This window comes from Sceloporus occidentalis, unplaced genomic scaffold (assembly GCF_023333645.1).
Source record: "Sceloporus occidentalis isolate IW3139 unplaced genomic scaffold, rSceOcc1.0.p SCAF_24, whole genome shotgun sequence".
NCBI classification, from domain to species: Eukaryota; Metazoa; Chordata; class Lepidosauria; order Squamata; family Phrynosomatidae; genus Sceloporus; species Sceloporus occidentalis.
This window is the reverse complement of record NW_028317004.1, coordinates 2,806,045-2,950,223: the sequence shown is the minus strand read 5'-3', so window position 1 is coordinate 2,950,223 and position 144,179 is coordinate 2,806,045. Positions and strand designations below refer to the sequence as shown.

The following is a 144,179-nucleotide window of genomic DNA, read 5'->3' as shown; positions in this document are numbered from 1 at the left end:
AACATTCCTTACACCCATGTAAAAAAAACATGCTTGTATCGCTGTTGGCTAATTAGGGTACATAAACATCAATAAAATTAAATGATCCACCTTATATTCCGCTTAACACAGCAGCAAATATATGCAAACAAATGGACCCTATCTACATGTTTCAATCTAGAAACTTCAATGTGCATTGAAAACATTTCAAGCTTTTCAGTCAATGCAGATTTGTTGAAAAATGGGTCTATAAAAAACGTACATATGGGGGTTTTTTGCCAGCTTTTCAGAGAAGGGCTTTTCATTCCTTTTTGTTCGCAAAAATCGAATCAAATTTGTGTTTTATTATCATTTCTCATCTAAACCATTATAGAAAGGGATGATCAGATTGGGTGGAACATCAAAGCCCACCAGCTGACCACCCACCACAGTCCCAGCAAGCAATTATGGTACCTCCATGGAAACATGATCCAGTATATTTATACATTAAAAGCAGGGCTCTGTTTGTATCAACCCAAAGAGTGATAGGTTTTTATTACTTTTGGAGATATGTCATGGGCAGACACTTGACAGTTATCACCATTATACTTCATAAAATTAGTCCTGTAAATGTTAAGCATAAATGATGAGCTTCTATCTACAAGCACTTTCTTTTTCACTTTCCTTCTTAAAACTTTCTATAAATGCCATCAGATCTAAACATGATTTTCAAAGAGTATATTCAGAATATAAGAAGCAATTCATAGGTAAGAAGCAATATAATTGCTGCAAAACATTAAGCAAACGGCAGAACTCGTCTAATTTGATAAATAGCAATTCCACCACAACAGATGGCAATTTGTTGACACTTACATTTTTAAGCATACTCAATTAAACAAGTTCTTAAAAGCTTCCTTAAAACAATCATATGTGCACATATAGTTTACCCTAATGAAATACCTGACAGATTTGTTTTTCACCAAGCTCTATGGAAAAATATATAAATTCTAGCACTATTCTTTCCTGTGGGGTATGATGTATTTTGGTCTATTTTAGGCATTTACTACATCTGTTTAAGCTAAAATAGTAATGGTTTTTAAATATTTCCATATGTTTGCTGAAAACATACACTGTGGATCCATTTGTACCAGACAGAACATTAATGGTATTCTTGATGATATGATTCATAATTATAGTGGTTTGTACATTAGCTGCCATTAAATCAACTTTTTCTCTGTTCTTCAATAAAATAGCTGCTCTATACAGGAAAGGAAGAAGTCTTTATATTTTCTAAATAACCTGCTTTTGGGAGTCATGAAAAAACATTTTAGGACAATGGAATAATAAATGTTGTACTCCACATCCACTTAAGACTTCTAGCTAAACCACTTTACAATTGCAATAACATTATCATAAATAAAATTAATAAATACAAAAGTATATAAAATGTAATATGTATATATACATATATAAATATATATATATATATATATATATATATATATATATATATATATCACATACTATTTGCTATTTTTGTTCATTCTGTCCCAGAATGCTTTAGTTTAACTAATAGTTTTACTTCCTCATTCCATCTGCAGACTTACTTCTGGTTAAATGCAAACAAGCAGAATCCTCCATATTGCCAGGAAACCATTTAATGGAGTCTAAAATCACACAAACTACAAACACACTTTGCTTTTTTTGTTTTTTGATCCACTGGCGCTTGCTCAGGACATATTTGAGCATTCATACGAAGCTCCAGGACGGTCCCCAATGAAAGAAACGAACAGTATAATCTCCAAACTTTTGTCAAGGTTCGTTCAGTTGTTTGCCACGTTTTGGTGCTAATACAACATGAGATAAAATGAAAAGGGAATGCATGCAGGAGGGTACATATAAACTATTAGGTTGAAGTAGCCAAACAAATTGGAGGATAGTCTCCTTGATGGAAATGGCTGTGATCGATGGGTCCAACAACCTGTGGGAGTTTTTCCTTGGTTTTTGCACTATGGCCAATCAGCAATTACAAAGAGGAAGGACATGCATTAGATAAATAAATGTGCTGATGCCATTTAACTTGTCAGTAGCAGCAGTTACAGACTGATAAGAGATAGTGTGAGGCACTAAGTGACAGTAACAGTGTTGAGGCTGAGGCTCATCTACCATACTGCAAGTGCCAATGGTGTAGTGCAGGAAATTTATCGGGGAGGATTGGAGAAGCTGTAGTGTATATATTATTAGTTTGTAAATACACAGGGATCCTTTTTCATGTATTAATTAATTTACTTATTTGAGGTTTTTTTCAATTTAAAACTTAATTTACGGAAAATCTTTCTCAAAACAAGAAATCACTAATATGTATTGGTGAGAAAGGTAGGCATTGGACTATGCATGTGTTTTAGTTCTTGAAATACTGATCCTGAGTACAGTTTAAGACAGTAGCACATTTAAGCTATTAGTTGTGAGATGTGAAAAGGAATGATTCTAGTTTTGGTGGGTCAGGTAAAGCTGGCGGGAGGCAGGTACGAAAAAGTAGTCAGGTGCTCTGGAACACCAGTCCTAAGTAGACTGAAGCCTTTAGCTCGGAGTCAGAACTACTACAAGCCGCAACAGCAGCAGCAGTACCGAACACCTATCCTTATCAATGCTAAAATCTTGTCCACCCCACCTACCAAAACAAGGCATGATTTTACCAAGGACTCATGGAGGGGTTATGTGCTGCTGCCTTGGTGGGATCAAATGTGTACATTGCTTGTTAGCTATTCTATAGTGAAGCATGGAATAAAACCCCTACCAGTGCCACCACAACCTCCACTGGTGCCACCACTACTGCAAGCACTGCCAGCACTCCCTAAAGCAAAGATCAACATGCCCTTGCAGATCATAGCACCAGATCTATTTTTGGTCTAGAAGAAAGTGAGGAAGAAGAGGGAAGGTCTACTCTTGTGCCCAAGTGAAAAACAACATGGTCATGCAAGCCATTAATTCTTGCTGCATTATTTGTTATTCCATTGATTGATGTACATAAGGAATCATAGTTTTTTTATATTATGTACTATTGTTTGCACTTCTTTCAGATTTTCCACTTTTATACATTTTTATTTATTTATGTCAAATTCATCACTTGACCACCCATCAATAATTAGGGTAACATTACACCCTACCCTGAGCTACATCTTGCCATGTTGTACGACTTTTGACATTCAGCAACCTATTAGTGAGCTTGGTTGTTCCTCGCCCAGTTTTATTGCTCCTACATACTTGTTTCTGTTACAGCTAATGATTATGTTTCAAGCTACATATTAAATTCTAAAACTATTGGAGTGGCCTCCATTTTGGAGAGCTATTAAGAAGTAATCTCAGATATTGGCCTGTAGGTATACCGCTCTTTAAACCCTGTGGATGGAAACTGTGCCATGACAAAAGATTATTGGTTGCAGTTTGTTTCTGGAACAAAGTTCTCAGAGATCTATTTTTTTACCTATGTACACATAAATCAAAGAAAATAATCCAATTATGTTGAATTATGTGGGTAAATCATACATTTATGTTGCTTGCCATCAGACCAGAATTATTATCATTATTTATTGTTTTATAGCGCCATGAAATTCCATAGCGCTGTACAATGGGTAGACAGGACATAACAAGTAGTATGTAACATAACAAATTGGCTTACAGAAACAACAGGTGAGGAGGGCCCTGCTCAAACGAGTTTACAATCTAGGATTTAGGCTATATTACACAACAGGTAAAAGTGCCATTGTAAGGGATGGACCAGCCACACTAGTGTAAGTATTGCATTAGAAGGACTAGGAGAGGTGAGCTAAGGGAAAATGGGGGGTGTTAATGTGCAATAGTATAAGTGCCCTTAAAGAAGTGTGTCTTGAGGGATTTTTTGAAGGACCAAAGGCAGGGGGAGAGACGAATAGACCGGGGGAGGGCATTCCAGAGTATAGGGGCAGCCCTGGAGAAATCTTGTAAGTGTGCATGAGAGCTAGAAATCAAAGGAGAGGCTAGAAGGAGATCATTGGATGAGCGGAGAGACCGGTTAGGAGTGTATTTAGAGATGAGTGAGGAGATGTAGGAAGGGGAACCGCTGTGAAGGGCTTTGAAAGTAAGAGTGAGGATTTTGAAAGGAATCCTGAAGCTCACAGGCAGACAGTGAAATGTGTAATACAGCCATACAAAGACTGCACATTAAAGAATGCTCAGATAATCATATTGACAATTTATAATGCTTGTATTATGTCTCTTATATAAGATTTTATTTGTATATAAGGGCCCTGCTCAAACAAGCTTACAATGTAAAGGGTGGATTACACAAGAGGTAAAAGTGCCACTGTTAGGGATGTACCAGACACACTAGTATAAGTATTGTCTGAAGGCAGGAGAGGGACTAGGAAAGGTGAGTGAATGAAGATGGGGGTAGGGGCGTTAATACGTTGGGGGTAGGGGCGTTAATACGTTTATAGACGTCTAAGTCTTTTCTTTTTTAGAGTCTTTTTCTTGTTTCATACTGTGGAATTACAGTGGGGATCATTTATGTGCAACTAAAACAATATCATTTATCCATACGTTTTTCCATATGTATCGGGCCCTGCATTACATCACTATCTCTCATATGGAAAATTAGTTGAACTTGTCTGCATATGTAATTTAACTTATTCAAAATTTGCAAAGAATAAATGAGTAGAAGTTTCTTAGATGTGTAAAGCAATACACTCAACATGACACACAGTTAGTAATTTTTTTTAATTATTGAAGAATAATATACTTACAACTTATAAGAAATTGTTTTTTTAATTCTGCTCTGGCGTTTGGTTATGCATTTACTGTTAACTCCATATTTCATTGTGAAATCGTACTGTTGACACAAAAAAGATTATGAAATGAGATTATGAAACGTATTATTCTTATAACATTATGTAATTTATCATAAATTATGTTTTGTGGTTGAATGTTTTTGGAATGTCAGTGAGCCTAACTGTTATAAGCATACCTGGAAACTTCCCACGGTAAGTAACCCAGTGCTCTCCTTCTTTTGGGGAAGTGGTTTTATGAAGGAGCAGTGTTAGCCATGTGGGTCTGGGGGTTATCTACATGTAAGGGTGAGCCTTAAGTGGGAGAGGAGTGAACAAGTTAAAAATGCAGCTCTGCTGCTTGGACAATATTGGATGTAGGACTTCACCTGGAGACTCTAAGTCAAATCAAGAAAGTCCCAAGGTATGGTCATGAACCATAAAAGCACAGTTCTCTTTGTTTGACCGGATAAGCACACTGACAAACGGACATTTGTGCAATGGTTGTATATGATAAAAAATGTGATGTCATTAGCACACCTATTGGTGTGTTCAGTAGAATTTGCACACATTATAGTTTAACAGTGATATGTGTTGCACAAAGCAACCCTTAATCTCTTCTATAAATCTATAATTCCATAGGAAAAACTAACCTCTCCAAAATATGACTTGATCTTAGTAAATAACAAAATTTGCCACTTCTGGCTAATTGAATCATGAGAAACTGTATACTCACACAGATGCATTTGTTAAGTTATGTTGGTTCTCTAAGGTCTTACATGGCTCATTAGGGAAACTTGAGAAATGCATTCTCCCAAGCTTAACTATGGTCTATGATCTCAGTCAAAAATTTGACAACAGAGGTCATCAATTTCATTTACGGAGCTCCCATTTTGAATCTGGATTACTGGTATATTCCTCCATACTCAACTAGATTTCCTGGAATTAATCTCCTTTCTCTGAATTTGCAATGAAATAAATATGCTTTACATATTGCTTAATTCTGTAGTATTTGAAACAAGACCAAAGAGTAGCAGGGTAGATAAACTATTTAGCACAACAATATTCTTGTTAACTCAGCAATTTTAACAATAATCTGGTATTGGTTAAGGACATAGTTTGCTTTATTGTAATTGGTAATGCATCCATTTGTTTCCAAAACACTCAGCATTAGAACCACACTGCTAGTACTGTTGAGTCTCCAAACCGTTTCCAGAAATAATATTTAATCATCTAACATTTTATGTAAATCATAACTTTTTGCCAGGAACACTTAATTGCCGTGTGATACAAAGGCAGGCATATATATGGTGTTACCATAGAAACTGAAAAGGCATCTTGATCATTCTGGGTTGTTCTGACGTGATTAATCCTATGATCTGAGGAATAAAATGACAGATCCCTACCCCTGCTAGAAAGAGCAAATAATGTTTTGAGTAACCGTACCTTTAAACTGTCATTAACACAAATGTGTGACATATTTTACCACTCTGGCATTTAGGGGGTTAAAAGGCATATTATGGGGCAGAGTGGCATATAGGGAGGTATAAGGCATTTCAGGAGGCAGAGTGGCGTTCAGGGGGTTAAAAGGCATTTCATAGAGCACTCTGCCTCCAGAAATGCCCTATGCCCCCATTTAACACCCCCCCACACACACACACACTTACCGGTGCTTCCAATTTCCTGCTGTATACCGGGGCAGCAGTCTTCCTTCTGTCTCCCCCCCATTTAACACTCCCCCACCCCACACACACTTACCGGTGCTTCCAATTTCCTGCTGTATACCGGGGCAGCAGTCTTCCTTACGCTGCAGCCAGAAGGAGGTGTGGCTAGCAGCGGGGGTTGTCTGCGTCCATCGCGCAGACCTTCCCCGGCTGTCAGAGATCAGAGTTCCCGGCACCGGTGCGGGGAAATCTGATCTCTGAAGTCGGGGTAGGTCTGCGCGATGGACGCAGACAACCCCCGCTGCTAGCCACACCTCCATCCGGCTGCAGCGGAAGTTGTCTACGCGGATCGCGTGGACGTCAACCCGCTGCCCCGGTATACAGCAGGAAATTGGAAGCACCGGTAAGTGTATGTGGGGTGGGGTGGAGGGGAGACAGAAGGATCCAGGTCCCCTACAGCGGTGCGGGGGATCTGGATCTTAGTCTCATAGTCAGACCTCTATTTGATGTTAATTTGCTCTGAAAAAAACCTCGTCTTATAATCGAGCAAATACGGTATTTATTTATTTACTTCACTGCAGCAAAATGAAATCACAACCGCCTCCTTCTCAAGAATGCATGATGGCTAGAAGGTCACATTTGATATTTGATATTATCACATTGTGAGGATAATGTGCTGCTCACCTAACTTAAGTTGTTAACAATTCTCTTTTAAACATTAAAATGGAGTTCATGTTCAACCAACTCAAAGCATGACTTATAAAACATGTCAATGGAATGAACAAGGGAGAGGCTAGTTACTAAGTATGAATACAGTTTGGAATACATGATACAGAATTATAATAAAGAAGTTATGATGATTTACAACAGAACATATTAAATTGGATTAGATAGATAGATAGATAGATAGATAGATAGTGCCCTTGACTCAAATTGTCTTTATTGTTTAACCTTTTGATCTTTTCTTCAAACAATACATAACAATATTCTGCTCTCATGGATATCAAATAATTGCAAACACAACAAAGGTTTAACCAAAAGAAAAAACAATGTTAAATAAATGTATGCCACAATGATTGACACCCTTTTAGTCAATACTTTGTGCTACCTTCCTATGCCCAGACAACAGCTCTGCATCTTAAACTATAATGCCTGATGAGGTTGGAGAATACATTTCAAGAGGTCTGAGACCATTTTGTTATATTCCCTGTTCCCCTCAAATGAAGAAGGAAAATGGGGTATCAGATTGCAGCAACTTTTATTGATAACTAAAAAAAGTTCTTAATAAAGCAGGCAGTTTAAATCGGAGCATAAAATTGAGAAAAATAAAACAAAGGGAGCAGTCCTTGTTAGCTGAAATAGGTTGTTTCACCGTATAAGTTTATTTTGCCAATTAAGCAAAGGGAAAATAAAGTTCATGACTAACAGTTCAAATGTTAGAAGCAAAGAATCCAGAATTACCATATTTGCTCGATTATAAGACGAGGTTTTTTTCAGAGCAAATGCTCTGAAAAATACCCCTCCTCTTATAATCGAGGTCGTCTTCTAATCAGACCTCAAAAAAATGTCCGCTGGGGCCAGGCTGCTTACCGGTGCTTTGGTCGCGAGCAGCGTCTCTTCTAGCAGCAGGAGAACAGGAAGCTAGCAGAGTGTCACATAATTCTGCCTCCCCCCTCCTTCCTCGGGGGGGCGGGGCCAGAGAAGTTGCTCGCACAGCCGGGCCCCTGCAGAAGTCTTCGAGTGAGAGATCTGCAGTTCAGGTAAGGGGGTGGGGGAGGGTTTTTGTGATAAATGTGTGAAGTATGTGTGATTAATGGAATGAATGAGTATTTAAATGTTTGTGAATGAGTGTGTATGTGATAGCATGGATGTGTAAGGGGGGTGGTGGTGGTAGCATGGCATAGGGAGGCTGTACTCACACTCCTATTGTCCCCAGGTTCCAGCATCTACTGGCTGCCTTGGCTTGATAGGAGTGTGATTGCTGTTAGCAGTTATATATATATACCTCCAGAAATGCCTTTAAACCCCCTATATGCCACTCTGCCCCATGATATGCCTTTTAACCCCCTATATGCGTGGCATATAGGGGGTTAAAAGGCATATCATGGGGCAGAGTGGCATATAGGAGGGTATAAGACATTTCTGGAGGCAGAGTGGCATACAGAGGGTTAAAAGGCACATCATGGGGCAGAGTGGCAAATAGGGGGTATAAGGCATTTCTGGGGGCAGAGTGGCAACCCTGGGGGCAGATGTGCATAACTGGGGGGGCAGGTTGGCAAATAAAAGGAAATAAAAAATATATATAATCTCAATCATAGCTTTTATTAAATATGAAAAAAATGTTTACATGAATTAATATTTATAAGTAAAACTTTTTTTCCTAGAGGGTAGTCTTATATTCAGGCTTTTTGTTTTTTTCCTAAATTAATATTTAGATTTTGGGGGGTCATCTTATAATCAGGGTCGTCTTATAATCGAGCAAATACGGTAGTTACCAAAGTCTTGAGGTAAGTAAGTGAGTTCTGGGAAAGGCAATTCCTTTATGGAGAAAAGAAGAGCAGTCCACAGACTGGTGGCAGGCTGTGGAAGCAGAGTAAGACTGGATTCCATTAAGGTTTCAGCAGGCAAGACCACAGGTTAATTGCGGGAATAAAAGGTAAGTAAGATCCAACCATAGCCCATTTTAAGCTTTGTGGCAGAGGCAGTCGGGTGTCCCTTTAATATCTGTTGGTATTTGTTAAGAGTCCATAATGCCATGTATCCTAACAAAATGGCTACCTCTCTGTGTGCGCCAAACCCACCTGTGGTGTTAATTGCCAAAAAGCTCTATGTTGGTTTCATCTGACCATAGAACCTGATCCTATTTGAAATTTGAGTAGTGTCTGGCAAACTGAAGACGGTTGAAAGAAAAAGAAAAGATCAACAGTTTAAACAAGAACGACAATTTTTCACAGCCTTCTTTGCACATATTTACCAAGGGAGTCAATATATGTGGAGGGCACTGTAAATGGATGGATGGATAGATAATGGATTGATAGACATTAAACATGTTGCTTTAGCTCTCCTGCTGCTTGATCATATAACATGTTTGATATATCTAATTATATAACTTGGTACAAACGATCAATAATACTGTGCTCTTCTCCCTGTGTGTTTCTGAGAAACTTGCAATAAATGGATTTTTTTCTGCAAGATGCATTAGACTTATAAAAAACAAAAAGTTAACACAGTTCCCCTACTACAGCAATGTAGAGTACTGTGGTACTCTATGGTGCTATAGATTAGCAACATTAAAATTAATTTAAGAAATAGACTTTCTGGGAAAAGTAAAACCATATCTGAAAAATTCCACTGGAGGGAGACATGCTCAGAACTTGGAATCTACAGAAAAATTAACACGTGTGTCTGACGCTCTTAATTCAAAAAATCAAAACAGACATAACCAGGATCTGTTACTTAAGTAGGCATAATATGTTTGGTGTCTCATTTGATTCCATACGTGGAGCACATGTATAAAAAAAAAAAAATCCTGTTAAAATATTAGCGTATATATAATTCTTCTTCTATTTTGGAATTTATTATTCATAGAGAGCTTATTTAACAAATACTAGCAAATTGGGGCTTGGTCACAAATGGGTAATTTTTGGAATATTCCTTCTGCTTGTTTTTATTTGCTTTAAATAATGTGGCATATGTTTGTTTTTATTTGTGAAAACCCAATAAACTTTAAGTGGGTACCTGATAAAGAAAAAGTGCACATGCGGCACTGATGTAATTTGTCACATGAAAACTAGAAGACGCTGATTATCTGTGATACCCCTTGGTAAAATGATAGTTCTGCCATCAATACACCTATCCAACAAGGCATTAGATACCTTTCTCATATCTTCTTATAGCTTGTGTTTTCCTTTAGTTTTTAAGATTCAATACACTGCCATCTCTAAATTATATTTTTCTCTGTGAGATTGTGTTTGTCATGCCCTGTCTACTATATAAAACAGAATGGGGGAATTTGAATGATTTCCCCATATTAAATCATTACTCCCTCTTAATTAACCAATGTCTTGCTTCAAATCTGATAGCTACAGCGGTGCAGGAGAAGGAGAGCAGTCTTCATGACAGGAAATGTTTAGTTATGACTGGACTTGTGCATTTGGATTCATACGAATTGCAAAAGTATTGAATTTTGGTAAATTAGGCGATTCGTAAGAAGCCCTGAAAACGAGGCCAGTTCCCCCCACGAATCGGATAAAAACAAAGTAAAAAGCTCAGAATTTTTCGTCCGATATTCATGGGTCCACATTTACTCTCACTCACATTCTTGTTCACTCTACCTTCTTCTGCATCTTCTTCATCTCCTATCATCTCCCTTCAATTCTATTCTATCTTCAATCCTTAATCTTCCACATACAGGACATAACTTGGATGTCTTCCCCGATCCTCCAATCCAGAAGAGGACATCACCGAAAGCGCCAACTGAGAGCAATATGGCGGCATTTGCTGTGACATCCCCTCCCAATCCTCCAATCGGGAGGGAGAGAGAGAATGTCACTGCAAGCGTCGCCATATTGCCCTCAGTTTACGTGAGTTAGCAGAGAAGAGAGGGAAACATTTGGAAAAGAGAGTGACAGTGTGAGAGAGTGAGTGACAGTGAGTGAATGTGGGCACTGGGCAACAAATTTCTTTCCCAAATTAAAAATGCCCTCCAAATTTTCGGCTGAACCGAATGGACTGGGAATGAAATTTGTTGCCCGAAAACAAATAAGACAAAAAATAACCGAAAAATGACTTTCCTTAACGAGAAAATATAGCTTTAACGTATGTTCAGCTTACATAAAATGTCACATTTACAAAAGTTGACATGCATAAGTAAATGTTATGACATATTTTAAGGGCAACTATAAGCTTACGTTAAATGTCAGTGACCAAATTTTGTATTAAAACTGTCCTCTGATTGGCTAAAAACCACTGAAGCCAGATTCCAAATGAATTTAAAATATGTCTTTATTACCATCCTACTGTCATTACATCATTTCTGCATAATGCAGATTTAAATTAAATTAAAAACGAGAACAGTCAGGTATCATAACTGTTTTAATGTATTTTGATTTGCCATTAAATACATGTGTATCAAAGCAGTGCTGTCTCTTTAAACTTATATTCTCACATGATGGTCTGTAAATTCCTGAAATTATTTCAGCAGAATACCACTGACTTTGTACTTTCACTTGGCTTCACCAGTATTAAATAATTGTTTAGTGACCTTTATGAAAGGCAGAATTTTGACAGATGCAAGTCCTTCCTTTTTCACAATGTAACTGATCGCTGATGGGACAATAGTGATGAGAGGTCCAGCTGACAATATAGTTTGGTCAGCGGCTGGACTTCTTTTGCCTCCTAACTCTGTAATGTTTACTCAGCTAAAGCAATTGATTACATAACAAAGCTTTCAATATTATCCCTACATGCTCGGCTTGTTGTTTTCCTTTTATACTTGTTTTGCTACGGGATTACAGTAATTCCTGATTTGTTAAAAATACTGTATCTCTCCCAGTGTCAAACATCAAATAGAGATGGATAAGATGGCTGTATAGAAAAGTAACAAAACAGCGGATATTTGTTCCTGAAGTGCATCCATATATTTGTAGCTTTCTTGTTCTGAATAATTTTACAGTGCACATTTACAGCTTATTATCCTAAATAAATAAACTCACATTTCATGTTTCAGAACAGGTGTCAACCTACAATGTCCTCCAGCTTGATGTCCAAAATAATGAGGCCCACATTGTGCACAATGGTTCTAATGACAGGATATTTGTTTTCTATTGAATGCCTGCGAGCAGGGCTCTCTCCACCTAATGTATCGGTTTGTCTTAGTCTGTCAATTCTCATCTTGTCATACCCCTTGAATAAATGTATTGTATTAAGTGCTGTGTAAATTGTTGGCGCTATATAAATAAAAGATAATAATACATAATAATAATATTGTGCCAATAGTCCTTCTGCCCAAGTTTAGTGAGATGTACAGTATATGTGTAGTTAAACAACCTTTGTATACAAAGTATACATCATATGCCCCAACCTACATTGACATGGAGAATACATTGTACTTGACTGATACTCCACTGTCACACCTGACTTTTACTCACCTTAACATTACTTCTTGGAATTTTAAAGGTAATTTGAGGCTTAAGACATCCCAAATACTTCACACAATTACACATTTATACTCACACACACAATTAGACATCCTTGCTCACACACACAATAAGATATCCATGCTCACACACACATCCATGCTCACACACACACAATTACACATGCATGCTCATACACAATTACACATGCATGCTCATACACAATTACACATGCATGCTCACACACAATTACACATGCATGCTCACACACACACACAGACACACACACACACACAATTACACATCCTTGCTCAAACACACACAATTACACATCCATGCTTACACACCCACAATAACACATCCAATGTAACAAAACAGGTGAGAAGGATCCCAGGTACAGAGGGAGAGAAGAAGGTTCACCCTCCAACTACCTTTCCCAAGGGATTGAGCCCCTAGAAGCAGGTAGCCGTGTGACTAGTGGAGGCTTCAATAATATAACAGTTGACCAGCAGGAGCAGTTGATAACAAGCCGAGGTCGGTCCTGCCGGAGATCAGAGAATAGACGGGGTCACAAGCAGAAAGATCGATCCAGGCTGAGTTCAGAAAATGGTTGATAAGCAGGCAAGGGTATAATACCAAGATACAAACAGGATAACAACGAGAACACTATACAGGATGTGTACCACATAAGGGCAATGTACATAGTGACTCAGGGGTTCAAATAGGGAGCTGAAAGTAAGATTCGGCCAATCAGCAAGTAAGAATGAGAAGCTCTGCCCCTAAACGTCTGAGGTCATATCATATATCCTAGGAAGGGATAAAAGCAGGGGCGTAACTAGAAGCCTCAGGGCCCCAGTGCCAGAATCTGTTAAGGGCCCCATCCCAACCCAATCTACCCCCTTCTCACACTATCTACTCCCTCTCCCCCCCTTCTCAGGCTATCTACCCCCTCTCCCTTCTCACTATCTACACTCCCCCTACCCCCCCATCCTCACTACTTACCCTCTCCCTACCCCCATTCTCACTATCTACCCTCTCCCTACCCCCCTCTCACACTATCTATCCCCTCTCACCCCTTCTCACACTATCTACCCCCTCTCACACTATCTACCCCCTCTCCCCCCCTTCTCAGGCTATCTACCCCCTCTCCCTTGTCACTATCTACACTCTCCCTACCCCCCCATCCTCACTATCTACCCTCTCCCTACCCCCTTCTCACTATCTACCCTGTCCCTACCCCCCTTCTCACTATCTACCCTCCCCCTACCCCCCTCTCACATTATCTATCCACTCTCACCCCCTTCTCAGGCTATCTACCCCCCCTCTCCCTCCCTTCTCACTATCTATACCCTCCCTACCCCCATCCTCACTATCTATACTCTCCCTACCCCATCCTCACTATCTATCCTCTCCCTAACCCCCATTTTCACTATCTACCCTCTCCCTACCCCCCTTCTCACTATCTACCCTCTCCCTACCCCCCTTTATAGGTCACTTACTGTGCACTCCTGTGGGCGAGGCCTCTGTCTTGCTGCTCTGCCGTGGCTTCACTGCTGAGCTCCGGCATATGCCAGCGTGAAGCGGCGGCACCCAAGACAGACGCCTCACGCTCCCACCACTGCAGTCGGGGCAGCGCTGAGGCAGACGGCAGGGAGCAGAGGAGAAAGAAGGGCGCCGTGCGGTTGCCCCCTTGGACCCCCCTGACTGGCAGAACTCCAGGGCCCAGTCGCGACCCCTGCAACCCCGGTAGTTCCGCCACTGGATAAAGGGAAGCCCTAAGTGCATTCATCTCTAAGAAAGCTAATGGTCCTGAAGCAGGGAGCGGGACTAACCAGCTATTGGCGGTGCAGGGCATGTAAGGGTCAGAGGAGGAAAGAGAAGGAGAGCGCGACTGTGAGTATCGATGGGAGACGGTTGCAAACGAGCCGCCCAGGGAGGTCTGTGAAAAGGAGCGAAGTCGGGGTCACTCGTGGGACCCATGGCCCGAGGGTAAGATGTAACACGAAATGACACATCCTTGCTTACACACGCACAATTACACATCTATGCTCACACACACACACACAATTACACATCCATGCTCACAGACATACAATTGGACACCCATGCTCACACACAAACAAAATTACTCATACATGCTCACACACAGACAACATCCATGCTCACACACAAACACTGTAACACATCTATGCTCACATATACAATTACACATCAATGCTCACACACAAACACAATTACACATCCATGCTCACACACACAATTACACATACATATTCACACACAAACACAATTAGACATCCATGCTCAAACACAAACACAATTAGACATCCATACTCACACATACATACACACACACAATTAGACATCCATGCTCTCACACACACACAATTAGACATCCATGCTCTCACACACACACAATTAGACATCCACGCAAAGACACATACAATTAGACATCCATACAAACATTCCCGCCCCCGCTTACCTCTCACTGCTCCTGCAGCTTTCTATCCGGCTGCTCGGACAGTGTGCACCCTCGGTTTTACCGCAGATTTTACGTGCCCTGATATACTTCTATCTCCCCGTGCCAGTTCAAAATGGTTTAGAAAGGGCCCTTCCAGACTGGAACAAGGGGTCACAGATACGCCAGTGGGACTGTCCCTGACTACGCTCTTTGCTCAGCCCTTCTTCTTTGCAGCTTCATGCTTTTGCCTCTATGTGGTCCTGCCTGCATACTACCACAGACCACTTGGCACAGGTGCCTGGCAAGAGAATAAGAGAGAGCACTTATAGACGCTAAATACTCTAATTGGAGCTTCAAATATAACTGTCGGAATGCCATCCTACTACATTGTTGGTGGGACCAAACAGGGGTCCAAAAATGCTGGTAGAAAGTCTTTCTGATAGAAGAGATCTGACTTTCATTTTTGTTCTGGGTATTAATGACAAAACATCATGAGAGGCAAATAACAGAAACCCCTTTTAAATTGCTTATTAGTTCTATGGATAAAGTGCATCTGAGATAACAGGATCGGACAGCATCTTCAGGGTCTTCCTGCGTGGCTCCGCAGAGTAGGAATAGGCCACATCCCCAGCCTCAAGTATCCTGAACTCAACTTTTAGTGGAGTGAATGAGTTGCAGCTGCAGGGGACATGTCCAATCAGTCTAGGAGCATTCCCATTGGTGGAGATACAAAGATGGACATACATTGGCCAATCCTACTCAGCAAGAGTTGATCAAATGTATTTACTGGGAGGAGCCAGCTACCTGTAGCCTTATTTAAACCCTGATAACCCTCACTGCATTGTTTGAGTGCAGTTACCAACCCCTTGTTCTTGCTACAGCTCATTATCCTACTTGAACCTGCTTGATGTCCCAGCTTTTGACCTTTGGATTGTTACATGTTATCCTGATTATCTCCTGCTCTATTTCCTTGACTTGTTAACCCTTTGTGATACTGTGCGGCCTGCCCTTGATCTTCTGGACTGATTATTGACATTTATTTTGGACTGCCTGCTACTGGGTGTTTATACCTACTATTTTAAAGCTTCCAGCCCAGTCCTTACACTGTACCTTCTGGCAGGAGAACGCTAGCAATATAAACCCACTCTTCTGAAAAACTTTAAGGAGGTGTAGACACCCAATAGTATGCCGTCCAAATCAGTAAACAGTCTAGAAGGTTAACAAGCCGTGGCCAGGAAGAGGAGACAAACACGATAATTCAGGTAGCAAGCCAAAGCTCAAAAGTCAGGAGGTCAAGCAGGAAATGATGACTGTATAGGGACAGACACCACAGCTTGGCAACATTTAAGAATGAAGGGTGAGCAGGATTTATATAGTTTAGTAGACTCAAGACTTTTCTCACCAGCATCTTGATGCCTCCTCCTGTAAATCAAGACTGCCAGGAACACCCCTTCTACAGCTTTACCAGCATCTCCGCCAATGAGGAGGTGCCATCAGACAGTAGTGTTTGACCAACCTGAGCCCCAATCCATACTTGAAAAACAGACTGAGAGTTTGGATTTTATTATGAACAATTTAGAGAAATTACTTACTGTATGAAAGAAGTCAAAATACAATGGGAAACACTTACTCTGGAACAATACCTTAAAGATAAAATTACACCAAGAGAATTTTAAGGTTGTTTAAATCCCCTACATTTGATCCTTTTTTATAGTGTATACAACACCTGGCTTCGGCCATCACCGTTTTGTACCTTAACAACAGTAGGTACAGAAAGTTATCTGAAAAAGCATTTGGGAAGTATTTCTAATTGTTTTTGTGAATTTGGTGGTAAAAATTGCATAAACTAATAATATTCACTCTTCTCTTGTGTATCCTTCTCACCCTTCTAATGCTGCCATCTTGTGACAATTTGACTGGATCCAGATAATAAATTCAAGTTGTGTATTTTCTCTTAGCTCAGTAACTCATGATTCTACAATAAAGGAAATTTAATGCAAGACTTGAGAAACCTTAGCCTGATGAATGGAATAACAAAATCAATAAATGGCATATTTTACAATAGTCAGTTTAAACTCTTACAAAACATGTAAGGGATTTAGCTGAGGACAGCATTGATACATTATATGCTTAACAAACAAGATTGACCAGTCTCCCAGCAGTAAGGTTTCTTAACGATAAGAAACAAACAGATTTATGCTCAGGTAAAAGAGTCCAACACTTTAAAAAAAAAGCCCGTTCTAAGAAAAACTCATGTGATAAAGACCTCTTGAAGTCATTTGCAGGTATATAGAAAAGCACATTTCAGTAAAGGGGATTTGATGACGTGCATTCGTCTTCGGGCGAACATGAAAACGAACACGAAGAGTGCGTTTTCGTGTTTGTTCTGAAGACACCCCGAAGAGAAGACAGCGTTGTAGCGCAACCATGTCACAGTATGGGGCATTTTGCTTTAAACACACTGACTGATTGCCTCTTTATCAATTGGAATATGAGATCTAAAGCCCACTGCTGTTTTGCAATTGCTTTTGAAATACACAATATTTCAGTTAAATATTCCAGTTCGATCAGTGTACGTCAGTAGATAGCGAGAGAGTTAAGCATAGTACACATGGGAGACGAATGGGAACAAAACGTAAAGTTGTAGATGGCCCAAAACGCGATTTTGACCTCTCACCTAAAGACTGGTCCTTATTTACTCTCAAACTTCCTTAGAACATCCTTACTTAAGTGCTTGTAACATAGTTGCCATAAGCTTATCACCACAGTTTATCTGCATGTTTGTCTAGACTTGTATTTGTTTTATTATAAATGTTTGAGGTGTTGAAACACAACTTTTTTTTTTTTTTTAAATCTCCTTTCCTTTTTATTCTTCATAAAATCCTTCTTAACACTATCTGGACACACCCAGTAGGTTTCTGACACAGTATTTTGTAAGCTCTGAAACCTCAGCAAAACAAGAGGCCTTTTATGTGTACTATTCCAGGAAGAAATGCACGGTATTTCGTCATCACAGCTGAAAGACTTGCTGGCTCTGCACGTAGGCACATGGAGAAATTAGGCCTGTTAACTATATTTAGGCTACGGTCATGGCTGGTGCTTAGTCAGATCTTCCTTTCACATTCACCAATTGGGGACTTCAAAAAGAAGAGGGGGATCAATAACAAATCCATTAAAACAGGGCATTAGTTTCCAAACAAAAGAAAGCAAATTATTAAAAGAATGTAAGATGATCTAATGTTACGATGTCATTTCAGGCATACACAAACACAATAAGGATAATTGTAGCAAGTTTGCCTACTGTAAACACCATACTTTTACTCTTGATGAAAAGAACCACACTGGTGCTATGTCTATTAGGGGTCACACAATGATTAATGGGGTATAGGTGGTTAATGCCAGAGTACAAACTGTGAAGTTGTGGTACAAGCAGAGTGATTACTTCCTGCAGTGAGTGACCGTGAATCACTCGTTAGTAAGAGGAAGAGAGAGAGTCCTGCTGTTCCTTAAAGTTCTAATTTCTCAAGCATCGGTTTTCCCCGGTGTGTTGTTCTAATTAGTAAAAGTGCAGGTGTTGAAATTAATTTCCATATTTTAATGCACCCACGTCTTGTTTATTCTGTTGGATTTCACTGCTTTATTTTCCTTTTTGCTAGCATATTGTTTGGTTTTTTTTTTTGGTAGCTATTATCGTCCATGTTTTTCGGTTACCTTACACAAATAAGGTAAAGTGTTTTCCCCACCTCTAAGTGAATTATATTAGTTATCCCTTTTTTAACACTGGTAAGAAATGTGTATTCAGAGATTTCTATTAGTTATTGGACAGAAAAGCTTAACAATCATCTTTGAACATGCCTTAGGTGCCTCACCACACCTTTTTTAGATTAATTATGGAACAGAGTGGAGGTCACTTTACATAACACTAGTGTTTTAATGGTAAATATTTTAAGGGGCACTACAGCCATCAGATGCACTTAAATATGAGAGCTGCGTTTGTGGTGTCGCCATTACAAATGCCTGGGGGATTCTGCCTCAAAGCAGCCAATCAGTAGCAAGAATCTTTGGGCCACGGAGGAGGATGAGGGGAGCTGCAGCTTCTACCTCAAGCAAGTGCTCAGTTAGTTTATTCTGTTATGTTTTTTTTAATTGTGTTGTTTTTTTTTATTTTTGACTGTATAAAAAAAGCACTCACAGGGTACTTTAGTATGCATTCTTCTTGACCTGCACTGTCAGGGAGAGTAAACCATTCCTGAAGATATCAATTCATCCAGTCGTGCCTACGTAAAGTTATGAGTAAAGATAGTAATTACTACAGGATAGGTGTTGGTTGGCTGGGGACTGTGAAGATAGTGATATCACATTTTACTATTAAGATAAGGACTGGGTTATGATTATGCTGACATGTACGCCACAAAGCCAGTCAGCAGTGTGTAGCCTTCATGATTGGGATTACTTGTAAACATTACTTTCATCAGTAAGTACTTACAAGGAAAAAGCGTAAGAGAGGAAGAGGGTGCATAGTTTACTGATGAGTTCAAAAGGAAGCATCCCTAATATGATACAAATGTTTGATTTTGCTGTCAGTCTGGTTAAATTCAACATACTGGAGACATGCAATAAGTGGTGAAACTACAAAATTCTAGTGGGAGAAAACTCACGTTTCCTTTTTTTATACCCTCCCCCCAAACGCTGGGAAAAAAAGTTTAAAAAGAAGGCTCCACACAATAATTTAGATGTTGGAATGTGTTTCTCCCTAGAGAATGAAATCATAGCTAAATGTATATCCCCCAGTGTCTGTAACAACGACAATAGTGAATCACTTTAGTGCAAACAATAAAAGTTATGGAAGGCAGACATGTATGGCGTATGACTATGAGAGGAAGGGTGGTAAAAAAAAAAACAGTTCCACAATACAAAGGCATTTTGTTCCACAAAACAATAAATATGTCATGAGTAAACAGCATATACTTTCTTCTAGGACCCTCCTAACATTTTTTTTTCTGTAAGTCCAAATTGTTACGTGGTTTCCTACATGTTATGTCCTGTCTGCGCTGCAGAATATTAATGGTTGATATATCAATCAGTAAATAATAATATACAAATATTGGACGTAATGTGAACTGCAGAGAAATGCTGTTTTTTCTTAAGTAATTAACTGGAAAATACAGAAAGATTTTATCACATTACTGTAAAGGAGATCAGCTGTCTTTTGTTGTGTTAAAGAGGTGCATTCTTCTAAAGCCACCAGGCAGTTTAGTTATTCACTTTCTGAAATTGCGATCCATGATACATCACAGGCAGGTGTTAACATGGATATAACTACAGGGAGTATCATATGTCAAATGCTTCTCTATCACCCTTTATACAAAGAAATTAATGTAACTTGAGGTTTTGGAGGAAAATTTGGGAAGGAAAAAAAAAAGCTTTTTTGATACCACGTGTTAGCTTTTATCAGTCAGACCCCATGGACCAGATGCCTGAGGAAAAAGGCAGAAACTAAAGCGAACATTTTGTTAAAGGTTTAGTGCTCTTTAAAAGTACAATAAAAAAAATGTCAGGGGTGTTCGAAGTCTGAAAAGAAGATACACACACTATGCAAGAGACCTGTACACACTGCCAAACTATTAAAATGGTGACACTTTAACACTCATACAAAGGGCATGGCTTCCTCTTACATTATCACACCATCCAAGGATCTTATTGTGTAAAGGTACTGTATGTAGGTGCTCACTAGACTGTTGAGGGGCAAAGGAGAAGATAAAATGATAGAATTTGATGGAAGAAGAGACATTTTGGCCCATATAGTCTGCCAATTTTTCCTGTTATAAAGACTCAGACCTTAACCTCTTCAGTGCCGATGGTTTTCAGTGCTCAAAATAACATTTTTTGCCATTTTGCCATATGTTCTCCCTTTCCTTGTTTAAATGTACCCACACAAATTAGCCATCCTTTTTTTCATATATATAAATTTATTGGGGGCCAATACAAACCATTGTGTGGAAATCTGTTCATAAACAGGACTGTGCATAGGACACGTGGGCATGCCTTTAGACTGGAAGAAAGGAGATTTAGTCTAAGGCAGAGGAAAAGGTTTTTTACAGTAAGGACAGTAAGGATGTGGAATTCTCTGCCTGCAGAGGTAGTTTTATCAGAGTCTTACGGCTTATTGATCCAAGGTGAAATCTGACTGCCATTTTGGGGTCAAGAAGGAATTTTTTTCCCTGGTTAGTGCAAAATTGGAAAGAGCCAAACTGGGGTTTTTTTTGCCTTCTTTTGGATCAACAGCAACAAATTAACAGATATAGGAAATGCTGACCTTTTTTTCAGCCTATATAACTATGTACTATGTTACTATGTTAACTAGGCTTTTCTTTTGTAATCATAGAAACACAAAAAACATAATTATGTAAAATTAACAGTGTGCCAAGCGCCGTTACCCTCAATGTGTCAGTGGGAAGCCAGCGATTATGGCTTCTGCTGACATGAGGGACAGATAGCCTGATCTTCCATGCAAAAGCAGAGAGATGTCCCTGCCGCTGCAAAAAACACATGACATACAGGTATGAAGTTTACAGTGTATATCTATAAAGGAGTATTCAATCTGCCGCTTTGGCATCAGGATTTTAAGGTCTGTAAGAGCAACTCTATTGTTGGACGGCAGGGGGCTCGTCTTGCATCAACCAATTAAATCCAGGTGTCAAAGCCAGGTTTTCGGCTTAGTGATCGAGAAACGAGTGTTGGGTTAGTGTGTGTTCACAATTTATTTTTCTTACGCTATTAGCTTTTTTGCCCTTGTGGATTCCTGTATTAACCCCTGCTTTCTAGGGAGGACTTAAGAAAACCGACAAAAATGAATATGAAGAACGTATACGAATATTCACCCGAAATGAACACGGAACGGCCGAATGTTTGTAGAATATGAAGATTTTTTTTCCCCTGAAGATGAACACGAACACGAAAAATTCGCCAGCACCCAAGTCTAGTATTCACCACAAGGACTCCAACCATAGAAGGTTTATGCGAGTAACATATCCCCAATATTTCATACTGGGGGGCATGATTAGAGGCAGGGTTGAGTGTTTTGGGGCGGGACCACCCACCTTGGGATGTTGATCTGAAATGCTCTGTTTGGTGGCCATGCGGGAGCTGTGATTAAGGTCTCTGCTGCAAATACATATCTTGCTCAGTATCACAACCAGTCAGGGTTGTTCAGAGTCTTTTCCCCACTTGCCCATGATCCCTGTCCCCAAAAGCCGGTTAATCGGATGCTTAGCAGGACAGTGTCTTAAAATCAGGACTGCCCCATGAAAAACTGGAGAGTTAGTAGATATAATTAAACATGCCATGCAGATTTTATCAATTCTCCTAAATCACTGCATTCTTTTCTCTTTGCAGCGTTCATAAATATAAATAAAGTTATTTTAAGTGGCAATCTCGCTTCAAGTAAAGAAAGCAGCCCTGCAAATGTCTAGTCAAACCCTAACAGAGACAACAGTGATTTTAAAACCTGCTGTAAATCAAGTATACTACTCTCAAATAAAGATGTTTGGTCTTTCTAAAGCACATTACTTTTTAGCTTTGCTTCAAGTCTTCCATATTTATGGGACTAGAGTTATGTCACTGTGTTAATCATTCCCAGGATGCTGGAATACAGGGTAATGAAAAACTTCTTGGGCAATAAGTCATTAATCAGGGAACATAACATTGCATAATGCTTTCTGGAGGCATGTGCTATGTGATCAGAGTACAAGGTTGTATAACGCAGCAGTGTTTGTGCCATATGCTGACCTTTTTCTGAAACAGAAATTATATCATGTGACGCAGTGCTGCTGCCAGAAGTGAAGTTAATACTAATAATTAAGTTTGATGATACAGAGAAAAAGAAACTCGCACGTGTTGCTCTTGAGTTATAAAGGGAAGAATCTTTGAAGTTTTTTGGCTTCGGTCACACACAAAGGGATTTAACTTGGCTCTGTCTTCTAACAGTCGTCCTGGAGAAACACTCCATAAGACAAGAACACAAAGCACTTTGTTTAAGTGGTTTCTGGCATGTGTACTATGCAAACACATGCATCTACTCAGTATCATTTCTTTGATCAGTAAAACAAAAAGGTAAGGCAGGAGCAATAAAACTACAAAGCATGACCATGATATAACACTATACCTATCTGCGTTTCCTGATATTAAGCAAGATCTTACAAATATACCATTACATATCCTAATTGGACATTATCAACCCGGAGGAACCTCCTCAACACATAAATAAGCTGCTAGCAGGATGAAAAGCATGTGTAGCACAAAATGTTTTTGATACAAGTGCTACCTGTACAGAGAGTTTTGAGGCCAGACACAAACAAAACAATATAAATCTCTGAGGGATTTGTGGTAGTTTACCTTCAAGTTGCCATACTTTACATTTTGCTGAAATACATTCAGTAATATACGACAGGTACACTTTAACCTTGTTCTGCAAGGACATTATATTTTACCGGTGTTCGCTGTGGCAGGGATTTCTTCTCTAATACTTTCTTTGGGGGACATAGAAAGATCATCTCTTCAAGAAAGGTTAAAGCAAAGTGTCAGTAGAGTGTTGGACGTGGACAGTCAATCCAGGTGTTAGAATGGATTGACATAAGGCATTTGTGGGAAAAAATATTGAACGCTATATGATGGAGCTAAAAAAGAAGCCTACGTTTCTTCAAGGTCTTCTACTGGAGTCCCTTATTGTTATATATATTATGATCGCCCATTTCTTTGTGGTCAGTCTTTTCTGAGTAGCATAAATTTGTAACCTCTACTTTTAAAATGTACATTTTAAATACGTGGGTTTTCATAAGAAACCAAAATATCACTAACATTTGGCTATAAAGTTTACATAATTTTTAGAACTTGATCTGGTACATTGTACCTGGCAAGCTGAATTAAATAAGGGAGGAGAGGCCTGCAACTGTAGTGACAAACTCACTAACTTTGCTTACCGTGTTTTCACCGGTAAAAACTTAACTACTGCAGAAGAAATGGTCAGAATTATATATCTCTCTGTTTGGAGAATTTTCTTTGCATTTAGACAAAACTGAAAAATATTTTTTACCAATTAAAAAAAATGGTATTTAAATACCTATAGACAATTGAATGCCAATTCTTCCATTGACTGCAATGCAAAAATAGATTGATATTTTATCTCGGTTAATTAATTTGGACCAATATATCTGTGTTTTCCATTACAGTCTATAGAAGTATTGCAATTCAGTATTATATGCTATAATTATTTCCAGTAATCAAATCCAGCCCATGTTCCATGACAGCTTCAGAGATCATTTTGTGTTTAATATACATAATGATACACTGAGGGATTTGCTGGAATGTTTGAATTAAAATAATAATATAAAGCAATACATTTTAAGTAATATGTGATGTTTGCATTTTTTAATTTACAGTGCACAAAGGAAATGCCTTATGAGAATTATCCTATAAAAGGGTCAAATGCTTTCCATTTAATTTAAATGAAGTGTTTTATATGCAAATAAAGACAGAAAGATGTTTGCTCAGTATAATTTCATTAACAATAAAGGCATTGCATGTTATTTGATCTCATTTGACAAGATAAACCATTCGTGCATATTTATTGTACATTGAAATGCCTGAAATCAATCATTCGATAAAAATGTAGACAATAGACACAAACAAGCGAGATGTAATACATGTACACAGGAACCAGTGGCGGAACTACCGGGGTCGCAGGGGTCGCGGCTGCGACCGGGCCCCGGCGGCAGGGGGGCCCAAGCCAAGGGGCCGCCCGAAATCTTTTTTCAGTTTTTTTTTTTTTAAATAAGGCAGGGGCGTCCAGCATGCGGCCCGCGGACCAAATGCGGCCCGCGAGACCTCGAGGTGCGGCCCGCGTAAGATCGGCAGCCAGGGCAACCTCAAGCCCTGCTACTTACTTGTGGGAGCATGTACTGGCTGACTTGGCATGATAGGAGTGTGATTGCTAACAGCAATCACAGTCCCATAATGCCTAGGTTCCAGCATTTACTGGATGGATGTGTAAGTGCTGGAACCTAGGCATGGTGGGACTGTGATTGCTGTTAGCAATCACACTCCTATCATGCCAAGTCAGCCAGTACATGCTGAAACCTGGCTAGCTGCCCCCCTTGTGTATTGATGCTGCCAGCAGTATGGGGTCTGCCCATCACTTACAGCCACCCTGTACCAGCGTGTATTGGCTGACTTGGCATGATAGGAGTGTGATTGCTAACAGCAATCACAGTCCCATCATGCCTAGGTTTCAGCATTTACTGGATGGATGTGTAAGCGCTGGAACCTAGGCATGATGGGACTGTGACTACTGTTAGCAATCACACTCCTATCATGCCAAGTCAGCCAGTACATGCTGAAACCTAGCTAGCTGCCCCCTTGTGTAGTGATGCTGCCAGCAGTATGGGGTCTGCACATCACTTACAGCCACCCTGTACCAGCATGTACTGGCTGACTTGGCATGATAGGAGTGTGATTGCTAACAGCAATCACAGCGAGCACAGTCCCATCATGCCTAGGTACCAGCATTTACTGGTTGCCTGGGTATGATAGGAGTGTGATTGCTGTTAGCAATCACACTCCTATCATGCCAAGTCATATTGCTAATTTTGTCCAATTGTGTGTTACCTACTTTTATTAAACATGTGAGTTTTTATTATTATTTTTAAAGGTGGGGGTCATTTTCGGTTTTGGCTAAGTGAACCCTGAATGTTTTGGTCCAGAATTTTCATTTTAGTTCATCCCTAGAATAAATCTAGGGAATCCTGAATTTGTAGTCGCAAAACATTCAAGGCCCAGAAATCAGTGAGAGGAAGAGTAAAGGTTTTGTGTCATTTTACTTTATTTTAATCTGCATATTTTATTAAAGGCCATATTTTTTGTCACAGTGAAAAATGAGTGCGGCCCGCGCACGTATACAATTCTGATGAAGTGGCCCACTGCAGAAAAAACTTGGACACCCCTGGATTATGCCCTTTGTACATGCGCCCCTTTTTCTTTGATTTTTTTACAGATATGATTCAATATGTAAATTGAATTTGTTGAATTTGTTGAAAAAAAATTGTTGGGTAAAAATCATGTTTTTTTGGAGGGGGTGGGGGGGCCCTTAACAGATTCTCGCATCCGGGCCCTGAGGCGTCTAGTTACGCCCCTGACAGGAACAATGTAATTTTTTTATGGTGTCCTTTAAATAAAGGCAAAGATTTATCCATATTAATAGTCTCTACTTCTGAGTCTGATCCTTTCTCTTTTGTGTTTGACCAATAAGTCCCACTGAGGGCATCAGCAGTGTATACATCTTTGCCAAGACAATAACGGTGAATGTGTATTTTTAAAGTCTTAGCAACATACTTGGAAGTGCAGTGGGTGATGGCTTTTTTGGGACCAATTTTAAGCCCTGATGTCTGATGTACGTCACTTCCATTCCCAAACTAAAGTTGATATTTTTTACCCTACATCTTTCCAAAAATAACGTACATTTCTGATCATCTATGATAGCCTCCATATTTTCACTTCCACCAATCACACTATTTTTCTTAGTTCCTGTCAGACCTTTAAGTGCTTGACTTAGATTTTGCTGAAAGACAAATGAGCTGGATTAATTTTTATGGGCATTCTTAGCCACCTGTGTCACCCGGATGAGGTTGCAAAATCAAGTCGCTAGAATTCTCATCCAGCTGTATATGAATCCAGAATCACTTTTCACATCACTTACTGAGAATAGTTTTGCTTTTGACAAATCTAGTAAAATATAACCAGTTTTAGGCAGTGGGAAAAACATTTTATTTTGGTACTTTAGGAAAAGGTTTCCTCACCTGTGCAGATACATTTACAGATGTTTTTTTATCATCTTTTATTTAATCTATCGCTTAACTACATATCTAGTCTGAGCTCTGTTCCATGTATGCCTTACTTTGAGGCATGGACAATATGATTATGGGCAGCCTGCTAGGCTTAGTGATGATGGTGGAACCATCTTAACAAGTTGAGAATGAATATTTGCTAAAGGGTGAAAAAGGAGAGCTGTCACTCTACTATACTTAATCTTCCCTGTTTCTTGTATCATTCATCTGCTGTCTTACTAACTTTATAATGCTTGTTCCTAATATTAGAGAATTCCTCCTTCAGTGCTAATGTCACAGAGGGGAAGGTGCAGGGTGGTAGCTATGAAAGATTTGTTTTAAGATTGGGGCCATTCAATTCACCTTTGTCCTCCAGTTACCCCTTACATATATATAATATAAATTATAAACCACACTGCACATATTAGTAATAAAGGGACACTTAGGAGCACATGATTCCAACCTAGTGCAATCTTGTGATTATGTTAATAGCTAGGTTTGTATACAAACAGCAGGGACTAGCTGGCTAGGGGAGTTGCTAGAGTCAGTCATACTGTACGGAGCTCAAGCCCACTTCAAGTTTAACCTTCATCAGAAATTAGACATGTGAAAATGGACCACAGAAGCAGAAGTGGTTTGCAGAGAAGGTAGGGGGACATTTAGAGAGTCTGAGTGAGCCTGCAAACTTCAGACGAAAATTCATAGCTTTTTGCTTCGTTTATATCAGTTTCGCGGGGGGTCTGGCCTCAATTTCAGAGATACATACGGATTTACGAAATCTGTACATTTCATTAAATTTGCAATTTGCGCAAATCTGAATGCACAAGTCTTGTAGAAACTCACTTAATTAGTTCACATTACACGTTCTTGAATCACACAGGATAAATCTGAATCTCTACTTGGGTTATATTCTCCGGTTTTGCAGATTTTCCTTCCTTTGCAGGATCTGGGGCTTTAGCTTCCTAGCAGGGGTATAACATAGGCCCTTGCTGTGCATGGAAACCCCCAAAGGCTTCCTGGTGCACACCTGGATCCTTTCATACTAATGACACTACTCCTAAATAATTTTGTATTTATTTATTACCAGGCGTGTTCAAGGTGTTTTGTTGGCTTTTTTATGTGAAAAATTGACGCCTAGGTTTTATTAGCCCCATAATATAACTGTATGTGACTGAGGTCTATTTTCACACATGTGGAATGACATACTCAGAGTTACAGGCATTGAGATCCCAAATTACATAGCTACAAAGAGATGGAGGGCCGTCAATGCAGTTTGCAGTGGGCCTCAACATTTTGCTTTCTAGCAACATCTCAGGGCCAAACAAACATTAAAGCATTTGTGAGATAATGTTGCAGGAAACAGCTAATGTGAATGCATTGTACATATACATGGCTGCACACAGTCCCACATACCCCAAATTATGTGCACAGAGAAACGACTGAAATGTGTGTAACCAGCAAATCTATTTGGTTTTGGTGATGTCTAACAGAGGGCAATTTCCTGCCTGGATTGTTGGAAAACAAAGTATGTGTGAGGAAGTTACCAAAACATTTTCCTGTGGCTGTACCTCCTCTGGCACATTATGAGGGTTAGGAACCTATAAAATTAGGCAGACACATAATAATCATGCAGGTGTACAAGCATATATAGCACCCAAGTGAATGCAAATCACTTTCTCCTGGCTGGCTGAAATAAACTACATTAGCAAAATATTGTAGGTATTAAGGAACGGCTGGGCACCATGGACCCTGGCCAGCAGGCCTTTTAAAGTGCTGGCAACCGTGGCTGGACATGACAAAAAAATACACCTCTGCAGCTGTTCATGCTGTTAAACCAAATTACAACGGGGACCTAATTTGACAAACTTACTTTAATGTAGTGTCAGACTTATTAAAAAGTACATTGATCTCTAGCCACACTTCCCTACATTATTTGTTTTATATTTATTTTGGTTAGGCTTCTTATGATCTGTCCCAACAGTCAATCCGTTGCCTCCCATCTTGAGCAATGCTGAGAATACGTCTATCCCCTCGGCCTGCTTGTTTTCAGTAAGCTAAAGAATGGAGCACAAGGTAGACGTGAGCAAGCTGCAGCCAGTTACTTTCAGGTAGTAATGGAGGATTTTTCCCAAAAAAGACAGTGTTCATTTTTTTTTTATCCTTTCTACAAACAAAGTACGAGATAACTGCTTACATTAATAAGATAATGATATGATAACTTTGGACTTTGTTCCTTTGGCTGCCATGACATACAGTGTCTTTCATTGTTTTCATTTTATTCTGCTGATCTAAAATCCTACATTTTACAGTTCCATACATGAAATAAACCTATATAATTCTGTTTACAGCTAAAAATTAAGATTTCTATTTCTCACGACTGTTGGAAATATTTGACTTTATGTGTGTATTTATATTATTGTTAAAAGTAATACTAGTTTATAATAATAAACATGTTCCACAGGGCATCATGCCAAGATAATATCTATTAGCTCAGTCAGTTGCTGCTAACTGCTGATATTTCACCCTTTGCAGTCTCTTTTAGGGTTTAAATGTGTAAATGTGAATCCAGACATGAATCTCTTTGCTCTCTTGTGCCTAAAGGGATACCAACCATAGCCAATAAGGCTGAGCCATCTGGGGATGTTGGTTCCCTTGTGCAGAGGAAATTTGCCTCACATTGCTCACATCCCTGACTTTTGTTTATGCTCATTGCAGAACTGCAAATTACATCTATTTAAAAATGAAAATAAAATCTGAGGGTGCCAAATTGACATGGTAGCCATGCTGCTGTTAACAACGGTGTCACCTGCCACATGTTCTGTATCAAATTGGCTGAAGGATGTGAGAGCAAACTGCCAATAACTTATATTCAACAATGCATTTTACTTTGAAGGTAAGTTTGGGGTTTGCAGTTAATTTAGCTTTAAAAAGCCATTAAAACCATTGCAGAGCTCTTCCATTTGGAAACAAGTCTGTCTTATAGAGATGTGTACAGAGAAGGTTAGTAGGGAAGATCACCTCTCACTTGTGTGGAGTCCTAGGCCCCTTCAAGCATGGCACAGTCAGGCTTAGTGGAGGTGATATATGGCTTAGTAAAATACTTTTCCTGATACTTGCTGGTAAAACGAACTGCCAAGTGGAGAAGATGGCCAGCAACAATGAATAATTGAAAGTACAGTAAAGTAATAATGTTTTCAAAAATAGACATGTTAATAGATTTTTTATCATTTAAGAAAATGCAAAGTAAGCGAACAGAAGAAAAATCTAAATCAAATCAATATTTCATACGCTTACATTGTTTTAAGGAACTCGACAGGTAGGTTGTTCCAAACATTTTGAAGAACTCACCACAGTTCTTCTGTGGATTTAGGGAGCCTCAGTTGCTTCTCTTACTTCATGTAACCCCAGACAGACTCGATGATGTTGAGATCAGGGCTCTGTGAGGACTCCTTGTTCTTCTCTCAGAGAAGATAGTTCATTATTTTGGCCGTATGTTTGGGGTCATGCTGCAGGATACATTTTGAGCCATTCAGATGCCTCCCTGATGGCATTGCAAGATGGATAAGTATATAACTTTAGCATTAAGGAGTCCATTAATTCTAACCAAATAACTAACTCCATTTGCAGAAATGTAGCCCCAAACATACAAGGATCCTCCACTATGCTTCACTGTTACCAGGAAACACTCCTTCTTGTAATGCTGTCCAGTCCTTTGGCAAATAAACTGCCTTCAGCTATAGATCAATATTTTATATTTTGACCAGAGCACCTATTGCCATTTGTCTGCACCCCAGTTACTGTGTTTTCATGAATAGTTGAGTTGTTTGGCCTTGTTTCCACAATGGAGGTATGACTTTTTGGGCGTAAGTCTTCCATGAACTTCTCTGGACAGTAGATGGTTGTACCAGGGTCCTACTTTTTTTCTCCCAATACTGAGCTAATGGCACTGCTAGGAGATCTTCTGATTACAAAGAAGCATGATGTGCTGCACTAGGTTTCCTTGGCCGACCACTGCATCCAAGCTTCTCAATATTGTGCTTCTTCAAAAGAGCTCAGACAGAGCATCTGGAAACCCCTGTCTGCCTTAAAATTTCTGCCTGAGAGAGACCTTGCAGTATAACTACTACTATATGCCTACAAATACCTGACTTTGTGCAAGTGTACCTAGAAGAATTGATGCTGTTTGAAGGCACAGGATAGTCCCACCAAATATTGATTTAGATCTTTCTTCTGTTCACTAACTTTGCATTTTGCTAAGTGATGAAATATACTATTCACATGTATATTTTTGAAAACATTATTACTTGACAGCATTTTGTCACACTTGCCTAAACCTTTGCACAGTTATGTGTAAGTTTGCAAACAGTCTGCTACTTTGTTTAAGGGTTGAAGCGTGTATAATCACCATGCTACACATTCTTCTGTGGCACAGTAAGTGTCAGCTGTAGCATGAGTAAGCACAGAGAGAGCACGGGACAGGAGGGCTCAGGCACTAAAAAACAACACTGAAGATACTATGGACACAGTAGGCACAATCCAAAATGACTTTAGAGCTAATGTACAGCCATTTGCTGCCGATGAAGGCAAAAAACACCGGTCTATGGGACTTGTTCCCAGAATACGTCTACATCATTCACTAAGACGGAAATTGTCAAGGGGTGGTGAGGGTAGCTGCTGGTTAACTGTTCACTATGCAGAAATTATGACGAACTGCTATTTTCCAGTAGAATTGTCTGGTAATCTTGCCCATCAGCAAGTGTCTCTAAATCTCTCTAGGGTTTTATTAGTAAATAATTGTTAATATTTTAGTGAATGAGCAAAATCTCGTGTGCTATTTTCGTTTAAAACTTTAGAAATGGTGGAGTGTAATGGCTTAGGTCACAACCTATGTTTGTGATCTGGCCAGCATCAAGTGGAACTTAACTTAGTCCTAACTCTTAAGATGACTTCCAGGCTACCAGAAAGTCTTCACTCTTTTCCCAATTTTCCAATATCTCCAATGTGCTCTTGTCATTACTTAAAATTTGGGAAATTCACAAAGCAAATATCTTGTCCTCTTTTTTCATAATTATTAATTTCATAATTATTTTTCATACTAATAGCATAGTAAGTAACACTTTGTGTGGCCTGGCCAGCAACCTCTGGGATTCAGACTGAACTTATAAGCTTTCTGCCAGGCTGCCAGCCCCTATATATATATATATATATATATATATATATATATATATATATATATATATATATTAAAAAAAACCAGAGTATTGCAGAGTATGCATTGACTAACATAATATTTAAAAGACAAGCATTCGAGAGTTATCCTCTCACCACATACTCTGCAATACTCTGGTTTTTTTTACATTATATATATATATATATATATATATATACACTGAGTCTCAGAATCTCTCCAATTTTAGAAATTTTGAAATCTCACAAAGCATGTTCATATTATTGCATAGCAGGTCTTTATGACCTGGCAGGCAGCTCTCCCACTCCTGCCCCTTACAGAAGGCAGAAAGGGTTTGTGTCCAAGTTAAGACGGCATGGTTAACCCCAAAGAGACATGTAAGTGACAGGGATTTGTGGGCCCCTGATAAAATACCCTGACCCAGCAACCCAGTAATCGGCTCTGATTTCCAGAGCACCCAGGTGAAATCAAGACAGTCCCAAGATATGGACATAAAGAACATATTTGTATTGTCTATAAAACTCAAGCTTAACCTACCAGGTGTTGTGCCTGATGCAGTTATTTGACTAATACTTAATCCAACACATACAGCAAGAATTGAGCAGCTGGGTTACAGGTTGATTGCACAATAGCCTATCTGGCTAGCCTGCATTTGGCATAGACAGGTCTCTGATGTGTTCAGTATTGAATGCATTGGTCAGTTGAGCTGCCTGCCAGGAGATGGGTACCAGCTGCTGGTAACGGGAAAGAGTGGTATATTTTTATTTGATCATGCCTTGGTTCACTGAAAGACAGCCATCAAACCATGCTTCATAGTTCACTGAGAAGGAAAAATCAGGCAAGGCTGTAAATAAGGATCTGCATTATTTGATGACAATATGAAATATTAAAAGGAAAAAAATTGTAAAACATTTCTTCGGCACTACTGAATCTCTAAGAAAAAGTCCACAAAACACTGACTTTATAGGTCAATTCATGTCAGGCAAAAAAAAAGTTTATATTTTAATAAAAGACAGAAAACTAGTGGGAATGTATGCCAATTAAAAACAAATTATCCTGTGATACTGAAGAGCAATTATCAGAGATTGTATTAAAAGCTATAACATTTACACAAAATAATAGTCTCGATTTTAAATACACATTACATTGAAAAATAAAGTGTAATGCATTTGTGTGCGTTACTTAATAAGCAGAGCAGATAATAATAAACCATAATTTATCAAGCTAAGAATTTTCACAGCGGGAGTTTCATAATGACATTGTTAGTCGTACAAATTACTGTAAACTGGTAAAACAAAAAACAATGATTTGGAAATCATTTGAAAAGAAAGGTTGTCTCGTAAAAAAAGTGCGGTATGTAAAAAAGATTATATAAACACAAAAATATGTTTAAAAGGAATTTTGAAAAAGTAAGAAATAGTAGTAAAACAAGTAGAAATTGATTCATAAGAAAACTTGTCCATCTTTGTTAATACATGCACCATATTTGCTTGACATTGACTTCATCAATAAATGTATATGGTACATCTTTTTATACAATCAATGATTCTGCTTCCTGTATTTAATCAAAATTGCTAGTGGTCATAAGACCATAGAGGGATAGTTAATACCTCCTTTTCCTCAAAGAGGAATTATTTTCTGGCATTATTTGGCATTATTTCCAAATTCACATCTACCACTCTCCTTTTGATGGCTCATGATTAACAAGGTTTGGAAATGTGCATGGGCATATCATGTGTTTCACATGACAAGGGCTAAGCTAGCAGAACTTTATAAGGTTCCCATAAATATCTTAGTTGAAGATGATACTTTTTATTGGGCCAGCACAGAACAAGATGTAAAGTTCCATAAGCTTTTGGTACCTCTGGGGGAGTCTTCTTTAGATGGAACAGATTTCAGATTTTTTTCTATGTTGACCACATAAAAAGTTTAACTAAAAACTCAATTTTCTCCTTGGCTAATATGACCAAATCAATTTTTATTATCAAATATAAGCCATATACAATCCTAAAGACAATGGACAACAATAAAAATAGAAAATCCCTTATCTGTTTGTTTGCTAGCCTAGAAACTATCCGTATATTATGAGCCAATTAAAGTCTTAAGACCATAGCAGCCATAGACTCTACAATTTAGTGCATTCATTCTTTGTGAGGCATATCAAGAGAGGCAGTTTCAAGAAACAATAGACAAAAGTGGTTTAGAAGAAACTCAGTGTCCTGGAATTGATTACAAAGTAGGATATTTAATACGAGCAACAGCAATCCATATTACCATAACCAAACGCTGCCTTTCCAAGAGAGTACGTTAATCATTACAATTACCAAAAGGATCACTGCTGTTAAATGTGATGCACTAGGATCAAACAAATGTCATGAGACTGGTGAGGCAATGCTTTGGATTCAATATTATTGTCTTATTCTAAATTTTAAAAAAGTACAAAAAAGATTGATAGATAATAAAAAAGTTGTTGTGGTAGGGATTTCTCTCCTTTTTCTTTTTCTCTGTTCACAAATCTCTGCTGGGTCAACATCTACTAAAAATAGGTTAACCTTACATGACTCTGAGAACTGTAAATAAAAATGGCTCTAAATAAAGTCACAACTGCAGACATAAGATCTTTGAGTAATAGCAAACTTTTATTAAATACCACCTAGACTATTTTGCTGGAAATGTCAGCAGAAGCAGAGCTTAGCAATCAATATTTCAAATCAAAACTCACAAAGTACAAATGTGATCCAATGCACCGACGGATAGGTAATGCTTTATATTTTGGTGACAATTAGTTAACAATATAGACAGACTGCGTTTGAGAAATAATATTGTTTTTTGTAACTAAAAGGTTTTTTTAGACAGTTGTCTGGTAAAATGATTATTGCTGAAAGGTTTGCATCATTGTTCTGTACTAGCATGTTCTAAATGGGGCCTAAAGGTATTGAAATTGAGAAAAGACAGAACTGGGATAATGATATAAGCTTTTGACAATAATACGCTCTCCAATCACACACACACACACAAACACCTATTGTCATGCAGAATGTAAAAAATATATCATATATCAAGTTATTACCGTCCATGATAACGCTGTTTGTACGGTATAGGTTTTCATAGTACAAAAAGAACCAAGTTAGTATGAATAATCACCAAGTTATCTGCCCCTGTAGCTTTAATCTGATGCCCTCTCTGATACATACCAGGATATTCTTGAAACACAACTGCGGGGAAATCCACATACAAGCACTTTTTTTGCTTTAAATTATCAGTAACTGATTGTAGTTCTTGATTAATAATCACTGTAGCTTGACCTTAAAGGGACTGTTTATTGATTAACAGAGAACCCAGATGAAAGTCTGTTATACGTAGCTAAATGTGTATTCTTAGCCTATTAAATAGTTCCGCTTTCTGGAACTCCAACTGAACCAGAGCTGAAATTAGCTGGGGCAAATGCATTAGAGGGAATTCAGTAGAATCCCACTATGGATTTACAAGGGGAAAAATTATTATTTAAAGGGACCATTCAGCTGTAATACACATATAAGTGCATATGATTGATGGAGTATCCCTTTAAAGATATTTTCCTATGTGTAAAAATGCTTAAAAAAGACTTTGTGGATAAGATCTGAAGATTTAATGATCCATGAATTTGTAGATGGTAGGTCCTTTTTAAAGTGCTGGATAAATCCCTACTATAGGCATGAATTAAATATGGTATAAGCATCATTTTCAATATTCTGAACGTAGTCAGTAAAACTAGGATAACCAAGCAAATGCAAAGTCTCATTTGTTGATGCACCTGTTCATGTCTGCAGTGCCTTTCCTTTATGGTTTTGTAGCCTGCTTTTTTGCCAACAAATATTCTTGAACACTTTGATCAACCAGAATCTGTTCTTAATATGACCTCCTCATTTCCAAGATAACGTGTGTCAGTTTAGCAACAACTGCTATTTGATTTATTGTGTATGCGACTCAGAGGACTGAGTATTTCCTAGTTTACTCTATGTATCAACACAATATACTACTGTGAATAGTAGTCTTGTCCTAACACAACTTTTCTTTCAAAATATGCTTACTAGGACGTACAAGAGGGAAGTATATTTTACAAGGAGGAGAAAAGTTAGGACAAGCAGTCACAGTCTTAAACTAGAGGATCAAAGGCATCCATGCAATGTAAGGAAGTTTTACTTCTCAGAGATACATGGAACAGACTTCCAAGTGGTTAATTTATTGAGGAAATGTAAACATGCATGGGGGAGGCATAATGTTCTCCTAAACAGAAAGGATCAAATAAGGTTTGTGGTTGTAATTTTTCTTTTGTGTCGTCAGATTATGTGCTTCTCTGTTTCGAATTTAGATGGGTACAAGCTAAAGCAGTAATCAGTCGGCACACTTGTGTTTAGTTAACCTAACATAACTTGCAATGGGACCATCATCCATGTAGCTATATATAAAAGCAGTAAAGTGAACATATGAGCAAGTACAGTAAGCCTGATTTAAGATATCATCATATATAATGTCCTACTAGATGTAATACCCTCCAGGTATTCGCGATTTATGCACTGCCAAAGCACACATGCATTGATATTATTTAATTACAAATGTAAAGTCAACTGGACAAAGAAGGCTTGCCTAAAATACAGTACGTCGAATGTTCTTGCCATATTAAATGAATGACTTTATTGTTTGATGTGTACATGCCAGTTTCTTGCAGTTCTTGTTATAGTTTAGGAGGAACTTGAAAGACCTAGCAAGGCCAAAGCCTTGTCTTTCTTTGCTCCTAGTATGTTGGGTACATTGTGTGTTCATAGTTTAGGACACAACGATTTTCTGAAGTGCTGTGTCAATAAGAGCTAGGAGTCCTGCTGCAGGCATCAACTATATTTCTATCACTTACTGCATTAACTACCTTCTGGCAGATGAATCTGCAAGATCCTCTAGAGTGTAAGCTTGCAAGCAGGGCCCTCGTTACCTAATGTATCAGTTTGTCTTAGTTTGACAATTCTAGTTTTGCCTTACCCTTTGAATATATGCATTGTGCACTACGTAAATCATTGGTGCTATCTAAATGAAAAATAATCATACCAGAGCCCTCCTCACCTGTTGTTTCTGTAAGTCAAATTGTTATGTTATATATATTACTTGTTATGTCCTATTTACCTATTGTAAAGCGCTGTGGAATATTATGGCACTATATAAAACAATAAATAATAATAAATGTGCTTTGGACTGTGGTACCTACTGGGTTTTTAGAGTTCAGGTGGAAAATATGGTGGAGATAGTCTGGATGTAGATTAATAAAAAGAAGAACCAAAGTTGGATGGATGACATAATTCCACCTTTAGTTTTACAAGTGTATAAAAGGTTAGATTTCCATCCTCAGAATTGTCAATAAATGTATTTTATGTAAGTCCATCCAGAGCAATGCTATCTACAGGCGGTGACAACTCTAAGGTCCATTAGTTTTTATATCCTTGAATTATTCCACTGCCACACAGTAAGATAAATTATGGTATTGCATATCAGACAGAAGATTTTTAAATAAAATGTTTGAAAATGGCAATAACTGTACTGTTAATTTATTGCAGTAACAGCATAAAAGAATTACTAGAGAATAGGAAGATGAACGAGCGTTTAACAGTTCATAAAGTGTTGAATATAGGCCAGATAGATGACATGCAATGATTAATCACAAAAAAAAATAAAAATTTACAATATCAAGTTACTATTTCCAAAGGCTTTTTTTGCATATTTTATTGGAATTCCACATCTTTGCAGAATATATATCAAGAATCTTGGTATACAAAGTCAATGTTCTATGTAGTGTGAAGCTACGCATTCACATATAGGATAGTTTATGAAGATCATGAATGTTTGTTCGGGCTAAGACACCTAGTGGGGCAGATTACAAGCAGACTAATGGTTCTTATCTGCCTTCTATGTTTCTTTGTGTAGTGTGGTTGATGGTCACTGAGATACCATTACCATATAGCAGGGGTGTCCAAGTTTTTTCTGCAGTGGGCCACTTCATCAGAATTGTATACGTGCGAGGGCCGCTTTCATTTTTCACTGTGAGAAAATATAGCCTTTAATAAAATATGCAGATTAAAATAAAGTAAACGACACAAAACCTGGTTGGCTGGGCATGATAGGAGTGTGATTGCTGTCAACAATCATAGAAATTAATGGTTATTGTATTTTTTGTCCAATTTTAGTGCGTTAACCACACTTTTGTTAAAAGTAACACCACAATTGGACAAAAAAAAATCAACAATATGACTTGGCATGATAGGAGTGTGATTGCTAACAGCAAACACACTCTTTATACCAGGTGACCAGTAAATGCTGGAACCTAGGCATGATGGGACTGTGACTGCTGTTAGTAGATTGCTGTTAGCTGTTAGCAATCACACTCCTATCATCCCAAATCAGCCAGTACATGGTGGCTGTAAGTGCAGACCCCATACTGCTGGCAGCATCAATACACAAGGGGGGCAGCTAGCCAGGTTTCAGCATGTACTGGCTGACCTGGCATGATAGGAGTGTGATTGCTAACAGCAAACACACTCTTTTTATACCCAGGCAACCAGTAAATGCTGGAACCTAGGCATGATGGGACTGTGACTGCTGTTAGCAGATTCCTGTTAGCTGTTAGCAATCACACTCCTATCATCCCAAGTCAGCCAGTACATGCTGGTACAGGGTGGCTGTAAGTGATGTGCAGACCCCATACTGCTGGCAGCATCAATACACAAGGGGCAGCTAGCCAGGTTTCAACGTGTACTGGCTGACTTGGCATGATAGGAGTGTGATTGCTAACAGCAATCACAGTCCCATCATGCCTAGATTCCAGCACTTACACATCCATGCTATCACACACACAAATTCATTCATTCACAGATTCATTCCCTCAATCAGGCATACTCATTCAAACATTTTTTTCTCATTTAATTTAGACCCTGAAATATTACAAAACTCACATTACCGCATACTGTACACGTGATTTCTTTTGGTTTATCCATTAGAACTGGAACCCTTAATAATTTACTGAGGTCCAGGATGACCTCTCTAATCTGTGACATATGCAGACAAAAAATAAATAAATTGCAATGTTTTGAAACATTTAATATCTCGATGATCTAACTATCTAACTGCCTATTGAACTTTCACCTAACTAAAGGATGTTAGCAGTAACATTAATTATATCAATATTATCCAGTCAATGATTGAAATAGACAAATAGAAAAAACGAGACCATACTTAAGCAACCAATACTAAGAAGGAAAGCAAAAGGATCTGTTTTTTGTGTGATGATTTCTAATAGGTTAAAACAGCTGATGCCTTTAAAAGAATCCTAACAATAATTTCTAGGAGCTTTGATTTTAATCTTTTTATAGTTTAAGAGTTGCAGCTAAATTAGAGCGGCATATTACATTATCCAATTATAGCTGTCATGGGACAAATATCTCTTTCCAGAAATATCACTCAAATGCTAGTTGACACAAACTACCATCTGCAAGCAGACGACTAGTCCCAACAAGACTTTACTGGATTATGTAACCATGTTTTTCTTGTAACCTTAAGCTAAAGTTATATAACCTGCAACATGACCTGTGAAGAATTCTCATCGGAGTGCACATAAATCTTTTTGTTTTCAATATGTTAACCTCAAAACATTTTTTGATTTGTGTTATAAGCTTGTTCTGAGAATAAAACTTCAAAATATTATAGACGACTATGTATTCTTTTCTATGTTTCAAATACAGTTTATGCCCTGTATTTTCAATTGATAACCTAGTGGAGTACTACCATGAGGACATACTATGAGTTCACTACTAAGAACATTACTCACGTTAAAGGGTTAGGAGATGCCAAAGCCTATGACTAGGGTGGAGGTTCTCTTGTACAGAGAATATGTGCCTCACATTTCAGGTCTAGTTGAGATTTTTCTGGTCGCCTTACGTCAACAGGGAGGTCATCCCACAGATGCAAAAAATGCAAAATGTACTATTGCGTTCTATGATAGTATGTGGGTAGGGTCCACAAGGAGATTAAATGAATATATTTGTTTTACTTTTGCAGTTTATAATATGTACCAACCACTACATAAAACAACATCAACAACATTACACAAATCATTGGCATGCACTCTAGCATACAAGTAGCACAGTGGCTACTTTTTATGATCTAGTTAATTGAAAAAGCTCAGTTGTCAATTGAAGTATACTTTTATTTACCTATCTATGCATGTTTGTGTTTTTTACTGTCTTATAATATGTAATACAGGTGTACAAATGCATCCATTTAAGTTGAACTAATACTTTGTGCACCCCACTGAATCTTACAGAGAAGCTTTTTTTTGGGAAGCTGTCGCAGTCTAGAACCTAAACATCGACAACAGGAACAACACAGGGAACAGGAGTGCAAATCAAACATTTTCAACCACTTTTAACACCAATTAAGGATTAGATGGGTGACTGAATGAAGCCCCATGATTCCCAAATATTATATAATTGTTCCCCTGTTACACTCATCTTTTCAAATAAATCATCAGTTTTCCTAAGTACAGGTGATGCCATTTTTAAATATAATCCTGTCATCGAGTTTACTGTATAATCAAGTTACCAAAATGAATACTTGCATAGTGATAATACAATGTGCTTTTATAATATTGATCCACAGCCCTTAGGGGGTTTAAACAATTATTAAAACAAACGTTTTTTTTTAAATTAGAAGGAACTGTGAGCTCAGCAGAAACTTCTCTGCCAGATGTAATGAAATTACATTTAAAATTAGGAATTTAGCTGAGATGAGCAGTCATCCATCAGCAAGTGTTATGATCACATAATACAGGAGAGAAAACCATTATAACCTGACATTTCCTGGCCAACATTAGAAACATCATGGAATTTTGAGATATATTTGTTGAAAATCTTAGGACACAATTTTTGAAGGTCTTTTTGGAAATGTCGTTTCACTCTCCAAATGTGGATGGTGGAAAGGGGTAGTATTTTCTAATAGTAAGTGCTTATTAAAATGTTGTTTCTTACAGGTAATTAAAGTCTTTGTAAAGCACTTTTTATATGCATACTTGTTGGCGGGCTGTATGGAGCATTAGAGCGTCCCTTTAATTTAGGAAGACCAGTGGGATGTGCCGGGTAAGTTGCATCATTGGGGTTTTAAAACATCCCACTGGTCTCCCTCCCTGTTCAATTAGTTAAATGTCCGTACGAGCGACCAATAAAGTTGCTCGTACGGACATTTAACTAATTGAACAGGGAGGGAGACCAGTGGCATGTGCAGGGTAAGTTGCAGCATTGGGGTTTTAAAACCTCAATGCTGCAACTTACCCGGCACATCCCACTGGTCTCCCTCCCTGTACAATTAGTTAGTCTGTGCCGGGTTAAATGTCCGTGCGAAAGACCAATAAAGTCGCTCATCAACCAATTGGTTGATGCCATAGGAGGTCCCTGTAGGGGCCCAATAGGCTCATTCGCACTGCCCTGTAACCCGTGACGGCGAACCTGCGGATTTCCACTTCCGGGAACTGCCGCGATGACAAGGTAAGTTAGGGGGGGGGGGAGAATGGTAGACGAAGATCTTCGTGGTGTGTGTCTTCATCTTCGCCTACGCTTTACCGCCGCCGTCTTCTCTTCGGCGTGTCTTCGGAACGAACACGAAAACGCACTCTTCGTGTTCGTTTTCATGTTCGCCCGAAGACGAATGCACAAGTCTACTAACTACGATTTGAGGAATTCAGTGACTATTTCAAGGCTAAAGTTTCATGACCTGCATCTTGTAACATGGAGGCGAAGGGATTGTTTTTGTATTTAGTCTTTCTGTAACTTATATATTTGAGACTTTGCATTGATGCTACTCAACTTCACAGACGTAGCAATCAAATAAAGTGCTTTGTGTGCCTTAGAAAGCAGTCGGCTAGAAGTGCACATTTTAATGCATCTTGATTAGATGTCAGGGTGTGCTGCTCTGCATGTCCTGTCAATGCTGCTGACAGGTGAAAGGACTCCAATAAAAATCAGAAGTAAAAAAAAATAAAAATCCACAAATCGGTAAAGTAAAGGCAGATTTAGATGAACAATGACCAATTACTATAATATTCAATGCAGGGGACTACAGCAAAGCCTTTGCACAGAGGTGCTGACAGGTCTGCTTTATTTATGAGGTGCAATTTTGGAATTATTTTTATACGCCTGCAACAGATAACCAAATGTGTCTTGTCTGAAAATTTCCAGTTTGGAAAAGGGAATGGGCATGTTCCATTCTGTGTTCCTTAACTTGCAAAAAAAAATCTATGCATGTTGGGTTTTTTCAAATTCAAAATACTTGCGTTAATATATTTTTATAGTATTTTGGTCAACTGAACTGGTTTGGGGACAATCATAGTGAAAAGTACAGAAATGTGTTTTTACTCAAATATTTTAATGATTTAAATGTATTATTCATAATGCATGTTGGACTATACGTCTAAAAATGATATCAACAGAAATCTCTGTCTGCCCTTAAAAAGAGAAGGGTTTTGGGCACAAAACACTCCCGGTAAAGAAGGGGTTAATTTTGGCTCTCACTTTTCCTTAATAAACAAAAATGAAACCTACAACACCCACAAAAAACCCATCTCACCTGCCCAAGGGATTCCAATGCTAGGCAGCCTTTCTTGGAGCTGCTTTATGGTTATTTTGGCATAATCTGCTCCTTCACACACACACAGCAAGGACGCAACATCTGTGCCCAGATAACCCAAAAACTGTGTAAACCACAATTCAAATCCTAGTGTTTCCGTTATATTTTATTTATAGGATTACATACAGAGGTACACATTTTGTATTATGATGTATTACAATGTTCTATGGCTTTTTTCTCTTTTCTTATTCTTATTTTCCTATGGGTACAGCATTGGGTTATATGCTTCGTAAAAGCAATAACAAAAAAAAACCACAGTCATGTCTGTGTGTAGCCCATCACTGCAGCTTAAAAAGAAGGACTATTTCATTCCACGCAGGTTGCAAAGGCTTATGAATCTGACCTTGCACGTAGGCACAAGCACCTTCACTAACTATGAGAATGATTTGAAATGCATACTTAGGTCAGGTATGTGAGCACATTCCAGCATAATGCTTTCAATTATTTGTCATGGTTATGAAACTCCATGAACTGAGGCAATACGTCTTTAGAAGGTCCCAAAATCTTCTTCCGTATTCATTATACAGGCATCAATGTGCTCCTTTACTCTCCCTTGTATCGAGGTGGTCTTTTTTCTTTAAATGCTAGTAAGCCTTCAAGTCTATCTTTTGTCGGAATAACCTAAAAAATAAAACAAAAAGCTATTTAGATAACAAAAAGCCATGGACAAATAAAACATGCATTTACAGATGGCTTTGGCCTGCTTAATACATATCAGATCCCTCTGTCCTTTGCAACACCAAATGCCACGGTTTGGTTCTTTTGACATGTTTCTCCATTGAACATTCACCACGGAGATGGACGGACCATAGTACTGGAGAGTGCCATAATGACTGGAGGTGGATAGTAACTTGGCAACCCTTAAAACAAAATCTTAATTGAAAAGTTAGGAACAAGTAGATCTAAAGGAAATGCCACATGTAGTACAAAGGGACATATTTGAAATCTGTAAACAACAGCACTGCATATGGTGCAGAAAATGAAATGAATGCTCAAGTGTATGTGCGGTAGTTTAGGAAAAACTAATTTTAGCATACTCGCATAAACACCATTTGCTGGCTTTTGTGTAGGAGGTTTTACATTATAACAACAATAATTCCTTCCCGTGCAAGATGTAAACAAACAACAAATAAAACAATTAAGTACGCCTCTGCATGTAATCAAACCTGAAAATGTCACATCCCTCTCCCCAGTCTGTTAAAATATTAATGTTAAAAGTTAGAAGGCAAGAATAAGGCCTACATGGCACAACATACAGGTGACCATTGAGTGGTCAGTGATTAAAGTAGAATGCCCATCATTTTTGGTGATTACAAGTATCGGATTGAAATACATTTTAAAAATATTGTGCTTGCTTTTTTTTTTTTTTTTTTTAATAGTTTTTGCATAATTTAATGTTTTCAGGCAGTTGCATATATTCATTTATATGTGTTCTTGCTGTGGTATCTTGGCTCAATCTACAAGACAAACACCCTGACTCCTTAACTTACTGCCTCTGTAAACAACAGAATGGCTCAGTTTTATTCACACAACTGAAGACTGTGACTAATGAAAGTCTATAGAGGAATGGACTTTATTAAGATTGTCCATAAGAGTCAGCTTAGGCTGGTGTTTGAGCCATCAAGTCATCCAACAAATCACAGCTCAAAAAATGACAGCCCTCAGGTCTCCATAGTTCTCAGCTCTCTGGCAAGTTAAACAAATAAACCTTAGTCAGTCTGTAATTGTATTATTTCCACAAAATATTCAGAAAGATTCAGTTTCTGTATTTATACATCCCCTAAGAAAATTACAATTTTTTTCATTCAACAATACTAGAGGAGCCACTATGGCTGGTGGCAAGTTTAACCATCATTTTTAATAATCCCAAAAGAAGGTTAAAAAATATTGTCACCATCAGTATCCAAAAAAGACAAAGAGTTACCAGCGCTGCCTGTATACTAACACAAACCAATAGGACACTGAAAAAGATGGCACGTGATAGGCTATATAAGTGCAACTGAAAAATAGTATTTTAAGGATTTTACAGAACGCTACTGTACCATTCTCAGTGCACTACACTACAGGACACTGTATAATGCTGAAGCTAAATAAAAAATTCGGCTTTAGTTATAGACGCGTCACTTGTACTCATACTGCAATGTCCATGCAGAATTTAAGGGGACGCTTAAGGCAAGACAATACAGATATTGTTTTAGATACTATGAGTGACAACGGGCAAAAACAAACCTGTCTACATACCTGAGCATAGCAAGCTTCCTCTATGGCTAAGCCTGTTGCCAGATCAACCTACAAAATGTGAATAAAAACATTAGGAACATATTCTTGAAACACACAAGGAGGTGGGTAAATAATGCATCTGTAAACAAAAAGCATGTTAGAATTGAAGCAACTAATAGAGTGGAAGGGAGTTTCAGGAAACATATTATTATTTTATATTATTCTTCAAGATGCCAATGATATCACAGTCTAGATAGGTGCATTAATGTCAAGAAGACTAAGTGGAACCCAAGAAACTAAACTAATCGGACTCTGATATCTCCACTCCAAAAAAGATATAGATTGGCGTGTTAATGTAACTTGCCTGTGGCTGCAGGATTGGTAATGCAAGTCTAAGTACAAAACTGAAACGCTACTTTCAAAAAACTCCAGGGAACTTTGTTATAGAAATATAAATGTCTTGAAAGTTATATGAACTTACCTCAATGCCTTGGTTGATCGCCAATTTAGCCATTCGCAATGCTATAGGTCCCTATGTAAAACATAAACAAATAAATAAATCAGACCATGCACTAATTGTATTAACAGCAAATAATCTTGGCTTAATTACTATGATTTAAATATGCCTACTGTATCTGTATCACCTATTCATTACTTGGCACCATTACATCCATTAAATAAACAGCATATAGCTTTAATCTAATTTTTTTAAGCAGTAACACAAAATATATACAATTGTATTGGTCCAAGAGAAGATAAAATCTGAAAATCGTTATAGATATTAGAGGAACAACATTCTGAACTAAGGTCATTGAAACTAATGTAACTTTACACTTTATTCTGTAAATGTTGGTTCAACAAAATAGTCTTACAAACATCTTCAAATCTATCCAACTATTTAAGGGATTTGGTTTGAAATGGAGGTTTTAACTCGGGGGTTAAAAGTCAAAGTTCATAGTCAAGGACAGGCAAGGTTTACAGATTGCAATCATGACTTAATGGTTGAGACTTTGCTTCAACTTTTAAGCGCATCTATTTGAACAGGTCACACAGTTGTGTCTTCTCTCTTGATTTTCCTTAACCTTAATCTGCAGTTGTTTAAAAATTTATTAGCCCAATTTTCCCTTCACTTTTGAGCACATCATTTTGTAGGATGTAGTGTTAGATAATGGAGTCTGAGAATCTTTTGGTGTGAAAAAGTTAGTCCACCTATTTTAATGTACTTGCCATCAAATTAAAGTTAACAGCACAAAAGATTCTAAAAAAGGGCAATATCCAATATGACTCCACCATTATAAAGAAATTCACGACAGAGCAGGAAGGTGAAAACCACTACTCTCTAAGAAGAACATGAATGCTAGCCACATTGCTTCTCCTAAAGTGTTCTAGAACAATGTCCTCATGACAGTAGAGTCAAAAGTAGAAATTGCGTGCAATGTGGATCTTGTTATGTGGGGTAAATACTGCCTTCCACTTTATTACCTTCATACCAATTGTACAACATGGTGGTGACACTGTAATGCTTTGTGGATATTATGCTGCCACAGAACCTGGACAGTTAGCTAATTTCACTTTGTACTATTTGTTCATCAGACTAAACTCTATTGAGGTGATGTGGCAAGACCTGATTTGTATGAAACATACAGTTCTTGCTTAGAAAAACAACAGTGACTAAGTTAAAGCAGTTATGCGTGGAGGTACGGGACACAATTTCTCTATAGTGCAACAAGAGAATGGTCAACAGAAAGTGTTTGATTGTGGTTATTACAGCTATATGTGGCACAAAACAAGGTTTTGAATCTGAGGGGCTGATTGTTACATAAATGTACTTGATAACTGACATAAGTATCAAAATTATGTTATTTCTTCACTAAACTTCTCTTTTATCTAATATTAGGATCTGGGTGAAGATCTCATAATTTGTAGTGCAGTATTTGGAAACAACACAGAAAATCAAACGGGCCAAATACGTTTTCACACAACTGTATCTCTGGAGTACAGAAGCTGCGGGCGAGGAAGAACAAGAAGGAACAGCAAGCAAATTTCCAGATGACGTTGGATTTCAGCGGAAAGCAAACCCTTAGCCAATTTTAGACTGAAATGTTTCCTTATTTATGGCATGTCACAACTAGTTCACAAGATATGACCACATTCAAAGCGATTACAAAAGTTACATCATCTACTGCAAATTCCTCCTGTAACTCATTATGTGCCAATTATATTTAAGCTACTCTCGTGTAACAGTAGGTAGACATTGTTTTGTTCTTTTTTGTTTAGCTGTGTGTATCTATGCACTCTTTTGTATCTACGCACGCCTTATATTCAATCATTTATATTATTGTTCAAAAATTCTTCTGTGAATAAATATATGACTTTCAGAACTTTATACACACCTTTCCCCAGGTCTCGCATTATGCTTCACAAGACAAAGACTTGCAGACCCTCAGATGCGATGAAGTAACATAGCATTCCCCCCAATTTTTTGCTTACGTTTTAGGACCCTGCTAACTCCCCTAGTAAAGCTGGTAGGCCGCACTTGTCTGTGAAGTGCTGTATCTTCCTTACCTCACCTATCAGACCCAACTCTCCACAGCACTCAGAGACATATTCTCGCCTAGGGAAGCATGGCGGAGGGGGCCGCAGCTACTGGGATACTTTACTAAGAGCAGATCCCAATATTGGGCTCTCTAGTTTACTATATACAGGGCAGCCACAGCTGCAATAATTAGAGATTGTACAGATTACATTCTTCCTCCAATTTTTATTTTCCAGATTACCACTTTTTTGATACACTGTATTTTAATTTATTAATACTTAGTGAGTCAGTGTCGTTGCAATGCTGCTTTATTTACAATAAAGCACAATAATGCAAAAAATTCCCGTACATAAAAAGTAAACCTGTTATTTAAAAAAGAAGTAGTTATTGTGTTTGGCAGCCTGAGGGCTTCAGTTATATAATGTAGGTAAAATGCACGTATTTCAGCTTCACGCTTCACTGAAGGTTATATAACGCTGTCATTTCCAGAGAAGCTTATTACTGGTTGCTTTGAGAATCAATAAGGAATTCTTTAATGGATTCATGTTCAGTGCACTCTTGTGACCCCAAACGTGCTTGGCATTAGCTGTTGCTATCTTTATGATAGTAGATTATGTGCTGTGCCGTTTTTGTGCTATTTATTATGCAGTAGTCAAATCGGCCGAAACCTGTGTTTTAGTTCTGTAATTATGGAAATATGGAAGAAACTGACTTAGATGCAGTGTTTAGAAAAGGAAAGCATGCAAATATCATGTGATTGATAGAAGCAACAGTCTTTTAAAAATATGGGATTATGATAAAGCCAATCCAAATGTGTGTAGCCATGGTTTGAAAATAGGCACATGTTGCAATATAGATTTCCATTACTTTAGAACACATGATGTTGGTACATTTACACAAAACAGGAACAAACAAACCACTAAATTACCACCTGTACATATTATACTTGTGATCTGCATCTTGTTTTTTTGGCAGTAACATACACAAGTCAAACTGTGGAAAATGGTCATCGCAAAACTTCCACAGGAGGAATGACTGATAGTTAGGATCAAAATGTACAATTAATGTCTAAGAATATATATATATATATATATATATATATATGGTTTTTTTTCCTCCTTAACCTTCTTTTGTCTCTCTCCAGTGGAACATGTGTACATTCAAAACAGCCCACTCACAGCACCCCCACAATGGCTTTCCAGAGAGAGAAAAAACAACAAGGTAAAAATAAACAAAACGCAATGCGGAGAACACACCACATAAAAATGCAAGTAGAATGACATTTTAAAAAGTATATACATATATATATATATATATATATATACATACACACACACACATATTTATCACATAACAGACTAATCCATTAATTAGTTTTAAAAGCTGATATATTTGTAACTAGAAAAAAAAGATTAAAAGTGCTGTAAATTTTTTTAAAGAATATGTTAACTGCCATTTCTCAGTCCAGTGATAGATCATGGACAGATATGGATTATGGTATATTTAAGACTGGTTTATAGCAGCAGAGTAGATTTTTTTTTCTTCACCAGTGACTATAAACTGGAATTGTGCCTTTATATTCACTTGAGGCATATTATAAAGACCTTTTGTTTCTGATAAGACTAATTAATTTCTAGGGGTCAGTCATATCCCAAACAACCCTTATGTTACCTGAGGTGTAAATTCTCGAGCTAAAGCAACAGCTCTTCTGTAGGCTGCATCCCCGTCGTCATTCTGTTCTACAACGTGACTAACTAATCCCACCGACTTTGCTTCATTACCGTCTAAGACACGAGCCGAGAAGATAAGTTCCTTAGCCAGAGCAACTCCAACTGCGCGGGGCAATCGTTGTGTACCTCCTAAAATAAAAGTACAAATATTTTAAGTCAACTTGCATTTAGTTAATAACTGTAAAATATTATATTAGAGGGGTTATAAAAACATGACCAAAGTGTTTCCAAAGATAAACGTTGCGCGGGGAGGTGTAGTATGTAGTAATTGAAAAGATCTTCAGCATGTCCTGCATTTTAAAGAAAATGTACACGTTGAAGGCCAAAGGACAGAAAAGATTGTGAGATTAACTACTAGTGTTTGGTGCAGGTGCTCGCAATGAAATCATTCATTATTTGCTTTTTGTTCTGTCACTCAGCTTGAATTACATTTCAACATGGCTGGGGCACTGTGCCTTAAAATTTAGAGAAAATAGATTAATTGTTATATCTACACAAATGCTTTAATGCAACTGCATTGTCAAGGGGAAATGCTTTTTCAATGGACTGGTTGCTATGTGAATTGTTACCAGAGTTTCAGACAGAAAGGATTTACCTGGCAAAACTCAAGCTTCCCTACACATTTCTACAATGTAACAATAGTAGTACATGCTTAATCCATTTCTGCTTTTTTTCAGCCATTTTTGTGCAACATGTCTACAAAGACATAATTTCTTTTATATAAAGGTGTGATTATAAAGGCTCTAGGGTCACAAGGGCTGCCAATCATGGATAACCATGTCCGATGAACGGATATTACATAGGCAGGACTAATAAATGACTACCACAAGCATACATATACTAAAAAACACCCTTTATTTATAAAACTAACACACTAAACATTCATGATCCATCATTACCATCTCAGAAACATATTACAACTCACTGCAAAAATGCACACAAGGAACCGTGAACTTTGGCGTATTTTGGAACAAGAAACACATGTAACAGCATTTACAACACAGAAAAAGGGTTATATTTTTACAGGACAATAAAGGGAATCATTTATGAAAACTATACAATTTAAATTCCTCCTCCAGGCTTAAAATACATCTTTTTCTATAAAAACAATCCGTCTACATAACCACTGGTAGCTCAGCCATTTTGGCAGGATGCTGGTCAACCAAACTGTCACACCAACCGGTGTAGTACGTACATGGACTGGCTACCCGGTAGAGATGGCACGGCCAATTTCAGTATGTGAGGGGTTAATTCGATTGTATAGGCATGTGGTGCCAAAAGGTCTTTTAAGATAAACTGGTCTTTTGAAGCTGGGACTCCAAGGAAGGCCCTCTGCCAGGTGTGAAATTTCACAGGGAGGCGGTGCCTTTAAGTCTGCTAGCCGAGTCATTCACCATATGCCTGTATCCCCTCATAGACCCCGGATTCTTTGATATGCTAAGTGACCACTAGCAGTCAGGAAAACCATTTCATATCCAGGTCATATCCAACCCATATCAATAATAACTCATATATTCATTATCATACCGCCTTGTGTGCATACCTTGAACGGGGAAAGCGCACCCTACAAAAAGAGTACAAACATGGAGGCGCCACTTAACCAGTTTGGAAGGAATTGTGAAGTCTATGATGTTTAGTCATAAGTAGCAAGTGTGACATATCTATGGACTTCACAATTTACAGGAAATTCATAAATGCATGAATTATGGCTGTGGCGAGCACAGGAGGGACGATTAAATGAAAATAAGTTATTTGGACTGATATGTTTCCACCACACAAGGGGGAGGTCACTTATGATACACCTTCCCTCCGCTTATACCACCTCTGGGCCGGCTTGGAAACTCGAGATGAACTGGGAAAGAGTATAAAATTAACGAGAGAAGATGGGTCAGTGTGCTTACTAGGGGCCAAGATCTAATTTTGAGTAAATTGCCATCTTTCCTTGCCGGAGCCCTACGGACAGAAAAACTGTTACTTGACCATTCAGTGAGTAGTTAGGTTTTCTGTAATTTTCTCCTTTTTATTTTATCTGTTTGGTGTAAATCTGTTTATCATCTTTTTTTGTTTGCACTATGATTTTTTTGTTCATAATAAATATTCCTTTATTAAGTTCTGTCCTTTGTCTGGTAAAGACTCATGTTACCTGATTAGACCATTTTATCGGTAATTTGAAATCACATAATTATTGTGTTAAAATATATTGTGTGGGTTTTTTAGTCTGATTCGTTTGGGGTACCAAGGCACCCCATTTCTAAATTGTCTTGGTGGTGGCAGCGTTATTTTGATATTTGTTATATCATTATAGTTAATTGCGGGTGGTATTAAGTTTACATAACCACCCAAGGCAATAAAGTCGCACGCTTGGAGTAGAGTGCGTTCGTGACACAAACCACCTGCAGTGAAAATACAAGATTGTTTAATGTATCACAGAGGTTTGCATTCAGTTGGTTTTATTTATATAGGCTACTGTGGCCATAGGCACTGCTCCTCACCAAGAGCTGGCTCCCCCTACGTAATCCTTTAAGGCAAACAAGACTAACACATATTAAATAGGGGTGTCTATTAACCCCTAATAAACACAGACAATTGAGTAAAGTTACACATGAGTTTAGGACCTCAGAGGTTTCTTTTTCAGAAGAAATGTGAAGAAGAGATGTTGAAGGTCATGAAAGCTTATATAGCTTTACATCTTTTTCTATGTTGGTCTGTTAAAAAGCTTCAACTTTAAAGAAAGTCTCTGGCTTAAATGCTACCACTACCTACTGAAATAAACTATTGCTTCCAAATACCCCACCACAATTGGCTCCAAATACAACTAACTATAGCATTACTATGACTAGATATTGTGGGCCAACACTAATTTATGGTATTCACAAAATATATGCTAGGTATAATCTAGCCATCTGAGGAAAAATGGCAGAAATTATATAGTATATAAAAAGACCCACAAAAATAAAATGCCACTTTCAGGAAAGTACCCTGGCTTCCCCTCTATTCCATCTTCCCTTGACCTTCTTAGAATGTGGGTTGCAACACACTTCCTTGTAGCTTCCCTTTTTGAAGTCTTGTAATATATTTCTATTAATAACTGGGAAGCCTATTGTAACCTCCTCACATCACTGCAAACAGCCACTGAGTACATTTTCCCAAAAAGTGGAAATGTTTGAACAATAAAATTTATACATGGATCCATTGAAAGTAATAGCCAGCTGTACAAGACAGCCTTTAGACAAAACTCGGGAAGAGGTGCAGTAGTCAGCTCACCACTCATGGACAGCAGTTTCGTCCTTCATGGTACTCGTCAGCATGAGGTTGTGATACTGTACGGCGGGCAATTACTTTCAAGGGATCCATGTATAAAGTGGATATTGAGGAAAAAGGTTATCATTGTTGACCTTATTTGCATGCGCCTACCCAGAATCCCTTGTGGTTGTGGCAGCACCATGAGACTTCTGAGGGAAAAACAAGCCTCCTGGCTTGTCTGGTGTCTGTAGATGAGTGTTTAATAATACTTCTACTACCCTCTTAATTTTAGTGGAAGGGTTTTCCATCACCTTTACCCACCATAACTTATGTAATTGAATTATTTGGATTCAGGTTTTCAAGTTCTGAAAACCACCCAAGGCAATAAAGTTTATTTAAGTAGGAATCTTGTTAAATGAGTAAACAGAAAACAACAACAACAAAAGTGTTATATTAATAATGGCAGACGTTTTATTATATTAGAAATGGCAGGGAAAATTAAATTATTAATATGTGTTAAAGTGTAAGAATTAGGATCAGAATCCAATACAACCTCCTTCTCTGCCAACCTAAACAACATTCTATGTGTGTCTATTTACTTTAATACACAAGCCTATTTTAACTATCCCTTTAACAACAGGGCCATTTTAAACTGTAACATAAAGCTATTATTCATGTGACGGGGCACCTTTAATATTACGCTACATTGGCCTGCACTCAAACGTCCTAATATTATATAATATATAATACTCATATTGTAATCTAAGACTCCAGTTTTACAAAAAGTTACAAAACTATTACATAACAGCATCTCTTTAAGATGACGCAATAAAAGTTAACTGGAAACAAAGCTGCCATTTCGTTAGAGATGCAAATGTAACCTGGTTACACTGGCACCAAGGAAAGAGTACTGAAAACAATTGCTGTTTTTTAATCGGGAAACACAATGAGTTGCAACATTTCAATATCAACCAATGTGATCTACATTTTTAAGGAAGAGGTAATACTCTTTAATATTCTATGAGTATTGATTAAGAGCATGACCAACGTGGCCCATATTATGCTGGAAACTGATAAATATTCCTCATGGACAAAGTGAGTTTCCCACCAAGCCACAAATATCTTAATATCTGTAAACTAACAAATTATTTAGTGGATTCAGCTGTGAAATCCTGCTGCAGAGGATCCTTTTAAAGGATGAAAGTACAATATGGCATCTTCTTTGCAGCTCGGACTTCCCAGTCAGCTTCTGTGTGCAGGGTGGGCAGATTCAAAAAAGAGAGGAGATTGGCTCTACTATAGAGTGCCGAAGGCTGATGTCTATTGGCTGAACTATTTTGGTGTCAGTGACAATTCTCCTCTCGTGGCTGGTACAAAAGCCAAAACTAAATAAATATATAAAAATACACAAACTACGCCGACATAATGAATATGACAATGTTAATGAGCCAAGTACATTATTTATGGTATTGTAAATATAAACTGCTTAAGTGCAAAATGGTAATGTCTTTAACTGACCAAATTAGTACTTTTGAAAAATTTTTTTACTATACAGTACAGAAAAAATATCAAATATCTCCTGTGCCACAAAAAATAACATGCTACAAATAGTGACCTTGTAGAAGTAAAGCGCTATGAAAACTGTAAAAAGTATTAAGCGTTTTGACCTTTTTCCCACACATATTATTTAAACACAGTGTTGATACATCATTAAACAATGCTATAAAAAGTTTGCCTTCTAGTGCAAATCATTTACACGAAATGTTTTTAAAACAGCATCTGTGAAATGCAGTTTAACCCCTTCGAGACAAAGGCTGATTTTACTTTTTGTACCCTTTGTGACAATGGCCTTTTTAACATTTCTGCGCTGCTCGTGTTTAGCTGTAATTTTCTTCTTTCCCGTTTACTGAACCCACACACATTAGATATTGTTTTTTTCAGGACAAGAAGGGCTTTCTTTAGATGACATTGTTTTGATTGTATCATATTATTTACTATTAAAAAAATTATAAAATATGGTGAAAAATTTAGAAAAAAATGACTGTTTCTAACTTTTAGTTGAAAAATCTTTTACTCATCTATAAAAGGTAATGAAAAAACCTGCTAAATAGATTCTACTATTTGTCCTGAGTTTAGAAATACCCAATGTTTTTAGGTTTTTTTGCTTTTTTCTACCCATTATGGGGCAATAAGTACAGGTAGCGTTTTGCTATTTCAAAGCCATTTTTTCCAAATCTGGTAATTCTTCCCCCCATGTGCCATTTCGGGTATCTTTGAACCCGGCCAAATGCAATTTACCCCATCAAGTCATATATTTTTAAAAACTAGACAGCCCAGGGTATTCCAAATGCTAGTATTTTAACTCTTTCCATGCACCATATCTACCACCAGTCTTTGTCAAACTTTATGGTAGTCATTTTTTTGCATTTGTTTTGTCATACACATTTTACTTCAGGTATGAATTAAAATGTTCTAGTTTATGTCACTATCACAAAACACCCCAATATGTGTTCAGCAACATCTCCTGAGCGCAGCGATACCCCACATGAATGATTTTGCCTGGCTGTTTGGGGGCAAAAGGGCCACATTTGGGGCATGCGCATTTTTCAATGTTGAACTTTGGCATTTGGGGATCCACTGCCCATGCCCTATTTGGTACATCTTTGAGCCGGGCCATTTCAGTGTGCCCAATAAACCCATATATTTTTGAAAACTAGACACCCCAGGGTATTTCAAATGCTAGTATTTTAACTCTTTCCATGCACCATATCTACCACCAGTCTTTGTCAAACTTTGTGGTAGTCATTTTTTTGCATTTGGTTTTCCACACACATTTTAATTCAGGTATGAATTAAAAGGTTCTCGTATATGTCACTATCACAAAACACCCCAATATGTGTTCAGCAACATCTCCTGAGTACAGCGATACCTCACATGAATGATTTTGCCTGGCTGTTTTGGGGCAAAAGGGCCACATTTGGGGCATGCGCTTTTTTCAATGTTGAACTTTGGCATTTGGGATCCACTGCCCATGCCCTATTTGGTACATCTTTGAGCCAGGCCATTTCAGTGTGCCCAACAAAACCATATATTTTTCAAAACTAGACACCACAGGGTATTTTAAATGCTGGTATTTTAACTCTTTGCATGCACATATTTTACCACCAGCATTTTTTCAAAGTTTGCAGTAATATTTTTGTGTGTGTATTTTTCCCACACACACCTACTTTATGTATGAATTTACAGCTCCTGGTATATGCCGCTGTCACACGACACCCCATAATGTGTTCAGCAACATCTCCTGAGTGCAGTGATACCCCACATGCATGGGTGTGTCATTTTTTGGGGGAACTAAAAGGCCACATTTGGTACGTGTGCATTTTTCTAATTGGAAATTAGATGTGTGGCCATCCTTCCCCCCGTGTTAATTGGGACGTTGTTGAACCTGGCCCATTCAATTTACCCCATCAAATCATACATTTTTTAAAAGTAGACACCCCACGGGCATTTAATATGCCAGTATTTTAACTCTTTCCATGCGAGAATTGTTTTAAGCTAATATGCTAATTTTAGGACTTGCTCACAAAAATATATTTTTTATATATATATATATATTTTTTTTTTATTATTTTTTTAAAAAAAAAATTTAACATTTTTTTTCAACTTGGAGGTTCCCCTGATAGTGACATCAGTGGGAAATGATTTTTACATTTTACTGTTTTTTTACTATTTTTTTCTAATTATTATTAATTTTATTTTATTTTTTAATTTATTTTTACTAATCACACTGTGATTAGAAAGCTGGGCTCCATTGACTTGCATGGTGAATGCAGTACCTGTATTCAACCTGCAAGTGGAGCCAAAGTTCTCTAGATGGTCTGGACCATCTAGCGAACTTTTAAAATTTGTGGTTCCTGTTACAGGACGGCGGCCATCTTCCTTGATGGCGAAGATTGCCGGCAGCTGCGGCTGTGACCGCTCTCCGGAGCGGTCACAGCCCATCAAAAGGTTAGTGTTTGGTGTCGCTGGATGCCTCCTGATCGAGGCATTCCAGCGACACCATTTAAGTTTAGGAGGCGATCGTCGATCGCCTCCTAAACGCTTTTAAAACGGGCGTCCGCCGCCATACAAAGTATGGCGGATGTTGACGCCCCGTGGAGGGGCCAGAGATGGCCCCTTCGTGCCGATCGCGGCGTTGCTGAATGCCTCGAGGTCGAGGCATTCAGCAACGCTTTTTGGGTGCAGAAAGCGATAGTAGATCGCTTTCTGCACCCGTTTAAAGACGTGCCGGTCCTGGCACGTCAATTGTCGTAAAGCACATGCTTTTCCGTGCCGTGCCAGGACCGGCAATTGTCATTAAGGGGTTAAAGTTCTATAACCCTTCAACTAGTTTATACTGACTGCACTGATGTAATATACTATTATATCTTTCACTGTGTTAATCTGAAAAATATGAAGAATGGGGTTAGTAGGGCATACAAATGTGTTTGCTCGATTATAAGACAAGGTTTTTTTCAGAGCAAATGCTCTAAAAAATAACCATTGTGTTATATTCGAGGTCTTCTTCTAATCAGACCTCTGACTACAAGACTAAGATCCAAATCCCCCGCCGCGGTGCAGGGGACCTGGATCCTCCTCTCCGGCATCCGGTGGAGGTCTGCGCAATGCGCTTAGACAACCTCCGCTGCTGCCGGCATTTCCTCTGGGGCTCCTATGACGGAGCGCCGGCGTCACATGACCTTCCACTGCTCATTCATAGAAGCCCCAGCAAAAGTGCTGGCAGCAGCAGCGGAGGTTGTCTGCGTGCATCGCGCAGAACTCCACCGGCTGCCCCTGCTAGACACCAAGGAATCTGAAGCATGGGGAGAAGTCTAGGGAAGCACTGGCAAGACGGGGGAGGGTAAAAGTGGCATATGGGGGGTTTAAGGGCAGAGTTGCATATAAGGGGCTAAAAGGAATATCAGGGAGGCAGAGTTGCATATAGGGGTTAAAAGGAATATCAGGGAGGAAGAGTGGCATATAGAGGTTTATAAGGCATATCTGGGGCAGAGTGGCATATAGGGGGGTTAAAAAGGCATATATGGGAGGCAGAATGGCATATAGGGGTATTAGGCATATCTGGCGACAGAGTGGCATATGAGGGAGGCAGAGTGGCATATAGGGGGTATAAGGCATTTCTGGGGGGCAGAGTGGCATTTAAGGGAGTATAAGGTATATCTGGGGAAAAGATGTGCATAACTGGGGGAGGTTGGCAAATAAAAACAAAAATGCATTTTTCTCAATCATAGTGTCACGCACAGCGAGGTTGGAGACACTGATGCAGGTAGGACACAAAGAGCAGACAGGTTCAAGGTCAAGCCGAGGTTGGGGTACCAGAGGTCTGGAAATATGGTAAGCAAGCTGAGGTCAGGAATCCAGAGGTCAGAATAAACAGGAACATGCCAAAGTCAAACACTGAAGACGAAAACCAGAACGTGCATCTCAGGAGTAGCACTATGAAACATAGACATGACCATCAGAGGGCAAGGTCTTGATGTCCACTGTGGGTTTATAAAGTATGGGAAGTGATTAGGCACCAATTAGAGATTTTGCCATCGAAATATAGAAAGTCTCACGTCACTTTCCGTCTGGTGGAATCCGGTGGCCATCTTGAGTGTGGCAAGACCGTAGCCGATAAGTATAGGTGACTGCAGTTCTTGGTCTTACCACCAGAGGTGGATGGAGGTCTTCCTCTTCTCCGTGCCGGCTGCTGCAGCTGTTGGCTGGCGGAGGGAGGTCTCCCTTTCCTCCGTAACCGCTGCTGGCTGATGGAGGGGGGTCTCCCTCTCCTCCGTAACGGCTGCTTGAGGAAGGTCTCCCACTCCTCCGTACCAGCTGCTGGAGGGGGGTTTCCCCTCTCCTCCGTAACAGCTGCAGGAAGGAGGTCTCCCTCGCCTCCGTACTGGCGACTGCCGATTCAGGTAGGTGACACATAGTTTTTATTAAATTTGTTTATATGTGAATTAATATTTACTAGTAAAACTTTCTTATAGGGAAGTCTTATATTCAGGCAAACAGGGTATATAATGTCTGATAGGAGAAAAGTAACCATAAATAGTATTGTTTACCTAGCCAACATTCTTCCATGGCCAAAAATATTAACAATGAAATGTATCATCTAATTTTTCTTGCCAACAAATCAAGTGTTTTGTGCTTTATCCTTTATCTCATTTTTGTCACACTATATATGTGTGTGTGTTTGAAAATGTAAAGGGGCCTACTGTATCACCTATCATACGTAACTTCAAATTCAATGGCATATAATGTAGCATAAGTAGCATAGTGGCGTCACTAGGGTTGGTGTCACCCGGTGCGATGACACATGGTGTCACTGACGTTGGTGGGCGGTCCCGCTGACGTCGGGGGAAACACCCCCATTTGAAGGAAAAAATGGGTGGGGAGCGGGGCGTGTCAAGACCCCGCTCCCGCGACCTGGAGGAAGAGTTCCCTGCCTGGTGTGGTGTCACCCCCTGTATGGTGTCACCCGGGTGGTAACTCCACTGGGGGCGTCTTTATTATGCTTCAGTCCCACGTTTGGTATTGAAAATGTTAAATTGTCACTAGCATACTTGAATTTTTCTACTTTGTACATCACTTTTTTTAGAAACGTCCTGTGAATTAATTTCTTTAACGGTCTGAAATGCACTTTATGTATGCATTTCAGCCACGCAGTAGTCCGCGCTCAACACTAAAGTGGCTAGTGGCAGTAGTTTTACACTGATTTCAAGATCCCCTTTTTATCACATTCTAGCATCCATGATAGAAACCCAGCACCAATTAAGGTTTAGTAGTGTTACTGAATTGAGCTCCTTCAATGTTATTGTATATGTGATGTGTACACCCCTTTACTAAATGTGTTTGATTCAGTGGGCTGAAAATGCACACTTTTCACAAAAAAGCACATTGTCAAATGTATATTCAGCCGCAATTCAACTTCCAGGACACAAATCTAAAATACTGGTAACTGCTAAAGCGACATACACATTCCACTCCAGCCACCATATGCACTTTACTGTGTATGATAGCTGAGTGGTCCCTTTAAATTTCCATGTGGATCCCATTGAAACACATGGGGGGATTCTCCTAAGTGATTTATTCATTTTTGATAAAAAATATTGCTTGGAATGTTAGGCTGTCCCTTTTACACGAGTATTTAATAATCACAGCTACAATTTGAAATAATATATTTTCTATCTAAATTGGTGAAAACCCAATTTAAACGGTAACATACGAGCAAGCAATTTAATAACTAATTTGTCACACACAGTTTAATTTAATAACCTTGATACAGTTAATTTAATTGAGCAATAATGTGTTTTGGGCAGAAAAGGTTTAAGCATATCAAGATGCAACAGGACATTATCGATACAAGGTAAGACCTGTTCTAGAATTTAACCCTTTTAATAAAGGCAATACATTTCACATGGCGTGTTATATTGTCTTCTGCCATATGTTGTGTTTGCTTTAGCTTTCTGAGTTGAATAGATCAGTCTTAAACTTAGGGGGAAAAAACCTTGGAAAGTAAAATATCTTTTAAAAATCAACTAATAATCAATTAGGAATGTTTCAGACAATCTGTGATATAGACCAGGCATCTTTAACATTCTTATAAAACAATGAAGCACTATGGTACAGCCTACAAGAAACTTTTAAAGAGAAAGTGATGCTTTATGTGATCCTAGAAGCATAGATTAATAATTATATCGCCAAGCTGCACTGCTGCAGGGGCTATACTAAATTGTTAATTTTCTGTATACCTACAAGGTTCAAACCTGTCTGGATTTCTTTTGCATCTACAACTACTGACATAACTAAATTGACCTATTAAAATTACTTTTAGCTTGATCCTAAAGGGACGGATAACTTAATGTGGAGCCATCCTCAAGCAGGGCATGAAAGAAGAAAGTAAGATAGCTGCTCCCATTGAATCCATATACCATGGGTTTCTAATTCAAATTTATCGCTTGTCCGTTAACGTCTTTACTGATAAGTTTACTATCTAATTCCTTGATGTGGCGTATTCTTGATGGAACATTAAATGATTAGAGTAAAGTATTGATCATTATATCTACGCTGTTTGGTTACATATCTCTAGGGCTGCAACTAACGATTATTTTCATAATCGATTAGTTGGCTGATTATTTTGTCGATTAATCGATTAATCGGATAAAAAAAAAGAATGTAAATTTTTCATTTAACATAATTTAATAAACAAATGATGTTAAATAAAAACAGCAGAATAAAAACAACTTTGATAAAATGCATTTCTTGTCTTCATTTCCCAACCAGCCCCCCCAATTGATGCACATTTGAGCCCAGGCTTGCCATGCTGCCTCCCACATATGCCACTCCATGCTGCCTCCCACATATACCACTCCACTCTGCCTCCCACATATACCACTCCACGCTGCCTCCCACATATACCACTCCACGCTGCCTCCCACATATACCACTCCACGCTGCCTCCCACATATGCCACTCCACGCTGCCTCCCACATATGCCACTCCACGCTGCCTCCCACATATACCACTCCACGCTGCCTCCCACATATACCACTCCACGCTGCCTCCCACATATACCACTCCACGCTGCCTCCCATATATACCACTCCACGCTGCCTCCCATATATACCACTCCACGCTGCCTCCCACATATGCCGCTCCACGCTGCCTCCCACATATACCACTCCACGCTGCCTCCCAGACATGCCACGCTGCCTCCCACATATACCACTCCACGCTGCCTCCCACATATGCCACGCCACGCTGCCTCCCACATATACCACACCACGCTGCCTCCCACGCACGTCACTGTGCCTGATACGCCTTATACCCCCTGATACACCACTCCGTCCTCCCCAGACATGCCACACTGCCTCCCCACATATGCCTTATATACCGTATATGCCTTATACCCCCAGATATGTCACTCCATCCTCCCCAGATATGCCTTATACCCCCAGATATCTCATAGTCCCCTCAGAGTCACAGACCCGTTCACAGCACACTGACACCATACTTTTATAAATAAGTACTGGGTTAATCTTCACTGCCCCCAGGATTTAGATTCCCCTTAGTCTGCCCCCCTTTACCTCTAACTGCGCCTTAAGTTAACTTTATTAAATTAATCAAATTAACCCTCAGTCCTCATCATTGAATTAACCCTAAACACCCCATTAACCATAACTACCCCTAAATTAACACTAAATACCCCATCAAAACAACTACCCTAAATTAACCCTAAAAACACCATTAACCACAACTGCCTCAAATTAACCCCAAACACCCCATTAACCACAGCTGCTCCTAAATTAACCCTAAACACCCCATTAACCATAGCTGCCCCTAAACACCCCATTAACCATAACTGCCCCTAAATTAACCCTAAACACTCCATTAACCATAACTGCCCCTAAATTAACCCTAAACACCCCATTAACCATAACTGCCCCTAAATTAACCCCCACCTCCACTAACTTTCAGCAGCCCAAATATTAATGTTATACTTACAGTTAGATGAGTGTCACAGCCATGTGGTTCTGGCCTTCTGGGAGAAGGGGGCGGGGCCAGTTGTCACAGTGATTACAGGGAGGGGCTGGTAAGTAGGAGCTGCTGCTGTGAGTCACTGAAACGGTTTATATAATGAGGGGTATTTTTCAGAGCGTTTGCTCTGAAAAAAACCCTCATTTTATAATCAATAAAAATCGATTCAACTAATCGATAATGAAATTCGTTGGCAACGATTTTCATTATCGATTATTATCGATTAGTTGTTGCAGCCCTACATATCTCTTATCCAGCACAATTTAAAAACAGTAATGTATATTGTCTCACTGGAGCCAAACTTTTCAAATAACATCTGCTTAGACTGTTATTTTTAACTCGAAATCTTCCAGCACCAATTTTTAGGGGCACGAGGAAGAAGGACCTAATTGAATGGAACAACTCCAACTGAGATGCATAATTTATTACCTACATTTTCCAACAACATTAGAGAAAAGAGAAGCCAGGGATATTTTTGCCTCTCTTTTGTTTCTCTTAAACAATCTTAATCATAGGGTCATAAATTAAGAGGTCTCTGCTGTCCAAATGACAAAAGCATAAAAGCATATTTGTTAAGAGGAAGAAAAAAGCACACTTGTCTGAGTCTACAGATTTACATTCCTAGTCAAACTTATTTTAAGAGGACATCTGCTGTGAAAGGAAGCTGTCTAAACAGAGTTTACCCCCAGGTTACTAATGGGCTAAAGTAGTGGAATTGTATTGCATGAAAATACATAGCAGGATGTAAATTGCCCTAAAACAGCAATGTTTGTTTCACAGGCCACTACCGCTCAGACACATTAACCGTCTTGCTGCCAGAAGAGCCAACCAGGCATTCTGAGAATAAATGTTAAAGGGACACTCCATTCATCATATGCATTTAATGCATATGATAGCTGTGTGGTCCCTTTAAACTTTCATGTGGCCCCCCTTGCAAATACATGGCGGGAATATTCACAATCTCCCCATATGCATTTGCCCCGTCTATTTTCTATGCAGGAGATGTTTGGCAGGAACATATCTCCTGCCATGTTAAATACTTACAACCAGTCAGCTCCAGCATTGGCTTGGTGAGCATTCTGGGTGGTTCTAACAAGATCCCTCCGTGTGACAATGAACCCACTGAGTTAAATTTGAGTGCTTTCCTGCCACTGATTGGTTGCTTCAAGCAGCCAATCGGTGGCAAAGATATCACACCATGGAGGGATTGCTCCACAGCGGCTCGTTAGAGGAGTACTACTTGTAGCCTGTATATTACCGTATTTGCTCAATTATAAGACGAGGTTTTTTTCAGAGCAAAAGCTCTGGAAAATACCCCTCGTCTTATAATCGGGGTCATCTTATAATCAGACCTCAAATAGGTCTATGAGACGACTAAGATCCAGATCCCTCGCAGCTGCAGGGGACCTGGATCCTCCTCCCCCCCCCCCGCACCACTTACCGGTGCTTCTGAGTCCCCAGTGTGTAGCTGGGGCGGCGTGTAGATGTCTACGCGATTCGCGTAGACAACTTCCGCTGCAGCAGGAAGGAGGTGTGGCTAGCAGCGGGGGTTGTCTGCATCCATCGCGCAGACCTTCCCCGGCTGTCAGAGATCAGAGTTCCCCGCACCGGTGCGGGGAACTCTGATCTCTGACAGTCGGGGAAGGTCTGCGCGATGGACGCAGACAACCCCCGCTGCAAGCCACGCCTCCTTCCGGCTGCAGCGTAAGTGCGTGGGATCTACACGCTGTCCCGGCTACATGACAGGGGAGTCAGAAGCACCGGTAAGTTTGGGGGGCGGGCGGGGGAGTGTTAAATGGGGGGCATAAGGCATTTCTGGAGGCAGAGTGCTCTGTGAAATGCCTTTTAACCCCCGCTCTGCCTCCAGAAATGCCTTTTTAACCCTCTATACGCCACTCTGCCTGCTGAATGCCTTAAACCTCCCTATATGCCACTCTTCGCCATAATATGCCTTTTAACCCTCTAAATGCCAAAGTGGCATATAGGGGTATAAGGCATTTCTGGAGGCAGAGTGGCACATAAGGGGTCAAATGGCATATCATGGGGCACAGTGGCATATAGGGTTAAAAGGCATATCATGGGGCACAATGGCATTTAGAGGGTTAAAAGGCATATCATGGGGCACAGTGGCATATAGGGGGTATAAGGCATTTCTGGGGCAGATGTGCATAACTGGGGGGCAGGTTGGAAAATAGAAGGAAATAAAACCAAAATATTTTTCTGAATCATAGCTTTTATTAAAAAAAAAATAGTTTAGATGAATTAACATTTACTGGTAAAACTTTTTTCCTATAGGGTCGTCTTATATTCAGGCTTTTTCTTTTTTTTCCCTAAATTAATATTCAGATTTGGGGGGTCGTCTTATAATCGAGCAAATACGGTACTTATCATTGTGGTGGGCTTAGAAAGGGTCTCAATTTTCAGCTATGATTATGTTGCTGTATGTGACAAACCTGACAACAGAAAGCTGTATATATTCTTTATTAGCTCCATATTCTTTTTTAGCTTCATTTCAAACGAAGGCTCAAAATTGTTTACTTATATATTTTTTTTTTCATGTACACCGTGTTCCCTAAACGAACGTAAATATCCTTATTCATTTCCTAAGAGTTTTCTTCAGCAGAATAAATGTTCCGTGCAATTTACTTTGAATATAGCATTTAAAATTGCATGCTGCAAGTATGAATACAGCAATAGTTTTTTAATTTTAACACATTTTTTGTATGTCTCTCAAAGACCACTACACAGCCCACACTAACAAATTATATTTCTAAATTAAAATCTGTCCCGCAGTTGAATGCGGTGGGAAGAACATAACTCTTTACCCAAAACGTTGAAATATCAGCCATAATTAGAACTCTGATTGTGTAAGTCGCAGTAGCCTGCTGACAAAACAATTTCACTAACCAAACCATACAATTTGATGTCTTTAGCAGGATTCAGCTTAAATATCGTCTGGCATTACTTAACATAAAAAGCGGTTGCGTTACCAGATAAATATCAATTCTGGCAAACTGTGCTGTAAAAATAGCCCTGCTTTTGGTCATAGGTGACAGTTACAAAATATATATACATATATAAGCCTTTGTTGTGGATACCATTGCAGAAATTATGAAAAGTGCTAGACAAAGCAAGGCAGTAGAGCTGACTTATTGCGGATAATATTTCAACATACTGACACAGTGTTTGGTAATAGTTGGCAGGAACAAGTCTCCAGGGCCACATCTTCACTGTGACATAAGCAAAAGAAACAATACTTCGTAAATCATCACATCCTGCCCATTTACTGTAAAAAAACAAAAAAACCCAACAGTTATTTTAAGGTAGGCTACTAGTTATACAAGATTGACAGCTTTCTTAGTGTTGTAGGCAAGATAAAAGTGATGGAGTTGTATAATCGTCAGTACTTGGGGAATTTTAAAGTATGGGACACAGTATGCATGTCAAAAGACATTATTATAAAGAATAATATCTTACGCAACCTGCATTGTTATCCTGCTACAAAACAAGCATTTAATAGCCATATGGGTATAAATCAGGAGAGAAATAATCTGCTATAATAGCAGATATAAGGCAGCAAAATGTCTTACACTAACACTATTATCAAAGCTACATCCAAGAGGATACAATAAACAGCAACACAAAAAAATCATGTTCCTTATGTAGTCTGATTGCCAGAATAAGTATGACAGGAAGAGCTGTGAATAACTCAAGGGTTAGGAGAGCTTCTCTTACAGGGAAGACTCGTAACTAAAGAGTGCATCTTATGTACAAGAACTTTGCTGCTCAGAGTTATAACCTTACAAGAAGTATCCAGCACAGTATCTTATTTTGTCCATCCATCCCAAAAAATATTGCTCCAGTGCACTGAGGACCTATTAAATATATATGAATTAGGATTATCTGATGCTGAATTTGGAGATAACATGCCATTCCATCTGAAGAAGGCCCTGCATAATGTATAGTTCAATTGGCCAGGAGACTTTCAAGAGAACCTCACTGGCTTTTCAAGAAATACGCTTTTTGCAGAGCCATCCAAGTTATTCTTGGAGCAGACATTCACTGGAGTTTATTCTTCATAACGTGAAGTGAGTGAGATAAAATTGCAACTCCCCTGCCAATTACCTCTAACATGTCCCCACTGACCGATACACATTAAACGAAGACATATTAAGTGCACATTTTTGGTTTTTAGCTTACAAGTATACAGATTTTCAGCAATGCTAGATTGTGCTTTCAACATGCACATTGCATGGGCATTTAGAAATTACCTGGTAGACGTTAGTAAAATCCGTCTGATTTTTATTTTTAAAAAATGGTCTAAATATTTTTTGTAAGTCTAGCTGAACACACTTACAATTCAGACATTCATTGGTTAATGGTTCCTGTTTGGTTTCATGCATTTGTTCTTCTTGGCTGGGACATACATTCCCTTTGATGTTTTCACCCTCCTTGCCCTCTGTAGATGTAAATTTTCAGCTTTCACTGCAGGCTGCTAGGAAATTCCCACTTAGTCTTAGAAAAAGAGCTCTGACTATGAATCTGTTTATGGCCTAAGATGACCTCCATGCTGGGTGAGTCTGTTTGCCTTGAAATGGTTTAACCTTACTGCTACGATCTAATTTCATACAAAATGATGATGCTGAAACTGGAGGAAAGCCCAAAAGTAGGGAGAAATGCTTTTTTTTTTTTAAGGACACCCCCCCCCCACACACACACAATACACACAAACAGGAAGAATTTGAAATCAATAAGACTTAAAAAAAAAAAAAAACTAGTACGGCAATGGTTAAGATAATTAAAATTATGAAAAAGTTCAACGACCAAAAAATAAATATCACTGATGTACGTGTTATTATAACGTAAAAGTAATGTACTTATTGCTTTTCATTATTATTACTTAATACTAAATGTACAGCATGCGTCCTCCATGGATCCTCTTAAATCTCCTTACATATTTGAAGGCTCCTCTCATGTCTCCTCTCTGCAGTTCTAGGGTGAGAAATACCATTACAAAAGTTATGGTGGGTAAAGCTGATGGAAAACCCTGCCGCTTTTAGTTCTAGGGTGTACATAGAAAGGTTTCTTATGTCATATGTTTTGTTAGTAAGACCATATACCATTTTAGTACCCTTCTCCGAATTGTCTCTTCAGTATATCTTTCTGAAGCCACAGAGCTTGATTAAATGGCCTGTCTAATCCTAAATTGGGTTAAAAGATTGTGGAAAAAGCATTGTTTGTGATTCACCTACCTGACTAAGCCCTAAATAGAACCCCATAAATGTGTCTATACAAACAAATATATATTTTAATTTACCCATCTGATAGCTAGTACAATTAACAATTTTGTACATTTTAGTTATAGTAATCAAATGCTTGGACGTTTTATTAAAAAAGCAACTACACGTATGAAGAAAACAAATGAACTGAATGCCAGGAACTTCATGGTAAAAGGAATAAACTGTTAGGAAACTGGGAGAATAATGGGACTTAATGCAAACAAAAGGAAGATTGTGTAGATTAGATTAGATCTAAAGTAACCGCACATTCCTATATTTCTCATGTCTATGAAGATTCTTGCACATCCTTGTTTTTTTGCAGAAACTCGACACATAGACAGCAATAAGGGGGTCTAGTGCCCATTACACAGTGCTGTCACAATGGAAACACTAACATATTCAACTTCCTTCTTACATTATTATACACACATTTTCCTATTTTTAAAGCAATCCTTGTGGTTAACATGGTGGCTGTTGGCAGGGCCGGCCTTTGGGGTGTGCGACCTGTGCGACCGCACAGGGCGCCACACTCCAGGGGGAGCCGCCGCGGGGTCCGACGCCACCGTAGCGTACCGCTGCCGCCAGCTACTGGCGGCAGCGGTACGCTAAGGTGGCGTCGGACCCCCCGGTACCTAGCGTGGGGGGGGGCGGTCCGCACCGGGTGCCGCTCATCAGGGGGCCACCTGGCACCCCTCCAGAGACGGACAGTAATGTCCGCCGGTGGAGGAGCAGGCTCGCAAGGGAGCGGTATCGGAGGTCTTTAACAGACCTCCGGCTCCCTTGAGTGATTTTAGACTGGTTCAAGGATCTCCCTTGAACCCGGCTTAAAATCACTCAAGGGAGCCGGAGGTCTGTTAAAGACCTCCAATACCGTTCCCTTGTGATCCGCGCGGCAACAGCTGCTGTGCGCCGGGGTTTGTTGTCAGATCCCGGCGCACAACACTGAAGCCGCGCCCACCGCTGTCCGTGCCCTCTGAACCCGGAAGAAGGCAGAAGAACTGAAGAAGAGGAGCGAAGAGAAGGAAAAGGAGCTGTAAGGAGAAAAGAGGAAAGGTAGGAAAGCATTCAGTGAGAGTGAGAGTGGATTGGTGTATGTGTGGATTGGTATATGTGTGGATTGGTATGTGTGTGGATTGGTATATATATGTGGATTAGTGTATATGTGTGGATTGGTATATATGTGTGGATTGGTATACGTGTGGATTGGTATGCGTGTGGATTGGTATGCGTGTGGATTGGTATATGTGTGGATTAGTATATGTGTGGATTAGTATGTGTGTGGATTGGTAAGTGTGTGAGAGTGATGGGTGTTATGCTGTACCATTTCCAATGTCTTTTTCATTATATAATTATGCTTTATAACTATAACTATAACATCATAACTCCCATCACTCTATACTGTTCCATACAGTGGCAGAGCTGGGAGGCAGAGGCCTTGCACCCCCACCGCAGGACTCCTGAAAGGTAAGTGAACTTCAAAGAGGGAAAGGGTATATAGTTAGATGGGGGTAGATAGGGAGAAGGGAGTGAGACAGGGGAAAGGGGGTAGATAGGGAGAAGGGAGTGAGAAGGGGTAGATAGGGCAGAAGGGAGTGAGATAGGGCAATCATACTCCTATCATGCCAAGTCTGCGAGTACATCCTGGAATCTGGGTATGCCTGGGCATGATAGGAATGTGATTGCTGTTAATCATATATATATATATATATATATATATATAATATTGTTATTTAATTGTTTTGTCCTATTTTGGTGTGTTACTTACTTTAAATAAAAGTGTTAGATTTTTTTATGGTGTGGGGGGGTCATATTCGGTTTTGGCCAGGTAAATGCTGCACTTTCGGTTTCAGTCCAGAATTCGTTTCGGTGCATCCCTACTACTAAGCCAGACAATGAAGTGGTAGGCCTACACCACATCAATGTTTGGCGTAGTATATAGTGATTGGGGTTTTGTTACAAGTTTTGTTACAAGTTTTTATTCCTTTCTTTTTTTGGGATGGGGGGGGCGCCAGAGGAGTAGTCCGCACAGGGCGCCAGAACACCTAAGGCCGGCTCTGGCTGTTGGCACTTAATAATTCTTTCATAAGTGGCCAAGATATGATATTGTTGATGCAAATGGATATCATTAATCAATATTACAAATAAACCTTTCTTGGTATGTGAGTTTCTGGCACCACTGAGATTGTAATCTCCTTCTGGCAAGACCACAATAATCTTGTTCCGCATACTATTACCACAGCAGAAACGCACCCTCTGTTGCATTAGTGTTGCCAGCATAATTATTATTGGATACTGGCTTTTAAGCTTTATTGGGACTTTGTTATGGGAAATTCAGTCTTTTCTTTTTCCCAAGTGATGGGGTAATATGTAAAATGGATATAGCATTGCTCTTCATATTCTTACACAATTTATAAATAACATTTAAGATTTCCTTTTAATAGATAGGCCCTTTGGGTAGTGAGCCCTGGAAGTAAGTGATGCAACATGTCTACCTTAGCAAAACGATATTACGTACTGAGAAGATAGAAGGTCTTGGCAGGAAAACTGTGTTCCAGGTGACACAGCCCAGAAGACAAGTTCACCAGCTGCTGGCACAACTGTGTTAGCAGAGTCTATGACTACATATAACAGAAGTAGTCTTGATTTCACGTATCATTATTATTAATTAAGGGGAGAGCTTCAAACTTGCCGTCACCATCCTTTGATTCGACAAATAGGTATACCGACTGCACAGGAAAATAACTTATCTTTTTTAGAACTGCACAAGCCCTCTTAAACCACTTCTGCATGGCATACATATGCTCTTTGTCAAGGAAAACTCAAATGAAATGATTTCTCTAATGGAAAAGTTTATTCAAATGAAGTACATTTTATAGTTAAGTAAACTATTATAACATTGGTTTATTTTAAGATAACTGACTTTTAACACCATGCACATAATTAGTTTGATTTCTACACTGAACGGGTTAATAAGTTTCCACTTGGCTTATTCAATACTGAATTTGTAGTCATCAGGGCATGACAAACACCACTAAGAGCAAGCCTTCAAACTGACTAATGAAGGGGATTTCCAGACTTCTGTTATCCTGAAAAACTCTTGCAATGCCAGAATATCGGTGGCTCACTCTTACAGTGATTGGGTAAACAGTGTTACATGCTTCTATTATTCCATCTCTTGTCAACCCAAACAGCGCTTCAGACTGATGTCGTCTGTTAGTCACTTCTACGTGACATTGCAATTACCAGGACTAGGCTGCAATATATTGAAAATCAACATTACCATACTTCATACAGAAGATCAAAAAATCTCAGTTATGCATATTTATGTAAAATCCCACCGAGCACATATAATTACAACTATTTGTGCCTGATTAAAAGAATAAACCACTCAGAAATGCTGTGAGACTCATGCAATGCACTTGGGACCTGTCAGTACTATCAATAATTAAATGCTTTCAAAGAGCGCTATTATCAAGATGCAGATAGCCCTTTATTCAATTCCACCAATGGTATTCATCTGGATATTGCTGTGGGTATGAATGAAATGCCGGCTTTTAGTTACAGTCCCATTGAGTCACTACTGAGTCAGACACAAGTGCTCAGAACAGAGATCAAATCCAGATTCCATGCTCCTTCATTATGGAATCGGTCTAAAATATTCTGTGCTTTATCTTCTCCTTTCATCGAGCTGTATATTCTGAGACTGCCATGACATTCAGTCAAAAATAGCAGACCTCAACGTTACAGAATTCTACAGCTGCTTATACAGCAATCAAAATGATCTGTTCACAAAGGAGGCTAGAGTAGCAACTCTGTACGGAAATATAATGTCTAATGTAATTGTTACCATATATATGTGATATAACATGAGAAGCGTATTACTCAGAGCTAATACGAGTGCAGCAAGGTTTTTAGGTAACATTAGGTCAAGTGTTGCAATTGGACACCCCCAACCTTCAAAAAATATGCAGAGTAACATTCCTGAATTAGTTCCGTCTGAATGTTTCAGTTTGAAGAATGGAAAAAAAGAGCATATTCTATACATTAAGACCTCTACAGTTCCTACGTCATTTAATGCATCCGGTGTATAAACCCTGTAGTGTGGTCTCATCACTACAGAGTGCTTGATTGAACCGTTACATTGGTGGGTACAGAAATAAGAACATTTTTATAGATAACGCCTATGTACTCAATGAACCTTATAACATGAACTAAACCCACCACAGTGCTTCCCTAAATTACTCCAATCTGTACTATCACGGATTAATAATCAGATACAACAGACTGTTTAACGTTTAATAAACAGCCTGCACATAGCATGAGCAAAAACTGGAAAAACTTAAAGGTGTTTCAATTACCTACATGAATTCTTCTAACTAAACACATCATTAGAAGCATCATTCCTAGTACTGCTAAAAGCCCAAATCGTTTTCAGCAATAATTAAGCATATACAATTTCCTATTTTTTGGAAATTTATATTTTCCTATAAAATGTCTCATTCTATCACCAATATAGGTAGAAACCTCATCTCAATGATGAGGCCCCTAAACCCCAAAGTGTTTGCCAGAGGATGTTGGTTCCTCATATTTTAATTCTGGCACTCATGTCGGGGATGCTTTGTACTTTAGTGCCGAGACATCTCCTACCCACCGCTTCCACAAGCATCCCTGTCTGGAGCTCGATGGCCGCTCTGACAGGTAGAACAGGAGGGCGGACATTTGCTGATTGTCCCCTGCCTTGAACACCTTTGCTATGTGTGCCTTTCTTGAACCTTTGCGGCTAGTACCAACTTTTGGACTACTTATTGATGACACCTTTGCTTGTTCCCTTTATTGCAATTAACCATGGGATTTCTTACTGTGCTCCTGTCCGAATGGTGATTGCCCCACCGTTAGACGACCTGCTCCTTTTGGTAAATGATAAAATAAACTATTAAGGTGTCTATTTACACCATTTATTCACACCTGTCCAAAACGTTTGCACAGCACTGTACGTCTGTGTATAAATAGAGAGATAGACAGATAGATATAAAGCTGGTGTACTAGGTTAACCAGATTAGGACTGCTTTAAATTGAACATATGCTGGCTACTACCCAACTGTCGTCAAAATATTTCAAAACTTTGTAAAAACATGGTGCTTTTCTAACAGCACGTTTCCACCCCGACATAAAATATTTGAATTCTCCCTTTTACTCTGTGCAGCTGTGAAAGAAGTTCTCTGGATAACTATGTCGTAGTTTCATTGACTCCAGCTAGACTTCTGCCTGCCTTACTACCTGCTGTGGTTTTGTGAATAGAGTGCACATCTTCTCTAAAGACAAGAATACTATGTTTTAGAAAATGCAGTGATTTGGTTTTAATGCACAGGATTTTTTTGTTTAAACAACTTTCAAGTCTAATGTTTACGGCTCACATCTGTGTTATGTTGCAGCTGCGTCTTTGTATGCAACATTTATTTCTAGGAAATTGAAACACTCACTACATAATTGTGTACGGGTCCATGGGTACACATTTTCTCCTCTCTTTCTCTCTTTTTTTTTTTTTACAAGTTTCATTATTATACTGAAATCTTCCTTTCACCGTCTTCACGGGTGTATGCTTGCTGATGTCAGTCTATTATAATGTTCAGTCAGATGTAATGGTAGTTATTTTTTATACACAGCACTCGCAGATAAGGTTACCAATCAGTCTGTATTGTTTGTGGGCAACTGGCTTCTACGTTGCGGTTAACAATAACAGCTAATAATAGAGGAATAAGCACCAATTATAATCAAAGTAGCCAGTTTATTAGTTGCAGTTTTAAATAGTTTATTTACGCATTAGGGGTCAAAACGAAGGATTTTCTTTTTTATCGCTGAAAATGTTCTTTCCTGTGCAAAGTAATTTTGAAGGGAACATTTTATCATTCCAAACAAACCAAAAAAAAATAATCCCTAGCTATAAATAAGAATATTATTTCAGCACCATGAATATAATTTGTACTTTATTTCTCAACATCCGCATAAAAAAAATGCTAAGCCAAACAGACCTTAATATATTCTTAAAACTTAGAATCACAACTCAAAATATCAAAGTTATAAAGGGACTCTACCATGATTTTGTATTGCGGGACCAAACAAAATATAATTTTCACTATCTAGCGGAAAGATAGTAATTTGGTGGATATCTTCCCAGCAGTTTAATTAGAAGGTCCATTTAATATATGTTATAAAATAACTTCCCATATTGGAGAAAGTCTAAACATGGTTTTATTTCACAGGGTGATTATTTGAAGGTGAAATTTGATTTAATTTAATGTTTGAAGGAAAAAAAATCCTTACATATGATAATTGCACAAGCAGTCATAAAATAGCCATGTAACATGAGGCACGTGTTTGTGGGAGCCAGAAACATACCATGCTTTCCTTCTATTACCTACAAAGAGGCCGATTACATTAGTATTACAAGAATTCCTTTGTTGGGCGATAAGACAGAACCGGTGTCTGGTGGGTTATACTTGAACTAGTTTTAATTCACATGGGACTGTGATTCATGTAAATTACATTTTTCAAATGTCTGAGAAACTATTCCCTGTTCAGATTCCCCCATAAAAGATGGATTATAGCTAATACAAATCCTTAACTGGCCTGAAGACTTAACAAAGAGAGAGACGTGACGGGGTCAGGCGCAATATGATCTCACACTCGATATATTTTGTGAGTTCTAAAATGATGTTTAATGTAATCTCTGCTGTATTCTAGTACAGGATCTTTTGACTGGTATCCAGTCAGTGTTTTGTGTTTGCTCTGTCCTCTTATAGTTACAGAGCTAAATAGCATTCAAACATTAAATGCATGATTTATAGATGGAATCACATTGAGCTATTATTGTGTAGGTATAGATGGGGAGTTGCTTCCTCTTAGAAATAAAAGTTGGCAAACCTTCAGAGTGATAATCCTTTAATTGCAGAGGATGACCTCGAAAACCGGCATAACTAAAGCCTAAATGAACCATATTGCTTGAAGTGCCCTGTTACGGCATGAGCAGCAAGTATAGTTGGATGCTTTTTTGGGGTGGCGGAATCCATTTTTCCTGTTTCAAACACTAGTAATAAGATTTAGAGCTAGCTCTTCTCGAAGTAAAAACAAAAAAAGTTTGTAAAGTGGTTTTATCCTCATAGCCACCTGTGGGATGTTCCCTATGACTGGACCATTCCATTGGCTGCAATGGTAATATTCTATCAGAATTACTGATTCATCATATTAATACATATTTTTGGAAACATTATATACAGTCATATAGTATGTTGCATAATTTAGGTGTGCATTTGTGTGTGTTTTTTTACATTAAATATACCTTTTTGCTTGGCATGAATCTCTCCATTGCAGGAGTCATATAAGACCCATTCTTCCTCAATCTAACTATATGGATTTATGGAAGACAAACATTTGTTAAATTTGTTTGCCTTAATCATAAACACATCTTGGTAGATTATGATCCAGGTTCTTTACAAAATTGCACTTATTTGGCTTTTTTATTATTTTCATATTTAAATCCAGGTGCTTTTTCAGAAATTTCAATTTGAAAACCGTAGTCAATAACACTGGCTCTAGTTTTGTTTTTCAAATGAGAGATAGTTCTTCAATGTAAAGTGAACTTAATTGAAATACTAAAGTACTCAGGGCATCACCATCATACATATAAACCTTTGGCTTACCCAGTGTTACCTTTGCACTAATATGTATTATAACGTAATAATAAAAATACTCTTAAAATGACCTGAAAATGTTCAGTAGGCACTGAAGTAGAGCTTTTGTTGGAGGAACATCATACCTTAGTGGCATGGAGAACAGATTAGTGAGGTTTTAAAACTGCTGTCCCAATTAAGATTTGTATAGAGAAGTGTTTCCAACACACATGCTCATCCTAAAGGAAAAGTATAATTCGAAGTAATGACCCTATCCTTTAATCCTATTTGTCATATAATATCTTTAATGACATATGAATGATACTGTAAAGCAATTGACGAGCTCCTTGAAACAAACATTTCCATATAGGAAATACAAAAAGGAAATCTATGGACCTAATGAAGTAGATGAGATTGCTGGTTAATTATTCCAACCTGTCCGTATAACATTTTATAATTGGTAATTATGTATTTACAGGTAAAAAAAAACCCAACAAAAAGCTGACAGTGGGAATGTAATTTTTGTCATGTACATTTTCCCTATTCCTTCAAGTATTTAACTTAGAACTTTCTCTTCTTGTACCAAGAACCCCAGCCCCCCCCCCCCCCCGAACAATCTGAAGAATGCTACTAGATGTACCACAGGAGGAAAACAAACCTTAGGTGTTTAAAATGTTCTGAAGTTCGATGTATTTTATATAACCAGGACAGGCTGATCTCAGTAACAAGCTGTACATGACAACTGTTAACGTAGTCATTATATAAACACCACGTCTGACAATTCCGAAGCACAGTATCAAGTTTCTTCGAAAATATTCTAGCGCTGCATATTATGTGCCGCAACGAGACACACAAGCTTACAGCTTAATACAGCTAAAACCAACTTTCGGATAAGTGGAAGTCTAGCGATTTGTCACTTAATTCTCAGTCAGATTTACCCACGTATGGGGTTTTTGTTATTAACAAACCACTTGGGCAAGGCTTGACAAATTGGTGAAATAAGACAGCTTGTCAACTTTCCGCTACTTATTGTACAAATACCACCCCTGGTCTGAATATCGGCTGCCCTTAACCATAGACCCCCGCTACAAACTTGCGTTTTGAAATAAAAATCTAATTCACAGTAAGCTGTAGTAATGTTTACATGGTGGCTTGGGTATTGTCTGTGTTCTGCTTTCAGAAAGCTCATACATAAAAAGATTCTATAGGGCTATCGCTGTCTACAAGCTTATTTTTTACTTTTATTCAAGTAAACAAGATTCACTATCAGACAACATCAGACGTTTATAAAAGAACAATTCATACTCAGCACAACAGGTTCAAATAGTGCATATACATAGAAAGCATAGAAACTAAATACATGGATGAAGCTAGACATTTTGAATATGATGAACATCTGACATCTACCGTAATGCTGCGCTATTTTACTAAGGCGAGGCGTCACTGTCTTTCACAGCACACACAATAAAAACTCCACACACAACACAGAGATAGGCGAGACCCAATATAGTAAAAGGGCTATAAGAATATAAGGAACACATTTTTGCTGCTGTGAAAACCCAAATTATTTTTTGTCATAATCCAAGCCTTTATCCTAAATGAGAAAACATTTTGAAAGTTTACTGGCTCGCAAAGCAATTTCTAAGAATATCATTTTATTTGCGCGTAAATCAAGAATATTATAAACAAAAACACATGGACTGCAAACATATTAGTTTATTATTCTTGTTTAAAAATAACAGCCAGTTTGAGGTTCCTTTACTCCTCTTCCAGTTTCCTGTGCAATGAAGAAGCATATGTCGTGTAATAAACACCTGCTAATAAGCGACAGCTCGCTCGTCGAGAAAGATATAACAACACAGCTCTGAAAAGCCAGTAAACGTTCCCGTTTGGATAGCTCGCTTCTAGTAAGATGATTTACAGGAACTCTAAGCCCATTTTGTCTTTTTTTTCCCCATCATTGTAATGAAAGCAAGTTGTGATTCAGTGAGAGACGTTGCCAGTTTCAATGAATAAAGGAGTCACAGAGAAATGGCCTCTTATGCATAGAACTTTCTGACAATAAATGTCACTGATAGTATATAAAAGCGTGAACAACATTCTCAAGATGTCGCTCTACCCACAATAATACATTATTATTATTATTATCTACTGTCATGAGGTAATAACAGATAAAAGAAAAAAAATTAACTCTTTACGTTAAAAAAGAGCTGCTGCTGACCATTCAATAATAATTAAGCAATGATTCTGAACTCACCATAGCACTATTATATACCTCACAATCAGCTTGAGGAAGAGATAGAGAGACACACAGTTTACTAATAGTGCCCATGGCAACGTGCATGTGATTGGCTCCCCGAGCAATCCCGTGCATAGAAATGTCTCCTATTGGCTGCTGCTGGTCTGGCAGGATGACGGTAGCGGAGGACGTAATATTTCATAATCAGATATACATGCTGGTTGTACAGGGAAACACTATTACTATGTCCATCCTTAAGGGGTTCAATTTACAAATACAATAATTACGCTATCGATGTGAGGTCCAAAATAACAGTTGTCACAAAGCAAATACAAAAGCTGTTTTGATCTCTTTATCACAAAAAACATCAAACGTACAATTAGCATTGTCTGAGAAACATCATGGACTGCAGTAATTGGATCTTAAGACTGTGGACATGGAGCGTACAAGGCTTTGTTTGCAAGGGTCACAGTATGGATTGGTTAGATCCAAGGGCCATACAGTGTTTTCCATGACATAAATTGCCTGTAAATAAACAAAATCAAATTGTTCAAAAAAAGGCCCTGATCTATATTTCCCAAACAATGACAAAGCTCCTGGAAGAAAGGGGGTCTTAATTTTTTCCCCATTGGAAAAAACAATAATATAATAAAAACCTGTGTAATAAAAAAACCTTACGGCTATTACTTTATTACAGTAAAGACCCAGCAATAGTTTTTCATTATAAAAAAAGGGGAAGTGACAGATCTGAAGGGGCGATTTGTTTGAGAAGGTATTGCAAGCCACACTCTGTTCCTTCATTACACAGGAAAAACAACACGTATACAGTCTTCTGTACATGAGTTTATACAGTGTCTAAAATTCAGGGCATTTCTGGTGAGTACACAATATAATCGCCAGATCCTGAATGATAAAAGTCACGTCGCATGAGGTTGGGTGGCTGCATAAAAACAAATGGGTTCAGCAAATATGTAGAATAAATGTATGTGCCGTGTGTTCTTCTGAGTGTCACCTCTCTAATTAGGCTGCTGTTGTGTTCAGTGCTCTAAAGCTCCTTAGTAAATACAAGTGCCAACGGCTACTTAACAAGAAGGATCAACATGTAACAAACCAACGCCGGCCAATACACCTCACCTTCCAACTGCAATCAAAACGAAAGGGCTCCATTGTCTCCTAGCAGCACATGGCCCGAGACGGACACATCACGTATATAAAATTACATATACAGCTCAGCAGGGTTGGGGAAATTCAAGGTAAATTTAGAAACCAGAGTGAACTTTGATATTCAACTTTTATTTAATTTCCAGCAGCATGAAATCTGTCGGAATAAAGGAGACCTCAGAGGTCCTGAAAGCTTATGTGACCTCAGTGCATTTTCTATGTTGGCGCAATAAAAGGCATCAAGTTCCACCAAAGACTCCAGCGTAAGGACACAAAGACCGCACAGGGTCAAGTATAATACCATGCATCATGCCGGCTTTTGCCGTTTTATTCTTGTAAACTGAACAAGAATAAAAAAAGATAAAGCAAAACAAAAAACACATTTTAAGGTCAGTTTGATATTTTTTTTTGTTTAGGTTTTTGGAGGTGACGCTTTCATAATGATCAACAGGTGCCAATAGTAACATTTTACTAGCCATGGCTGGCAGAATACAGGCATGTATCTAGTCCTGTTGTCTATATACAATTACCCATTTGCAGTGAAACCCGCTGATTATTTATGTTAGAATCATATAGACTGACCTCTTCCAGAACAGGTAATTTATCGGGATGTGTTTGAGTAATTATTATGGGGTTTTCCAGGAAAAAAAAGAAGTACAAACAGGGCTATTTGTAGATTCATGGAACATCTATTTTTGATTGAAGAAAATAACATGTGTGATGGTTACCTTCCACTAATTTCAACGTCGATAAGCTACCTTGAAAAGTACTTTACACGGAACATTTCGTCATGCCCACCAATATGTATTTTTATATCTGAATAGCTTTCGTTGGAAATATCTGTAACATTTACTCATCTGTTTTTCTTCATGACAAAAGACAGCAACAGAAAAACAAAGCTGTGGTATAAACAAGAAAAAAAATCAAATGAATGAAAAGGTGTGTATGTGTATATATATATATATATATATATATATATATATATATATATATATATAGCGGAATCATATTCTGCAGCGCTGTACAATGGGTACATACACACATATAAGGTATGAATTACTTTTTGTAAGAAATCAAATATTTCCATGTTTTTTTTCTTTTCTTATAAAAGAGACTGTAAGTCACGTGCCACAATAAATCAGTCCTGTTAAACGCAAGCTTTGTCATTCCACATTAAAGAGTCACTGCATCAGTTTCAGATACATACTAGGACAGACTAATATATCATCTTAGGGTAGGGGTTCAAGGGTTTTTTTGTGTATTTTATTATTTTTCTATTTTCTTCTTTTCAAAAACCTTCATACATTCTACACGATATGTTTCACTCTGCTTAACCATGCGTGTAAAGTAGGCCAAGAAGCAGATTAACAGATGTGAACAACTTTGTGAACAAAATGAGTCTACCACCCACCAGTCAGGCTGCCTCGGTTGTTGGCGTGCTGCTGCAACAAACGATGGGGCAAAGAGGCAATTTCCTTGTGACGTTTCATGCTGTCGCAGTGGTCCTCAAGGGCCTGTTTACATGTCGGCAAGGAACATTTCTTTCATTAATATATATATTAAGTATACTATGATACTTAGGCTATAGCTGGCTGGTGATCATATTTGTCTATAAACAGCTGTAGGTCAGCATTTCTCCAACATACACCTAATAGTGTTAGAAATAAATTCTACCCTCCAACAATCCACCTTTTTGGGGGGTTTATCTATTTAGGATCATTTTTAGCACCGATACATCAGCACTAGAGTGTAGTGTATTTTGAACCAGTTTTTGCATCAGAAATGTTCTTACAGCGACCCGGCACACTTATGTCTCTCTAGAAAGAAGTAGCATAAGAGTCACGTATGTGCAACAGGTTTATATAACTTTATATATGCAGAATGATTACCGGGAAGCCGCTGATGAATGCTACTTAAATGACACCAACAGCATAACTTGGTTAGTTCTTGGAAAACCTTCCTCCTACACACATCCTTCAGCCCATTTTAATGCTACATCGTGGAAATGGTCGTGCATCGCACATGCCTCCAACAAGCAGGAACTTAACCCTTTCATTACTGCGGATTTTCCCACTGTTTTGACTGAACCATTTTTACAATATGTTTATTGCCTTGTGATTCTTCTTACCCGTGCGTACCCATGCATTATAGATTGTAGACAGATAGGGTAGGCAGATTAACACAATGAAAATTAGAGAAACCCAACCTAAATCAGATTATAAAACCATGTGCAAGTAATACAGCGTTTCCCATCTTTTTCCCAGTTTCCAGAATCAATATTGCTAGGGTTGTGGCCACCCTGGCACATACTTTCACATGTGGTAGGCTTGCCCTCTGATCTTTCCTGTCTGTGGCCCACATTTTGATCTCATTAGTAATGCTTTAGACCTGACCTTACATCCCAGCCCCGAGGCAGCGCTCCTTAGTTAGCTCCCTGATATAGGCTTATGAAAAATGCTTTTATAAACATATTGCTGGGAATCTGACTGCTCTTACCCTATGTATGTGAGCAGCTTGGTGGGAACTGCTGAAAGAATATGGTTGTAAAATGAGTGAGCATCCACACATTATGCATGCAAACTATATCACTGTTCAAGGCTGGTTTGCGGTTAAGCGGTTAAGCTTTTTTAAAATTACCCTTCTCTGTCAAAACATCTTGCTAAATGATTTCCATACAACCTGGTGGTACTGAACTGTATGGAAAGCAATCCACAATGTGGATTGTGCGGCCCAAGACTACAGCAGTGTTATCTGGTATCCTCCTTCATTAACCTGTGATCAAGTAGTTAGATATTAATGTTCTAGTTTTTTTTATTATTATTTTTTTTGGGGGGGGGGGGATATGTCTTACAAAACTCAATTCTGTATTTTTTTGTGTTGGGAAACCCTACATGTATAAAAACCCTTAAAGGTTTCTGTGTGGAACTGCAAGAACAGTAGATCCAGGGCTGGCACTGGGAGGGGAAAAGCTTTACATATGGCATATATTATACACGGCAGGCAGCTGCTTGCATCCAGCCAGCGGTCACCTGATTGCCCAGCGAGCGGCAGCAAAGGTCAGTGTATTGTACCAGCTAGCATCGAACCACTCGGCCGATATCAGTTAATGGATGAATTAACACAGTCATGGAATTGTAAATGATATAGTAAATGTTAAAATGATTGTAATCCACCAAGCAGTCTTAAATCAGCGCGATTTCTTTGCAGTCCAATGAAGACGACCCGCAGCCTAATCTGGCATGTGGCTAATAGGGCAGCAGAAGAAAACACACGTATAACATTCATTATTTGGGGCTAAACCACACTACACTGTAGTTCATTTGCAAATACCCAGAAAATCTGTAAAACGCATTTGAGTGAGGATGAGCAGACACTTGGACTGTGTCTGTAGATGATGACCCCCCCAATCAGCAATTCTTTCCCTGTACAGAATAAAAGCGATGCTGTTATTGAGAAGGTCACATCACGCTGACAATGCCCAGGAAATAAAGCAGTGTCGAAATTGTATCTCCCTGTCCCTGTTCATACTTTATTATTATTTAACAGCAAAACTATATTTCCTTTACAAAAAAACCCTGCTCTGTGCCGTATTAACAGATGGCAAAGACTCTATCTTCATGTTTATGTAATGTTATGCTATCTGACCTGCTTTCACAGTAGAAACTAGGCCACTGGCTCAAGTTTGGTGTAACGCTGCCAATAGAATTTCTGTAACTTCTCAGTCGCACCTATGTCTTGGAGAGAACAGGGTAAACCACATTAAACTAATCAAAACACAATCACAAAGATTTATTTTTTTCCTTTCATGAGAATTTTAGTAGGACTTCTCTCCTTGCTCTACATGTTTTTCTCCTTGAAAATAATGCAGTGAACTGGTTCCAACGTATCTTATGCTGTGCATATAAATCTGCGGGGTCAATTAGGTCCTTCTTGGTACATATCGTACAACTGCTATTTTTTGTTAGTGGCACATGGTTCCAGAATGCTGTAGCACATTATTTTGCTTACCTGTTCTCGCCAAAGCTTTTGCTTGGGGGCTTACCTTCTGCTGTACTCACTTTCTTCCATACAAGCAGACACACAATCACCTGCCTGATCTTTCTTCCCTCCTTTGTCTTGCTCGATTTGGACTCGATTCATTCGAGCTGCACCTTTTTGGCTGTTCACAGTTTTGATGAGCTGCCAAGTTCTTCAATATGATTAAAATGGGGGGAAAAAAGGCCATTGAATAAGAGACCTGTAACTAATCACCTAATAGGGTGACCATGACCGTTTCCAGACACTTTTTTTTCTGCTTCTGTAAGCTAGTGACGGATTGCAGTTGTTACGAGGTCAACGAATACATTAATTCCAGAGCAGTGGAAAGTATGTTTGTGAAATGAAAAGGGCTCTTGCTGACATTGCATCACTATTTCTGGACACTGCCTTGAGCCCCAAATAAATTTCTTGCCTTGGATACAAGCCCAAAAAACCATGACCTACTTTCCAATAGGGTGGGAAACAAATAATAAGTATCCTTCAGGGAGCAGACAACCAGAATAGCTTCACTTTTAAAAACAAGAGTTTGAAATCTAAATCTGGGAACATTTTTTTATACTTATTTAAGATTTTTTTTTCCACGATAAGTGTTCTTAGGAAGCCCTGAGGAAAACAGAACACCAGACCGTAACGTGTCTAGTTCAACATCATTGCCTAAATTTACATGATGAACTACAGCATTAGGTCTGTCTTAAAGCAGCGCTGCTATGTCAAAGTAGTTAAAACTGGTGATGATGTTTTGTTTTAATAACTTTTTGTATCGCCATGAACATTGTTTAGGAAACACACTGACAAACCTATATATATCTATTAAGACAGGACATAGTTGAACATAAGAACAACAATGTTTATGTCCCATAACAAGAAATCACTTTCTACCATATATTTAAGAGCTCTGAGGATCAAATACAGTACGCACAAATAAATTTTACACTTTCTAAATAGCGGTCTATCATCAGTACATAAATTAATAGCTCACAGATGCACAATAAAAATAATTGGTCACATGGGTCACTTAGAAATATAAATACCAATAAAGTAAAATCAGGTCAACATATTTGATTGGGGAAAGTTCCCATTTGGGTAGATTTTCAAAGAATCCTTTAATGAGTGTTTTTCAGAAGTTATTTTTTCATGACTCTCTCCCAAGGGGATATTTTGATAAGTTTTTATGTATCAAATAAAAAATATTCCTCCATATGGAATTGATAACTAACTTGTGCCATTATTTCAGCCCAGGATGATACCCCTTACCATACAGAGTTTACTTGCAAATAATATATTAATATATAATTATATAATAATATATTACTAAATAGATTTTTTTATTATTATATGCGAAGGGAAGGAACACATATCTGCTCATCTGTTCCATCACACAGTCCTTCGCTGTTGTGGAGAGGGCGTTTATCTCCCTGACACCTCTGTTATTTCCTTTTACATACAAACCAAACGTTTCTTTGTACTCGTTTTATTAATAGGCGGCTTACTGTAAGAAAAACACAGCACACAACATACTTCTTGTCTGCTTAGAATACAATGACCAGTCGCTGCATATAATTTCCAGGGGCATCTGTTAACTCTTGGCGTCCAAGAGAGTGAGCCAGGCTCTGTTCATCGTGGCATTTCTGTGCCTCCGTTTAGTTCATGCACTTCATCATACGAGCACACAATCAAGGAGTCTGCGTGGCAGCTGTCAGCATCATTCCAGTTCCAGATGAAAAGACTTCATCTGTCACAACTACACAGGCTGAGCTTCAGGGAGATCACAAAAATAACTCAGGATTCAACTCCTATGTGATGAAAGTGATGGGCTCCAGTAAAGCCAACTTTCAAAAGGAAACAATAGCTACCCTAAGACTGTTTAACAAGGAAAAGGGTGTCTAAGACTGAAAGTGATACTGTCTCACATCAGACCATTCGGCATGGACAAACAAAAGCCTTGTGCGTCATCTACTATTAAAACATATAGATGAGTACGAACAAAGAGGCTAGGTTGCTCACTAAGGAGGCAGTTAGATACAGAACTACATAATAAGGCCATTAATATACAAGACACACAGCTGTTCTATAAATAAAATGCAAATTCCACTGAGATGCGAACGGCATGAAACAATTCCATGGAATCTGTAGCTATTCATTCAGCAGTTTTCCTACCCAAATGTGAGTACTGTGATGCACACGTGTAGCAGGGCAACCAAAGGTCAAGCAGGCTATGGGTGTGTGACAGGGAGAAAGGCTACAATGTTTCATGGCCCTCTTAACCAAATCCATGAATGATAAGGAAACAAATCAGAAGATACACAGCAGCTACATTTTTTTTTATCAATTTCAAATGTTGTTACAGAACTAGATAGCAACAAAGAAGCATTTATGTATTCCTATAGGCATGCTGCAGCTCAATGCACACTTATTGAAATGAAATATTAAGACTTAGGATCACTTTGTATGCCAATGATGTCAATGTTCAAACAGCCAGCTTCTGTACTGATAAAATTCTGTTTTCTCTAATTATAAATCATGTGTACTTTGCTTTATAACTATGGGTCACTGCCTTTGTCATTTCATAACTATGTGCAGAGTGTAATGTCTTCTTCAGCTTCGGCCAAGTAAAAACGTACCATATCGATACGTTGAGTAGATACAGAATAGAAGAAATCCTAAATGCTGTGTTTATGTGGAGACTGTGTATATGACTGTGACAAGTCACAAAACAGAAAAAAAAAACATGTGCAAACTCTCGGATTATGCCCAAAACATTATTTTAATTGGAAAGAACAAAGTGATCCACAACATGGAACAAACCACAGAATTAAGAGAACTTTACAATGTGTGCTGCTTAGTGGTTTGCAAACTGTTATAGTGCATTAATTATATTGTTTTATGAGCTGTCACCGCTATATATTATGGTACATCTATTGGTTTACAAAAGCTTAAAATTCCTACAAAGTCAATCCTAACTTAAAGAGACAGTTTATGGCCTCTTACACACTTACTATGGGGGGGAAAAAAAAAAATATATATATCTATATATTATATATATTAAAGCCCTTAATTGTCACAGAAGACACAGCTCTCCTGCTCCATGGTCTAACTATTCTTGCCACTGATTGGCTGCTTGAAGCATGTATTCAATTACATGATCAGATCTCTGCCCCAGTGAACAGATCAACTGCCCGCAGGGTTTCCCGAGCCAGCGGTGGATCTAACTGGAGGTGGCGGTTCAACATTTAGCTGAAGGTGTGGAAAGGGGCAAATGCATATGGGGGATTCTACAAAATTCCCAATACATTTGAAAGGGACCAGGCAGTGCAATAACCATATGATCATTGGAATGCCCTTTAATGAGAATGAAGCATACATAGAGACATGGATAGGGACTGCAACCAGTCTTCATATTACCAAAACCAGTACACAAGTACACTTAGAGAATACTCATCACGCTGTATCACAGGAAGCAAAATCAAAACAGGAAGCAAAATCAAAACAGGAAGTTACTTTCTGCTCAAGTATTTATTATATATATATATATATATATATATATATAATCATAAATTAAGTAAGGTCATAACATGACTGATCTCTCTGTTTGAAAAGTGATTTTATGCAGAGTTTTTGCATTTTCATCCATGGAATGGATCGTCAACGAAAAAAATAGAAAAGAAAACTTTTGTGTTGGATTTTTCCATGCCCACATGGCAAATGAGTACAAGTGGATAGTGATTCAGTCATCACTAGAAAAGCTGTATTGAAAGTCAAATTTAGGAAACACCTTAAAAAACTCTTTCGTAAAAATGTATGTATTTAGCTCACGGAACTGTGACATATATAGTGCTGTCCAGCATTAACCATCTTTTTCTTCTGCGCCAGTGGATACCGAAAAGTCCACACATAAAAAAAAACCCATAAATTGTGTACAAAAACAATATTTATTGACAGCAACTAACTCTAGAAAAAAAATATGCATATTGAAGTGCCAAGTCTATTTAATCCAAAAATCCCAGGTGGTGATCAAACCAACACATTGAATCATTAACGAAAGTTAGCATATCTGGGTATGACAAGATTAGTCAGAAAGCAATGTTTACTTTATATCATATGCTTCACTTAAAAGCAACACATTTTGTGAAGATGTGCATTTACATTTCTAATATCTTTTTTTTTTACATTGACAACAGAATAAAATTGAATTCTTGAAAGTGACTATCGCTACTGTACAGATAATAAACACATATCCATTCCTCTTTGAAGAGAAACTAGCATTCTGTACACTAGTAGAGTGGCTGCCAAGCCATACAGTTTACCAAATTACAGTATAGTAATAGCCAAACTATGTATTATATAGGCTCAGCTCAGCTTGCAGGAGAAGCACACTGGGCTTCACCTTTCATCATGCTGAGAAATATCAAGTTACATATAGTTACATATAGTTACATGGTTAATTAAGTTGAAAAAAAGACATATATAGTCTATCAAGTTCAACCATTCTGCAAAACCACATTAGCTGATCCAGAAAAAGGCAACAAATCCACTGAGACAGAAATGGCACCTCAAAGTGAAACAAAATCGTTCTTGACTTTCGGCAGTCGGACTCACCCTAAATCAACATTACTTTGTCTACTTTTACTTTTACTCATGATAAAACTGTATCCATTTCATATCTGTATTGAAATCTTTAATACTCCCACACAGTCATCTAACAGTAACTTGTCAAATCCCCAAAGTAAGGAACACTGAGATGTCATCGTGAGGAACATACACCAATCTAAATCATGCATAGGCCATGAACAGCTCCACAGCAGCTGTAGACACATTCATCTGTGGAAGATCTACCTTTTATCTACCCAAGTCTAGTGTTTCAAACATGCAACTTCTCTTGTATACGTGTAAACCTTCATTAGGCTAATCAGTGAAATTATTAGTCATTAGTCAAGATGAAAACTAAACCACAGAAGAGTGCATTCAAGAAAGGAAGGTGAAATGTGAATAATATGGAGAACTCCGCAGAAACGATATAGCAGTTCTGAACACAACAGCCAGGTGATTTCTTATTTATGAAATAAATCATTTCTGAATAGGCTTGCTCATTTTTTAAACCATACCTGCTCCAGGAATGATGGCCAATTTGGTTTCAACCAAACCCATTTTTGCTGATGATGCTGCAAGAGACAATAAAAAAACATGGTAAATAAGAGGATCAAAAATAATCACTGACCTTGGTAAATTGGACATTATGTGGTTTCAGCTGCTGAGCTTGCAACCACGGAGCTGTTTATTTTACGCAAAACAGTGATTTTGAGCTATTATGTCTCTCTCAAAAACAAGCTGTGTGTTTTGATTACTGGTGTTAAGACTCTTCATCGGGACATAACTACAAATAAAAAAGTCTACAGGTAGATTTTAGTTTCTTGTGGCCCTAATATTAAATTTTTGTTCCTTCCTGTTTTTTTCTCTGAAAACTATGTAAGAGATCTCTTCAAAATACAAACCAATGTTGTTCCTAGATGGCATACACCTATGTTCTCCCTATACCCCTGCATTGGAGAGTTTTCTCCTCAGAATCTATCTTCAAACAGGTACTCCAACAAGTAGCGGTGTTTTAAACTGAGTTTGCGATACAGCATCTTCTGACATGACAGGTGCGGAATAACGTTTACATATTTCAAATGTACATTTTGCCTGGTCTTAAAGCCTTAGTTGTGACTGGACACATTTACATCCAGATGAACTGTAACATAAGCATCCCGTTGCCAGCAGTTGGGTGCAGGCAGGAAGAAGTGGTTTGGGGCATGAAATGACACCGGCAGTTTGGAGCCACCATGAACCATTACTAGAGTCAAGATTTCCCCCTTTATCAGGATGTCTGAGGGGAAAAAAAGGAAAGGCATAAAGAAAGAAAAGGTATACTATGTGGCTGTATTAAAAACACTGCTCCCTTAAATATGCCTAAAATAATGCCGCTAATTGGCAGGCAAAAGGACAGTTCCCCTTTAATGGTAAACATTTCTCTGTGAAAGTGGGGTTTTAGGGTATTTCCAGATATACTGCTGTATTAGTCATCTCTTACGATGTAACACAGACCCACCAATTCCTGCATTAGTCACTGTCGATCACTGAAGTACATCACTAAAGAGACAGACAACACCATGTACATTCAAAGCCAGGGCCTTCATTGATTTGGCCATGCCAAATGATATAACCCTGTGCGGCGTAAACTGCAAATGATGTATTCAAAGTTCAGTCTGGCTAAATGGTCTGCAACAGCTACACAGCAGGAAATATATTCTACGGAAATAGAGGTTTGTGGGTGGAGAAACAATCTGATGACTGTACATTCCCTAGCTGCCTTAGCTTTTCTCCAAGTCATAAACCTCAAGCATTACAAACATAAGAGCGCTGAATATCCATTTACCACTCAACCAATGAATCTGACACCAGGGACAGCTGCAAAGTGCAAAGGTCCGATTTATGTTATTACTCCTGCGTGTTCATCTTTATTCCAGGACCATATGTAATGTAAAAGGAGGTTTTCTCATAAGAATGGCGGTGAGTTGTCACCAAATAAAGAAGAGGGGTAGAGCGTTCTATTACAAGGGTCCCAAGCCACTTATTATGGGCATGGTCCGGAAAAGTGTGACAAGTCTTTCCAATTATTATTGGCGTACCGTGTACCTAAATAGTCATAAAGTTAGAAACATGTGACTGAGGTTTACTGGCCAGAGAGAAATGAAACATTTACAATACAACCAAACGTTATTCATAGAGAACATTCTGTTGGTTTTTCTCATTTGGTTCCCAGATGTTATTTATTTTAATAGGTCACAGGCTAAAGGAATAGCACAAAACTGTACTTTTAGTTCTTCGCAAAAGGTGTGTGTTTTGTGTGTACAAGTTGAATAATGCATGACTTTAAAGACTGCATGAAACACAAAATATTCAACAGTCACTTTAATAAATTCACCATGAAAGCTAGAAGCCTGAAAGATAGCTATTTGACAGAATTTTTTTTAAGAAATTATGTTATCTGAGATTTACATGGGGATCGCTATGGCATTTTGTATAACCAGTTATTCCAAGTTTCCCTAATTAGAATGAATAATAACCCCTTTGGGGACCCAAATCCCTTGGCTTTCTAATATATACTGAAACAGTAGACCTTATATTTAGAAATGAAACTGTGTAAACAAAAGAAATGATGTTTCTTAAAATAAAAATACAAATATTTTTATTATACATCTTAGTTACATAAATAGAAATCAATAGATCAGAAATGTGTCTATGACCATATTAAATGTTTGGATGTACCGAATTTGCTCGATTATAAGACGAGGTTTTGTCCAGAGCAAATGCTCTGAAAAATACCCCTTGTCTTATAATCGAGGTCGTCTTCTAATCAGACCTCATTCTGCTGGGGCCAGGCTGCTTACCAGGCTTTGGTCGCGAGCAGCGTCGCTCCTACTAGCTGCAGGGGAACAGGAAGCCAGCAAAGTCCTCACATAACTCTACCTCCCCCCTCCTTCCTCTGGGGGCGGGGCCAGAGAAGTTGCTCGCACAGCCGGGCCCCTGCAGAAGTCTGCGAGTGGGAGATCTGCAGTTCACGTAAGGGGGTGGTGGAGGGTTTTTGTGATTAATGTGTGACGTATGTGTGATTAATGGAATGAATGAGTATTTAAATGTTTGTGAATGAGTGTGTGTGTGTGTGTGTAATAGCATGGATGTGTAAGGAGGGGGGGGGTACCATGGCATAGGGAGGCTGTAATCACACTACTACCATCCCCAGGTTCCAGCATGTACTGGCTGCCTTGGCTTGATAGGAGTGTGATATATACCTCCAGAAATGCATTTTAACCCCCTATATGCCACTCAGCCCCATGATATGCATTTTAACCCCCTATATGCCACTGTGCCCCATGATATGCCTTTTAACCCCCTATATGCCAGAGGGGCATATAGGGGGTTAAAAGGCACATCAAGGGGCAGAGTGGCAAATAGGGGGGTATAAGGCATTTCTGGGGGCAGAGTGGCAAGCCTGGGGGCAGATGTGCATAACTGGGGGGGGCAGGTTGGCAAATAAAAGGAAATAAAAAATATATATTTTTCTCAATCATAGCTTTTATTAAATATGAAAAAATAGTTTACATTAATTAATATTTACTAGTAAAACGTTTTTCCTATAGGGTAGTCTTATATTCAGGCTTTGTTTTTTTTCCTAAATTAATATTTTGATTTTGGGGGGTCGTCTTATAATCAGGGTTGTCTTATAATCGAGCAAATACGGTATTTATTACAGATATTGAATGAGAACAAGCTTGGCCATTCTCTTCCTGCAACGCCAATGGTAGCATCATAGATGACCCCCCTGACACCGATCACATATACCTTCTCAGCACTTGTACAGTGCTGAAGAATATGATGGCACTATATAAAACAATTTATATATATATATATATATATATATATATATTATATGTGTGTTATATTGTTTTCAGTGGTATAGCGTTTTAACCCATGACACTAGGGGTATTTAAAGCATATTTGTAAATATTTTATATACCAAGTGACAGATTATTTCCTTAAGTGTACTCCAACATTTTGAGGTATGAGGAGTAAACTGAGCAGTCCTGTTGTGTATCTATCTACCTGCACACAAAGAGTCAATACTTGTGTAATAAAAGATCCAGTACCATAGCCTATGCATGAATGATCGTAAAGTGCGTGCTAAGTGGATTTATATCTATAAACAATGAAATAATTAAATGACAGTGATATAATAAAGCCAAAGGATGGATATTACCTGCAACGATGATGTCACAAGCCAATGCCATCTCCAGGCCTCCTCCTAAAGCAACCCCATCCAAAGCAACAATAGTGGGCATTGGAAGATTTGCTGCAAAAGATCAGAAAAGGCATACATTTAAACCTAATCCTGAAAATGTTTGATGTGCCAGCATTTTATGATATTGTAAAAATATGACAGAAAATTCCAGACATCGTACTGCATACCTCCCAACTGTCAGGATGGTAAGCATGGGGTTATCTCCAAATCCCCCACATTGCCAGCTGCTACATATTTCAAATTCTGCATATATTTCCCTTTCCGAGATGTCAGAAATGACCCAAGCATCATTAGCAGCAAATGTATGAAAATTTTTTGGCGCTGGCTACACAAGCTGTCTTGGATATATAATTACAATCTGAAGTGTGCTTCTAATCGGCAACGGATCAAACAAACTATTTGTCTGCTTTGGAGTCAGGGTTGGCATCTCAGCTCCATTCATATTACAGTATTTTGTTTTCCCTTCGAAAAGTCCTTCAGTGACAATAAGAGTCCAGAAAAAAGTATTTTGCAACACAATACTCTCTGCGGAAACTGTTACATAAAATTTATGTAACCGTTTCTCTATAAATTACAGTAAGGTTCTTGGCATGTTTAGGCATAAGAAGTAGGACAGAATTGCACAACAGGAAAAATCTTGAACCAACATAAAAGGACCTTAACAAGTTATATCATCTTCTACTATATAGCTGGTTTGTTTATATTGTTGGGTTCTGAATGCCCCAAAGCTCTATAGTAAACAATACAACTATTATACACAGCACCAATGTAATACAGCTTATACACCATCATACCACTTGACAGTAGATAAGAACCATTTAGCCCATTTAACCTCCTCATTTTTTCCTGTTGTAAGAATTGGCCCTTAGTCTGGTCTCAGATTTGGGATAATCCTATGCCAATCCCATGCATGTTTAAATTCCCTCAACATACTAATCTCTATCACTTCTGCTGGGAGGCTGTTCTACCACGTACAGCCCATTCAGTAAAATAAAACTTCCTCACATTACAGCTAAACGGTTGACCCTCTAGTTTTAGATTATGACCTTTTGTTTTAATGCTACTCATCCTTTGAAATTAACGTCCTTCCTGCACTTAGATCCTTTAAATCCCCTACTCTTTCCTGACAATGTTTTTACTGCAACCCATTCTCCTTTTTTGAAGCCCTTTTCTGAACTCTCTTCAAAATGTCACCATGCTTCTGGAAGTGAAGTCTCCAGAACTGTGCACAATATCTAGTAGAGGTCTATAAAGTGGCAGAACCTCCCTCTTTTTGCTATTGATGCCTCCGGCTATACAACCCAGCAGCGTGATTGTGTGTTACATTATTTTATTATTATTATCTATCGTTTTATATAGCATCATTATATTCTGCAGCACTGTACAATGGGTAACCATGACATTACAAGTAGTATATAACAAAACAATTCAACTTACAGATACAAGGGGTAAGGCTCGTCAAACAAGCTTACAATCTAGAGGGAGTTAGGGAGTACTACACAAGAGGTAAAAGTGCCACTGTTAAGGATGTTAAGTATTGTCCGAAAGCAGGAGAGGGACTAGGAAAGGTGAGTTAAGGAAAATTAGGGGAAGGACATCAATGCCTACATTTGTAGGTGTCCCAAAAGAATGGGTTCTTGAGGGATTTTTTGAAGGACTGAAGGCAGAGGAAAAGGCACATGACAGATAGAGATCATTGGAGAAACCGGGTGGGAGTGTATTTGGAGATGAGTTAGGAGATGTAAGTAGGGGAACCCCAATGTAGAACTTTGAAAGTAAACATAGCTGTGTTGAATTGCAGTGCAGCATTTAAGAAACACATTTGTATCAGTTCAGAGATACAGTTTGTAGCAAATTCTAAATGTTGTTTTACTTTAACGCATACAATACATAATAAGTAGTTTTCTCTCAAAAATCCCTATTATTAAAAAGAAAAAAAAAACAATAATCCATCTGGCTTTGCATGCCCAGCCCATAGACAGCTTGTATCTCATTCTTTAAAAATATCCACCCCCACAGACCAGCTGAACCTCAGGCAAAAACAATGAAAGTAGTCACTGCTATTAGTTCACGGGACACCTAGTAAGTGAGGTTTAAAGAATTACTGCTAAAGGCTGCATGTGCAGTATATGTTCGTTTATTACTAGAACAACACAGCTTCTTGGAAACATTCAATATTTTACTGCTGTTATCAGCCCTGGTGCATAGTTTTTAGATAACTACTATTGTTTTGTTTTTTTTCCTCAGTTGGGTCTATAAACTAAACTGTGAGTTCTGATAAAAATATGCTGCTATGCTTTTCCAGCCCTTCTCAGGAATAACTTCATAATGCATAGTTATCTAGATACGTTTTCGTCTTCCTTCCACTCACTGTTTGGTGTATAAACCTCAGTATTACATCCTTTTCCAAACATAGAGCTAATACATGCCATATTTTAAAACCAAAATATTTTGCCACTGTTATTGTACTTGCTGATTAGCCAATATACATGCACAATATATGTATTGCCAATATCTAGACATATCACATTAACTAATGTACATAGACATATACATGCATTTCATTTCTACTTCTGTTACATAACACAAGATAACACTATTCCTTCACCGTAATAGAGTTGAACCTTGTTGCTAGAGCAAAACAGGTAAAGATGGTGCCTTTATTGACTAAGGTATAATAGCTTGCACGCTTTTGAGACTATAATATTATAATATGAGTGAAGAAAAGACCTAAATAAGCTCAAAAGGTTGCAAGCTCCTATACTTCAGTTAGCCAATAAAGAGGTCATCTTTACCAAGTTTGCTCTATTGCTCTATCTATATGACATCATTTTTTTTAGTCTGTACATTTACATTTGACCAATTATGCCAGTTAAACCCATAGGATTCTGAAATGTCTTTGTAGGGTGAAGTTGAAGAATTTACTTCATACTCACGATAGACTACAACCCATATGCACCAGAGACCAGTAACTGAATGAGAGAGAGAATACACACAGTTTAGAGAATAGAACCCTAAGCAACTACGGATCTCGAGAAAAGCCTGAAAACCAACTGCCTAAATAAAGTACAGAACTCTAGATTGTGCAAACAGCACACAAGTGTAATACTTACTAATGAACAAGTAAAAATAATACATCTGCAGCTGGTCTAAAAATAATGCAAGAAAACCACATGTTATTAAAGAAAAAAAACAGGAACTGGTTTGTATCTAATGTCAAGCGCATCAATTCAACTCGCAAACCACAAAGAAGAGTTTAAAAAATATATATATATATATATATGACACCCTTAATCTATACAGGGTCACGTGACTTGTGTTTTATGATATAGCAGGGACACACAGATATGAGATTTTGTATTTGAAACTGCCTTAAATCCATTAAGCCTAAAATGACTTCAAGTCTGTTGCAAGAATAGCTTTACAGCTATTAAGAGTGGTGGGGCTTTGGATAATATTTTGCCATTTAGCTATAAAGATATCATGTGATTAATGTTAGTATGTCCAGGCACAGAACGGTCTGTTCCAAATCTGTAGCATTCTCGCAGCCAGAACAAGATGCGGAACACAAGAAAAAGTGAGGATATTCTGTGGAAGCTTTAAAAAAAAATTCTTGTCAGCAGTTTGCAGAAAGTGGTTAATACAACATGATACATATAATATATTCTGCATACAACATCACCAAAATATACTGTTACATTTAGAATACATGTAATGTTATTGATTAACTAGTGCAGGAGTGATTTCGTACAGTTAATAGACATTTCAAGGGAAAGAAACCATATCTGATCATCAAAACTCTGAAAATATCTTAACTGAATCTTTAAAGCGATCTGATTGCTTGCAGATAAAAAGGGAATATTTTTAAGGACCATAATGTTGACATTAAAGAGTATTTGTAAATCAGGTTTACAGTAACAACACTCTTGGACTGTTTTTGTTGGAGGTGGTAGAGGCTCTATACAAGCATTGTAGTGTAAATCTCTTTTGCCAACATCATTCCAAGAACAGATTTGAAGAGGGCAGTATTGAGGTTTATACCGTGAGGGAATGTAAACATGCGCGGGATATGAATGGGGATATAATAAGGTTTAGGCTAAGTGGGCTGAATGGTTCTTAGTTGCCATCAAATTTTATCTTTCTATTTTGTTCGTGTATTAGAAGATAATGCTGAGCCAAACATCACACCAAAGGCTACATACTGGCCTTTTCTAGTTCTTGATTGCTGAAGTTATCAGAATCAACACGTATAGTGGATAGACATGATTATATATTTTACCTAATCAACCTGCCTTGTGATGGTGGCCATGGATGAACAAAGCAAAGAAAATTTGTGTTCTTTTTGATGCATTGTCATAAAATGGGCCAGATCATCAGGTTTCTAGAACTTTTAGACACATTGTAATCTAATTTATTTTCATAGTTTCAAAGGATATAAAAATGTGTCCTTTTTTACGCTTTTAATCGCCACATCAAACAGGTCAGCTTATATTATACAAGGTGTTTACGTGCTACAAACATAGTGATCGGCTTCAAAATATTCAATAAAAAAGGAGTTTCCAAAAAAAGGGTATTTACAACAAAGTAACATGATGACTCACAAGGGATATATGGTCCATCAAGTCTGCATCGCCCACCACTCCCTTCAAATGCCAGTTGTACTTTAATCAAACAGTATCTGGTATAGACGTCAACATGACACATACAGTAACTTCTTCCCACAAAAGGGGAAAGTAAGATTACATGTGACAAATGGTCATAAAATAAAACAGATGGCAGGTAGAATGAAGCGCTTTAACCCAGAAGTGTCCCTGGTATCCATCCCATGGAGTTGCATATTGTGTCCGCCAAGTTCCATCTCAAGCTCAGAACCTGAGTACAGCAGCACCCCTGGCACCCCCTTTATATTGCAAATGATCACAATCACATTGCCTTACTTAACTTTTATACACACTATCTGCCCTATTTCAAGTGCACCCTTAGATTGTTATCTAGAGAAGTTTCTTTTCCAGAAATTTCGAGACTGCTTTTAATTCTGTATTTTGTATGTTTATATGTGACTTTGTGTGTATACTTTGCATGTGTAGAACATATACTGTTATTTATTTGTGAACCATGATGTTATAACTAAACAATGGTCTTCCAGGCCATTTATTTTCTATAACAGTTTCAACAAACCATATGAGATTTGATCACAGCAATTTCTTGATTCCTCTTTTAAGCTTAAGCTGCTCTGAAAAATCTTAGCTTTGCATATATAGCCCCTGCTGTCCCATCTTATTCAAGGAGACCAGGTAGGCTTTGCTGGTGGCAGAAAAGCCAGAGATAAGCCAATTCGGGTCCTAGATAATAATTGAAGAAATTTGATCAAGTTTTACGTGGCAGTGGCCTAGGCATCAACATAATGTCTTGGATAACAAGTTTGCACTCACACCTCGGTCAGGGATGCCCCCTTACCCCTTTTCTGTTGGTACTCATTTTGGAGCCCTACTGGAGATTATCTGGGCTAATCCTGATATTAGAGGCATAAATATGAAAGATCATAACCGCAAATGAGCTGCTTATGCTGATGATGTTTATCTTTTAATTCCTAACCACATATTATGCTGTCTCAGATACTATTCTATACTTATTGGGGGATGTGCCTGGTTATATATCCTGGGGTGCCGGTCTACATATGGGGGGGGGGTTGTTTTTTGACCCATTGGATTATGTGTTTTTGCCGATATACACATTCTTCTCCATATGTCTAAATGTGGATGTGTGATTTCTCACGCATAAGACTAGGACTTGTATTCTAAAATCCCTTCCTTTATTGGACTGTACAGTGCATTTGTATCTCTTTGTATTTGATTAAAAAAAACGAAAACTGAACAATGATACATAGAAATGAAACGTCTGTACAATATTCAACACGTAAGTGCAAGGCAAATGATTTATCTACGGAAACCATTGCAGATATTTTGAATGATGTAACATGGCAACCAAATCGCCAGTATAGAAATAAGGAAAAGCTGCCAAGGAACTAACAACTGCTAATGGAAAATTGATACATCATTCTATTATTTAGCCCTAAGGAACACACACACAGACAGACGCACATTAAGGAAGGGACTAAAACAAAGTCTTGTTATGTGATAAAGGTGGGTGACGTTACACTGTGGCACGGGGATTATGTCCACGCACAGGTGCTATCTAAAAACCATCATCATCACCTACTGCCTTTCAGCTTTCGTTGAACTAAAACTCCCATCATCCTCAGCAAGTCATCCTAAGAGAGATCGAGTATTGGTAATTTTGTGTCTATTTCTTTATATATAGTGATGTATGTAAGGCTCGATTCTCCTGTTTAGTTAAGGTTGAGAGCCCAATAGCTTCAGGTCTGCTTCCATTTTCAACTGTCCAATCTGCATATTAACAAACAAAGAAATACGATAAAAATAGAGGCCAATCACTAAAGTTTTATACCTCACCCGTGAGCACCAAAGGTATAACAGTAACTGAATGCTTTCAACTGTCCTTGTGACAGATCCATTTTGCAGAGGTGACCACAGCTGAACCAATGCCTAGGAGAAGCTCACATTACAAATAACTACAGTTTTATTTTTCCACTGAATAATTATTTATGAACTCCCTGAGCTGAAGAGTTACTTGACACAATTGGAAAAATGGTTTTATTTTTAGCAGTAGTGCAGTATTTTTATCTCGAAGGAGCCAGAGTAAGGCTGCAACCTTGAAACATCAAGACAATCTATGAGTGTATGATGGAAATGTGCTGATTATTACAATGCGGTCTCGTGGACAGAATACAAAACAACTGGCTTTTCAGGAATCGATCTATTACTGATGAAAGAGAACAATGTAGGCTCATCAGGTTACGGCAATAGAAAACTGAAATTGTCACGTGAAAAGGGCTTGTGTACATCTCCAGTAGCAATATTATCCCATAGAGATCGCCTGCAGGGCATTGGGTGTTCATTCATCTGCATTCACATCGCTGGCTGATCCTTTATTGAAAAATCAAAACCATGCCATCAAATCCAAAAAATACTATTTCATTGGCACATATATAAATTATTAATTTTGTATTTGGATAATTAGAAAGAAATACACTACTCAAAATAAAAAGTGGCCAAAGGCCATGATACCGTGTAACGTTATGGCAATGTGACACATTCCATAGAAGCCTGCAGTGATATTTTTGTTAAGACAATAGAACGCTGACTCTATTAATGTTTCATCACCACGGCACACGCACATGACCTTAGTCAGACACAGATGCTCAAGGTCACTGTACAGATCTCCAGGCAATGGCAGTAACAAGGAGGCTAAGGGCTTAATTACTCCAAGTTCCTGACAAACTGCGATTTAAAAGTGTCTTCACTTCTCACAGCTACAACGGAATCTGCTCAGACAGTGAAAGGCAGCTTCTCCAGTGCCATACGTGCACAGAAACACACTGTGGTGCCGTCACAATCTATATCATTGTATACACTAGTTCACAGATATTAGAAACATGTTATTTTATAACACAAAGACCCACATGATAAGGGGGTAGTGCAGTCAATAGATTACAAAACAAAAAAAAGGCTTGAGCATGTAAAATCCCCTAGAAACACAAGGCATGTGAAGTGTGAAGCATGAAGCCTTTCGCTGCTGAGCAAGCATGATATCCAAACAGGTTATCATCGTGTACGGTAAGCACACAGATCATATTACTGAAATGTACAATACAAGAGATGTTTCAACATGGTTATATTTAGGGTATTGATTAAATCCTCTTGATCTCTTCTACTGCAAAACAAACCCCTCAGCTGTTGGACTTAAGAAGAGATAATTACAATTATATATATATATATATATATATATATATATGAGACACTTAAAATATTTCTCAGCCTTTTCCAGCATGACAAATTAATCAAGCGTTCTATAACACTCAATACTTTAATCTATACCATTAGCCGCTCCATGCCTGCCAGCACTTGTTAACACAAGGCAATCAGAGGATAACCGCATTACAAAAACACGGATTAAAGTTAATACTACATGTTTTATTTATATAGCACCAGCAGATTCTGCAGCGCTGTACAATAGGTTATAGGTACAATAGCAATAAACATTGATAAAGGGAGTGTAGGACTGTGGCCATCAGACCTTATAATCGGGGCTTCAACACATGGTTATTTTTTATATCTATCAATTTTATATATCAAATATACCGTATTTCCCCATGTATTTTTTTCCGGAAAGAGGACCTGCTGCTTCTGTGCAGCGACACAGAAACAGGAACTAAGCGGAGTCATATGATGTACATTCACGTGACTCCGCTCAGTTCCTGTTCGAGCAACGCAGAGGGAAACAGCGGCCCCCACGGTAGTCTGCGAGCCGCACCAGAAAATCTGCAGTTCAGGGTGGGAGAGTAAATTAATGAATATATATATATATAGAAATATACCTGATTATAAGACGACCCCCCCAAATCTGAATATTAATTTAGGAAAAAAGAAAAAGCCTGAATATAAGACGACCCTATAGGAAAAAAGTTTTACCAGTAAATGTTAATTCATGTAAACTATTTTTTTTAATAAAAGCTATGATTGAGAAAAATATTTTGGTTTTATTTCCTTCTATTTTCCAACCTGCCCCCCCAGTTATGCACATCTTCCCCAGAAATGCCTTATAACCCCTATATGCCACTGTGCCCCATGGTATGCCTTTTACTCTCTAAATGCCACTGTGCCCCATGATATGCCTTTTAATCCTCTAAATGCCACTGTGCCCCATGATATGCCTTTTGACCCCCTATGTGCCACTCTGCCTCCAGAAATGCCTTATACCCCTATATTCCACTCTGGCATTAAGGGGGTTAAAAGGCATATTATGGGGCAGAGTGGCATATAGGGAGGTTTAAGGTATTTCAGGAGGCAGAGTGGCGTATAGAGAGATAAAAAGGCATTTCTGGAGGCAGAGTGGCATTAAGGGGGTTAACAGGCATTTCATAGAACACTCTGCCTCCAGAAATGCCTTATGCCCCCATTTAACAGTCCCTCCCCCAAACTTACCGGTGCTTCTGGCTCCCCTGTCATGTAGCCGGGGCAGCGTGTAGAGCTCTACGCGATTCGCGTAGAGAACTTACGCTGCAGCCGTTAGGAGGTGTGGCTAGTAGCGGGGGTTGTCTGCGTCCATCGCGCAGACCTTCCCCGGCTGTCAGAGATGAGAGTTCCCCGCACTGGTGTCTGATCTCTGACAGCCGGGGAAGGTCTGCGCGATAGACGCAGACAACCCCCGCTACTAGCCACACCTCCTTCCGCTGCCCCGGTTGCACACCGGGGACTCAGAAGCACCGGTAAGTAGGGGGGGGGGGACAGGAGGATCCAGGTCCCCTGCAGCTGCGGGGGATCTGGATCTTAGTCGTCTCATAGTCAGACCTATTTGAGGTCTGATTATAAGACAATCCCGATTATAAGACGAGGGGTATTTTTCAGAGCATTTGCTCTGAAAAAAACCTCGTCTTATAATCGAGCAAATACGGTATATATAGATATATATATATCTATATATATATGTGTGTGCGTATGTGTTTTAGCATGGATGCGTGTGTAGGGGGCAAAGGGAGGCTGAAAGTGATGTGCATGTACTGGCTGCCTGAGCATGATAGGAGTGTGATTGCTAACAATTTCTAGCAGCTAACATTAATCACACTCATATCATGCCCAGGCACCCAGTACAATAACTTTATGTAATATATATATTTTTTTAATTTCGGGCCTCAAAATTAAGGTGCGTCTTATACATGGGAGCGTCTTATACTTGGGGAAATACGGTATATACAGTGGATATAAAAAGTCTACACACCCCTGTTAAAATGGCAGGTTCTTGTGAAGTTAAAGAACGAGACAAAGATAAATCATGACAGAACTTTTTCCACATTTAATGTGGCCTATAACGAGAACAATTCAATTGCAAAACAAAATGAAATCTTTAAGGGGAAAACGAACAAAAAAAAACCAATAACCTGGTTGCATAAGTGTGCATACCCTTAAACTAATACTAATAAACTATATATATTGTTCCAAATGTAATATACAACAAACCAAATTTTAATTAAACAACTGCTAAAATGAATTAGCTTATCTTGTGAAGTACATTTGCTTTTGAAATTACACTTTTACTTTAAGTGGGGGTAGACAACCAAGACTTTTCAACAAGCAAATAACTGCTTCATTTATTAATTTTGAGTAATGATGCTCCTGCAATGTGGGCCTTAATGACCTATTCCTAATGCTGCTTAGTAAATTCTAACATAAAATGCAGGGCATGGAAACCAGCTCTGGTTTAAGTATGTATATAAATGTGTTTATCTAGTTATTCCAAAAATGAAGCAGTGCACCATAATAATCATGGAGTGTACAATGTCACAAAGCCCTGCTTATCACACTGCAGTTACTGGAACATGACACAGTAAAGTTCCCCTGCTTTATCGTAGATTGAGCTCAAAAGCTTGCAGACACCAAATGTGCTACTATATTATTTATAACAATTGCAATTTAGACCAAAAAAAGGCCAAACATGGGGCAGAGTTGAACAGTTGTAAGATGTCTACTTACAAAACACACTGTGTGCCAGTAGTAGAGTATGAGCTCAATAATAAAGATAACATATTGCAGGATCATTAAGTTACCATGATTTTACCCAGAGATAGTGTTAGATAAAGGTGATATAGGGAGAAAAATAGCTTAATGTGGCACAAGATAACATTGCATAGAGATAACATAAGTTTACATATTTGCCTGTTCAGTTTAAATACGATAACTGAGGTAGAAAGGCAAAACGTACGCCTCTCAGTGAGAACGCAAAAGTTAAAACTGAGTTTGAAAATTCCTCATCTGTGAAAGATTACGCCATAACAAGGCACAATGTGATGATTAATGATGATAAATAAAATTGGATATGTGTTGACCTCATTTTTTAATCTTATTCCAGAAGACAAAGGGAACATTGAAACAACTATGTTTCATAGAAGCATAGGGAACACACCAAAAAAGATGACGAGTCTTGCAACAGGTTGCATGATGGACTGGAGCAGAAGAGCCACTTACGTCAAGGCTTAAAGGAAACACATTCTATACAAGTGAAACAGAAGATTTTTGGAGTCTTTGCCCCAGAATGCAGTATATTTTGAAGGCTGAGTAGTAAATATATTCTGTATTAATTAATGTCACATAATCATTCCTTCATATTACACAGAAATCATCCATTAGCTGTACTGCATCATTCCTTTACAAAGTGCCAGCGTTTTCCTTAGTGCTGTTCAGATAACTGGCTAACACTAGGTTAACAACAAATTAGTGGATTAAATGCCTGGCTGATGTAATGCCTCATATACATTAAACATCATTCAATATTTGCTTCCAGCACTAAAACAAAAAAAGCTAAAGTATATTGCATAATCTTTAATGACATGGTTTACATGCGATATTCTCTTTTAATATGTTTAAGAAGAACCTGAAACCTTGTAGATTAAAATTCCAGGTACATTGGTCTGGTTGGGGCAGCAATGGTAGAACATGTCCTGTTCTGGTATTCCTCTCAACACTTCTACATCACGATTCAAATGGAGGAAGATCTGTTTATTACAAGTATGCCTCAGCACGTAGCATACAGGGCAGATACATGCGGGAGTTATTTGTAAAGAGTAATAATGGTGCAAAGTTTTGAAAGAGGTCCTTTCTCCATGGCAACAGTCCAATTAGCAGGAGAATTCCATCAGTATTAAGATGTTGCACAATAGTTGGACTTGATAAATAACCCTGTGTATACTGCACTTGGATACAAATCCTGGCTACTTACATACAGCATAGCTGTCCATATTTTGGAGGTATGATACGAAGAAATAGAAAACAACCCCATGTTTACTTCAAATAGCCCTGTGTCTCAATTTCTCATAGAGCATAAGTGACGGGCAGGAGAACAATGACAATATCTGTTATACAAACGGTAACAACAGATATTGCATAATATCTACCTCCTGGCATGTTACATTGTGTACTTGTGATATAATGAGTCATTTGATAAACAGAGCTTAACCATGACATCTGTTAGGCTGGGAAAATCTTTTAAAACTGATTCAGATGTGGGGGGGGCTGCATGTTTTCTGCAAAAAAAGCAACAAAAGTAATGGCTTTCAAGGTCTTAGCATGGAAAGCAAACATGGTATGTTGGTACATATGTCTCCCAAACAACATGGGAGAGTTCCAATGGAAACCCAAGCTCAAACTTTCTCGCGTATACTGAATGTGTTAACCTGGGTGTCACGCTAACAGGCAGTTCCTTGGGTTACTTCAGAATTTAGTCACCAACATTGTGCATGAAGGTTTTCAACTCCCTGCCTATGCGGTATGAAGGGCCAATCCCTGCAGGCTTCTTCTGCAAAAAGGGATTTCTAATGTAGATTTAAATCAATCACATGACTTTCATGAAATCTCGTCATATCAATACAGGTCCAGCTCAGCACTTCCTACAAGGGAAGCTCACTGGTGTTGGTCTTTTATCAAGTAAAGGGAAGTCATGGAGTTGAAGTCTTCAGTCTCCGGCACAACGTCTCAAGCTCCGGGGGTGGTGAATACACTGCTCAGGCTAGGGGCAACATCGAACTGAGTAAGCAGCAGCCATGAGAGAGTGCAATAAGGAAGGAAAGCAGAAGCATATTACTTGGATCTTGTTAAGATACCCTTGAACTATACATGGTAAATAAAAGCTACCAAATCTTCTTGTCTTAGCCACACATACATCACCAAAACAGCAGTTACCATTTCTAATCCACAACACTGTACAAAACTATATTCAATAAATATATACTTGACAAGTAAATATGCCCATACGTATGTTAGCTTTTGCTGCAAGATATAGTGGGAAGTTGTACTAAAACAAAATGTATGCAAAGGGATTTATTCACTAAAGGGATAGATGCCAGAAGAGTTTGAAGGAGAGTTGGGTTTTAGCTCATCGACTTCACTGGTCCTACCCCAGTGAGCTTCTGCTAGGGGGAAAAATAAAAAACTTTGGCTGGCCCTGTATAATGTATAGTTTCTTCATAGTCTCGTCACACATTGAACTATGCATTACTCTAGGAGAGCTTGGCCTTCTGGCAGGAAAAGGGTGCCAGTATTGGTGCTTCATAATGAACAGCGAAGCAAGGGAGTTAGAACCACAAATTACCCCTTAGTGAATAAACCCCAAAGTGTATTCAGTGAAAAGTAAAGACAGACTACTCTTTAGGTTGGCTCTGATATAACAAAAAAAAATCCATATTATATGGCAAGTTAACTGAAGTGCTAAGAATTCCAAACATGATTTAGGTGCTTGCTGTATATGTCCCTACATTTCAATATCAAAAAAATATAGTAACATTTTCAGGATCCACTGTTCCATTTCTGTCTTTTTTTTTTTAGCTGGCTTTTGGTCATTTGCACATCTGATATTGTTCCTCATTGTCCCTACTCGAGGCACAATCAGCAATTAACTTTGCCATTGTAATGTGATTACTTTTCTTAAAAAAAAAAAAAAAAAAGGCAATATAAAAAGATAAAAGCACTTTATTTACACTTGATACTTTATATATTAGATAAAAATCTTCAATAAAGAGACCTGGGTTGTTAAACTACAACTATTAGTGTTTGATTATGACAAAAAAAAAACCCCGAAAATAAATGAATACATTCAGGTATACATTCCATAATATATTTTATCCTTTACTTGTTATGGACCTGAAACCTGAAGTGATTCATTTATTTAAACAAAACCATACAACTGAAAAGCAAATCCCAGCAGTGTTTTATAATTGCTGTTCCACGATAAATAAACCTCACACTTTTTTCAAGAAACAACAGAGATTGTGTTAAGGATTACAAGAACTTTATTTTAGATGACACTTTGTTTCCTGAAAGCCGTGTAAGAATAATAAGTGACAGATTTGTACTAGAGTCCTCCAAGAACCATGGATTGTTATTGCCCTTGGACACTAAGCGCATTTACTTGTTGGGCGCGTGGTTTTGTATAACTTAAAAAAAACAAAAACTTGCCTGAGGAAATGCTATATAAGAGAAATCAAATATTAAAAATGTTGTAATGTATGGAGAGCATTACATGATATTTTTAAAGCACCTTATAAAAATAATTGATATTTTAGGAAGCATGACAAAGAAACATAGAATTTGACAGCCCATGTTTACCGATATAAAGACTCAAGCCTTAATCAGTGGTTGGTCTTGTTTTAGAAACAGGATAGCTTTATGCCCACCCCATGCATGTTTGAAGTCCCCCACTGTATTAGCCTTCTGTAGTGTGGGTGTTCCTCTTATCTACCAATCTCTCATTAAACTTCCTTACATTATATTTAAGCCTCTGACTCTCTCGATTTAGACTTTGACACCTTGTCCAAGCGTTTCTTCTCCTTTGAAATACATTTTTGTCCTGTATTTTGATTAATCCATTTAAGTACTTAAATGTTTCTATCACATCTCCCACCTGCCTCCTTTCCTCCCAGCTATACATGTTGAGATCCCTTACTCTTTCCTGATCATTTTTACCCTGCAAACCAATCACCACTTCAGAAGCCCTCCTCTGAACTCTCTCTAGAATGCCAATATTCTTGTGGGCCTCCAGAACCGCATTATACAGTGTGAAACTCTACTAAACGTAAGAATGGCAGAACCACCTCCATCTTCACAATTTTAGCGCCTCTAGTTATACAATCCAGCACCCTGCTTGCTTTTTTGGCATTTTATTGCACTGCTTTCTTATTCCTCAGAAATAATTACGCCCAAGTCCCTCTCTTCTGTTGTTGCAGACAGTAAAGTGCCCCCAAGGTTTTATTTTACCTTTTGTAATTTTACACCATAAATTGTTGCACCAGCACCAAAGAAAAAATCAGAGATTTGGGTTATGTTATATCTATGGAATAGCATTTCCTGAACAGGACCACAGAGGTTAATTTGGGCCTGTTAATGGAATTTAACACACATAAGCGATGTTATAAATATAGTAACCCATAGCATTAGTACAACAATAAATGAGCAAGATGTCGCCGCTCTGTATTCTGTTAGCAATAGCAGTCCTATGTTTGCTTTTACTGCGTCTAGCACCTCTGGCACCGTATTAATACATTATCATTTTAATGGTGTAGGTAATTACACAGTCATTAGACAGTCACAACTCATTTTGTAATAACAAACTGTATTTGGACCACAGTTAACATGTGTATCCATTCCTGAAATTTGCATTGCCCAAAGACTCTACAAACCTACAAGGTACAAAAAAAAAACACCGAGGTGTAAACATGTGACCGATCCTGCAGAATAGTTTGGCAGAGAGGTAAAGTAACACTTGCAGTGAGATAAACATAAACCAAAACCATAGTGGCTTGGGTCACGTAAGTTGGTGTTTAAGTTTTAATAGAGGTTCCTGAACTGGCTAATACAGAAGCGGAAAGGTGAGTGAGTCATTTATATAAACCACAGATAGACAGGAACTGTTCTTGTTTTCAATAAACACTAACACATTCTAAACTGTATATGTGAATATGAAACCACACCATTTCATCTAAACCTTGGACATTTACCTTAAAATGATTTTAACATTTTTAGCCAGTTCATTAGGAGTACGATAAAGGAAGAACACAATAGTTCTAAACTATTGGTTAATGCTAATACAGGTTTAACGGTAGGTTCACCCATTATGCAGCCATCTCTATAGACAAACATGGAATGGTGGAATGGGTCGTACTGAAGAGCTCAGTGACTTTGTGAAATGTCTGCCCTGGTGCACTTTAACTGCTATCATTGTGAAGTGGAAGAGTCTAGATGTAAGAACAGCTTAGCCACAAAGCTGCAGAACATGCACACTCACAAATTGGGGCTGCTGAGCAATGAAACGCCTAGCGCATGAAAATCACCTGTGCTCTATAAATCAGCAAAGCAATGTGTATCAGGCTCTTCATCAAATGGGTTTTCATGGTCAAGCAACTTCACACAACCCAAAGATCACTATGCGCAATGCCAAACGTGGGCTGGAGTAGTTTAAAGCACACCCCCTCTGGATTCTGTAGCAGTGGAAACGTGTTTTGTGGAGTGACAATTCATGCTTTACTATCTGGAAGTCTGATGGACGAATCTTGGTTTGGTGGCTGCATGGAGAACGCTACCTACCAGAATGAATGGTGCCTACTGTAAAGTTTGGTGGAGGTGGGATAATGGTTTGGGCTGTTCTTGAGGGGTTGGGCTGGCCCCCTTAATTTCAGTGAAGGATAATATTAATGCTACAGCATACAGAGATATTTTAGACAACTGCATGCTTCCAATTCTGTAGCACCAGTTTGGGAAAGTCACTATTCCCTGTTCCAGTATGGCTGTGCCCCTGTGCAAAAAGCAAGGGCCATAAACACTTGTTTCGACAAGTTTGGTGTAAAGGAACTCGAGTTGCCTGCACACAGCCATGGCCTTAACCCCACCGAACACCCTTGGGATGAATTGTAACACAGATTGTGAGCAAGGCCTTTGTAGCCACTGACACAATGCAAAAATCTTGTGGAAAGCCTTCACAGGAGTGAAGGCTGTTCTAGTTGCAAAGTGAGGGCCAACTGCCTGTTAATGCTTATGACTTTGGAATCGGATGTCCAACAAGCACCTATAGGTGTGATGGTCAAGTGTCTACATCATTTGGTCATATAGTGTTCTTACTTTGAGTTTACATACTCTGTTGGGGTACATCCAACATATAACTTTAGACACAGCACTAAGTGCCTGTTACGTGCATAATGGATATAACCACGTGTTGCAACTATGCTTGGTAAAAAAGGAAAAGCAATGAATTTCTTTTTACCATTGCTTGAGCCATCATTGTGGTTTGTTTTCTGCTGAATTATAAATACCTAGAGAATCTTGTCAACATCAGATGGGGATAGGGCAAACAAGCTGTACAAACATGTGGCAGGAAGCCATAACCAACAGTGACTTAACTAACCGGGATGATGAAATAAATATCCACATTAAAGGCTCAGTTTTGCTACGTACTGCACTTTGTAATTATCTGGCTCACTTACCCTTTCAAGATCTGACCCACGCTGCACTAGCATTGCAGAAGCTATTTTTGGTCTCAGATGAAGATCTTCTTGAAAGTGGAATTTGTACTTAAAAGTGGGGCTTAGTTAAACCATTATGGAAGCAGGCTTTTTTTTTCCACTTGAGAAAAAGTACTTTGAAAATTGTCACACAAACTATACATATTGCCCCTTTCAGGCAAACAGAGGAAACTACCCCCTTTTACAGAACTATTTTCCTTGCTTTATTTTGCACATTCTTTGCAAAAAGGTGCTACTGATGAAAAAATAAAATTTATGTGCATATATATTATATATATATACACAGTTCAAAAGTTTCAGGTCACGTAGCAGTTTTCATGGAAAACAAGGAAACTTCTAGCTGTGCCAATATAATGGCAAAACAGGTTTTTCTGTGATCAATTAGCCTTTTAAACATAAACTTGGATTAGCGAACACAATGTGCCATTGGAATACAGGTTTCTGCTAAATGGCCCCCTCTATCCCTAGAAAGAAATTCCATTAATTTCCAGCTAGAATAGTCATTTACAACATTAACAACATCTGGGCTGTATTTCTGATACACCTGTTACTTTAATGGACAAACTTCATGTTTCCAAAAAACAAGGACATTTCTAAGTGAACGGTAGTATACACTTTTTTTTAATACTTTGGGCAGCAAAGCATTTTTTATCTTATACTTTTACTGTGAGGGTAGAAGTTGAGTAGAGACTTAGTAGTTGTCCTGCATATCTTTATTTCTCTTTCTTTGAGGTCTTTGTAGACATAAGGTACATATTTTATAGCTAGGTGGTACTAGTGGTGATATCTACTTAAATATTGCTTTTTACATTGACTTTTTAATGTCATATTTTAACATGTTTTTTTATGAGTTACACCAGGGAGCTGGGCTCAGTAATCAGTGTGTGGTCATCTGAAGGGGGAATTACTGAAATAATTTGCCTACCTTTCTCTACTGTAGTTGGCAAGCTTATCTTGGAAGTGTAAGAAAGACAGACTGCAGAGGAGACATCTTAGGGAGCCCACACATCTTCTGCAAACCATGGAGTCTTGAGAAGACTGCTGGTTTATAAGCTGTGTTAGAAATTTTTTTGACACTACTGAGGAAGTCTAGATAATCTATTATACGTAAATCTAGATAACAAATATGTATTTCAATTGCATGGACAGTATATTGCATGTGTGTGTTCTGAGTTACTACTTTTACTACACTTACTGCACACAGATATTGTTTGGTTTCATGCTTCATGCTTAGATGGAGCAAGGAGAAGAGCTCCAGGTATTTGCAGCACTAACCACACATCACAAATTAAAGTGTTGCTTCTATATGCAGTGCAGGCAATATGTTTGGTTGAACACATCTCCCTGCATGTGCAGAAAGCCCTCCCATTGATTTCAATAGCAATGCTTTCCTCACACTGATTGGCTGTTTGAAGCAGCCAATCAGTGGCTGAATGGCAGGACCAAGGAGGAGGAAGTGGATGGCTCAACCTTCTACAGCAGGTATGCACTTTATTTACTTTCGTTCTGAAGAATTATAGTACAGTACTTTGATATGCACTCTTCTATAGGTGGGGATTTCAGGGACAGCAAATTGTCCCTTGAAGCAATATTTATTATAACTGAGCGTTTAAGTATACCAGAGATAAACAGCTAAAGGATAAAATTTGTCATGGTAAGAAAACATCCATCCATGTAAAGAATTATGATTCTGCTAGCCCCTCCTCAAGAAAAAAAAGAAACTCTCATTCTAAATTAAAAGTGACATGTTATTAACCATTTGTGGATTTGATAAAAATATTGTCTATATTTTACTTACCGAACTCATTCATCAGAGCTCTTGCCTTTGATACAAATGGTCCTACTTCACTTGGATGCATTTTTGCCCTTTCTTTTAAATCAGCACCTTTAGGTAAAACATAGAAACAGTTTCCTGGTTTAGCAATGAGAAACATGTTATTAAATTCCATCCAAATAATCTATATTCATCTGTCTCCTTTTTACCGATGCATATCATCATATGATTTTTGATAAGGCAAACATGGGCATCAAGCGACATACCGTACATATGATTTTTTTGGTTTATTTGTTAGGCTTAAAAGGGGTGCTCATCTTGTGAACAGATGAGCTTCAGGTGGCAAATAGATACATTACGAACGAGTTACCAACTTGGCCTGACACTATAAAACAATGATAAAAATATAAAACTATACATATTCAAAGCATGAACAGATCTACCACCAGCGAAGGAAAGGAACATCCATGACCCATACAAGCAGATCTGAAAACTGCAGCTAGCGACAGATTCAGTATTCTTATTGTGAGTAAAAAAGTACAGCTATGTACTATATGTGGCTATATTACAAATTTACAAAAGCAGTTTTAAACAATGGGAAGTATGTTTGTATATGGTTCTTATATAATTCACATATGAAAAAGTAAATGTGGAATGACAACAAAGTAGAAACAACCTTGCACTTAAAATTGATAGATTGTAGCAAAGAGCACTAAAAAGCATTTTAAGCTTTTTCTGGGTGCAAGGAGAACCCATAATATCATAGATCAACCCTGCTACACTTCATAGAAATCAAATGGCTCTAGGGCCATGAAATTGAGTGTGTTCTCCTTTTCTGATTCATTTTTAACCAAATATCTTGGCTCATAACATTTGGAGAGGGCATACCTCCCAGTCACCAAGCAGTAGGGTTAAGGTAACAGAAAAACCGAAGGGTGAGGGTTACAAAAAAAAAAATAAAACATGTTTATGTTTTCAAACACTGGGACAAGAAAAAAGCAAAACGCAGAGTACCTGGAATCATACCAGGTGATAACTGAAGGGAAGATATATAGATCTATAGCCATGAACCTCGTGGGGAAGAAAAAGAAAAAAAATACTTTTGCTACTTCAAAGACCGCTACAAAGAAGAACACAGACCACATCTTATCTGTCTGAATACATTATGATCCCAGTACTCTGACGCACTCTTACATTTTTCTTTTTCAACACTGGCAGGAGCATTTTTAGGATCACTATTGAGATGTGGAATGTGGAAGGCAGATACAAACGAAAGCCAGTCTTGGTTCATTAGGTAAACAAACATGCTAAGACGTACGTGGGCTTTCAACACATAAACAGTTACTGTCGTTAAAGCTTGAGCCTACGTGCACATTGCCAACCTCTTGGTTAAGTAACTGGGTGAAGAAACAACTGTTACAACATAGTAAAGCTTAATCATCATCTATCCATTTCTCTTTCTCCCATTATTTGTCACACAAACAGAAACATTGGATATATTGATAAACTGACATCTTAGTGAACTTTCTCTTTTGAATAGATCCCAAAAATCAGTATGTATTTCTTTTAAAAATGTATTAACATATGATAACGTCATGTATCGTGTTCTAGGGAAAAAGTGTCAGGTTTTACAATGTTATTGTACTATAATGCAAAAGAATATTGTACCAATATTGACGGTTATAGACGCGACGCTAAAGATTCTATTTTAGTAAATAAGCAAGTTAGCAGAAGGTACTAATTTTAAAAATTATTAAAAAAAAAAATATGTTTGTTCCATTCATTTGATTTTCTTTTGTGCAAGAGAGATTTTCTGGACATGCAAATTCGCAATTTTCGGCGGTGGCGTTGGTGTTGTGGTCTTGAAAGGAAACTTAACTCCATCTAAGTGTCAAAGTTATTTCTTCACCAGACTCGGTTTAATTTAATGTAAGTTTTAATATTACAAGCTATGCGTTAAAATGGTAGTTTTCAAACAGAAACCAACAGGTTGGTTACATTGTATGTTCTTTAAGATAAAGGGCTGAAGATATTAAGCTTGCGAGCAGGGCTCTCTCCACCAAATGTATCGGTTTATCTTAGTCTGTCAATTCTCGTCTCGTCATACCCCTTGAATATATGTATTGTATTAAGCGCTGCGTAAATTGTTGGCACTATATACATAAAAGATAATAATAATAATAATACTAATATTTCAAAACCAATTTTTCCCAAATCTGATTGAGTATCTTTAAAGCCGGCCAATGCAATTCACCCCATCAAACCATATATTTTTGAAAACGAGACACCTCAAGGTATTTCAAATCCTAGTACTTTAACCCTTTCCATGCACTAATTCTACTACCGCCCTTTGTCAAACTTTGTGGTAGTAATATATTTTGTGTTTTTTTATCACAAAAATTGCACTTCAGGTATGGATTTACCGCTCCTGGTTTATGTCACTGATAAAAAAGACCCCGATATGTCTTCAGCAACATCTCCCGAGTACAGTGATACCCACATGCATGGTTTTGTCAGGTTGTTTGGGAGGTAAAATTCCACATTTGGGAAGTGGCCATTTTTTAAATTGTATCTTTAACATCTGGTCCTACTGCCCCCATGTCCTAATAGGGCCATCTTTAAAGCCGGCTAATTCAATAAACCCCATCAAACCATTTATTTCTAAAAACTAGACACCCCAAGGTATTTCAAATGGTGGCATATTAACCCTTTCCATGCACTAATTTTACCACCAGCCCTTGTAAAATTTGTAGTATTTGCATTTTATCACACAAATTGCACTTCAGGTGTGATTTTACAGCTCCTGGTACATGTCACTGTGAAACAACACACCAATATACATACCTGGGAACTCTGTGGGTCTTGACATGCCCCGAAACCCCGCCCATTTTTCCTTTAAATGGAGGTGTTTCCCACTGACCTCCCACCGACTTCAGTGTGCAGTCCTGGCAGCGTCCCGCAAGGGAAGGCTCCAGGTAGCCGGAGCCCCGAAGTTGCCAAGTATGCCAATATATGTTCAGCAACATCTATTGATTGCAGTGATACCACCCATGCATGGGTTGTCTGGTGTTTGGGGGCTAAAAGGCCAGATTTGGGAAGTATGCTTTTTTTCCCCATTTTGGTCAGTCTGTGCCTTTGCCCTATCTTTGAAGCTGGCTACTCCTGTTTACCCCATTAAACCATTAATTTGGTTTTTTTTGTTGGTTTTTTTTTTAATTAGGCACCCCTTGGGTAATTGAAATGCTTTTATTTCCATGTCAAGATTCTTGGGAAGTTACACTAATTTAAGCATTTGCTCATAATAATAAACTTTATTTTTTTATTTCATATATTTTTATTCTTTTTGGACTTTTCTCTTTTTTTTTTACATTTTGCTGGAACTGGATGGTTGCTCTCATGGTCAAATCTTCTTTTTTGAAGGACGCGCCGCTAGCTTGTGAGTGGCAAAATCACTCACAGTGGCGGTTCTGACCGCTCCCTCTCTCATTGTGACATCACTGGCATAAATAAATAACATGGTCAGGAGGTCCCTAAGAGGACCTCTAATCGTACTGCAATGATAAATTTCAAAGATTACAAAAATAAAAAGTTATAAATAAATTATAAAAAAGAAAAAACTTAAATCCCATTGCCATAGCACAACATCTAAAAGGTATAACCCCTTGCCCTCGTTCAAAACCCCCAAACCCATTAAGCCATAAGTATGAGAAATACTACCCTATAGGGTACTATATGTAAGGGATGGATATGGCTCTCCAGGAAAGAAAAATAAAACTAAGGATGTGAGGTATTTCCGTAATCAGGAGATACAGGTATTTTGCTACAATTTTGCAACAATGTTGCTGAAAAAAAAAAGAGCAGAAAACTATTGCTACAGACAACTTTGGCAGTGACTGATGGCCAAATGGCTGCATGAAAAATGTCCAAATGCCCCTCATGAGATACTCTGGGTTGTCTGCTTAACAGAAATATATACTTTTATATATATGCATATGTGGTATTGCCATAATCAGGAGATGCACCTGAACAATTTAGGCTGGATTTCTCTGCCATAAACATGCCCTGTGCAAAAAATCTTACATATTCTACAAAATACTAAGAAGTGTTGGTGAAAAAAGCAGCCCCGGTGGCCCCTAGCACCCCCCCCCCCCCTCGGTAGTTCACAAGTTCACAAATGTACTGGCACACATATTTAAATGTATACACATAGTGTAGTGGCTCCATAACCTATTCACAACAAATTTGTCAAGCCCTGATCTAAGGTCTGTCCCATTTTACACTCAATACAGTCAGTTCAACCTCCTCTAATGTTTTAAACTTTTACCACACATATGCTTTTTTTCTCAGGATTATAAATTTATTACATGAAAATGAACAGTATACATTAAATCGCTCTCTGGTCCAAGTAAAGTATCTGAGTGTTGTTTTCTTCTTCTGATGTTTTCCTTCTCTAATCAAATTTGGCCAGACCTTTCACTTTCCAAGCATTCCTCCAAAACAAGAGCATTTGTGGCAACTTTTTTTTAGGTTTTTCTGTGGCTGGTTGTCTTCCATTTTTGGTCTTCTTTAAGAAAAAATTTGCCAGCCTCTCCAACACGTTCTGTCGTCTGCTCACATTTGGGGTTGGAGTAGGTGAGCTGTTATGATCTGCTTCAGTGGAGGAGATGGTGTTATCAGATGGTGTTTCCTCGTTAGCTTCAGAAACATACTCTGGAATAATTGTGTTAGAGACGGCTTCTCCTGTGTCCTCTTCACTTTCCTCTGGTGGAGGAACAGCATTGGTGTAAATGGGGTTATCAGATCTAGTTTCCTCGTTAGCTTCAGGAACACACTCTGGAATGATTATGTTAGAGACAGCATCTCCTGTGTCCTCTTCGCTTTCCTCTGGTGGAGGAACAGCATTGGTGTAAATGGTGTTATCAAATGGTGTTTCCTCGTTAGCTTCAGCAACGTACTCTGGAATGATTATGTTAGAGACGGCTTCTCCTGTGTCCTCTTCGCTTATCTCTGGTGGAGAAACAGCATCAGAGTAAACATGTCCAGGGACATATTCTTCTATATTCTCCTCCAACTCTTGAATTGAAGATTGTCTGTTATCTCTCTCGATGTTTCTCACAGCATTAATTGTAAAGTTTATCACAATTTCTCCAATAAAGCAACTCACTATGATAGACTGCCATTCATAGCAGCAAAACCCATCATCAATTCTGGTAATGAAACCCAAAGCGCTATATGGTACAGGACAGTTAAAATCGCTTAGTGTCCAGTAAGACATATTTCCGAAGAATATATCAACTGAATTCGCAAAATGGAATATAAAGTTATCCAAGACAGTGGCAGCTCCTCTCAACTAACTGGCAGAGGAACAAATGTTCAGTGTCCTGCACTCACTAAACTTGTGCTGCAAAACACATGATGTCATAAAGACTGAGCACAGAACACTGCAACAGCATCACAGCCTGTGTCTGAAAACTGACAAATTATTAAAGATGCAACTGACACTGACCTTAAAAAAACAGTATAAAACTATAAACATACCAGGGAACTCTTCGGGTTTGGCCCGCAGAACTCTGGGAGAAGCATCGCTTCTTAGGTTCCTTGAGTCAACACCTGAATCTTCCAGGTCACAGGTCCTGACATGCCCCACTCCCCTCCCATTTCCCCTTTAACCCCTAAGAAACAGGCAGTTTTTTTTATTTTTTTGTGTCCTTTGGGACCAAGGCTGTTTTAACACTTTTGCTGTACATGTTTAGATGTAATTTTCTCCTCACCACACAAGTTATATATTGGGGGGGGGGTCAGGACAAGAAAGGCTTTCTTCAGATACCATTTTTTGATCATATCATAAAAATATGATGAAAATTTCATACCCTCCCCCACACTTTTTCTCACTTTTACTAGAAAAATCTTTTACTCATCCAAAAAAGGCTAAAAATAAAACCTGCTAAATCGATTTTACTATTTGTCCTTAGTTTAAAAATACCCAATGTTTTTATGTTTTGGGGTTTTTTTTCGCTTCTTTCTACAAGTTATTGGGCAATAAGTACATGTAGCATTTTGCTATGCTCTAACAAAAGTCTCCAATGACTTGCTCTCTGCCAAAGCAAAAGGTCACTTTTGATACTGTTGATCACCACCTTCTTCTTGAGTCACTTGCTTCTATAGGCATTCGAGATACAGCTCTCTCTCCTGGATCTCCTCCTATCTGTCTAACCGTTCCTTCTCTGTCAGCTTCTCTGTCAAGACATCATCACCCCTTCCACTTTCAGTTGGTGTCCCCCAAGGTTCAGTCCTTGGTCCTCTGCTGTTCTCTCTTTATACTTCTTCTCTTGGCAAACTAATAAACCCACTTGGCCTCAAGTATCATCTATACCAAGTCTACCCAAGTCTTCTCCTGACCTCTCTCCATCTCTCATGTCCCGTATTATCAATTGCTTGTCTGCTATTTCTTCATGGATGTCACAACGTTACCTGAAACTTAATCTTTCTAAAACTGAACTCATCATCCTCCTTCCTTCCATCTCCACTCTACCTGAATTATCTATCAGCATTAACAACACGACTATCTCTCCTACTAACCAGGCCCGATGCCTTGGGGTAATCCTTGACTCTAACCTTCATCCCTCACATTCAGTCCCTCACCAGATCCTGCCGCTTGCACCTAAAAAACATCTCTCGCATCCTCCCCTTCCTCACCCAAGAATCTAGGGCTGCAACAACTAATCGATAAAATCGATAATGAAAATCGTTGCCAATGAATTTCATTATCGATTAGCTGAATCGATTTTTATAGATTATAAAATGAGGGTTTTTTTATCTGAAAAATACCCCTCATTTTATAATCCGTTTGTGACTCACAGCAGCAGTTCCTACTTACAGTCCCTCCCTGCAATCACTGCCGCAGAAATAAAGGGGCGGGGCCAATCGGCAGTGAGTGCAGGGAGGAACAGGAAGAAATGGGCCCTTTTCCTATAGCATCCACATGGCTGTGACACTCATCTAACTATGAATATAAAATTAATATTTGGGCTGCTGAAAGTTAAGGGAGGTGGGGGTTAATTTAGGGGCAGTTGTGGTTGATGGGGTGTTTAGGGTTAATTCAGGGACGGTTGTGGTTGATGGGGTGTTCAGGGTTAATTTAGGAGCAGTTATAGTTAATGGGGTGTTTAGGGTTAATTTAGGGGCAGTTGTGGTTGATGGGGTCTTCAGGGTTAATTTAGGGGCAGTTATGGTTAATGGGGTCTTCTCTTCAGGATTAATTTAATGCTGAGGACTGAGGGTTAAATTAATTAATTTAATAAGGTTAACTTAAGGTGCAGTTAGCGGTAAAGGGGGGCAAACTAAGGGGAATCTAAATCGTGGGGGCAGTGAAGATTAACCCTGTATTTATTTATAAAAGTATTGTGTAGTGGACGGAGTGACATATCAGGGGGTATAAGGCATATGTGGGGAGGGCAGTGTGGCATGTCTGGGGGTATGTGGCATATCTGGGAGGCAGTGTGGCAAGCCTGAGCTCAAATGTGCATAACTGAGGGGCCGGTTGGGAAATAAAAACAAGAAATGCATTTTTATCAAAGTTTTTTTATTCTGCTATTTGTTTTTAACATCCTATGTTACGTTATTAAATTATTTTAAATAAATGAAAATTGTTAATTTTTTTATCTGATTAATCAAAAAAATAATCGGCCAACTAATCGTTTATGAAAATAATCGTTAGTTGCAGCCCTACAAGAATCCATAAAAACTCTGGTTCATTCATTTATAATTTCCCATCTTGAGTTGCAGCCCTACAAGAATCCATAAAAACTCTGGTTCATTCATTTATCATTTCCCATCTTGACTATTGCAACAATCTTCTGGTTGGCATTCCACTGTCTTGACTCTCTCCTCTACAGTCTGTCCTAAATGCTGCTGCTAGGCTTATCTTCCTTGCACGCTGCTCCTCTTCTGCTTCCCCACTCTGTGAAACCCTCCACTGGCTCCCAATTACCTTTAGAATTAAGTTTAAAATCCTGGTACTAACATATAAGGCCCTCCCTTACATTATTCCTCCATACATTTCTGCCCTCATAAGCAAATACTCTCCTACTCGAGCCTTACGTTCTTTCCATGGGCTAAGGCTCTCCTCCTCACTTACCACCTCTTATTTTTCCCGTCTACAAGATTTCACTCGGGGTGCCCCATATCTCTGGAATCTACTTCCACTGAACATTCAGCATTCATCTTCCCTCCCAACATTCAAGAAACATCTCAAAACCCACTTCTTCAGAGAAGCATACCATCTTAGCTGCTAGAACTTCCTTGTCATTGATACAACCACCACACTACCTCTCACCCATTCTCTGTGCCTTATGTTTGTCACCCCATTCCCTCAAGATTGTAAGCTTGCGAGCAGGGCTCTCTTCACCTAATGTATCGGTTTGTCTTAGTCTGTCAATTCTTGTCTTATCATACCCCTTGAATATATGTATTGTATTAAGCTCTGCGTAATTTGTTGGGGCTATATAAATAAAAGATAATAATATATGCCTAGCTATCAAACGCGTTTACAAATTGCTCTAGAAAAAAAGATTTTAGTGCAGATGGATCAGAAGATGGGCTTGTATTTGAGGTTCTATATTTATTTGATCCACATTACCACCACCATCTCACAGAATGGGGAATAAAAATAAAGTGAGATTTTTTACGCTGGCACAAATTATCCAAGCATTGCAAGGCGAGGGGCATCCTTGAGCTGCAGCTGGCTGTCCAGTTTGCCTTAAACTGGGTCTCTCAGAAGAGCTTAGCTTGTCAAAATACAGGCAGATCTGCCCATAAGCATTCTCAGAACAGGACAGTTATTACCCCATGCACAGTTCCTATTCACTAATTTACTATGATTATATAAACATGCAAAGAAACAAATTCTGAAAATAGACCGGGAAATCCTTTTAACAAGTATGATCAGAGGAATACATAAACATATTTAAGTTTGTAAATTAAAAATGAACATATATAGGGCTGCAACTAACGATTATTTTCATAATCGATTAGTTGGCCGATTATTTTTTCGATTAATCGATTAATCGGATAAAAAAAATGAATGTAAATTTTTCATTTATTTAAAATAATGTAATAAACAAATTATATTAAATACAAACAGCATAATAAAAAAACTTTGATAAAATGCATTTCTTGCCTTTATTTCGCAACCAGCCCCCCCCAATTTATGCACGTTTGAGCCCAGGCTTGCCACGCTGCCTCCCAGACATGCCACGCTGCCTCCCAGACATGCCACGCTGCCTCCCACATATGCCACTCCACGCTGCCCCCCACATATGCCACTCCACTCTGCCTCCCACATATGCCACTCCACGCTGCCTCCCACATATGCCACTCCACGCTGCCTCCCACATATGCCACTCCACGCTGCCTCCCACATATGCCACTCCACGCTGCCTCCCACATATGCCACTCCACGCTGCCTCCCACATATGTCACTCCACGCTGCCTCCCACATATGCCACTCTGCCTCCCACATACGCCACTCCACTCTGCCTCCCACATTTGCCACTCCACTCTGCCTCTCACATATGCCACTCCACGCTGCCTCCCACCTATGCCACTCCACGCTGCCTCCCACATATGCCACTCCACTCTGCCTCCCACATATGTCACTCCACTCTACCCCCACATATGCCACTGTGCCTGATACACCTTATACCCCGATACACCACTCCATACTCCCTAGACATGCCACACTGCCTCCCAGACATGCCACACTGCCCTCCCCACATATGCCACTCCACTCTACCCCCAGATATGCCACTGTGGCCCCAGATCTGCCTTATACACCCTGACACACCACTCTGTCCTCCCCAGACATGCCACACTGCCCTCCCCACATATGCCTTATATACCCTATATGCCTTATACCCCCAGATATGTCACTCCGTCCTCCCCAGATATGCCTTATACCCCCCAGATATCTCATAGTCCCCTCATAGAGTCACAGACCATACTTTTATAAATAAGTACTGTGTTAATCTTTACTGCCCCCAGGATTTAGATTCCCCTTAGTTTGCCCCCTTTATCTCTAACTGCACCTTAAGTTAACTTTAATAAATTAATAAAATTAACCCTCAGTCCTCATTAAATTAACCCTAAACACCCCATCAACCACAGTATCCCCTAAATTAACCCTAAACACCCCATTAACCATAACTGCCCCTAAATTAACCCTAAAGACCCCATCAACCACAGCATCCCCTAAATTAACCCTAAAGACCCCATGAACCACAACAGCCCCTAAATTAACCCTAAACATACCATTAACCAAAACTGCCTCAAATTAACCCCAAACACCCCATTAACCACAGCTGCTCCTAAATTAACCCTAAACACACCATTAACCATAGCTGCCCCTAAATTAACCCTAAACACCCTATTAACCATAGCTGCCCCTAAATTAACCCTAAACACCCTATTAACCATAACTGTCCCTAAATTAACTCTAAACACCCCATTAACCATAACTGCCCCTAAATTAACTCCCACCTCCCCTAACTTTCAGCAGCCCAAATATTAATTTTATACTTACAGTTAGATGAGTGTCACAGCCATGTGGTTCTGGCCTTCTGGGAGAAGGAAGGGGGCGGGGCCAGTTGTCACAGTGATTACAGGGAGGGACTGGTAAGTAGGAGCTGCTGCTGTGAGTCAGACTAAACGGATTATATAATGAGGGGTATTTTTCAGAGCGTTTGCTCTGAAAAAACCCTCATTTAATAATCGATAAAAATCGATTCAACTAATCGATAATGAAATTCGTTGGCAACGATTTTCATTATCGATTTTATCGATTAGTTGTTGCAGCCCTAAACATATATTGATCTACCATGAATAAACAAAATGTTCATCAACTTGCAACCTGTATATTTAACAACCTAGAAGGCACACATTTTAACACACACAATATTTTCCAGGAATTGCGTACCATCGTACCCATCCATCGGACTTTAATGCTCACACAGCCATGAAGGTCACGCCGCACATTAACAAGTGAGATGACGTGCATCTCAGATGCTCATTACTCAGTGCCAAGAAGTTGCTTGCATCTTAGCATTTTGTACACTTCTAATCCAGTTCTTAATCACCGATTCATACTGTATTTTTGAAAATGCCTTCAAGTGTTGTTACAGAAGGCAAGCTGAAAAAAAACCTTGAGGTAACATGACCTAATTCAGTTAAGAAACATCTTATGGTTTGCAATGTTGGGAATGTCAAGCGTCCGTGCTAACCCCCCTTTAGAGGCTACACATTCCAATGCAAAACAGAAATCAAATCTCATAGGTGTACTTTCAAGTTCATATAATAACCATGTCAAGAATCCTACGTGCAAAAAGACATACTTCCTTTACATGCTCTGATGAGATTAACAAACAATAGCCATAAGTCCTGCCAGTTAGTGCCTGCTTTGAAATGATACAGATCTCAGTGAATCGTGCATAACTGCTCCGCTTAGACTGCAGCGGAATATCAAAAGCTGGCGGAGAAACTAAAATACCATCATCAGCATACTGCTTCTGCGAAGGCAGAGACATGAGAAACAATCTTTCAAATCTATGTGGACAATAGCCCCCAGGAATACAACCATCTCCACTTCCAACCTTTACACGTTTACAAGTGGTGTAGGGGTTCAGAATGGAATTGTTTTGACATATCAGTGCTGATCGGAGCAACTGAAGTAAAAGGAGTCTTCAGTGACTACATAATGCCATGGGGGAGTACAAGAATTATGTAGGTTTTCCATCGCTTAACCCACCAATGCTAATCTTACCTGAACAAACAACTGTCAATTATTCAGCACGTTACTATTGCAGGGAATAGAACTTGGCAATAAACAACTTCCACCTTGGTCATCTTGGTGGATTCCAGTAAGCCATATCGATCATCCTTGTGCCATCAGACCTATACTGCTTGTCCTCAATAATGTAAAGAGTATCTAATCTCCTAATAATATAGACAGCATGAATCTATACTGTTCTTCGGAAGTATTAACCCTTTCACAGTTAGCCGACCATTTCGCTATGGGCTGTACTCATCAACATTTTCAAGAATTTGTATTAGAGTGGAATGGAATTTTGGGAATTAAGGTTATTTTATTCATCTATTGTTTTGTTTGGAGTTCATTTTAATTGTACTTCTTTATGATGGCCAAACACAGATTGTGCCACTAGCGACATGAAATGTTCGTAACACAGAAAAAAACAGCCTCGATTTGCTTAAAAGAAATACAGAGATTGGCATAAAATGAAATTGTTACAAAAACACCTAAACAGAGCAAAGCCTCTAAAAAAAAAAAAAAAAAAAGGTTAAAACCACCTTGGGCAAAACATGCTCGACAGACAGGGACCTAGGAGGGGCAAATTACCGGTTAAGATGATTCACAATCTACTTTATAGCACTATAAAAAAAAAAAGTGCATAACGTGTGTAGTAAAATTACACAATTTACAAACACAAATGAAATATAATACAGACAGTTTCATTTGTATTTAGAAAGGTTTAGTCAAGTTCATTAAACAAATGAAAGACCGTAAATATATGTGGTTATTTCAATAAGTAATGCATAGCTGTTTTGTCAGTAGTTTAGCAATCATACTAGTCTAAGTTTGATTTTAAATGTTTACATCACAGTGCTATTTTGATGGTACGGGCCTTAAATGCTAGCGTTTGCCTTACTTTCCATTTTAGTAGACAATGCCCAAGCACCGCTGTTACTACGTCTGATGCAGCTGCCCCCCCCGTCTAAAACACATGCACTTTAATGGCACCAACCACTGAAGAGACATTACACAGCTCAGTGGATTACAATGACTATTTAAATTGATAAATCATAATAATTCGATATTTACTTACTTACTATCATATGTGACAATCCAATATTAGCCCTTTAAAAGTCCACCACAAAGATTCAGACGTAGTGACTTGGTACTATGAAAACAATGACTTGTCAGAAGGTAAAGATATTATGTATTGAAATTGGGATTTAAAGCATAGGGAACATTCAGATATCATGTAATCAGAGTAAAGAATAAAGAAGCCAACCCCGGGCTGAAGGACTTTCAGAACCTGCCTCTGATATGTTGAGGTTGGACTCCTGGTCAAACCCTGGAAATGTAGCAATTATGATAAGGGCTGCCATCCAGTACTCTTTCCCTACCTCGATGATGTGTGCCAGTTGTTGCCATATAAGTATACTTAATAGTACTTGCATTACTACTTTATGAAACTATGTTTGTCATTTTATGTTGCAATGGTGTTATCAACCTCATTTATAAATATAAGTGTTTAAGAGATATTTCACTTCAACTGGCAGCATCAAATGACACATTTTTTTATAAAAAAAAAAAAAATTATACTTGTCAAATTATGTTGTCATATGGGAAACTGACAAACTTATCAAAAATAATTTGAGAACGTTACAGATGAAGCATGTTAATTTCACTACATCACGCTCCCTGTCAGAGAACAGCAATGTTGGGCATCTGGCCTAATTAACCAGTCATCTTGGCTTAGTGAGCTGCAAAGCAGGCATAACATAAGGGCAATTTGTAATTACTTGCAGAGCGCTATTAAAATGCTTAATATGGATAAATGTGCACTGAGGAGGACCATATATGATGGTGTGCTGGTTTTCTTTATAGTAGCACATAAAGCCTTGACCGGTGTATATGACTAACAAGTAGAGATTAAAATGAAAATTACCAGAGATTGATTTATAACATATATGTAATGGAGTAAATATATCCATAATCTCGTAAGAACAAAATTCATCCATATGCTTGACAATGTTCTTTATTTATTTATTTATTTATTTATTTATTTTTAATATAAAATATGTGTCATAGATCAAGGATACCCGGTCTCAATAGTGTAGGTTAATAGTGATTTGAAAGGGGGTGAAAGAGTTCTAGAATAAGAATGTCACCAGGAATTATGCTTAGAAAAACACAAAGCAATCCATTAAACCCCGTGTTTTTTATTTTCAGAAACTCCAAACAGGAAGCCAGAATTTTTTTTTAAAAGGCATAACATGAATGTGATCCTCATTAAGCTAAAAAAAAATAAATAATAAACATAGAATGGTATTTTGATGAGTCAAAGACATTGTAAATTTAGCGTGATATGCAGTTTTAGGGAAAGAAAATCTGTTGTTATCACATGATAAATTCAAACTAATCTGTGGTTCTGGAGCAAAAGGAAAAATCCGGCAGAGCAAAAAGACCAGACGATCTAAGAAATGTTCTAGAAACCTATAAGTGGTTCTGTACCACGACTTTAAGTGGCTAATTAAACTTTTTCTTTAAAAAAGCACCAAACTTTTAGGGTGCGGCCTATATACGGGGGCGGCCTATATCCGAGCCAATACGGTATATATATATCTATCTATATAATTACATGTAATTCTACTTTTCAAACAAATCTTTACAATAATATAATTATCAACCAGATATCTATTTCACATCACATGGCAGGCTTAAAGCACACTGGAAGAATATTTATAAAATGAAGGTTATATATGTATGTTATAAAGATGCAGGTAGGTTAACAATTAAACCATATAAGCAACTATGACAGGAAACCACCTAGACTATGGCCAAGGTTATTATACATGTTATATGTATAGGTGGGTGATAGTAATTGCTTATCGCTGATTTTGCCACTCAAAGGGATTAAGTTACCTCTTATTTAAGAGGGTCACAGAATACGTATACCACAGGACAGCCCTGCACAGGAGGAATAGGATTTACGTGCAGCGCAATAATGCGTCTGGCTTGTCAAATGATGGCCGTCCAGCTAGTACAGGGTTCAATATACTGGCATAATGAGAAGGGGAGACTGGTGCAGGCAGCCATGACGATCTGCCGCAGCGCTACCGTGATAGTGGCAGATAAAAGAAAGACTGGCACCTGATGGTGATTCTGGAGTCTGTAGCCGAATCAGACGCTGATTAGAACGTAGCAGCACACAAACACGATGAGCATATGTCTGCGACATCTTGTTATCCAGCTTGGTACGTTACATGTACATACATATTTATAACACCTTTTGTCTCATGTAAAAGTCTCGTGGGTAGCATAGTTGCAACAATATAACAAGAAATCCTTAATAGCAATTTAATCAGATGCTTTCTAATTATGAATGTGGCAAATCAATTACATGTACTTGTCACTTCACAGAATTAACTACTTGATGAAATACACAACCCCAGACCTTGGGGGTCATAAACAGGGCAGTATTTTGAACATCCCAGCTAGAACATGGTTAACTTCATTAACAATTAAGCTACTTGTTTTCAAAGAATGATACACAGAATAGAGTGTACTTTTGCAGCCCAGGTCAAATATCTGATCATATATATATATATCTCAAACAATGCTATTATATTTGGATTGCTCTTAACTCTCTCACTGCACTTCACTCGCAAATTTGTCCAACAAGAAGGTCTGACCTGGCTCTGTGTAAAAAGACGCCGAAAAACCTTCCCTGATTTTATTATACACACACATTATATTAGGGTAACCTTTTCTATCTATTACATCATTTTAAAATGGAAAAAAAAGTGTTAAAAATTACCATATCTCTCAAAGAGCAGGTGTTGGTTACATAACAAACTTTCCAACGCTACAAATGTTCACGGAAAGCATGACTGGATTTATCAGCTATGATTCAAGTTGGAGCCCATCTTTAACCCATTACTTTCACCTGGCTGTGTAACTCCTGCAGCACTCCGACTGCCCTAAAATATGTGTTGATGTAATTAATCCGGTTAAACGTGAGAAAAAATCCAATTCATGTTAGCAGCAACTCACTTTGTTTGCATGGTGTGGGTTACTCTTGAGGAACGGCTGCTAGAACAAAGCTTAAGCTTTTCTATAGATAGAACTCCTTAGTCTAGGGAAAAGTCAAAGAGGCTAACAGGAGAGAGTCCTTATCATGTAAAAGCACATGGAACGTGAATGGAAGTCAATCTATTTCTGTCACTCTTTAATCTTTACTTTAATATAACATTTGAACATGACAAAGGTTTGCACTGGGTAATTCTGGCACACTATCACTGAAAAGCATGCAGCAATTCACAACAATCTTCTATCCCTTATTAGCATATTCTAAGAAACAGACTTCGCAATTAAAGCACGCTATATGATTCATAAATCAGTTGCATAAGGTAATTTGTGGAGTAATACTGGGGAGGGCTTTACAATTATTATTTGCTCCAATATAAAGACAAAGAATCATACGTATGGAGCTATCTTAGTTCTCTTCACACTATACTTATAATTCCAAATTACAAGAATGAAAAATGCCAGTCTTCATTTGGTCTACAGAAATCGATCCAAGGGATGCTAAATCCATTTTAATCCATTTGTTGTCCATTTTAAAGTCTGGGGTGTGCGCATGTGCCCCCTTTATTCTTGAAATCAGACCCTTGTGTCAATTTTCCCTCTTTCAAAGCACCACTTGAACAGGACATAATGTTCATTTCAAGCCTCATGCTGTTGTTTCTCCTTTCTAAATGTGAGGAAATTTCCATTACATAAAAATGTACAATGAACTCAAGTGCCCAACCTACTCGCTGCATTAGGCAACTTTTAAAATGGACACCATAGGAAGGTCGCCAAACTCCAATAACCCTCTATATAGAAAACTTGAGGCCTTTTCCCTATTTTTGACTTCAGACGCTGGGCAAGAAAAGCAACTGACACGAGCTGAAGAAAATAAGATACTGGTTCAGGTACAAAGGAAAGCAAAATAAATTACGTAAGAGATTACAATTTTTATTATTCCAGAAAGTTTACATATTTGTTTCAGAACACTAATTATACACTACAAACCTTTTCTTTGGTTTTAGAATGTAATATGCACTGAAGGTGACCCATTCCCCAAGTCTACCAACATATTTATACTGGACACGTCTTCCTATAAAATGCTAACTAGTCTGCTAATTTTCAACAGTAACTAGGACTACCTACCAGCACAAAACACTCCCGGAACTTCACTCCGCAGGATTACTGTCCGTACTTTGTTATTGCTCTTCAGTGAATCTACTGCCTTCATCATCTATAAAACAATAAAAATAGAAGGGGATGAGTGCCACCAAGACCTCACACTATGCAGGGCTTTCATTCTCCATTGTTTGTGTTTATTATGTTTGATTTCTAAAGTAGTAGAATATTCCTCAATAATACTGAATTCTAAAGGCATGTAAATGGAGTTTAAATACATTTACAAAGGACTCTGTCTCCCATTCTGGCCCATTTTATCGCAAATAGGGTCTTTCAGCACATGCAGGCCCTCCTGCGGTCCACTGAGCTCACACCAAAGCATAACGCATGGACTAAGCCCACAGATGTATATGCTGGGGACTACATCAATGCAGAGACAGGGCCTCCCTGCGGCAGCAAGCAAGTAGGAAAATATTATAATATCTTTACTATATGTTTGCTAGCCATTTGACAGAGTATATATCATACTAACAGATCTAAAGATGAGTCCCTTTAAATGCACTTGTAAATACAGATACCGTTGTAGCTGGCTATGGTAATGGGGACGTGTAATTGATGGAAGTAAAGTGAATGGGCCCTGTGTCATCATGTTGTACAAATATGGAGCAAGTCGGGTAAATGAAACAATAAGGAGTTGGTTTAAAGGGGCACTCTAGTACATATGATTATGCACAATATGTTTATGATAGCTGAGTGTTCCTTTTAAATTATCGTTTGTTTGGGCCCTTGCCAATGCATGAAGAGATATATCAGAACTTCCCTGTTACATTGGCACTATTTCCCTGTGTGTTTGCTGGAGAGGTGCAAGCTTATCCATAACCCATAACTGCAGTCTTTTTTGGTAACTGCATCTATTGTTATTGAAAAAGGTTAGATCCAACTCACGGTCTCTTAGCAAAGAGGGGTTAATTTATTCAATACAGTCAAAATGTTAAAGTATTTCAAAGATCAGTTTGCAGGACTTCTTTAGAAATCTGTTTACAGGCAATATTTTTGGCATTTTCTATCCAGTGATGTCACGCCAACTGAAACATTACGTTAAACATCATAAGCAGTCATGAGTGTGCCTAGACTCGGAAGGAAAATCCAACTTTCCGACCATTTTAAAGATGGGGGGAAAAATTCAAGCAGCACTTCATATGTACTTAAAACATCGTATGTCTTATGTGTGTGTGTCTGTGTGCTATACAAGTATTTACAAACTTACCGATTTAACCAGATTTTTACTGATAGCATTTTTTGCTTGTGGTCTATTTATCCCCAGCACCACGATTCCTGTAGATAGGATGAAGAAGAAGAAGAAGAAAAGGTGTCAGTATGGACAGGTGGAGTAATTGAATATAAAGTAACTTGATTTTATTTATTTTTTTCACATTGCAACTGAAATCCCTCCGTATCTCGGGTTAAAAAACCTGCATTACAAATTCAACGACAGAAGGTGTTAATAAGTACAGGATGGTCTGAACTGGAGATAAATCAGTACAATGGTTATCATATAAATGTAAGCTGTACTAAATCATTTAACCTTAGAAAGAATCTGGCTAGCAAGAAGCCTTAACAGCAAAAGAGATTTGCTCCTGGTCCAAAATGTAAGCTTAGCCAGTGCTGGGTGTACAATTAACGCATCATAAAGTACAGGATCTATGGCGATCCTGACCCATGCACTTTCAAACCACCTGTTAATAAAAAGTAACCCAAGCCAAATATTACATTACTTTAGTCTATAAGATTACAGGACTGCAGATGTCAATCCTGGTAAATCTATGCACATTCCCTCACACGATACGCGCGCCTAAACGTCCTCCTGAGAACTCCAGCATGTGTCCTGACGCAATGGGAGATATGTATAAAAAGTGCTCTAACTACCTTAGCAACCAATCGGAAGGCTTCTTTAGCGATAAGACTTTTTGAACTTGTACAATAATAGCTATTTTTTAACTAACTGTATCGGTATCTCTTATTTCAAAACAGTTGTCAGCTACTCCTTTGAAAATGTATTTTTTTTTCTGATAAAACACAGATATATTATCATCATTAAAGGTGGCACGTCAGCAATAAAGAGGCAGGCAAAGGTTAAAACCAGGTACTGCTATTTTAATCAGGATTAATAAAATAAAACAAGTTTACTAAGAAAGCAAAGCAGTTGCTTGACAGACATGTGAAATCAGTTATGAAATTTTAACATATTACTGGAATAACAATACTATCAACAACTCTGTCTCAAAAAGGTCTACAACCCCATCTATTGCTATCGCGCAGAAGGAAAGAGTAACTTATCAGCAAGAGACACCCAGAGAAAGTAGCGTGTAACTTGTAAAGTACACGCCGCTTACTGAAATGTTCAAGCCACTCCAACTCCAGAGGGATTCAGAGCTCCGACAACGTTGTTATTTTGCATAAATATAGCAGGAGGCTTGGGTGGAATAACTGTTATGCGTCATTTTCCAAAGATACTCTTAGACTTGCATTACTTTCTATTAAGAACCGCCGTTCATAAAAAAAAAAAAAAAAAAAAATAATAACCGCCCGCTAAAGATGTTGCTCTACCTAGACAAAACATTGTGTTGCTTCCTTGTCCCCACCAATCTCCTAAACAAATAATGCACATTAAAGAACTTTGTATCTGCAGAATCCCCCATGCATTTGCAAGGGGGGACCATGACAATGTAAGGGTACAATTAAAAGGGAATACCACGTATCCCTTAAAGCAAATCTGTCATTGTGTTCTCTCCATTGAAGGTTTCATCACAATCTTTTAAGAAGCATATTTTCTCAGTTTCTATTGCAGTTATCAGCTTTCGTGTCACATGGCGGTTACACATCCCCAGAAAAAAATATGGCAAAATATGGCAAATATGGCAGCAAAATCTTTTACGATCATAAATTTATTTTAAAAGAATCTTGCGGGCATTCAAAAGCACTAGGAATAATTTTACCGCTGCTCTCGCGGTAGTAGTGTTAAATTCAATATAACAGGTGGAACAGCTCCTTTAATAGAAAAGTGAGGGCTACGTTTTTAGCCCTTTTTTTAAAACAGATATGCAATCTCCATTTACGTTATATCTACGTTATATCTAGAGCTAACGGACATGTGCCCTCAGAACCACAACACACCACACACACAGGCATGCTGTACAGTTAACGTAGCCTTTGTGCGACCCTGCAATTAATGTCTTTTAGACTTCTTTACTCTCGTGTCTGCTTCTTTCTTTGCCTTCGCTCGGCCGTCACCTACCTAGCATGGAGGATGCGAAAGACCCATCGTTCACAATAAAATCACACACTACAAATTATGGGCCCACTCCATCAATTCATTAAATAGCTTTAAAAAGAAATTCACATGCTGTGCTAGGATGCTGTGTTCTGGGCGGACTGTACATCCTTTTCAGAAAAAAGGGAAGAAAAAGGGAAAAAAAACAGAACGCGTTTATACAAAAGCAAAAGGCTAAGTACATATTTAGCTGTTTGAATATTCCTTTTAAGTTGCAACATTCTCTAAAAAAAATGAGGTTGCTATGGTAACACCTTCTGCTTTTTGTCAAAATTGTTCCCAAGCTGAAGCAGTAACCACGACGCGTATTATACCTTTTTGGACATCACCTACTCCAGAGTGGATTTCAATAACACAGAACATCGAGTGGCTATTATGCGTAAAACTCAATGTGCCTCTGTTACGGTACATACTTCTAAACGAAAGGAACAAATTACTTCCATAAGGCTCCACCTAAACAGGGGAAACGGAATGTTACTCCTTTAATGGCCCTATGGCGATATCGCAGCACTAAAGACAAGGAAAAGACTTCTCTTCTGCCATCGCCAGGGGAGATGTGGACAGTGTGATGGCAGTTCTTGGGTATATATTTATTTGCTGAAAACAGAGAAAAGAAGGTGAACTCTTCCCTTCTTTTTTGTTTCCTAGAACCTCATAAAATCTCTAAAATAGCATACAGCGCTGTAAAATGTGCCGGCACCATATAAACAAAAGGTAACAAAATACACTGAACTTCATTACATTTCTATAAATATAAAAACAAAATATTTCTTTGATATATTAAACATTATTAACGAGCAGGAGCAAGTCCATAGGGCAAAATACACGTTGATGCCACGCACACCCAGGAGTGGGCTGAGGAGCTCCAATACCGATGGTGGCTTACGGGAACATTGAGTCTAACGTTCAAATGATTTTAAAATACTCAGGGTCATAATTTTGAATGCTCCCATTGTGCCTATACATTGCTGAATGTTCTAATGACTTTAAGTGGTTGTCTAACTACAGAGGACTGAATGCTGCTTTGTTTATTTCAGAGAACAGTGTTTTTGTTTTTATTATTATTATTATTTTGTTGTACTTATTTTTTTTGTTTTTATTAATATTATTTTGTTGTACATATTCTTTTGTTTTTATTATTATTGTTATTTCGTTGTACGTATTCCCTGTGTTAGGAGGTATGCACATGGGTTGGGGTTAGATTTTTTTCTTCTTACCTGGGAGGGGGAAATGATAATAAAAACACCCGATCAAGTCTAAACAAAAGCGCTCTCTCTATTTCTCACGAGCAGTACTGCAAATTAATTTCTACATTTCACATATCAATTTACCTTTTCTCTACTCAATATACTTCCACCACCACATGCTAGTTTCCACTTTGGCTCGAACCTTTGGATAAGGAATTTCATTCACTATCATATATAAATAAGTATGATGTTATTGGAGGGGGGTGCCTCCCAAAATCCTACATCTAGTCGTCAATAACACTGTACACCAACATGCAGCAATCAATAAATTATCGTTTATGCCGGAGCAGATACTATAATAATACCTAGAATAATGGCAATTCACCTTGGGGGTAACACTGTGTCATTTGCAAGTAGAGAGCATTAAGCGAATGATTAATTCTCCTGGCTCCAGGCCCGGACTGGGACAAAAAATAGGCCCGGGCATTTCAGACTGAGCAGCCCATTTTTATGAAAAAACATATATGTACATACACATACATAATACTTGGTCATTCAACATGGGAAGCCTGAAGGCACAATTTAGTGCGACTAATCCATGAAATAAATATTATAGAGTAAATAACAGAATACCTTATCTTTTCCACTATTTCAGGGTGATTTCAGGGCCTTGAATGTTTTGTCCCCTGAAGTCACTACAACTTCAAGTGGGCATTTTATCTCATCGGATAAGCGAAAAAGGAAAAAGTTCCTACTGTAAATTAAGGAAACAGATAACCAAACACACACACCAGGACAGGCTTTTCCACACCAACACCCAGACACACACCCCAGGACAGGCTCTGCCACACCGACACCCAAACACACACCAGGACAGGCTCTGCCACACCGACATCCAGACACACACACACCAGGACAGTTAAAAAAGAAAAAAATGGTCCAGCACTCAACTCCCAGGAAGCTGGGTGCTATCAGGAAAAAAGGGACAGCATAAACCCTCTTGAAGTATACAAACACAGAAAAGAACCCCAGCACTCCAATCAGCTTCCAGTCCTTAGGTTACTTTATTCACAGAATGCAAAACAAAAAAGCAACGTTTCGGCCAAACAAGGCCTTTTGAGCTTGACAAAGGCCCTGTTTGGCCGAAACCTTGCTTTTTTTGTTTTGCTTTCTCTGAATAGAGTAACCTAAGGATTGTAAGCTGATTGGAGTGCTGGGGTTCTTTTCTGTGTTCGTACACACACCAGGGCAGGCTCTGGCACACCAACACCCAAACACATACCCCAGGACAGGCTCTGCCACCCCGATACCCGCATCCGGAGGGTTTCCACGGACGCTTTCCCTTTGGTATTGATTTATGTGATGGCTGCAGCTGGCCCTCTTGTGTATTGATGCTGCCAGCCCCCACGTGTATTTAGGCACTCAAGAGAGCCCCCATTGTGTATTTATGCCCCCAGCCAGCCCCACTTTAGTATTGATTTATGTGATGCCCCAGCCAGCACCCGATTGTGAATTAATGCCCCCGCACCCTTGCGTATTGCCCCGACAGCTAGACCCACATTGTGTATTTATGCCAGCCACCCCCCCCCTTTAGTATCAAATCAGACCTGGCACCCAGATCTGCCTAGGACCCAGATTGGAAGAATAGGACTTGCCATCTTTGCCACCAAAACAGCCCGCCTGTGGCATCTTTGCCACCAAAACAGCCCGCCTGTGGCATCTTTGCCACCAAAACAGCCCACCTGTGGCATCTTTGCCACCAAAACAGCCCGCCTGTGGCATCTTTGGCCCCAAAACAGCCCGTCTGTGCCATCTTTGCCACCAAAACAGCCCGCCTGTGGCATCATTGCCACCAAAACAGCCTGCCTGTGGCATCTTTGCCACCAAAACAGCCTGCCTGTGGCATCTTTGCCCCCCCTTACACATCCATGCTATCACACACACACATATTAATTCACAAATATTTATTCACTAATTCACAGATAATCATTCACTCATTCAGATATTCATTCATACATTGATACTCATTAATTCCCTCATTCAGATACTCATTTACATATACTCATTCACAAACATTCATTCACTCACTCCTTCACAGATACTCATTAATTCACTAACTCAATCTCAAACAGTGGCGACTCTAGAAACAATATATAGGGGGGGCACACAACATACCACAGTCAAACTGGGGGGGCATTAATAATTTCCACCAGTAAATCATACCACTGAAAAAACACACACACATATATATATATATATATATATTGCCAAAAGTAATGTGCTATGGAATTATACTTTTGTTATTGGCCAATACAATACTTGTACATTCAACATGGGAAGCCTGAAGCCACAATTTAGTAAGACTAATCCTTGAAATCCTTTAAACAACACAATACCTTAACTTTTGCACTAAATGATTTCAGGGCCTAATATTAGATCCTGCTGCTGATATATATAAATATTAGATCCTGCTGCTGATATATATATATATTAGCCCCTGCTGCCCATATATATTAATATTAGCCCCAGTTGCCAATATATATATTAATATTAGTCCCTGCTGCCGATATATATATAAATATATATATAAATATTAGACCCTGCTGCCGATAGCAGGTATAGATCAACACATTAACACACAAACCCAGCTTTGCATGTATAGATCAATTGAAATTCACTTGTGATCTCAGCACTGAAGGTATATATCAAATAAACTGAATCAGACATACAAATCCTGTATTTCCAGGTATACACTAATAATATATGAAATGTAGCATTGCAGGTATAGATCAAATAAATACATGGAAACAGCATTGCAGGTATTAATCAACTGAACAAGACATACAAACCCTGTATTTGCAGGTATACATAAATAATGTATGGAAACATAGCATAGCAGATATGGATCTACAGAAGAACACACAAACCCAGCTTTGCAGGTACAGATCAATTGGAATTCACATAAAAACACGGCATTAAAGGTATATTTAAAACCCCTAAATTACAGGGATAGATCACAGGTTGCACACCCCAACCACGCTGCCCACATAGAACCTGGTCAGCACCCAGACAACACACATAAGATTTGCCATCTTTGTCCCATATACACCCTGCCTGTGCCATCTTGGTGCCCAAGGCTCAAACATCCTGCTAGTGCCATCTTTGCCCTTACACAATTATACATCTATGATACACACAAACACATTAACTCATGCTCTCCCTCATTCAGACAGTTCATCCACATATTAACTCATGCTCTCCCTCATTCAGACAACTCATCCACATATTAACTCATGCTCTCCCTCATTCAGACAATTCATCCACATATTAACTCATGTTCTCCCTCATTCAGGCAATTCATCCATTTTAAGAAACTACACCCCTTGGAGCTTCAAATGAGGGGCTACATGTATTTCTAGGACAAAAGTTGAGTGCACAAATAATGATGGAATATGTCGCTTTGGCTAGAAAATATGTTTTTTCTAACCATAGCGACATGTTCATTTTTGTCTTGCGCACTCCAGGTTTGTACTAGGAACACATGCAGCCCCTCATTTGATGCGCCAAGGGATGTCGTTTTTGCAAATGTGTACTTTTTGTGCCATAATTTAACTTCCTACGTGAGCAGTAATGCCACGTCAAGGCTTTAACCCTAATTACTGACCATTCACACGCCTTTCATATCTCCATTCACTCGCAGAAGCACACACCATTCTTTCCCGTTACAATCCCAAAGAAATGATGGTAAAGGGAGAAAAAAAAAATCACTTTTACAGCAAAAATAAGTTTTGCAGTAAAAATGCAAGGCGCTCCAGGGATGATATGGTTACTCACGTACCACACAGGCTAAATGGCTGATTTTAATAATATTTGCAGTTCATCAGGATTTCAAAAATTGCCTCCCTCTACCGTTGGCTAAATTTAACCCCATGATCAAAGGCATAATAGGATTTAAAATTAGTATCGGCCATTTTTAAAAAGGGAATGTAACTTTTTATAGCTATATGATCACTGTGGTAACATTGGCTACCACAGTGATCATTTAGCTAGAATACTTAAACTTTTTAGTTAAACTACTTTATGTTTAAATAATTTAATTTGGGGGTCTCTAGGCAATTTTGATCTTTTTTTATCTGCCTTTAGAGACCCCCAAATCCATTTTGTTAAAATTTTTATTTTTTTAACTTAATATTTGTTATTCTTTTTTTACAATCTATATATGTTGGGGGTATGTAGCTGCTTAGATGCCTGAGCATGCCCCCATACCTCTTTAACTGACAATTGTCAGTTGTTAATAAGGTTGAGCGGTGACGTCATCGCGTCATTGCGCGAGACGGCACCGGGCAGATCGGGTGGCCCCGGTGATGCCCTTCACTTTGAGGGGCAGATCGCCGGGGTAGGTGGTGATGGAGGTCCACAGACCTCCATCAAGGTAAAGTAGTGCTACTGACGGCAAGGTGCCGTCGTTAGCACCTGACTGGGACTGTCCTGGGTGGTTACAAATTCGGCGGGGGGGGCAACAGGGAAGCAGATGCAGATGCGCAGCAGGGTCATGTGACGTACGCCACGTACGTAACGTGATTCTGTTGGACTCCTGCGTCCCCGGCTCGCGCGCGTCTACCCAGTAAGTAGCGGGCCCCGCGGAATTGATCGTGGGGGTTGCCCAGGCCCCCTAGAGTGGCGGGCCCGGTCGCAGTTTTTGCAGGATTAAGGGGTAGGTGCCCCTTTTGTCCTGCGTTATAGACGGTCGTAGAGGCCGCATAGGCCCAGTCAGTTCGGTCTTGACTGGGAGCTTCAGCTCCATCAGCCCCTACGTGAATCCGGCCCTGGGCCAGCCGGCCCACCGGGCAAATGACCGATGGCCAGTCCGGGCCTGCCTGGCTCCCATGAGTTGCTGCTGAGTTCAATGGGGAGTGAAAAAAGATTACACTAAAGAGAAGTGTTAGTCCTTCTTAACGTCGGGAACTGGGTACTGTGGCCAGAATCAAGCAGGGATAGAGGTCATGTTAAGGAGGAAATACCATAAGTTAATCAGCCAGCTATCCAAGGTCACAGCGGTAAGGTTGGAAATGAATGACCTGCATTAGACACGCTTGCACAAAGTAATAAGTATCTTTAGAATACATGTCAGGCCCAGACTTCTCCCCCAGTAAAAATTAAGTACACAACCAGCATTCTTAAATGAGAAACGTGGCAATAAACTAGCACACACAATTAAGGGGGAGCTTCCCGCAGGTCTGAATCAATTATATGGTGGGCTATGCAGTTATTGTTAATCTGTAACTGAGCTCAGTTGGTCAGTTAGTAACGGATTTAGTTAGGAATTAACACCGTTATTAAAATAGTATGAATAAATGGGAGATCTTTCTTAAGAATACATGACAGCAGATATCCCGCAACCAACAAATGATTACTTGGACATCTACTTGGAATCCACCGACTTATAAAGTAAATATAGTATCTTGTCTACGACTCTCATAAACTGTAGGATATTTGAGGGACTGAGGCAGGCAACATTTTTGTTGATTTAGCAGAAAAGAACCCACAAGTAAACAATGTTTGAAAGATGTTATTGTTCCTTGGGGAACAGCTTCTTCAAAATGTTAATGTCATCAAATTCCAGTCAACTCTTAAGGGTGTTCACTGAGTTTTAATTATTACATTAGGTAACGAGAACCCCATTCGCTTAGGTTATTCTTAAGGGTCTCATGGAAAAATGGTCATTTTTTTCTTTAAACACGTACCTACAGAATGGTAGAGTAGAACGGAAGAAAACATGGGTTTATTAAATTTTGCTCTGCAGACCAGGAGGCCGGCACTGTGTCATCACACTAAGCGAAAGAAGCCCTGCTTATCAAATAAAATACTTTCCCACATATACTTTCAAATAGTCAGAGTGTCGGTTGGTGATTAAGACAGAATCATTGTCTTGTTTACCACAAGGCAGTATAATAAAGATATTAGATTGGGCGAAGATAACAGAGCTAGAACACATACAAATGACTAATAAACAATTGTTTGAAAAATTTATACAAAAATGTGAATTGTTTAAACAAAAACAAAAAAAAAACAAAAAACCATCACAATACTTTCAAAAGTTAATTTTAACGTGAAAATAGTAATAAAAAAAATAGTGGAGCTTCCCTTCAGAGCAGTATGGATGATGATGATGACGATGGACCAGTTAACACCTTTTTTTTTTTTTTTTAAAGGAGCAGTAACACCTTTTTTTTTTCCCCAGGGATTAGTAAAAAGTTAATTTACTATCCTTTCTCCTCTCTCAGAAGCACGGCCAATCAAGCTGCTGTGACAGGAAGCTTAACAAGCAATTTCTCTCCTTTACTGTTCTAAGGTAAAATCAGGTCATTCTCTGCAGAGGCAGTTAGTGACTATAGTCGACTGGATCACTGTCTACAAGCAGAAAGTGCCAGCTCCTCTGATCTTGTTAGTACAAGTACACGCTGCTTTCTGAAATGTCCAATTGCATTGTAAACACATGGCCTTCTTCAAAAGGACCACTTTAAGCACCAGCGGAACTCAGTGGGGGCACTACTGCATAACTGAAGCAAGGAGGAACGTGCCGCTCATTTGTGGTTAGGTCTCTGATGGGCTGCTCACATCAGTTATCACTTCTTTCTGCTAAGTTTGGAATTTTCCTAGATCATGTGGGACCCTACCCTCATGACCGGATATAATGGCTTACCTTTGCCAGTAATTATCAAATCAAACAATCCTAAAGTAGGTACATGTCTCTGATGCACGTGCCTTTGATGCACAAAAGGTTGGCGGATATATGTGGATATATTTATCCACAAACCATTCTCATAGGACGTCTAACATTGCATTCATAATGGAAATTATATTGGTTTGCCCTAATTATCCATCCTACTCCCTAAGATTGTAAGCTCACGAGAGGGGACCTCAGAAGCCCACCATTCCTGACAGGAATCTTTTTATAAAGTATCATATTAATGGCCGCTCACGGGCAGGGTTCTTAATAAATAAAAGGTAATAAAGTGATCTTCGTCACAGTGACCTGTTTTTATCTCTGCATCAGAAAATGTTGCCTGAATATCAACACTTCAAAAAAATAAATACATTTATTTATACGTATGAGAATAGATTAATATATTTGTCCTGCAAACATGGCCGGGGCATACTGCTGAATCACATTGTGGTCGCACAAGAGAGCTCAGTTATTTTCATTTTTTAAATACCTCACAGTGACAAGGATTGCATTAAAATGTCATACTTCTGCAATATGTCGAGATAATGATGATGGAGAGATGAGGGAGCATTTGAAAAGCAAAGGAGTGAATATGTTCGACAGAAAGTAGATGTATATATAAAAAAACAATAGTATAATAATCTTTAACTGTCATATATATATATAAAAATATTTGCAAAAGTCCTTCAAACACAAACGTCACAGACCTAAGAATGGCTCACTAGGTAAAGGAAGTCCCTTTGCTAATATAGCAGAGGAGAGAGTGCGCAGGTCGTGACGTCACGGAGTTACCTTGTTGCTCTCCCTCCAGGTATTTGACCCTCAGCTCGTCCTCGCCCTTCACCTCTGAGCTGAACAGGCGCCCCCTCTGGACAAACCCCTGCAATGCCAACTGAAGCTGCCCCCTACGTAAAGGGGTTCGATGGAACTGCCACGAGGCGGCGCGTACTGCCACACCGGCCCCACTGCACCAGCCCAAGACCCTCAGTCCATGCAGAGCCGCCATCCTGGGTGACGTCACTAGAACGCCGCCACTGCAAGTTCAGCCGCTCACCTAGCGACACTGCTGTAGGCTTGTGTATTTGTTATTGTTCATAAAGCTTGTTTAAGAAAAAAAAGGTTGCTTCTAGTAATAGCAACGAAGTGTGCAAGTGTATTCTGCATTCCTAAGACAAATACACCAGCTGCAATGGAATTCTTATTTAATAATAATTAGAAATGTATATCAAACAATATAAAAGACAGTAATTCTATAAAATGGTTTAAAATCTCAGTCTGTGATCTGGATTCTGTAACTCAAGCAGACTGAAAGCATTAAAGTCTGCAAAAAGGGTTCAAATATGTTGAGATTATTTTACAATGAATAAAAGCTGGAGTTTTTTATATGACAAATGGTTTTGCACACCCTAGGGCTGTACACTGGGTGTGGATTGCAAGCAGAACTTAACTCACGTTCCACTCTGGGTGATTCTTTTATTTTTGTTTGTGTTATTTTTATGAACCAAGTAATCATGGGATATTAGGGTTTATTCATTAATATTACAACTTAGGTTCTAAGAATTCACAACAATCTTTTTCTTTAGCAGCGCTTTTACATGTTTCTCGCCAACGCGGGCTCTACTGCCCATGTTCGCAAGTGCAGGCAATAAGGGTGCTGAACAGGCTATGATGCCATCCATCTGAAAAGGGAGGCCCCAAGTGGCTCTGCTTAGCGTTTGACGTGCGTGACTCTAACGGATATTTAAAAAAATGATTGGGCTGTTACTCGGAACAGTCATGCTCAGTACTACATGTCCACTTTCCAGGGCTTCACATGGAATCAAACTTTTAACAAAAAAAGCTAAGAAGCCCTCTCAGTTGAAGATCCTCACCACCAGTGTAGTCCAAAAGTAAAATATAGTCACCATCTAATAACCTTAATGATATCGGAGAGAGGCAAGTTTGAGGCAGCAGATGAACTGGTACTGAGGATGTAAAACAGACCTCCACAATGGTAATCTTAGGATTTGTAAGACTGCAGAGATACAGCTAGGATCACATCCTCAGGCCGTACCTCAAACCATAAAACAGATCATCCCTTCAGGGCAACCTACAGGAGAACGAAGCAGATCACATGCTAAAAAAAGAGCGGTTTCAGAGACACCCCTTCTTTCTGAGTCATCCATGTGCTCTGTATCAAAAAAAAATATATATATATATATATTAGTTTGTTGCTTTCTTGTTCTTGGTTACATTTTGTTGTTTAACCACTTGACACTTTTCAATGTGCATTTTCAGTGTATGTGAGGTCAATGAATAAAGCTAAATCAAGCCAAAAAAGAAGTGACACACATGCACTAAAACAAAAAAGTGCAGTGTACTGGGAAAAACAAAAGAAAAAAATCCCATTAAGGCCCCGGCCCATTACTGGCATTTTAAAAGCCAGCCATAGGCCAGGCTAGAGTGAGAAACAACAAAAAAAAAAAGAGAGGAAAGCTCCATATAACTATGCACAAGCCCAACCACAGTGCATGCTAGGATATACCCTTCACCCAGAATAACACAAATGGTGAGCACCCAGGTAGACATAACCCGGGAGCTTTATAAGGATACTTAGGGTTTCCCTACATCCTCAGCCTTAATGCCAGATAATCAAGTTTTCCCTCTCTCACAGGTACTCATTGGCTTTTAGCCAAAAGGGTTCAACAGTCAGCTTTCTTTTCCTTGAACCCTGGGGTTAAATCTTGTTGATTTGAAGTAGGTCAACAAGGTGCTACAAGTGTTTGGGCCACTGTGGAAACCAAGTCTTTAGGGACTCAGCTCTGATGTGCACAAAACCTAAAAATAGTGCTTGTGAATAACCCATAAATGGTATTATAAAAATGTACCCATCCACTACCAGCCATAGCCCAGGGATATTTAAATCCGAGGCAAAAAGCAAAAAAGTGTAAACATGAAGGGCTCAGTGTGCATTTAATGACGTGGGAAAAAAATGTGTCCTCACACAATGACACACTTGCCGAGCCCCTGGCAGACTAAGCCCAGCCAACCTTTCCCTGTCACATGCGCTTGATCTTAGCCAAAAGGGCTCAACAGTCATGTGCTGGCGTCGAGCTAATGCTGGGTCACCCAGCTATAACAACAACTGACAACAAAACAACAGTTCTCTACCTAATTGTTGGGAATCCACTGACGTTCATAGCAACTGCCACTGCATTCTTCTTTTGAGCATTTTAAGATTTGAATTAATTACCCTTAACACTCTGGGACCAGTTCTGCTATGTAAACAGTATTTCAAGTTTTAATCCCATTACTTTAACATAAATTAATGGTTTACTATAGTGTTAATCACTTCAGACCCTCCACAGACCTCCCCCTGTACCCTGATGCTTCCAGCATGAGTCAAAACCTTTGGAAAGAGTTATATTTTGCAATCACAAAGCTGATTGGCTCCCTGAACTCAGTATTATTTTCCCCTTTCAATGCCAAGCCAGAAAAGTAAAACAGAAAGACAGCTTTGTTTAATAAATGTAGACATGTGCCTTATAAAGCTTACCTCTCAGAACAAATAAGCTTTTGTATAATGTGAATATGTACTTTTAACCTTTTTTGTTAAACTATATATTATTATTATGGTTTGCCAAGGTCTGCTTGTTCTACCAATGATTACGAGATCTAAGTAAAGTGAGAGTCAAGGGGCGTAAATAGAAACCACAGGACCCTAGGTACCCCCAACTTCACAATCAACATGTCCCATAGTGCCACATTTCTGCCCAAAGAGTTATTAGTGCCACTTTTGCCCCCAAAACAGCATGTCTGTGGCGTCTTTGCCCAAAACATCTCATATGTGCCATCTTTTCCCCCAAGCAGCTTGTCTGTGCCATCTGTTTTCTCAAACAGCTTGTCAGTACCCCGAAAAAGCCGGTGAGAGAGGAGCAGCAGAAGTAGGATACTGGTTCGGGGCAAGCACTGGCAGAGAGACACATGCAGCCCTTTTGTGCAAGACTGAATGTCATCAATATTGATTAAGGTAAAAGAATTGAAGGAAGGTGGATTAAGGAGTAGCAGAAATGTTGAAAATGTCATCCACAAGTGTAAAAATGCCTTCATTGATAAGGGGTTAAGACACACACTAGTACAGGACTTTTCTTTAAATCTATTAGGATGGCATTTCCTGGATATATGGAAAGAACATAGATCAAGACACCCAGGAAAGTTTATCTATGTGCAGAACAAGTGGTACCGAGTGAGCACCCCTAGGTAGGGCCGCAGGAAAAGCACAGCATAAGTTAGAATAATGAGAAAATAGGTAGGTATTGAGTTGAGATGAAATGGGTTGCGTTTTGATGGTAAAATTCATTCACTCAGTGTCACCACAAGCACTGGGTCCCCCTGGGACCCTTGCTGAGCTGGCACTAACTGATGGTTTATTATATACCATTTGGTCGCAGATACCAGGAGATGAGTTTAGCCGACCAGCTCTCCTGCAAACCAAGGAGGCAGAGGGGTAGGGAAAAGGGGCAAATGCATATGGGGGTATTCTGCAAAACTCCCCGTAGATTTCCAATGGAGACCATGGAAAAATGTAAAGGGACCATGCAGCCATCATATACATTAAAGTGCATATGATGGCTGTAATGTCCCTTTAAAGTAAAAGATCAAGGAATATACAAAGATTTTGAATTTTATATTTTCTTTAATTTTCCAATAACATGATTGGTTTCGAAGGTAAACCCTATCTTACACCTATTCAATATCAGAAGGATATATAATAAACTTCTGAGCTAAATTACAAAACCTTGCCTTTTATACTTTACAACAATATAGCTCTCTGTAGGCTTTATAGTTCACTCTAACTACATACACACTGTCTCCCTAATCTACCTAACACAACCCAAGCACACATGCTAATACACCATACAATAACACACACACTCTCTCACATCATGTGCTCATTTAGTAACATGCAAACACATGCACATATTGATAATATACGGCCATGCACAGTAACACACACTCATTCTAAAACCATATACTGACATATACGTGCTAACACAATACAGTAACACACTCACTCTACAATCAAACTCTTAGACATGCACACACTCTCTGGCACCATGGCCTGACAATTTCTAACACCATACACTTACTGTTGCTTACCTACTGCATCAGGACACCTTGGTTCCCTCCTTTGTACGCCCCTGCTCCTGAATGATAACTATTTAGCATAAACGCTTCCAGCGTTTAATTATTGGTGCCTGGAATTCATACCTTGGTGCTGACAAATAGGATAATCTTTTTAAATGATTATTGTGCTGTCAAAGAGTGTTTCTGTAAACCTAATACAACCAGTCAAAACCAGTTATTCTGACAGCGGTTCTTTATTGGCTTCTTATTTACTAAAAATCCCCTTGTACACTACTTATTAATAATTAAAAAGATTCATCAATAATAACTAAGTAAATAAATGTGATCAAATGCACAAATATGTCTGAGCCAACCTGGATATAACATTGAAAGGACCCTTTAAATTGTCATGGTGCCCCTTGCAAATACATGAGGGTTCTCCAGAACCCTACAATATGCATATGTCCCTTTTTCTCACTCGCAGCTATCTGTGCGGTAGATGTGTTCCTGGCACCTGATATATTTATCGCCAGTCAGCTGTAATGGGACTCCTGTGCACATTAGTGGAAAGCATTTCACTGGAAGCACTTTCCTGGCACTCATTGGCCTCTCCAA

The 144,179-nt window shown here is 38.7% G+C and overlaps 1 protein-coding gene across 1 annotated transcript; it reads right to left on the bottom strand.

The window, feature by feature from the left end:
- Positions 1-43,324: 43,324 nt before the first annotated feature.
- LOC149300514 (methylglutaconyl-CoA hydratase, mitochondrial-like) lies at positions 43,325-139,464 on the bottom strand. Its single transcript, XM_089485191.1, has 10 exons — positions 139,251-139,464; positions 128,481-128,548; positions 127,241-127,328; positions 110,251-110,337; positions 91,271-91,363; positions 87,579-87,635; positions 49,209-49,396; positions 45,483-45,533; positions 45,023-45,070; positions 43,325-43,402 (listed from the first exon to the last, which is right to left on the bottom strand). Exons 1-10 carry the CDS (start codon positions 139,462-139,464, stop codon positions 43,325-43,327), a joined length of 972 nt encoding a protein of 323 aa, XP_089341317.1.
- Between the last annotated feature and the right edge of the window lie 4,715 nt (positions 139,465-144,179).

Coding starts and splice junctions, on each gene's coding strand:
- LOC149300514 (XM_089485191.1), bottom strand. CDS start 139,464: ATGGCGGCTCTGCATGGACTGAGGGTCTTGGGCTGGTGCAGTGGGGCC. Junction 128,549..139,250: donor CCTGGAGGGAGAGCAACAAG/GTAACTCCGTGA, acceptor TCCTATCTACAG/GAATCGTGGTGCTGGGGATA. Junction 127,329..128,480: donor GTAAAAATCTGGTTAAATCG/GTAAGTTTGTAA, acceptor ATTGTTTTATAG/ATGATGAAGGCAGTAGATTC.